The sequence below is a fragment of the Lissotriton helveticus genome, chromosome 5_1 (assembly GCF_964261635.1).
Source record: "Lissotriton helveticus chromosome 5_1, aLisHel1.1, whole genome shotgun sequence".
Lineage (NCBI taxonomy): Eukaryota > Metazoa > Chordata > Amphibia > Caudata > Salamandridae > Lissotriton > Lissotriton helveticus.
Window position 1 is genome coordinate 582843273 of NC_136065.1, and position 144179 is coordinate 582987451.

The window sequence follows — 144179 nt, forward strand, 5'->3', positions numbered from 1 at the left end:
TAGATGAGGACGATCAAGATATTGATTCCTTTCTCTTGAATGACGACAATGGTCCTTCATCTTCTAAAGATAGTATCTTGGACCGTTTAGGGGAAGAAATGTTCTCCCCTTTTAACATTGAACATCCTAGAAGCTCAGAGTGGACTCCACATGAGCACGTTTCTAAATTCATATCTAAATGGATTAGGAACCCTTTAGAAAGGGAAACTTGCAATCTTTTGAGGGCAGAATGCACCAGACCTTCAATTGAAGGTAAAGTCTGTCAAACTCCTAACCTTGATCCGGAACTAATTACTTATCTTTTTAAATTAAGAAGAGACCCACGCAAAGGCTTGGAAAGGTCGCTTAAGCTCTGCCAAGATAAAGTTCTCGACATCCTAGGTCCACTTACTAAAATAATCGACGCAGCTGAGGAGAGTTACCTTAATGGTTCCCCTCTTGACACACACTCCATTCGAGGATGGAGCCAAAGAGCACTTGTCCTCTTAGGAAATGCCAACGCAGGACTTAATTGTGAAAGAAGAAGAGTAGTCCTCAATAAAATTAGTCCAAAATTAATCGATATGGCTGAAAAAGAAACCTCCATTAATCCAAAAGGTTTACTTTTTGGAGAAGTTTTAATATGTATCAACCTTTACCGCTTTAGATAGAGCGCATCAAAACATGAAAAAAGTTTTTAACTACAACAGCAACCTTTTTGGAAGGGCTGGAAGAAGGGGGCAATCTTCTGGCCGCTTTAATCGACGCCCCTTCCCAAGAAACAGAGGCAATTTTGGTAGAGGGTACCAACCACCCAACTAACCACAGTTTTATCCACCCAGAGGAAGAGGTTTCCGCTCCAGAGAATTCCGAGCACGAGGAGCACCTGCTGACTCCACCCCTCAAGTGAGTACTCCTTCCCCTTCCCTTTCTTTGAATCCAAAAGTATGTGGCAGACTAAGATTCTTTTACCACAATTGGAAAATTATCACACAAGATCCCTGGGTTCTGAACACCGTTCAAGGTTTTTGTATAGATTTCACCAAGACTCCAATACAGTACTCTCTTCCAAGACCGACACCCCTTACACTAGATCAAGAAAAAATCATAGAAGAAGAAATTTCCTCAATGCTAAACAAAAAAAAGGAGCAATTCTAGAGGTACCCAAGGAATTTATGACATTCATAAGTACTCTCTTCCTTGTGGAAAAGAAAGACAAGGGTTGGAGACCGGTTATAAATCTCATGGAACTCAACAAATTCCTTGTCTACCGTCATTTCAAGATGGAGGGCATCCATCTTCTCAGAGACCTCTTACTAGAAGGAGACTGGCTAGTCAAATTAGATCTGACGGACGCCTACTTTACAATTCCCATGACAAAGGAACACCAACCCTTGCTTCAGTTCATTTGGAAAAACCATCTCTTTCAATTTCAGGCTCTCCCCTTCGGCCTCTCTTCAGCCCCATGGTGTTTCACCAAGGTAATGAGAGCAGTTGCCTCATGTCTAAGAGAAAAAGGGATTTGTCTCATCATTTACTTAGACGACATCCTGATTCTTTCTCAAGACTATGCTCAAATCATCAAAGATCTGAAGACAGTTATAGACCTCTTAGAAAGTCTGGGTTTTATCATAAACTGGGAAAAATCCATTCTAGTCCCCTCAAAGAAGATGGAGTTCCTGGGCTTCACAGTAGACACAACAGAATGTCTTCTCCTTCTCCCCCCCAAGAAGATTGCCAAAATAATAAAGGAGATAAGACATGTATTGAAACAAGAAAATCTCTCCCTAAGACAACTAGCAAGACTTCTAGGCCTTCTATCTTCCTCCATTCAGGCCATTTTTCCGGGACCACTGAATTATCGAGCCCTTCAGAGAATAAAAGCAAGAGCTCTCAGGTCAGGTCTTTGGTACGGAGATCGAATTTCCTTAAACCCAGATGCAATCTTAGAACTTAACATGGTGTTTAGACAATCTAGATGCATGGAATGGGAGAGCGATCTTTGGTTCAGCACCAGATTTTATTCTAGAATCGGATGCCAGCCTTCATGGCTGGGGTGCTTGTCTACAGAACCAGAACACTGGAGGAATTTGGTCCCAACAAGAGTCCCTGCACCACATCAATTATCTAGAATTAACTGCAGGACTTTATGCTCTAATGAGCTTCAAACGCTTTCTTCAAGGAAGATCAGTCATATTGAAAATGGACAATATGTCTGCCGTTGCTTACATAAACCGTCTAGGAGGGACCAAGTCAGAAGACCTCTCCATGCTAGCAAAGAAGCTTTGGTTTTTCTGCCTAGAACACAAAATCTCTCTGAGAGCAGAATACATTCCAGGGAAATCCAATCTTTGCGCAGATTGGAATTCAAGATTCATCTTGGATTACAGCGACTGGAAGCTCAACACTTCTGTTTTCAACTCCCTCAATCATTTCTGGGGCCCATCCCAAATAGATTTATTTGCGAGCAGATGGACTACCCAATTGATATCTTATTTCAGCTGGATGCCCGATCCTGGTGCTCTAGCAGTGAATGCCTTTCTCCAACCTTGGGTAGGGATCAACGCTTATGCCTTCCCTCCATTTGTAATGATCCAGAGACTCCTTCAGAAAGTGAGACAAGAACGATCCTCAATTGTCCTAGTAACTCCTTTTTGGCCATCCCAAGTCTAACGATCTCGCTAGACTTTCGTCAACAGCTTCAACTCTCCTTGGAGAGTCATGGGCCCCTGGAACACATTACGGGTACAACAACATTTGGAAAGTCTGGTCACGTTGGTGCTTGGAAAGGGACTTGGATCCCGTGGAGGCACCTATTGTTGATATAGTTAATTTTCTTGGAGAACAATTCGATAGAGGTTCAAGTTACAGATCTCTCAATTGTTTTAGATCTGCTATTTCTGCAGGACATTCTCTAATTAACAATAAAACGGTAGGTAAAAATCCTAATATTTGTAGAATACTTAAAAGTATCAGACTTAGAAGACCTCCTCAACCTAGCTATCAATCTCTTCGGGATGTTAATTTAATTCTTGACCTTTTTTGTTCTTGGCCAGTTAATTCTCTTCTCAGCAGGAAGAATCTTTCTATCAAATTAGCTACTCTTCTTTGCTTAATTTCATGCATTAGAGTCTCTGATGTTAAAGCTCTAGATATTTCTTTTAGATCTTACGATATATTTGGAGTCAAATTTGAAATACATAGAAGAACTAAAACCATGTCAGATTCTATTTTCTATCCTCGTTTTGATACTTGCACTAAACTCTGTGTTGTTCAATGTATGAAAGAATATGATGTGAGAATGAACTCTCTTCGTCCTTTGAATGTATCTCAGTTACTCCTCTCTTTTGTTAAACCCCATAAAGGAATTTCTTCTAGCTCTATTGCTGGATGGGTTAAAACAGTCATGAAACTTCCTGGAATCAATCTGAATATTTTTAAACCACATTCTATTAGAGGCGCAATGGCCAGTAAGTCATTCTGCTCAGGTGGTAAGTTAGATGATATTCTAAAGGCTGCTGATTGGTCTAATTCTAGAACCTTTGCTCATCATTATTGCAAACCTGTTTCTCACATGTCTGATGTTGATTTACATGGCTACCAACATGCATAATGGTAGCCTCCGGTCTTGTAATGAAATTGCGATTCTCCTATTTACATGACCAGAGAATCTGGATTTCATTAAAGACACGGAGGCTAACATTATCCCTCCCACCCTTCCCTGGGTGGTTGATTAAATGATATAATATATATATAATATATGTTATGATATGCTTATTTGAATTTTTTACTTACAAACAAACATTATTTTCCTTTGCAGGATTACTTACATCCTTTCCTTTGTCAGGAATTGTTATTTAGATGATTGTTTATTATTCTTGTCCTTAATACTTTTATTGGGATTTATTAACAACCTTTCTTTGCCTTGCAGATAACTTGTCTTCTTGATTTCACACCTGTGGATCAATCGTGGATGGTGTTTTCTTCCGTCATCCTTCTTCAAGTTTGATGTTTCATTGGATTTGTTTGGACTTTTCCTTTTTCATTGTCACCACATTTAAAAGAGGCTGATTGCCTAGTGATTCATGCTATTGTTGATTCATATGTATTCTAAGTTGGAACTTTTGCTTTGTGACATATGCGGCTATGCTTGGACTGCATTAAAAGTTGTATGCATAATGTTAGCCTCCGTGTCTTTAATGAAATCCAGATTCTCTGGTCATGTAAATAGGAGAATCGCAATTTCAATACAAAGACAATCAGGCGAAGATAGCTGCATATGCCAATGACATTCTCTTATTTTTATCCAGTGACGACTTTGACTGCATTTTTATCTGAAGTAGACCGATTTGCTGCAGTCTCAAGCTACAGATTTAATTCAGATAAATGCAAAATTCTCCTTCTTAATTAATTTAGTTTTAAGCAGGACTTTACTTGTCCTAAATTTACATGAACCTCACAAAAAATTAAAAACGTTGGATTGTGGTCTACAAACAATATTAAAGAAACAATTTATTTGAATCTTAATTTGTTAATGACTAAGGGCTTGATTTATATTTTGGCGGACAGGTTACTCTGTCACAACTGTGATGGGTATCTCCACCACTGAAATAAAAATCCCATAAGATGTAATGGAGTTTATATTTCGGCGGACGGGATAGCCGTCCCCGCTGTGACAGAGTAACCTGTCTGCCGAAATATAAATCAGGTCCTAAGTTGGTTACGCTGGCTTCTAAATGGAATCCATTATATTTTTCATGGTGGGCTAGATTGAATTCAAATTAGATGATGCATGTCCCTTTTACCGTGTACACTCTTTCCAATATTCCTGTACAAATTCCATCTATTTGTTTTAAGAAGCTTTATTAGAACATTGGAATGTTGGGAGCTCATGGAACAATGGAGTGCTCCAAGGCTTCTAATGGCAGTAAGAAGCCCCGAGCTCCATCATTGCAATGTTTGTTCACAGCTGTTGTTGTGAACAAAAGGCCTCACAGAGAATTATAACATTCGCCCTCTAGGGGCGTAATGTTCTAATAGCCTGAGAGCCCTCTGTAGTGGCCTCTACTGGCCATTAAAGGCCGTCGCCCTATCTCAGGCCTTTAATGCTAAGCGTGCCTTTAACTACGGTGGACTCTAAGGGTATATGCAATCCTTTCTAAATTTTTATGGCATAATAAAAAGCCTTGACTGTCTATTTCCAAATTACCAAAAACAAATGAGGAGAAAGAGGAGGAAACTAGAAGGCCTGTTCGTCTCCCCTGGAAATGTACATAAACAAAGAGAATGAGCACAGAGCTATGTTTCTTGAACTACTTTTTCCAAGGTTTCAGTGAAATGATACACTTATCAAAATTTGCTATGCATTTATTTGATTAAAGTCTCCTTGGTGGGGGAACACTCCCCCACCAACCTAGTTGGTGGCATGCTTCAATATTGGGTTCCCACCCGGAAGGCTGAATGCCTACCAGGTGTTCTTCGATGCCTGATTACAGCAGAGCTTGTCTTTTTTTCTTTTTTTGTGCAAGGTGGATTTTGTGATAGTGGAAAGTTAAAACTACCTACAGGATACCTGGTGCTTTAATATATAGTTCCTGGGGTAGGATTAACAATTTAAAAATTTTGATGGACGTGAATGAGCCACTGGTCTCACAAGTCTCTCCAATTCCTCTGCAAAAGTGATTTTTTTGTGAGGTTGTGTACATGTTTCAGCCATAAGTATCAATTAGAATATTGAATTTTCCAGTCTTTTTCTCAATCTCCTTTAAGGCATTTCTTTCCTTTACACAGGGACCTATTTCCTTGTATACTCTTATTTTTAAACAGATGTTAAATGATCACGTCCAATTCTTTTTCACTACCCTACTCAAAAGGATGCATTGCAAACTGATGAAAATTATTGGTAGAGTCGTGTTTTGGAAGGCATGGAGAGACAGTGGTTTGTTATGTGTTAAACAGCTTTTTCATTAAGACACCTTTCTATCCTTTCAGCAGATACAGTCTTTGTTTAATCTCCCAAATTCCTTTAAAATGAGGTTTCTAAGTCTGATTCCATTTCCTAGGGCACTTTTAGCCATTTCCTATAGAATTTTATTGGAAGGCCCAATTTCTCACTTCATCCAGCTTGTTTCCTCAAACACATCTGCTATTTACAGAGCTCTGCATTCATCAAATAGCTTCAGTCCTAAAACTGAAATTGAACTTAAATGGGTAAAAAAAATTCAAGTTGCTTAGCCTACACATTTATGGAATAAAATGTGGATTAAAATCTGTAAATTGTCCAGAAATTCAAACATCACTCAATTTTTTTAAAATTATATATAACAGACTTTTACTCACAGCCATTGCATTACATAAAATGAATCCTACTCTCTCTTCCAATTGTTGGTCCTGTTAGAACCCATTGGCTATGTTATTTTATATGCTGTTTGAATACCCATATATTTATCAATTTTGGATTAAACTATTGCAACAATTTAATGAAATCTTTCACACTAACACGTTTTTTTGTATTCAAATGTCTTTTCGGTAGTCTAGTAGAGGAATGGTTAATCTCTTTATGAAATGTTAAAATTATAGATCTTTTATTGGCTGTTGCGTTTTAACAAATAACTTAGAATTCGAAAAATACATTGTTCGTTTCTGTCACAGCTTGTTGGAATGTTGTGTGCTACCATTATAGATTAGATGGAGCATGTGTACGTCGCATTACTCTTTCTATGCAGATATGTGCTCTTTGGCTACCTATTACCGTTTTTTTTAGATTGTTCTTCCTATAGAAGTTACTTAATCCCTTTAAATATTCCTATGAATTGTTTTACTTATTGCAACTTCAAAAAATATGTATGGTTTAGGTATCATTGATGCACAAATATTGTTTAACTACTGTTTATAAAGCAACCGTATGACTTCAACCTGTCTTACTCTTATCTCTCATTACCCTTTTTCATGTTTCTTTTACTTCTTTTTCTATTACATTTTTCTTCTTTTGCTCCTATTTTCAATCTGAGCATTTTCTATTCTGTATTTCTTATTTTTCAAAAGCATATAGCTGGATATATTTTGATGTTCAAGTCTTCATTTGGTCTAGGTAGATATAACTAACTATATTACAAATGGCTTGTTTTGCTACTTCAATCCAACTCTAAAGCTGTTGTTGTATTAGCTTTATTGCGACAATGATGTCATGAAAGCTATAAAAAAACGTTTAAAAGAGAAATACAAGCATGATTGGATTTTGCTGTTTTAGTGAGTAAAGGAGACATAGCCACATTCAACTTAGTTTAGAATAGATTTAATTGTACCCATATATTCACAGATGGCTTTTCTAATCTCTAAATGTAGTTGTCTTCGCTTTGTTCTGGGAAGGATGACATTAAAAAATAATCACATGGCTTTTTCAAAACATAAAGAATTTATTAATCTTCAAACACAAAATAATATGTGCTGGGGTGTTCCAGTCCGCTTCACATTTTGTTCCCTATCGCTGATATTGTTTTCTAAGTCAGGCAATTGTATTTACAGTACTGGTGTCCAAGGGGTTAACCATAAAAATATAAGATGAAATCACAATTTTCCATCAATAGTTCACACGCAGTATTTCCAGAAGCACTCGGACAGATTTCCACGTTTTTTATACTGTTTCCTCTCCTTTGATAACAAGCGGCTTAGCAGGGCATTCCTTCGACGTGTTCCATAAAAGGCCTGCAAAGCAAGCACATAATGTTTTTCTGATTAACAATTGCTATATACTACAAACATATTTTTTAAAACTCTATTCTGGCACTGTAATCTGACATTATTTACTGTAAGTAAACACAATTAATCACAAAACCGGCAGTGGCTGCCATGTCGTGGACACCAAACAATAGACGTAACTCGGAGTATATTACTAAGTAAGTGTGGGTTGATGGTTGCAGTATCTTATTGTATTTGGTGACTTCTTGGGCATTTTCAAAAAACTATTCTCTACATAGGATTCAGATATCTACACATAATAATTTAAAAAAGATTTTGGTGATGAAGGTCACGAATATGCACAGGCAAGTGGAAGTACGAATGGTAAAACGTGAACATGCTATTCTATGGCAATCTGCGTACATTGAGCCAGAATTTTAAAGTGTTGGCAGGTTTGCTGAGCATTGTGGATAAGTACATGTTGCCAAGTAAAAGAGAGCCAGTAGACCATTCCAAATGAGCCATTCTACTGCCAGTGCTTTGACCCCCCCTCTCACTTTGTGCTTAGAAGATAAAGGTTCTCTGGAAAAAGTAAGTTAGAGTTGCTACATCGAATTCCCAGAAACTAGTTGAATTTGAATATTTTGCTGTTGAAGCAGAACTATAGCTGGGAAGAGCCTTTCTGCATCTGGAACCAAAGGACTGTTGGCCAAGGAAACTTAAGGTGAATTTTTGCATAAAAGAAACCTAATTACAAACTTTATCTAGGTGTTTGGAAGTTATTTCCGGAACACCAAGACAAGTTTCCAATTGAACTAGGAAGAAAATAACCTTTACAGCCGTGTTTTAATGTTTTTGCACTAAACAGATTTTGCACAATTATGACGATGCTAAAGGAGGTACAGCTATTAGACTAATTCGCCCCGTGGAGCCCCTTCTTGACTGTAAATTTAAGTCTTGCCTACTAAAGATTTTTAAGTTTTGAAAGCGTTTTTGAGTCCAAATGTAAAACTTTTACTAGACTGCCCAACATTGTGATTTAGGGGCAGATGTATCATCCGTTTTTTTTGTCGCAAACACTGTGATTCGCAAAAAAGCAGTGTTTGCGCCAAAAAAATTGGCAAATGCGATGTATGATGAAAATCGCATCGCAAAATTAAGGAATCGCAAAATTTGCGATTCCTTAATTTTGCGCAAGCATTTAAGGAATCGCAAAAAGCGATTCCTTAAATGCTATGTAAGAAGCATTCAAGTTTTGCGATTTCACACTAAGAAATCGCAAATTACCACCAACTTGTAGTTGGTGGTAATTTGCGAATTCTTTTACAAATGCACTTTTTGGCATTTGTAAAGGTGCCATGTGGCGCTCATACATGTCCTTAGGGCATGTATGTGCGCTATATGCGCACACATGCAAATTTCAGGGGTGCAGCACCCTTGAAATTATTCTCAATTTGCGATCAGCAAATTGTGAATCGCAAATTGAGAATAACTTCCCATTCCTTCCTATGGGCCTCCTGGCCCATAGAAATGAATGGAAAAATATTCCTTAATTGCGAATTCGCAATTTGCAATTCGCAAATAAGGAATATTAAGAAATCGCAAAAAATTGCAATTTTTTAGATACATACCATTTTTCAATTCTCAAATAGCGATTCTCAAAAATTCGCTATTAGAGAATTCGAAAAATGGGTATTTTGATACATCTGCCCCTTAGTCACAAAATGTGCCTAAGTCACGGTTCACAGATGCTAATATTTGTTCTTCGCTTAGCCATTTTTAATGGAACACCTTTGTTTTTACTATAGCACCTGAGCCCTATATTCGGTTTTATTCATTGTTATATCTTCCTCTTTTTATCTAGCATGGTTGAGGATGGACCATGTGTATTTTTCTGATTAAATTGGTGCTGCTTGAGCTGAAGAACCAAGGTTGAGGCTATTTCATATTGAAAACAGTTTATTTTTTAGGAGTTAACTTATTATTTGGGGATTTTTGTGAGTTCAGTTACATCTCTCATGCAGGCCACAATCAGATTTCCTAAATTTACACTTCCTAAATGTAACATAACAATGACAGAATACTTTTCTGACAATAACTTCACAGATGAAACAGCCTTAGCAAACCCCATTAGAAGAATAAGGGTATTATATTACATTGTATGCCAAGCAATGCATTTGGGATTCCACCATAATGCTTCACCAAACAGATAGCTTTGTGGCTTTAAAATCAGCAATCTGAAAACTAAAGGTCCTTAGTAACTATTGTAGTGCCAACACACCATTCGTCACTATAGCCTTATAGCCCGCCGTAGCGGGCTATACCGGCTATTAAAGGCCCACTGAATCGTCAAAGGCCCGAGCCCAAGGCGAGGGACTTTAACGAAACAGCGGGACTTTAATAGCCGGTATAGCCCTGCTACAAAGGGCTATAAGGCTATTAGAACATTCTGCCATTAGAGGGCAGAATGTTCTAACAAATTAAACAAAGGGTTCTCGAAGCTCGAGGGGATATAAATTCCCTCGAACTTCGAGAAGCCTTTGTAGAACATTGGAATGTTGCTCTGCGGGCCTTTACCGGCCTGTAGAAGCAGGGAGCACTCCATTGTCTGCAATGGAGCTCCCAACATTCCAATGTTCTAATACTGTATAAACACTGGTCACCTCAAGGCTTGATCTCAGCAGTACAATATAGAGGGTCTAACCATATCATCTCGGAATAGATTATCAACTACTGGAATCACATATTACTTCAGTCCTAGGAGAGTCTCACTAGGAATAGATGAGGACAAGTGACTGTGCATCATACACAAGCACTGTGTGGAAGCCAGAGAGTTTACCTAGCAAACAAATTGAAGCAGTCCCATCATAGTATTAAAGATGCACCCACAGTGTAATTAATGACTCTTGTAACACCAAACTCACTTAACAGAAATGTGAAAGACAAGTCTGTTCCTACAACACAGAAGAAGAATGTAACAATCTCCTTACTCACATTCACATCCAAGCAAAACCTCATTTAAGACAAAAAAAACCTCAAATGTTAGTCTTCCTCTAATCATCTGAGTCCAGGCAAGGAGACTTACAATAATGTTATACTGACCACGGACAATACCATTGACATTTTCTTCACAAGGTAGAGCGACAGCAGATTACAATTCCCCTAAGACCAACATCACCTAGGAAACCACCAACCAGGTCTATCTTATGAAAGACACTTCGATTTCAAGGCTACCGAGAACACCACTAGATAGTCATGATCAGTGGTACAATTATTATCATCAACCAACCAATACACCACCACCAGCATCAACAAAACTAACTACATCAAGAAATCCATGGTTGGTCTTCAGAAAAACGCAATAACCGCCCTCACTCTTTACCTACTGGAAAAGTAATAAGCTACATCACCCATGCATTGCTATGAAACTGCTTGTACAAGATGTCTAAGAATGAAATCTATCTCTGAAACATTCCTATGTCAGTTTTTTGTGACTCATCACGAGGATCTCCATTGTGATTGAGTATCTGAACCCTCTGTGTGCTGCCTAGAAGGACTTTAACCGCATTGCTGCGGCGGCTTTTCCCGCTGTGTGCTGCAATTTTTAAATTACCGCGTTACATGACGAGCTCAGCTCGTCATCCGCGTACGGCAGGTTACGCTGATGACGAGCTGAGCTCGTCATCAGCATGGAAGGGGTTAAGTTGCTTTTGATATTAGACAGCGTGTCGAAGACTGGGGTAATTCTCATCAGTCAATGATGAATATTCAAAATACCTCCACAATTGCGAATGGTACTTCTGAAAGCCATAATGCTTTATCAAAGACACCAGATTGGCAGTAAAGACAGAGTCTGCTGTCACCAAAGTAGTAGATTTCCAATGCCATAAAATGACAAATGTTATGCTTCTGCTTTGCCTAAGATCATATGTATGTTATAAGGAGCAACATTTAATTATTTAATCAACTTCTGAAACTTCTCCTACAGGGACCTCTCAGAGAGTGTTGTTCCGAGGACCAGAGAGCCTATTTGTTGAAAGTGTCTCTGAGGCTGCCTTGGTGAGCTAGACCACATCTTTCAAGATCAGAAACCTAACAATGACGTTTAAATCACATTAAAGATGGTTGTGTCCTCTGCAAATCCCTTAATCGTGTGATGAACAGGGCTTTTAAAGTCCGAACCAAATATATCGGATTTATTTTTCATTTTATTTAGGGCTTTTTGAAGTGTTGGAAAAAATACAAAACATATTGCCTTAGAGTCCGGGGATGTGGAAGCGGCAGGGAAGAGACCACGAAAGTATGATACTGATGTTGATTGGTGACTTATTTGCTTAAATACATGGTGAGTAATTGCTATTTGCTTTTATAAAACTCTGATATACACATCATGATTTTTACCTCAATTTGTCATTAAGCAGAAACGTTCGTTCTTACATGGCCTGTCTATGATTGGTTTGCATCATAAAGCACCTTCTGCTGACTGGATAGATAAATGCAATATTTTTACTATTAATGTACACAAGAAAGGCCCACTCACCTCGTTCAAATTATCACTTGGATTGTAACCAATTTGTGTTGCGTCTGATTGAGCAGGAAAAAGATAAACATAAATTGTTATTTCACCTCTATGCACCATAATGAATTCTAGTATTATCACGCCATGTTTCTTATTTATCTATGTGGGTTACACATGAATCAGATATTGTTATTGACCAATAACTTAAAGGCCCAAATTTACTAAGAGTCTGTGCTGGAGCTCATGAAACTCAAAGTGATACAAAGCATCGCAATGTGGTGAAAACAATGGTAACAGATCAACTTTCATATTCAAAATCTACTTTGCACTGACAATTAATCCTTGCTCTGTGCCCAAACCCCTTTGCCCCATCCCACTGTGTAATTTCTGGTCTATTGAAATATCTGATGTGGCCAGGGCAAAAAAAGTATGTTTTGGCACAAAGTCAAATCTATTGAATTATGCTTATCTGGCTTTGAACCAAGCTCTCACATCAAGTGAAAGCAGGGGCAAAAAAGAGGTCAAGCTATCTATTACCTTATAAGCCTGTGCAAGTGTACTTTAGTCTAAAGCAGTGCTTCCCAAACGTTTCAGAACCACGATACAGTTTTTAGAAGAACAGACTTTCTAGACCACCTAGTTTTAAAAGACTTGGCAAGGTAATTTTTTTTAATTCAGTTGTAGACATGCCTTCAAAGTGTTGTGAATTAACAAAACAACATACTCCTTACATGCCCTTCAATATGTCTTTATCGGACTATGGGCAAGATATTGATCTGCCGGTAAAAGTGGCAGATTGTAAATTGCACTGGAGCTGGAACACTTTTCAGAGTGAGGTGCTGGACTGTGGCATCAGTCCACTAAAATCTCAAGACTTGTGAACTGCTCATAGCAGTGATTTTAGAACACCTGAAAAAACTATTCTATAGCAGAGTATGTGGTAAGTCCTCCTATTCATTTTTGCGTTACAAATCGGGCCTGTGGCACATTTTGGACTCCAAACATATGTATATTGAAGTTTTATAAAGCACCACCACTGCCCAAGGGCACTGGAGCTCTTTACATGAGCACCAGATCACATCACATAAGGACGGATTAATTTAATTTTAATCACTGGAGAATAAGGACCCGATTCACAAATGGCCTCTGCAATCTGGGCGGAGGTCCCACAGTCATGAGGGAGTCTCTGCACTTGGGGCGGAATCTTGCAATTAGAATTCTTATTGCAAAGATTCCACCCCGAGTGCAGAGTCATCCTCATGACTGCGGACCTTCTGCCACAAGTACGGCGGCCCTTTTTGAATCAGACCCCTAGTGATTTGCTCAGAATCAATACTGAGACTCACACCTGTTTCCTAGATCCAAAGTCAGCAGCTCTGGCCTTTAGGCAACATCCATCATTCTCAAAGTATAGTCAGCGCCGGGACGCCTCTTTCCTGGGGCATCTGTGCACTTTAGAAAACACTTAACATAACATAACATAAAATAACATATGTGAAAATAATACACAAGTGTGTATGAGCATGTTTAGCAGCACATTCTCTGTTAAAGTTCCCACTGAAATAGCCACTACATGCTCACCACATATACAGTTTTTCTGATAAATCTATATAGCACACAAATTATAGATAATGTGTGGAAATCAGGTTTCAGTTAATTTGTAGAATTTGTGCATCGCCTAGTATAGTGTATTGATTGGTTTTATTCTTGAGAAAAATCTTTGTTGCCATCACGCTTCAGAATTACAAAAATGTGTGTTTCTTTTTCCTTCCTATCTGGTGATATATTCCAAAATATTTATGTAGTTCATTTATAGGTACTTACGTTTTGATGTGTGTTGCATAAAAATGACATCATACAGCCTTTCACAGTCCCTGGACCTAAGCAAGTTTGTCACATATTTTACTTTAAAAAGTCCTCTCACTTTGAAGACAGAGAAAGAAAAGCAAACACCATTTCCTGTGTTAAAAGAATAAGCAGTAATTTGTCAGAAGACATAGCCTGTCAAATGACCTCTGTCTCTCAAGCACAGCAAATGTGATAAGATAAGTATAATATGTAAGGTATCTTTATTTATTGCTGTGACCCAGCAGTGAATTGCCCTCAATGTCTGGGAAAAAGTGCTCTATAACACTAATCTTACATTTCTGACTCTTTTTTGTTTGGTCACACATACAAATGTGTGCTGAAGAGTGTACCTCTAGTACAAAGCCCATGTAAGACAGTGCAGATTCACCTTTCAACCATAGCACAAGGCCATACATTTTGCAAAGCCGGTACCCTCATTTGCAGGTGATTATTTTTAAAAAGGCACTTTGCTGTTTTCTGTGATTCGTACAGTGCACTGCCACTATTCTTCACACTGCACTCCATTGTGTGAAAAATAACAAATTTGAGCCTCAGTGTCTAGATTGTTAGGGCGAAACTCATTAACTGCAGGATGCAAATTTGAAAAAAATATTTGCTCATCGAAATGCACCGCCCCGATTGTAGGGATTGCAGTCTGACCATGGCCCCAGAGGTGTTGGTCTGTCCCTCTGCCCGCTGCGGTCCAACCGACCACATCATAATACAGCAGTCAGACCACTATCCTGGCTGTCAGTTGAACCACCACCAGACACCTGTCAGTGGTGGTCCACCCGACATCCTAATCAGGCCCTAAATGTTTGAAATGTATTCTGTAAAATAATATGCACTATAAATATACAGTCGCCTAGGTAGAGGTCCAAATAAATTTATCAGCCTTTTTAGGTAAAGCAAACACATGTAAAGGCTTGAAGGGATGTGCAGTGTCAGTTGCACACAACATAACAGTTTGTTGAAATTATATTTGAAATTGGATAAACCTGCTCTAGAAACTCAACATCATTGACTAAAGGTAATTTTCCCAAGTGGAATTTGGGCTGGAAGAAAAGAAACAATTGGTTAGGCATCTACATTATTCCTGAGCAAGAAAAGATTCTCCTTTGAAGGACACCTCGCAGTTTATTTCTGGGGGTGAACCATTTTCTACAGATACTTACTGGACCACTATACGTCTGATCATCTCTTCCAAAGAGAATCATCATGTGTTTTGTTTGCTCTTCAAAATCAAACGATTCTCTTTTAAGGCAATGTATAATACAATACAATACAATGCAACATTATATTATATTATATTATATTATATTATATTATATTGTATTATCTTATATTATATTATATTATATTATATTATATTATAATATATTATATTATATTATATTATATTATATTATATTATATTATATCATATTATATTATATTATATTATTAGAAGTCAATGGAAGCCAGCCTCTGAGCCAGCAACTTGATGCAGCTTAGGTCCTCCGATATCTTCCCTAAAATAGGGTAACATGAGATAACAATACACCACCACATGTGACAGTATGCACGGAAATTAAATTATTACCATTTTTTGTCATAACATCTTCTGGCATTGACTCAAAGTTTTGTTTGTCCAGAATTGCTGGCAGATTCTGCAGGAGGTATGTCCGGTCTAAGTTGTTGGCTTCTTCCAAATCGGATCTAGTATCTAAATAAACATAAAATAATTAAAGTTATTGAAAGTAATAGACGATTGGTATAAAAATCTGACAAAAACCTGCACTTTTGTGAGGTGGACTGCAAGGACTTTTCGTATTATGACCCTTATTTACTAAGGCTTTGTGCTTGTGCTCACACAACAGAAAGCAAAGCATAGAGTCAATGTATTATCCATAGTAAAGGCCCATAGGGGCAATGGGATAGTGTCTAAATAAGAGCATATAGTTGCTCCCCCTTCCAGCATCTAACAGCTAACACTATCAGCCCATTTCTGGAACCTGAAAAGTCATAAAAGTCAAATAGTACAGAGCATCTAATTAAATCTGCTTGCCAAGATGGCGCGTCCTGCTGCTTGTTGCTCTACTCCACCACTTGTATTTCCTAATCAAAGGGCCAGGAATTTTCAGCCTAATAACATTTTTAAGCTCTAATAAAAAAAATCCACATATCACCCGGAAGTAGAACACATTCTGGATTTAAGGTCAGGCCCAGTACTAAAATGTTAACATTGATAAAGAAAATTACAAACTTAATATGATAACATCACTTTTTGAGCTGGAACAAAAGTATAACAAATACAAGAGCTACTGTCATACATTTGATAAAAGGTTTGAGTTCAGTGTTTTCATAACATATAAAAGGAACAAAGCTTTACTCACCTGCTATCAACTTGTGTCAGCATTTCAAAACCACTGCATGATAAAGCTTATTCTCCTATTGGAGTGAGTGTAGGGCCTCTTTCTGACTCGTGTGCTAATTCCGGTTCAGACACAAAAAGGTTCTTTACACCTAAATTGGGATTAGTAGTAGTGTACAAATACCACACTTTTTCCATTAAAACATTAATAAGGTACGACCTGGAAAAATGGGGGCTAAGAAACACAGAAGAAGCCCTGAGTTTCACTCCTCAGAAACATTTTCTTTTCCCATTCCCTATGTGCGAAACTGAGAATCAGGTGGTAATACTGAACCATGTGGTATCAATATTTACCACATGAGGTATTTCCACCCAAAACAATGCAGCATCCTTAACGAGGGCCTTAGACTCAGATTGCTAAAAGGCGAGAGCCCTGCATGGAAGTTTACATACTCTCACTTTCTGCTCCGAGTTTGGTTCTGGAGTTAAAGCTACGGATTTTGTTGAATTGCCCCTGAAGCCATCAGCCATTTACTCTAGCATATTATGTATGCATTGCCTTGAAGCCACAGGCAATGCATACCATGCTAGAGTAAACTAAGTGAGAACATTATCCCTTTATTTCAGGATATCATTTGTTATGATCTACCTCATTTGTTCATTACCGGCCCTATCAGTCCCTTATTTAGGTATAACATTAGTATCTAGAAAAGGAAGGTGTCATAGTTTAAAATATTTTGACTGATTAAAATATTTAAAATCAGCAGCAGCAACATATTGATATTGATAATTTCAATAAAAACAATTCACCACACTCACAGCTCTGCTAGATGCCACACACCATCGTCTGGACTAATGCATTTGGTCACGTCTGCCATATTACTGCACTCCTCTGAAATTATCATGCAAGTTAGATTTAACATTCATAAGCCCTCAAAAAGAGTTGGGCAGAATAGGGTGAGGCATTTATTACATCTTGTAAATTGAGCTAGGTATTTACTGGGTGTGTTCATATCTCCTGCTGAGAGTTTTTAACTCTTAAAGAGGCATACTGTGCAGAATTGGCATTGAATATGCAGAAAGCACAGGTTTGTCATGCTGGAATCTTATGGGGGGGCGACTGTAAGGGTGTGATAATTATCAAACAACTTGTAATTCCGATGACTGTCCAAAGTCCTGTAAATATGGGGCCTTTTTCCCAAGTTAAGTTTCAGCAGGTTAGACATGCCAATATTTTACAAAAGCTGCAAACTGCCGCGAATGACCAACTTGACTGGAGTCCTAGTTGGAACTGAGCAGTATTGAAACAAATGTACTGTGGTGAAGTCCTCTGTGTTTTGCAACACAAATAAACTGACAAATGCCTTTTAGATCATTTCTAGATAAATGGACCAGAGCAGGCAAATCCCACATCCCAAGATATGTCACTGTATGCCACCGTCTCCCTCACCTTTGTAGAGTGCCTTAAATTAAAGTTTTCGAACATGTTTATGTAACCTGACGTGTGCAACAGATTGTTTATCAGCCTCTCAGAAACATTCCTGTCTCAATTAAATCTCTCCTGCATCTAATATCCGATTAATGGAAATTTGGTAACTTCATCATATCCCCATCAAACAACTTTGCAAGATCCACCAATCAGCCAGCATCAGTTTTGCGCAGTACCTCTTAATACCATTTGTTTAGATTAAATAATAGACAACGGTACCCTAGTAGAAAAGGTTAGCCTCTCCTCTGCTTCGCTGGCAGCCTTGCTGTTCAGGCTGGAATGTTTCTACTGGAGCACACACAAGACTGATTTGTATATCAAAACTGCCTTTCTTGCAGCCCTGACAAATTACCACAAAGATCTCAGGCATGCCCGGGCGAACTACTATGCTCTAAAAATCGAACAATCAAAAAATTCATCAAAGCAACTCATGCAAATAATTGGGCATATTAACAAGATGTGCTTTAAAATACGCACATCGCACATTTCCATATCGCCAGCTATCGCCGGATTTTTTCGCCGTGATAGCGCGTAATTATCAACGTGCATCACGCAGGCGAAATGAAATCCGGCGATAGTCGGCGATATGGAACATTAGCGCATGAAAACAAGCGTTGTTTTCACGCGCTAATGTCCGCCTTGATAATATTGGGGGGTGTGGATTCAGCTTTATGATCCACACCCCCATGTTATCTATGCCTAACACCTGATCAAAGCAGGCGTTGGGAGACCTGCGATAAACTCGTTTATCGCAGGTCTCCTTCTCCCAACGCCTGCCTTGATAATAGGGAGTTAAAATCTCCAAACACATTTTACATGTGGTTGGACGTGGGAACGCCCACCCTGCATCCCATTAGCGTTATCTATCGGCCCCAGCGCGGGGCGATAGATAACGTCAAGAATGCGTCTCTAACTCAGGTTAGAGACGTATTGGTAATAGTGCGATGTGAAAGAAATGCGTTAGCGACTTTAAAAAGTCGCTAACGCATTTCTCGCGGGCTTGGTAATATGCCCCTAAGTCCCTAACATCTCTGGAACAAACAGCAGCGTCAATTCCACCCTCAACTGGCCTTTGTGATCAAATCGCACAATCTTGCCTAGATAAAATAAATAATATGTACATATCCTTTCCTGAGAGTGCTAGGAACTTTCAGCCTATAATCTCTGCCTGATTCCCTTTAGATGCTTCAGGAAGGCTCTTTAATTTAAAAACCATCTCGGAGGCTGAAACAAAGAGTCTGATGCTGAAAGTAAAGTCTGGATCTCCTTTAGATGCTGCGTACCGACTATATTAGAACGGGGCAGAGATGTCATTGTTCCAGCACTCAATGAGCTGTTAAATCTATCTTTTGGCTCGGGGTTTGTTCCTCAAGAGTGGAAACATGCAATGGTGATCCCTCTTCTGAAGAAGCCGACCTTGGATCCCTCGCTGCCTGAAAATCTCAAACCTATATCCCTACTGCCTTTCTTCGCAAAAAGTGCTGAGAAAGTAGTCCACCAACAACTCATGAACTTTGTGAAGGAACAGGCTCTTCTCCATAAAACGCAATCTGGGTTCAGACTCTCTTTTAGCACAGAATCTGCACTACTACTTGCGTCTGAATCCCTCCGCAAAATAGCAGATGATGGTAAAACGGCTGCGCTAGTCATGCTTGACCTGAGTGCCGCCTTTGACACTATCTCACATGGTTTGCTGTTAGATAGGTTACACCATGCAGGAGTAGGAGGAACGTCACTAGGTTGGCTGGCTAACGTTTTGGAGGGTCGCACCTTCCAAGTCTTCCTACAGTAATTTGTCTCTACCACCCGGTGGATAAAACAGGGCATGCCTCAGCTCTGAGACTGACCATCTTTAACCTGTATAGGTGCCAGCTGGCAGACCTTATGGAAAATAAACAAGAAAAGAGTGTTGAATGGTTCAAAAATACCACAGTTACGAGCAACTCAAAGGAGGGGAGGGGTTACGGCCACATTCAGGACGTTTTAGGAAGGCCCTCACTCACCACCTGGTGATGACATGCTTCATCATCGGGCCCCACCAAAGAGGCAGAGTGCCTCTTTGGTGTGCTGCGACGCCAGATTTACTGCGGAGCAGGATAGTGAGATTCGGACGTGTTGTGTTAAGTAAATTAAACTTAATGAGTGGTGAGAGTTAAAAAAGTCAGTAGTGTATCAGAAACAATTTTATTCTTTGATCACTAGAGACAAATTATTAAAATTATGTGTTTGGAAAAGAAGTCCACAGTTAATTGAGTGGTATTTTCCTTAAAAATCAGTTGACATGTTTCAGCCATGATTCTTTTAGTGCACGCTCTCCTCTAATGTGCTTATTTACAAGCCCCTTGTGCCGCTGGTACATCCCTTTTTCCCATTTTAAAAGACGCAATGGGCGGCGTAAGGGGCTTGTAAATAAGCCTCTTCTCATTTTGCTATGCTGCTGCAAAATTATGGCTCCAATTTTCCCTACAGCATACTGTCCGCTCCCACGTCTTCCCCAGTCTTTCCTCTATAATTGAACAATTAGACCCGCCCATTGGGATCACCACCTAGAAATGGCGCTCACTTCATACAGTATTGTATGAATGCAGTTTTACTTACTTGAAATATTTTTAGATGGATGCTTCACAATCTTAGCTGAAATACGATTACCAGTTTAATTGTGGGCTACTAACCAGAGGGGAAAGCGTACTGCTCAGCACTGAATTCATATTTCGCTTCTGCAATGAGCTGCAAAATGTAAACCAGACAGACCTGACTTATTTATACACATCCCCAAAAAAGTTCCATGTTTCACAAGACGTCTGAGAGAGGAAAACTTTCATAGGGCTACTCTGATGGAGGAGTTGAGTAGGAAGAGACAACTTGCAAGTCCACCTCATACTATGAGACATACATGAGTAATTTGTGTTCTACTAGAAACATGTTCCTTATTTTATAGTCTGATTCATCAATGTTTATGTCTACCTCAATGTTCCCTTCTGTCTAATCTTCTGATGCAGCTACTTCAATAGTCAATGCCATTCTTGTGCCAACTTCAATAGATTTCCTCCCAAGTGTTCGACTGCCAATTTTGTATGAGTGGTTTTATGAAAACCTTGTAAATGTAGGGCCATATGTATCAATCAAATTCACATTCGCAAAGGCCGAAATTCGCAGAATTTCGGCCTTTGCGAATGCGAATTTGCTAAATGGAATGTATTAAGTACAGTGTTGTAGTGTGTCTTTTTATGCATGGGCTTTGCGGACATCCTGTAGAATGTTTATGCTGTGAGAATGGGGCATGCATGGAATGTTGGTGGTCTGTGTGCTGGAACAGGATTGGGAGGTAGTTACAGTTGGAGGAAGGCTGAAGCCCTCACAGGAGCTAATGATGCTGTAGTTGTAACTGAGGACGTGACATGACCTCCCAACTGAATGCCTGATGCCTAATCTACAGTGCGCTCCAAATACACAAAGAAGCAAAGAGTGTGCTATCTTCACCTGTCAACCATGCAGTATCTATAAAATATATAGCTGGGCTGTTGTTGGAATAGAAATGTTTTAGCCAAATTCTTTATGCATTGCATGTCTTGTTAGCATTCGCTGCACCATTTTGTATTCAGCTACCATTTTGAACCATGATCGAAACTAACTTCTGTCTCACTTTGTCTGACTCAGCAGAACGCAGCTGTGATATTTTCTCTTGTATTTCTCCAAGGTTAAGCTTTGCTGTGCTAGTGAATAGACTGATTTTGTCATCACATACCTTTCTCACTAGATAGGCCTGCTCCCACCCTTAGAGTGGTGGACGCAGACAGAGTAACCTTGACGCTGAGATAGCATGTACCCGGTCACAGGATTGCAACCCATCCTTCTGTATCCACTTTAGTCCCCGGCTACCAACTGGAAATTTCCAGCCTGGGCATATTTTTTGTGATTCTGAAGATGTACATTATGTGTTATCATGTTGGCGGGAGTCAGTCCCTCTGCAGCAACCTAAGGAGGCTGGTCAAACCGGACTCCTCTCGAGTGTACTTCTAATAAATATCTTTGGTTTGTATTCTCTACTGTACTGTATTCTCTACTGTGTGACCGACTCTTCATTTGTGAGGAAGGCCGAGAGGTCGTCGCGAGTGGCCCGGGTGACTTTAATCGGGTCACTTCCTTCACTATTAACTGTTAAGCACTCAACATTAAAGCAATAGAAAGCACACTTGGGCTAATAATCCGCCAATTAATGCTTTGATATTGGGACTACTGAGGAGTGAATAAGACAACTGATGAGCATATGTTGCTGAAATCAATGATATGCTAAAAACAAATAATAAAAACGAATTAAAAGGGTAATAGGGAAAAACTAACCTGTTATGACAAAAGTATTTTTGGCAATGCAATCTGATAGGTGTATTTTAAAGTTGCATTGCCATTTTTTCCTATTACAACCCTATTGAAACATTCATCTTTCAAAAACTTAAACACGTGTGGAAATGCATGAATGCAGGGGTGCAGCATTGTAGAAAAGAAGGATAGCTATGACTATATATTTGCTGCAGTTGGTGAAGTGAAGACTTCATTCAGAGCTTTGAGGTTTGAAGATTCCTAGAACTTTCCTCAAATACCTCTTTCAAGGTGCAGATCTGCAGACCTATCACCAAGCTCTGCTTAGCAATTTCCTGTTAGCTCTTGTTGCGTCGCAATGGCTGACAATACACTGCATTAGCGAAAACAGACACAGAAGCTTTTATCCAAGGGTCTTTATACATGTACGTCACTACTTATTTCACAACTTCTTGACAAGCTTTTCTCCCACTCAGTGGCTTAATGAAACTTGAAGACCCCCAATGCATGGTACGTGGAGGGGCCTCCTCCAGGCTCAATCAGGAGCTCTCCAGCCAGGGTACTGTGCTGAGGGAGTCCCTGAAGCTTGCCCCCCTCCCGCACCACAGGGGATGCGGGTGCCTCTGTTATGCCACTGCTCGCACTGTTCTTCTCCTACTCTTTCATAAGCAAAAATTATCTTCCACATGGTCTCACTTCCTGCGTATACCTCGATACAGGAAGTGGGATCCCGATTCCAGAGCTCAGCACTCATACCGGGAGGATCCAATCATATTATGTCCTAGTGCTCCTACTCCAACATCACTCCTCACTCTTAAAGTGTAGCTACCCCATTGGTTTAATTCAAACATTGGAGCCCCCTAAACAATTGTTTAGCGTCCCCTAAAATGTCACCTAGGCGGCCTTCCAGTCCGGGTGACATGGCTCTGTTCCTGAGGAGTCTATATTAAACCTAGGGACAGGCATAGTCAGTGGCAAAGGGCTTATATCAAGCGCATCCGTCATCCTCACAGAAGCTGTGAGAGGTTTAAGCAGTTGCCTATGACACGGAGAGCACCAGACTGGTGCTCAAAACAGCAACTATGTCTAAGGGTCACTGTTGTCCAATCCATTTTACTGACTTTTACTGGTGAAGTAGTGTGGCTCACTGGTTAGAGGCGGCAGACCCGAGAGCAGAGGACGGCCCGGGACCAGGGTTCGATTCCCGGCGCGGCAGGTTTCTGGACCAGGGTCAGCGGACTCGATAATTCTCTCGCCTCGGTGCCCACTCTGATCAGCGATCACACTCGGCAACTCTGGGCATTAGCTTGCCTCATCTTCACTAACGGCCCCACCAGACCGCCGGGGATGCCTGGTCTCACCCTGGAGATACCCATTAAGGGACCATCTCGCAGGGAAGCCAGGAAGGGTTTCGCAGCGGTCGAAGCGCCTTGGGACCCTACGGGTTAGTAGTGCGCTATATAAATGCCTATATACATACATACATACTTTTAGACAGACTGTCACGAAATATATGTCTCTAATTTTGGTTAAACAAGGGAAAAATGGAAAATAGGACTTCTCTTGGATGTATGACGTTACAACGCATACTTTTACAACGCATACCTTTACAACGCATTTTTTACAAGGCAACATCCATTACAACGCATTCCATTACAATGCATGCCATTACAACAAATTTTAAAAAACTACCTTTACAACGCATTCCATTACAACGCATACTACCTTTACAACGCATACCATTACATTGCATGTATGGTAAGTATTGGATAGTGTAGGGGTAAGAATTACTATTCTAACTCCAGGGGGGTGTAACAGTAGGGTAAGTGTTGGATAGTGTAGGGGTAAAAATTACTATTCTAACTCCAGGGGGTGCAACAGTAGGGTAAGTGTTGGATAGTGTTGGGGTAAAAATTAATATTCTAACTCCAGGGGGTGCAACAGTAGGGTAAGTGTTGGATACTGTAAGGGTACTATGCGTTGTGATGGTATGCATTGTAATGGTATGCGTTGTAATGACTGCGTTGTAATGACATGCATTGTAGTGTCATGCGTTTTAATGGTTGCGTTGTAATGGCATGCGATGTAATAGATGCTGCGTTGTAAAAGTTGCGTTGTAATCGTAGTGCATTGTAAAAGTTGCGTTGTAAAGGTTGTTTTCCCTTCTTTTGAGGGATGTTTGATGCTGTCAGACATAACTGCTAGGTTAATAGCTATGCATACTAAAATTCTGTCATATAAGGCTCCCAGTAGCCCTAAAATCTGCCAGATACCCAATTACAAGTGTACCTTTACTGGTTAAATAAATGTAGAAATATATGTGTTTTGGGTGTTTTGTTTCACAAAATTAACACCTTAAATATATTAAAAAGAGCAAAAAAATATTGGTGATAATTTCAGACAAAATATCTAAGAGACAATAATTACCCTAACAATGGGAGCGCTAAAAATCACCCATTGTCATCCGAGTGCGTGGGAAGGAATGTAACATTTTGCCAACAGTAACAAAACCGCCTGCAGTGCCCTGGGTTATCCCTGGTGCTTGAGTTCATAGATTAGTTCAACGTCTCTGTTTAGAATTGGCAGTAACCTGTAGTGGCCAAGGAAGACGTTTATCTATCTGGGGCTTCCAACTAGTAGCTTGTGAGGTACTGATAGTTCTCAAGCTAACTATCGGAAGCTCTCTTGTGCCTACTATAACAAGAGGCTTTTGCTTGACTGAAATAATATATGTGCACCAACATTGAAAAGTGAACAGTTTAGGAGAAAATCAGAATTCACAAGCTAATGTTTGGAGAAATATGGCTGCATTTTCAAAATGTACTTAAAGCTTATATTTGAATGAAAAATGATGCACTGTTGGGGATTCTTATTACTAATACTATTACCTTGGTGTCAGGGGCATTGCAGCTGTGGCTGTTATGTATTACAGAAAAGGTTTGAGACCTCAGGTGTGTGTATTGGTCAGAGAGCGATTTACCAGTAAGGACATAGCAGTCAAATGTACGAACACGTACCCAGCATGCATTGCAATGCTACAGCATGCCCTGCTCATAAAAGGAAATGGTAATTAGGGTAATATTTCATATGACACAGACAGACTTCCCTGATGTTACTCACTCGCTGGTGTCCTTAGATGAAGCAATTTCGATCTCTGTGCGTGGAATTATCAATCTCAAAGCCAACGTGGGAATGCTACCTGAGCAGAATGAAAATACGGGGATTTTACGTAAGTGCTCTGTGCTAATTGATACTTTCCCTTAAGTAGGCAATTTAAATGGCAGACAGACACAGACGCTTGCGTAACAGCCCAGTGAAGGGTGGCTGCCAGCTGAGGGGGACGAGTAGTGATAAAGACTCGGCTTGGAGACAGCTCGCGCCACAACTTCCGGTTTACAGCAAGAGGAAATTCTTTGGGAGTTATTGGCTTGGCGGCCGGCACTATATACTGTGCTTTGCAAAGCAGCCACTCCAGCCACACCCGAACAAATACTCATACCTCAACCAGACACCCACCCGAAATGGACACACCATCATAGAAATGCAGACAGGCACACAAAAAAGACAGTTACATGCGCAAACACATACAAAACATATATAAAACTCCCCCAAATACTGACACATAGCACACAGAACCACAAACATACCCACACATCCAGAATACACCCAGACACGCAACCCCAGGCATATTAAGAAACACACCATTCACACGCAAATATAAATACACTGAAGTGAACATAAGTGTAGACAGACATACCTACTAAAACCTGCGCAGAAACACATGCATTGAACAAGCACAGAAAGGCACACGCACAGAGCCATAACTCCCGCACAAGCCCATTCCCGGATGGCCTGCCAACTTCCTTACATAAGTATTACCAAAAACACAGCAAACACGAGTTGTAGTTTTGTTATGGTCGTTGTTGGCCGCAGTTTTATTACCATTATATACCAACTCATTTTCTGTCCCTTGGGCATAATTTTTTATGGCCAGGGCATAAATCATTATCATGGCTTATCATAAATCATGTGTCATACCTTATCCGTATGTCATAAATTATTTGTGTCATGATGACTGGACGTCATACATGATTGCGTCGCTTGTCATAAATCATTTGTCCTAAATCATTTTGTCGGTCATAAATCATTTGTCTGTCATCACTCATTTGCACATCAGAGGATCATACATCAGGTGGCATAAATCATTTGTGTACCATAAATCATTTGTGTCATGGACGGCCATAACATGGACATCATAAATCATTTGCGTTACATTGTCGTAAATCATTTGTAATCCATCATTCCTGGTCATAAATCATTTGCTTGTCATACCTCCTTTGCATATCATAGAATCGTGAATCACCAAGACAGTTCGTTATTCCACTCTTATAGGCGTATCTCCTTCCCCTCTAACTTATTCTGTTGTTTTCCACGCCCTTTTGCGTGGGGGGGTTGCCTCTCCCCAGAGTTAAGCCCAAACTCGCTACCTTGCTAGTCTTTTTTTGTGCCCTGCCATCCGGCTGGGTCTGGGCTGCGAGCGCCGTCTCCGTTTGCTACCCCCTTTTGTCAGGCCTTCTCACCCTGCCGTTCAGCACCCCATAGTGAGTGGCCTTTCTTCTACACACCGCCCCGTCGGTGTGCCTTCATGACTATCCGCTGTACCTCTCTTCCCGCCACACCGCTAGGGAGGCTTACGTCTTCCTGCGGTTCCCCCCTTTCTGTGACACTCGTATTTCCACTTCTGTTGCTCCTTTTATGCAGCCTGCTGTCAATAGTGTGCTCAGCTCCCTCCTTGCTGTTATATATTGGTACACTTGTTCATCATTCGGCTTCATCAGCATCCTCTCAGCTCGCCATGGGCCATACATGAAAATAAAATTGGGAGCTGCAGCTTATCCAGGCCTGATACAGCACCCAACGCCAAATAACCTCATCCACTTCACCACTGCCCCTAATGGGCTCTCTCGTACTGACTCCCTGGATATTAACTGGCAGCAGGAAGCTGGCCCGCTCCCCACATCCTGCCATATGTGCCACTTACTCCTGCACACTTAGTTGAAGCACATGTGATGTGCAATTGATCACAAAATTAAAAATTTGGGCTTCCGCGAGTGGCTCGTGGTCCCTGGTCTCTCCCCAACTGCGTGTCCCTGTGTGCTTCCCAATCACCCCAGCTGGCTACTTGTGACTTGAGGTGATATGGACCACTGGTCCCTGTTGCTCCACTACAATCGGTGTCCCTAAATTGATGGCATAGAAAGTGCGCGTACCCCCTAAGATCGGGGCACAACTACAGTCACCCCCTGAAAAGGACGCTGTAACCTGATAAGTTATGCAAGCAATGGTAATGGTTGAGGACTTTGAGCCCCAATTCGGCGCAGGCACTGTCACCTCAGCTCAACAAGGATGTTGTCATTTGTAAGATTCTTGCTATCAACCTTATCGCTTGATTGACGTTGTGGTACCCACCTTGAGGAATATATACCTGTTTGTATGTCAGCCATTTCTCATGGTAGAGTTGGCCACTCGCTCGGTTCCACTTTTTCGGCCACGGCTTACAGGCCGGGCTGCACTTGACTTGTTAGTTGTAGGAAAATAAACCAAGGACGTGTTGCTAATCTACTTTTCTAAGGTTTCTTGGCCTGGCTTAGCGGCTCCAGCGGAGCAGACTCTATGACTGCATTTCTGGGTAGGAATTGGACATAACCAGTTGTTCAACCTTCACTGACTGTGCCCTCGATGTAGACCCCGACCTGTGCGGTTCTGCCTAAAGAACCCAGGGGCCTGGTGCTTATTCCCTCTGTCTTTCAAGCGCCGTGCCAACAGCACCCTAATTTAGTTATTTATTATTTTCACACTTCATAATTTGTAAGGAACTTACTGACTGTATTCCTAAGTGCTGCTATGCACCGTGCATTAGCGGAGGCCCAGGCCCAGATATCATTCTGCGATACAAAGACATACTGCCACCTTTCCTCTAGGGCCCCCTGAACACCCCAAAGGCTGTGATGCCACTCACTCTATATTACTATCGTGGACTACTGGGAGCAAATTCCTATTTAATTATTTGGCCATACCCCAGCTTGCATACATGCGGGTCTGGTCTGCAGGGTCTGCTACAGCTGCTTTGGGTTCTCAGCTCCCGGCCTTCATGAGACATCTCGTTGGCTTCATGTTCCATTTGTAAGAGGGTTCTTCTGTTCCACACTATGACCAACTACAGTCAAGATTGGCCCTGTCACTTATGACCTCCCAAAACACGCTGACCCCCCCTATTTTTCTTCACCAAACGCCCTGCCTCCTTTCTACCCTCTATGCTCTTCCTACCAATGCTGCTGATAAACATCTCAACCCGTACCTACAAAGCGCGCATTGCGATGGGTAAAGGGCATAGAAAGACAGCTGCTGGCATCTACAGTGTGCCTCTGGAGGTTGGTGCCATGGGGGTGGTAACTGCAAACACAACAATGATGGACAGAATGTGGATCAATGTCACACATTCACCCCAGTCCAAAGATCTGGGCCCAAATCCATCGTTTTTCCACTCCACACCACCCTGGGTTAGACAATGGCGATATGCAAATCCGCGCTGACCCTGTGCCCCATGGGAACAGTCCAGTCCGAACTACAAAAGCCATGTCCTTCCCAGAACGGAAACAAGCATCCGAGGACCGGCCCGGTTTCGAGGTAACACCTCTCTTCAGCCAGGCTAGCTTGATTCCAGTGCTGTGGAGTGCCTGGGACTCACGTCTGAGCATCCCCAGTACACTTAGAGCGGTAACTGCAAACACAACAATGATGGACAGAATGTGGATCAATGTCACACATTCACCCCAGTCCAAAGATCTGGGCCCAAATCCATCGTTTTTCCACTCCACACCACCCTGTGTTAGACAATGGCGATATGCAAATCAGCGCTGACCCTGTGCCCCATGGGAACAGTCCAGTCCGAACTACAAAAGCCATGTCCTTCCCAGAACGGAAACAAGCATCCGAGGACCGGCCCGGTTTCAAGGTAACACCTCTCTTCAGCCCGGCTAGCTTGATTCCAGTGCTGTGGAGTGCCTGGGACTCACGTCTGAGCATCCCCAGTACACTTAGAGCGGTAACTGCAAACACAACAATTTATTTATTTATTTATTTGCAAGCTTATACCGTGCTGGGAATCGACTCCCTAGGGAGTATCTCCGCGCCATTGGCAACGTCAGAAAGCAAATAGCCCTGTCATGTGTGAATATCATGCTGCAAGTATCAATAGTTGAATAAAAAAGTTTTTAGTTTTTTCCTGAAAGGAAGATGATCCCTGCAAGCTCTGATTTCCAGGGGGAGTTCGTTCCAGAGTTTCGGGCCGGCCACTGACAGAGCTCTACCACCTTGTCGTGATTTCCAGAATCTGGGGACACAAAGTAGTTCATGGTCTCCAGATCTCAGAGTTCTTACGGGAATATATGGGGAAAATTTCCCTGTTAAGATCTCCGGGCCACTACCAGACAGGCACTTATGGATAGTGCAACAGGTTTTAAACAGCACTCTCTGTTTTATGGTAAGCCAGTGGAGTTTTTTTAGAAGGGGTTTTGAGGGGGTTCTGGCCGGGACGTTTAGAACAAGGCGGGCAGCCGTGTTCTGCACAACTTGAAGTCTAGCGATGACCCCTTCATTGGCGGCTAGCAGCAGACCATTGCAATAGTCCAGTCTACTCAACACGAGTGACTGAACCAAAGTTCTTCTGGTGGAATCAGGTAGCATGGGAAACACCCTACGGAGAAGACCAATAACGTGAAAACAGGAGCCTACTACAGAAGTAGCGTGATGTTTTAAAGTAAGCTCCTGATCCAGTTTGACTCCCAGATCTTTCACTACCATTTTTGGCTCTGGGACTGGGCCAAGATCACAAGGCCACCAGTCCGGAGTCCATAGTCGTTTTGCTTCCCCAAAAAGCATCACCTCCGTCTTGGAGACGTTGCACTGAAGGAGATTTACTGCCATCCAGCGTGCTACTTCTTTCATCCCTTGAGCAAAGGAGTGGCGCACTTCAGGAGTCAAGATTTTAAAGGGAAAGAGGAGTTGTGTGTCGTCTGCATACGATACAGGGATAAACCCGTGGGATCTCACGATGTTAGCTAGGGGTGCCACGTAGATATTAAATAATGTAGGGCTCAAGCAGGAGCCCTGTGGCACCCCCTTTGAGATCTCCACCTCCTCTGACTGGTAGGAACCCAGTATAACTCTCTGAGTGCGCTTGCTAAAAAAACTCCTCAGCCAAGCCAGCGCCTTGCCACCCAGACCGATGTTAACTAGTCTGGTGGTCATGATCTCGTGTGACACCGTGTCAAACGCCGCTGACAAATCTAATAGCACCAGGATAACGGAGTACCCCTTATCCTGAAGCATACGGAGATTGTCAGTGACGGACAGCAAGGCGGTCTCGGTGCTGTGCCTAGGCCTGAAACCCGATTGAGAGGGATCTAGTCCCCCTACACTCTCAATGAAGTTGGATAAGTGCCGATTAACAAACTTCTCGGCCAACTTCCCTAGGAAAGGGAGAAGAGAGATGGGTCTCAGGTTCGTGAGGTCAGTCCATGGAATGGAGCTGTTCTTACGTAGAGGCCTCACCAAGGCACGCTTCCAATCAAGGGGAACATCACCTGAAGCTAGAGATAAATTAAGCACCTGTTGAATTCCTACTCCTAGATCTTCCCTTAGGAGAGTCATGATCCAATGATGGACAGAATGTGGATCAATGTCACACATTCACCCCAGTCCAAAGATCTGGGCCCAAATCCATCGTTTTTCCACTCCACACCACCCTGGGTTAGACAATGGCGATATGCAAATCAGCGCTGACCCTGTGCCCCATGGGAACAGTCCAGTCCGAACTACAAAAGCCATGTCCTTCCCAGAACGGAAACAAGCATCCGAGGACCGGCCCGGTTTCGAGGTAACACCTCTCTTCAACCCGGCTAGCTTGATTCCAGTGCTGTGGAGTGCCTGGGACTCACGTCTGAGCATCCCCAGTACACTTAGAGCGGTAACTGCAAACACAACAATGATGGACAGAATGTGGATCAATGTCACACATTCACCCCAGTCCAAAGATCTGGGCCCAAATCCATCGTTTTTCCACTCCACACCACCCTGGGTTAGACAATGGCAATATGCAAATCAGCGCTGACCCTGTGCCCCATGGGAACAGTCCAGTCCGAACTACAAAAGCCATGTCCTTCCCAGAACGGAAACAAGCATCCGAGGACCGGCCCGGTTTCGAGGTAACACCTCTCTTCAGCCCGGCTAGCTTGATTCCAGTGCTGTGGAGTGCATGGGACTCACGTCTGAGCATCCCCAGTACACTTAGAGCGGTAACTGCAAACACAACAATGATGGACAGAATGTGGATCAATGTCACACATTCACCCCAGTCCAAAGATCTGGGCCCAAATCCATCGTTTTTCCACTCCACACCACCCTGGGTTAGACAATGGCGATATGCAAATCAGCGCTGACCCTGTGCCCCATGGGAACAGTCCAGTCCGAACTACAAAAGCCATGTCCTTCCCAGAACGGAAACAAGCATCCGAGGACCGGCCCGGTTTCGAGTTAACACCTCTCTTCAGCCCGGCTAGCTTGATTCCAGTGCTGTGGAGTGCCTGGGACTCACGTCTGAGCATCCCCAGTACACTTAGAGCGGTAACTGCAAACACAACAATGATGGACAGAATGTGGATCAATGTCACACATTCACCCCAGTCCAAAGATCTGGGCCCAAATCCATCGTTTTTCCACTCCACACCACCCTGGGTTAGACAATGGCGATATGCAAATCAGCGCTGACCCTGTGCCCCATGGGAACAGTCCAGTCCGAACTACAAAAGCCATGTCCTTCCCAGAAAGGAAACAAGCATCCGAGGACCGGCCCGGTTTCGAGGTAACACCTCTCTTCAGCCCGGCTAGCTTGATTCCAGTGCTGTGGAGTGCCTGGGACTCACGTCTGAGCATCCCCAGTACACTTAGAGCGGTAACTGCAAACACAACAATGATGGACAGAATGTGGATCAATGTCACACATTCACCCCAGTCCAAAGATCTGGGCCCAAATCCATCGTTTTTCCACTCCACACCACCCTGGGTTAGACAATGGCGATATGCAAATCAGCGCTGACCCTGTGCCCCATGGGAACAGTCCAGTCCGAACTACAAAAGCCATGTCCTTCCCAGAACGGAAAAAAGCATCCGAGGACCGGCCCGGTTTCGAGGTAACACCTCTCTTCAGCCCGGCTAGCTTGATTCCAGTGCTGTGGAGTGCCTGGGACTCACGTCTGAGCATCCCCAGTACACTTAGAGCGGTAACTGCAAACACAACAATGATGGACAGAATGTGGATCAATGTCACACATTCACCCCAGTCCAAAGATCTGGGCCCAAATCCATCGTTTTTCCACTCCACACCACCCTGGGTTAGACAATGGCGATATGCAAATCAGCGCTGACCCTGTGCCCCATGGGAACAGTCCAGTCCGAACTACAAAAGCCATGTCCTTCCCAGAACGGAAACAAGCATCCGAGGACCGGCCCGGTTTCGAGGTAACACCTCTCTTCAGCCCGGCTAGCTTGATTCCAGTGCTGTGGAGTGCCTGGGACTCACGTCTGAGCATCCCCAGTACACTTAGAGCGGTAACTGCAAACACAACAATGATGGACAGAATGTGGATCAATGTCACACATTCACCCAAGTCCAAGTCCAAAGATCTGGGCCCAAATCCATCGTTTTTCCACTCCACACCACCCTGGGTTAGACAATGGCGATATGCAAATCAGCGCTGACCCTGTGCCCCATGGGAACAGTCCAGTCCGAACTACAAAAGCCATGTCCTTCCCAGAACGGAAGCAACCAACAGTTTTGTACAGAGTTCCCCAGGGGAGAATCAAGAAAAAACTTTTTTTCTTTTTTTCTCAGCCTCTCTTTTCTCTCACTCAAATAAAAAATGGGGGTTTAGTGCATGAGTGTAGACCCTCTTCAGAATGTAAGGATACCTCACACAGGCTCACGGCAGGACCACAACTGTTGTCCCAGCCGATGACCGTCCAGCGTCATCATTGGTATCCTGCTCCTACGGCAGGCTGGCGGTGCAATGCCCGTCGGGCAGCGAGTGAAGCTGCACTTTAGCGGAGATCTTCAATTCCGAGGCCAACGGGTGTGTGGGTGTGAGGGGCCTATAAGGGGTGCAATAGTGAGCGTAGTGGGGTGTTCTTAAAAAAAGTCAGTGGAGTCCTAAGTGGAGAAGGTTTTAATGGTCAGGCTCACTGCTTTATTAAAAAAGGTTAAGGGGAATTAAGGAGTGGAGAACAATGAGACCAAACCTTTATTCAACCCTTATTGTGACAACGGTCAACATGTTTCACGCCCTAAGGGCGATTCATCAGGACCTAGTGCTCATATGATTGCTAGCGTCCCCCGGTTTGGGAGGACACTGGTATACGACCTGTGTTTTGTCGTTCTCAAATGATTCCTTCAGAGGGACCTCCTGGAAAAATGAGAAAAAATATAAGCAAACAACCGATGATGTCAAGATAACGATTGACAGGGGTACATCATAATTGTGCCTATATCCTGGGTGTCAGAGCAAACGTGCCCAGTGGCTAACGTTGTTTTAAGGTGGTGACAGGGTCGGGTGGTGGTGAGAGTGAGAGATATTTAAAAATGTACCCAGATATATATACACATATCCACAGTGCGCTTGGGTGAGTCGCTCTGCATGATGATGCCATTCCGGAAATCTATAGCATGCATCTACGTGAAGGCGTCATATTCTCGCCTGTGTGAATAGTACACGGAAGTAGTGGCACATCCTCACTGAGTCAAGCGGTGAATGGCGCCAACAGTGAAGTGTTTCACGTGCATCTGTAAACCAAATATTGACCCACAGACGCTATTAAAAGCCACACAAACCATTAGAGGTAATTTGACACTCTGTGAAACGGGGAATTCAACGCTGGCAGTGGGATCGAATATCCAGCGAGGAGATAGTAAAAAGAGTAAACATGCCATGCTAAATGTGCGCGTTTGAAAAAACGCCAGTATGGAATGCACTATTCCACTTACCCGTTAGGAGACCTCTTTCAAGCCTCACGAGCTGTCCAGGTGGGGCCAGCACCGATAAGGGATTACCTATAGGGGAGGTAGCTTATTTAACGGGATCGATGGGAAAGGCTAACTAGTAGATCGCCTGGAGACGTGACTGAAATGGCTGCAAATGGGCGCTAATGTGCAGGCAGCCACTCAGAGCTCGGATCAACACCTTACCTTAAGAGTCGGCGGTGGCAGGCTTCTCTACACCTACCCCTCCCACTGGAACTCTGGTACTGGACAGCCGGCGCTGGAGTGCAGCTTGTCCGGTGTAGATAGGGAAAAGTAAAGCGCGCGTAAGGGGTGTGTCAGACCAGTTGCTGGGTTACGGCGCTTGGGTGTAGAAACAGATGAGGGGTTTAACTACGGATAGCGCGGACCAAGCCAAAAAGGCCGCGGCCATCTTGGAATGGTTCTGGAACACTCGCAGGGCATGTGTAGGGGCATGTGGGAATGGTCAATTAATTCAAATTAGTAATAACTCTCCAGCGAGTCTTGCCCTGGCCTGCGCGAGTTTAAGACAACGAGAGGGTTGCTGCGGATAGTGGTGAGGCCAATTAAAGGAATTGTTATAGAGTCTCCCAAGGCATGTGTTTAAGGCGTATTGTAAAAAGACCACTAGTTCAGGCTCGGGAGGATCGCCCATGGGGCACGTGATTCGAAATCACGGAGGTGAGCGAAGGCTGGGCTGGAGAATACATGTCCCAAGCCATAAAACAACGGAGTCCATCAATGGATGGATGTGGAAATCTAGCAAGGCATGAAGGAACACTGGCAAGTGGACAACTGGTCCGGATTGGTCACTATCTGGCGAGTGTCGCCCAGGGCACCCCGTCATTAAGTCCCAAATCGTCGCTCTGAAGACGATGTATCCATCTCTGTTCATATCTGAACAAGGCTGGTTGATTCAAGTTCGGTAAGGACTCAATCACATTCCAACGAATGTTCTCTGGAGAGTGGTTACTGTCTTTACAGTGTTCGTACAGCCTTGTGTGTGTTTTGTGACATCGGATGTTACTCTTGTGCTCCATTATTCGTTGCTTGACTGGACGCATTGTCATTCCGATGTACAATAAGTCACAAGGACAGATCAAAACATAGATGCATTTGGCGCTGTTGCAGTTAGTGTGTCTGCTCATTGTCCAGGTGAAGTTCTTATTGAGTACAACGGTCTTACCCTGGATGGTCTGAGGGCAGACTACACAAGAACCACAGCGATAGTGTCCAGTTACTGGGGGGAGGTCCCAGAGCGTATTCACGGATTGAGTGCTGGTCTTCTTTGGACGGGTATGGATAAGGGTGTCCTTCAGGTTAGCCGTCCTTTTGAACGCAAACCTGGGGTGTGGTAACTCCATGCCTGCGGAATTGAGAATACCCCAGTGGGTACTGACAGTTTTCTTGATAAATGTGGAGTTTCTTGTGAATGAAGTAACACAGGTGATCTTATCGTCTGGCTCCTTGGGGTGTGTTTCAAGTAGGGCCTCCCTGTTGTTGTTGAGGGCTCGTTTGGTAGATTTCTTCAGAAGTCGTGTGGGGTAGCCCCGGTCGCGGAGTTTGGTTTGCAGGACTTGTGCTTGTCGTTTGTAGTCTGCAGTTGAACTACAGTTTCTCCGGAGGCGGAGAAATTGTCCAAAGGGGAGATTATCCCTTAGGGATTTTGTGTGGTGACTGGAGTACGGCAGAAGGCTGTTCCTGTCGGTCTCCTTCGTGTAGAGACTGGTGTTAATTGTAGTTGGCTCCAAGATTATACTGAGGTCCAGATAGGGTATAGATTTGTCGGAGATGGTGCCCGTGAACTTCAGAAAGGGATCCTGTTGATTTATCCATGTGCAGAAGGCCTCACATGTCGTCCGATCCCCCTTCCAGAACACCAGGATGTCGTCGATGTACCGGCGCCAACACGTGAGATTTTCACGGAATGGGTTGTATTCAGGGGGGTAGATACATTTTTTCTCGAACGATGCCATGTATAGGCATGCCAAGCTCGGCGCGAAGGTCGAGCCCATCGATGTCCCGCGGATCTGATGGTATAGATTGGACTCATATTTGAAAAAGTTTTCTGTCAGAGCAATATGTGCCAACTCCATTATGAATGAAACCGGGGTGGGGGACAGCCACTCCTCCGATCGCAGGAGGGCGTCCACGACTTCCAGCGTAGCTTGTTGTGGTATGTTTGTATACAGTGCTTCCACGTCAAGAGTTAAGAGAAGATCAATGTCCTCCCTGCCGTCCATGTCGTCGATAAGTCGAAGCACGTCTCTCGTGTCCTGCAGATATGACGGGATGGATTTGACCAAAGGTTGTAGAAAGGCATCGCAGAACTGAGAGAGGGGTTCTAAAATTGAACCGATACCAGACACAATGGGTCTACCTGGGACTGGGGTGGTACCCTTGTGTATCTTGGGCAGGGTGTAGAAGTATGGTATGACTGGGTCAGTGGTCACCAGAAATTCTGCCTCTTTTTTGTTAATCCATTCGTTGGTTTCCGCTTCAATGACCAGAGACATCACGGTGGTGGTTAGTCGGTTGGTTGGATCATCCGTCAATAATCTGTAATGGGTCGTATTAGCCAATTGGCGTCTACACTCCTGATCATAGTCGTCATAGTTCTGTATGACAGTGGCTCCCCCCTTGTCAGCTTGTTTGATGACAATGGAAGTGTCCTTGCCAAGGGAGGAGGCTGCCTGTCTTTCAGCATTGGAGAGGTTGTTGAAGGGTTTGATTGATGGTTTGTTCTTCATGGTTTGCAGGACTGCTCTTTCAAAAGTCAGGACCTCTGGTGGAACCATCCCATCAGTGGGGGTGATGTCTCTGGTCATTGAAGCGGAAACCAACGAATGGATTAACAAAAAAGAGGCAGAATTTCTGGTGACCACTGACCCAGTCATACCATACTTCTACACCCTGCCCAAGATACACAAGGGTACCACCCCAGTCCCAGGTAGACCCATTGTGTCTGGTATCGGTTCAATTTTAGAACCCCTCTCTCAGTTCTGCGATGCCTTTCTACAACCTTTGGTCAAATCCATCCCGTCATATCTGCAGGACACGAGAGACGTGCTTCGACTTATCGACGACATGGACGGCAGGGAGGACATTGATCTTCTCTTAACTCTTGACGTGGAAGCACTGTATACAAACATACCACAACAAGCTACGCTGGAAGTCGTGGACGCCCTCCTGCGATCGGAGGAGTGGCTGTCCCCCACCCCGGTTTCATTCATAATGGAGTTGGCACATATTGCTCTGACAGAAAACTTTTTCAAATATGAGTCCAATCTATACCATCAGATCCGCGGGACATCGATGGGCTCGACCTTCGCGCCGAGCTTGGCATGCCTATACATGGCATCGTTCGAGAAAAAATGTATCTACCCCCCTGAATACAACCCATTCCGTGAAAATCTCACGTGTTGGCGCCGGTACATCGACGACATCCTGGTGTTCTGGAAGGGGGATCGGACGACATGTGAGGCCTTCTGCACATGGATAAATCAACAGGATCCCTTTCTGAAGTTCACGGGCACCATCTCCGACAAATCTATACCCTATCTGGACCTCAGTATAATCTTGGAGCCAACTACAATTAACACCAGTCTCTACACGAAGGAGACCGACAGGAACAGCCTTCTGCCGTACTCCAGTCACCACACAAAATCCCTAAGGGATAATCTCCCCTTTGGACAATTTCTCCGCCTCCGGAGAAACTGTAGTTCAACTGCAGACTACAAACGACAAGCACAAGTCCTGCAAACCAAACTCCGCGACCGGGGCTACCCCACACGACTTCTGAAGAAATCTACCAAACGAGCCCTCAACAACAACAGGGAGGCCCTACTTGAAACACACCCCAAGGAGCCAGACGATAAGATCACCTGTGTTACTTCATTCACAAGAAACTCCACATTTATCAAGAAAACTGTCAGTACCCACTGGGGTATTCTCAATTCCGCAGGCATGGAGTTACCACACCCCAGGTTTGCGTTCAAAAGGACGGCTAACCTGAAGGACACCCTTATCCATACCCGTCCAAAGAAGACCAGCACTCAATCCGTGAATACGCTCTGGGACCTCCCCCCAGTAACTGGACACTATCGCTGTGGTTCTTGTGTAGTCTGCCCTCAGACCATCCAGGGTAAGACCGTTGTACTCAATAAGAACTTCACCTGGACAATGAGCAGACACACTAACTGCAACAGCGCCAAATGCATCTATGTTTTGATCTGTCCTTGTGACTTATTGTACATCGGAATGACAATGCGTCCAGTCAAGCAACGAATAATGGAGCACAAGAGTAACATCCGATGTCACAAAACACACACAAGGCTGTACGAACACTGTAAAGACAGTAACCACTCTCCAGAGAACATTCGTTGGACTGTGATTGAGTCCTTACCGAACTTGAATCAACCAGCCTTGTTCAGATATGAACAGAGATGGATACATCGTCTTCAGAGCGACGATTTGGGACTTAATGACGGGGTGCCCTGGGCGACACTCGCCAGATAGTGACCAATCCGGACCAGTTGTCCACTTGCCAGTGTTCCTTCATGCCTTGCTAGATTTCCACATCCATCCATTGATGGACTCCGTTGTTTTATGGCTTGGGACATGTATTCTCCAGCCCAGCCTTCGCTCACCTCCGTGATTTCGAATCACGTGCCCCATGGGCGATCCTCCCGAGCCTGAACTAGTGGTCTTTTTACAATACGCCTTAAACACATGCCTTGGGAGACTCTATAACAATTCCTTTAATTGGCCTCACCACTATCCGCAGCAACCCTCTCGTTGTCTTAAACTCGCGCAGGCCAGGGCAAGACTCGCTGGAGAGTTATTACTAATTTGAATTAATTGACCATTCCCACATGCCCCTACACATGCCCTGCGAGTGTTCCAGAACCATTCCAAGATGGCCGCGGCCTTTTTGGCTTGGTCCGCGCTATCCGTAGTTAAACCCCTCATCTGTTTCTACACCCAAGCGCCGTAACCCAGCAACTGGTCTGACACACCCCTTACGCGCGCTTTACTTTTCCCTATCTACACCGGACAAGCTGCACTCCAGCGCCGGCTGTCCAGTACCAGAGTTCCAGTGGGAGGGGTAGGTGTAGAGAAGCCTGCCACCGCCGACTCTTAAGGTAAGGTGTTGATCCGAGCTCTGAGTGGCTGCCTGCACATTAGCGCCCATTTGCAGCCATTTCAGTCACGTCTCCAGGCGATCTACTAGTTAGCCTTTCCCATCGATCCCGTTAAATAAGCTACCTCCCCTATAGGTAATCCCTTATCGGTGCTGGCCCCACCTGGACAGCTCGTGAGGCTTGAAAGAGGTCTCCTAACGGGTAAGTGGAATAGTGCATTCCATACTGGCGTTTTTTCAAACGCGCACATTTAGCATGGCATGTTTACTCTTTTTACTATCTCCTCGCTGGATATTCGATCCCACTGCCAGCGTTGAATTCCCCGTTTCACAGAGTGTCAAATTACCTCTAATGGTTTGTGTGGCTTTTAATAGCGTCTGTGGGTCAATATTTGGTTTACAGATGCACGTGAAACACTTCACTGTTGGCGCCATTCACCGCTTGACTCAGTGAGGATGTGCCACTACTTCCGTGTACTATTCACACAGGCGAGAATATGACGCCTTCACGTAGATGCATGCTATAGATTTCCGGAATGGCATCATCATGCAGAGCGACTCACCCAAGCGCACTGTGGATATGTGTATATATATCTGGGTACATTTTTAAATATCTCTCACTCTCACCACCACCCGACCCTGTCACCACCTTAAAACAACGTTAGCCACTGGGCACGTTTGCTCTGACACCCAGGATATAGGCACAATTATGATGTACCCCTGTCAATCGTTATCTTGACATCATCGGTTGTTTGCTTATATTTTTTCTCATTTTTCCAGGAGGTCCCTCTGAAGGAATCATTTGAGAACGACAAAACACAGGTCGTATACCAGTGTCCTCCCAAACCGGGGGACGCTAGCAATCATATGAGCACTAGGTCCTGATGAATCGCCCTTAGGGCGTGAAACATGTTGACCGTTGTCACAATAAGGGTTGAATAAAGGTTTGGTCTCATTGTTCTCCACTCCTTAATTCCCCTTAACCTTTTTTAATAAAGCAGTGAGCCTGACCATTAAAACCTTCTCCACTTAGGACTCCACTGACTTTTTTTAAGAACACCCCACTACGCTCACTATTGCACCCCTTATAGGCCCCTCACACCCACACACCCGTTGGCCTCGGAATTGAAGATCTCCGCTAAAGTGCAGCTTCACTCGCTGCCCGACGGGCATTGCACCGCCAGCCTGCCGTAGGAGCAGGATACCAATGATGACGCTGGACGGTCATCGGCTGGGACAACAGTTGTGGTCCTGCCGTGAGCCTGTGTGAGGTATCCTTACATTCTGAAGAGGGTCTACACTCATGCACTAAACCCCCATTTTTTATTTGAGTGAGAGAAAAGAGAGGCTGAGAAAAAAAGAAAAAAAGTTTTTTCTTGATTCTCCCCTGGGGAACTCTGTACAAAACTGTTGGTTGCTGCTGTTCAGGACGAGTACATTGGACCCCCCCCCCCACAAATCGTCCACCCCTCTTCCCCCTGTTTGATATCATCTTCCCAGAACGGAAACAAGCATCCGAGGACCGGCCCGGTTTCGAGGTAACACCTCTCTTCAGCCCGGCTAGCTTGATTCCAGTGCTGTGGAGTGCCTGGGACTCACGTCTGAGCATCCCCAGTACACTTAGAGCGGTAACTGCAAACACAACAATGATGGACAGAATGTGGATCAATGTCACACATTCACCCCAGTCCAAAGATCTGGGCCCAAATCCATCGTTTTTCCACTCCACACCACCCTGGGTTAGACAATGGCGATATGCAAATCAGCGCTGACCCTGTGCCCCATGGGAACAGTCCAGTCCGAACTACAAAAGCCATGTCCTTCCCAGAACGGAAACAAGCATCCGAGGACCGGCCCGGTTTCGAGGTAACACCTCTCTTCAGCCCGGCTAGCTTGATTCCAGTGCTGTGAAGTGCCTGGGACTCACGTCTGAGCATCCCCAGTACACTTAGAGCGGTAACTGCAAACACAACAATGATGGACAGAATGTGGATCAATGTCACACATTCACCCCAGTCCAAAGATCTGGGCCCAAATCCATCGTTTTTCCACTCCACACCACCCTGGGTTAGACAATGGCGATATGCAAATCAGCGCTGACCCTGTGCCCCATGGGAACAGTCCAGTCCGAACTACAAAAGCCATGTCCTTCCCAGAACGGAAACAAGCATCCGAGGACCGGCCCGGTTTCGAGGTAACACCTCTCTTCAGCCCGGCTAGCTTGATTCCAGTGCTGTGGAGTGCCTGGGACTCACGTCTGAGCATCCCCAGTACACTTAGAGCGGTAACTGCAAACACAACAATGATGGACAGAATGTGGATCAATGTCACACATTCACCCCAGTCCAAAGATCTGGGCCCAAATCCATCGTTTTTCCACTCCACACCACCCTGGGTTAGACAATGGCGATATGCAAATCAGCGCTGACCCTGTGCCCCATGGGAACAGTCCAGTCCGAACTACAAAAGCCATGTCCTTCCCAGAACGGAAACAAGCATCTGAGGACCGGCCCGGTTTCGAGGTAACACCTCTCTTCAGCCCGGCTAGCTTGATTCCAGTGCTGTGGAGTGCCTGGGACTCACGTCTGAGCATCCCCAGTACACTTAGAGCGGTAACTGCAAACACAACAATGATGGACAGAATGTGGATCAATGTCACACATTCACCCAAGTCCAAGTCCAAAGATCTGGGCCCAAATCCATCGTTTTTCCACTCCACACCACCCTGGGTTAGACAATGGCGATATGCAAATCAGCGCTGACCCTGTGCCCCATGGGAACAGTCCAGTCCGAACTACAAAAGCCATGTCCTTCCCAGAACGGAAGCAACCAACAGTTTTGTACAGAGTTCCCCAGGGGAGAATCAAGAAAAAACTTTTTTTCTTTTTTTCTCAGCCTCTCTTTTCTCTCACTCAAATAAAAAATGGGGGTTTAGTGCATGAGTGTAGACCCTCTTCAGAATGTAAGGATACCTCACACAGGCTCACGGCAGGACCACAACTGTTGTCCCAGCCGATGACCGTCCAGCGTCATCATTGGTATCCTGCTCCTACGGCAGGCTGGCGGTGCAATGCCCGTCGGGCAGCGAGTGAAGCTGCACTTTAGCGGAGATCTTCAATTCCGAGGCCAACGGGTGTGTGGGTGTGAGGGGCCTATAAGGGGTGCAATAGTGAGCGTAGTGGGGTGTTCTTAAAAAAAGTCAGTGGAGTCCTAAGTGGAGAAGGTTTTAATGGTCAGGCTCACTGCTTTATTAAAAAAGGTTAAGGGGAATTAAGGAGTGGAGAACAATGAGACCAAACCTTTATTCAACCCTTATTGTGACAACGGTCAACATGTTTCACGCCCTAAGGGCGATTCATCAGGACCTAGTGCTCATATGATTGCTAGCGTCCCCCGGTTTGGGAGGACACTGGTATACGACCTGTGTTTTGTCGTTCTCAAATGATTCCTTCAGAGGGACCTCCTGGAAAAATGAGAAAAAATATAAGCAAACAACCGATGATGTCAAGATAACGATTGACAGGGGTACATCATAATTGTGCCTATATCCTGGGTGTCAGAGCAAACGTGCCCAGTGGCTAACGTTGTTTTAAGGTGGTGACAGGGTCGGGTGGTGGTGAGAGTGAGAGATATTTAAAAATGTACCCAGATATATATACACATATCCACAGTGCGCTTGGGTGAGTCGCTCTGCATGATGATGCCATTCCGGAAATCTATAGCATGCATCTACGTGAAGGCGTCATATTCTCGCCTGTGTGAATAGTACACGGAAGTAGTGGCACATCCTCACTGAGTCAAGCGGTGAATGGCGCCAACAGTGAAGTGTTTCACGTGCATCTGTAAACCAAATATTGACCCACAGACGCTATTAAAAGCCACACAAACCATTAGAGGTAATTTGACACTCTGTGAAACGGGGAATTCAACGCTGGCAGTGGGATCGAATATCCAGCGAGGAGATAGTAAAAAGAGTAAACATGCCATGCTAAATGTGCGCGTTTGAAAAAACGCCAGTATGGAATGCACTATTCCACTTACCCGTTAGGAGACCTCTTTCAAGCCTCACGAGCTGTCCAGGTGGGGCCAGCACCGATAAGGGATTACCTATAGGGGAGGTAGCTTATTTAACGGGATCGATGGGAAAGGCTAACTAGTAGATCGCCTGGAGACGTGACTGAAATGGCTGCAAATGGGCGCTAATGTGCAGGCAGCCACTCAGAGCTCGGATCAACACCTTACCTTAAGAGTCGGCGGTGGCAGGCTTCTCTACACCTACCCCTCCCACTGGAACTCTGGTACTGGACAGCCGGCGCTGGAGTGCAGCTTGTCCGGTGTAGATAGGGAAAAGTAAAGCGCGCGTAAGGGGTGTGTCAGACCAGTTGCTGGGTTACGGCGCTTGGGTGTAGAAACAGATGAGGGGTTTAACTACGGATAGCGCGGACCAAGCCAAAAAGGCCGCGGCCATCTTGGAATGGTTCTGGAACACTCGCAGGGCATGTGTAGGGGCATGTGGGAATGGTCAATTAATTCAAATTAGTAATAACTCTCCAGCGAGTCTTGCCCTGGCCTGCGCGAGTTTAAGACAACGAGAGGGTTGCTGCGGATAGTGGTGAGGCCAATTAAAGGAATTGTTATAGAGTCTCCCAAGGCATGTGTTTAAGGCGTATTGTAAAAAGACCACTAGTTCAGGCTCGGGAGGATCGCCCATGGGGCACGTGATTCGAAATCACGGAGGTGAGCGAAGGCTGGGCTGGAGAATACATGTCCCAAGCCATAAAACAACGGAGTCCATCAATGGATGGATGTGGAAATCTAGCAAGGCATGAAGGAACACTGGCAAGTGGACAACTGGTCCGGATTGGTCACTATCTGGCGAGTGTCGCCCAGGGCACCCCGTCATTAAGTCCCAAATCGTCGCTCTGAAGACGATGTATCCATCTCTGTTCATATCTGAACAAGGCTGGTTGATTCAAGTTCGGTAAGGACTCAATCACATTCCAACGAATGTTCTCTGGAGAGTGGTTACTGTCTTTACAGTGTTCGTACAGCCTTGTGTGTGTTTTGTGACATCGGATGTTACTCTTGTGCTCCATTATTCGTTGCTTGACTGGACGCATTGTCATTCCGATGTACAATAAGTCACAAGGACAGATCAAAACATAGATGCATTTGGCGCTGTTGCAGTTAGTGTGTCTGCTCATTGTCCAGGTGAAGTTCTTATTGAGTACAACGGTCTTACCCTGGATGGTCTGAGGGCAGACTACACAAGAACCACAGCGATAGTGTCCAGTTACTGGGGGGAGGTCCCAGAGCGTATTCACGGATTGAGTGCTGGTCTTCTTTGGACGGGTATGGATAAGGGTGTCCTTCAGGTTAGCCGTCCTTTTGAACGCAAACCTGGGGTGTGGTAACTCCATGCCTGCGGAATTGAGAATACCCCAGTGGGTACTGACAGTTTTCTTGATAAATGTGGAGTTTCTTGTGAATGAAGTAACACAGGTGATCTTATCGTCTGGCTCCTTGGGGTGTGTTTCAAGTAGGGCCTCCCTGTTGTTGTTGAGGGCTCGTTTGGTAGATTTCTTCAGAAGTCGTGTGGGGTAGCCCCGGTCGCGGAGTTTGGTTTGCAGGACTTGTGCTTGTCGTTTGTAGTCTGCAGTTGAACTACAGTTTCTCCGGAGGCGGAGAAATTGTCCAAAGGGGAGATTATCCCTTAGGGATTTTGTGTGGTGACTGGAGTACGGCAGAAGGCTGTTCCTGTCGGTCTCCTTCGTGTAGAGACTGGTGTTAATTGTAGTTGGCTCCAAGATTATACTGAGGTCCAGATAGGGTATAGATTTGTCGGAGATGGTGCCCGTGAACTTCAGAAAGGGATCCTGTTGATTTATCCATGTGCAGAAGGCCTCACATGTCGTCCGATCCCCCTTCCAGAACACCAGGATGTCGTCGATGTACCGGCGCCAACACGTGAGATTTTCACGGAATGGGTTGTATTCAGGGGGGTAGATACATTTTTTCTCGAACGATGCCATGTATAGGCATGCCAAGCTCGGCGCGAAGGTCGAGCCCATCGATGTCCCGCGGATCTGATGGTATAGATTGGACTCATATTTGAAAAAGTTTTCTGTCAGAGCAATATGTGCCAACTCCATTATGAATGAAACCGGGGTGGGGGACAGCCACTCCTCCGATCGCAGGAGGGCGTCCACGACTTCCAGCGTAGCTTGTTGTGGTATGTTTGTATACAGTGCTTCCACGTCAAGAGTTAAGAGAAGATCAATGTCCTCCCTGCCGTCCATGTCGTCGATAAGTCGAAGCACGTCTCTCGTGTCCTGCAGATATGACGGGATGGATTTGACCAAAGGTTGTAGAAAGGCATCGCAGAACTGAGAGAGGGGTTCTAAAATTGAACCGATACCAGACACAATGGGTCTACCTGGGACTGGGGTGGTACCCTTGTGTATCTTGGGCAGGGTGTAGAAGTATGGTATGACTGGGTCAGTGGTCACCAGAAATTCTGCCTCTTTTTTGTTAATCCATTCGTTGGTTTCCGCTTCAATGACCAGAGACATCACGGTGGTGGTTAGTCGGTTGGTTGGATCATCCGTCAATAATCTGTAATGGGTCGTATTAGCCAATTGGCGTCTACACTCCTGATCATAGTCGTCATAGTTCTGTATGACAGTGGCTCCCCCCTTGTCAGCTTGTTTGATGACAATGGAAGTGTCCTTGCCAAGGGAGGAGGCTGCCTGTCTTTCAGCATTGGAGAGGTTGTTGAAGGGTTTGATTGATGGTTTGTTCTTCATGGTTTGCAGGACTGCTCTTTCAAAAGTCAGGACCTCTGGTGGAACCATCCCATCAGTGGGGGTGATGTCTCTGGTCATTGAAGCGGAAACCAACGAATGGATTAACAAAAAAGAGGCAGAATTTCTGGTGACCACTGACCCAGTCATACCATACTTCTACACCCTGCCCAAGATACACAAGGGTACCACCCCAGTCCCAGGTAGACCCATTGTGTCTGGTATCGGTTCAATTTTAGAACCCCTCTCTCAGTTCTGCGATGCCTTTCTACAACCTTTGGTCAAATCCATCCCGTCATATCTGCAGGACACGAGAGACGTGCTTCGACTTATCGACGACATGGACGGCAGGGAGGACATTGATCTTCTCTTAACTCTTGACGTGGAAGCACTGTATACAAACATACCACAACAAGCTACGCTGGAAGTCGTGGACGCCCTCCTGCGATCGGAGGAGTGGCTGTCCCCCACCCCGGTTTCATTCATAATGGAGTTGGCACATATTGCTCTGACAGAAAACTTTTTCAAATATGAGTCCAATCTATACCATCAGATCCGCGGGACATCGATGGGCTCGACCTTCGCGCCGAGCTTGGCATGCCTATACATGGCATCGTTCGAGAAAAAATGTATCTACCCCCCTGAATACAACCCATTCCGTGAAAATCTCACGTGTTGGCGCCGGTACATCGACGACATCCTGGTGTTCTGGAAGGGGGATCGGACGACATGTGAGGCCTTCTGCACATGGATAAATCAACAGGATCCCTTTCTGAAGTTCACGGGCACCATCTCCGACAAATCTATACCCTATCTGGACCTCAGTATAATCTTGGAGCCAACTACAATTAACACCCAGTCTCTACACGAAGGAGACCGACAGGAACAGCCTTCTGCCGTACTCCAGTCACCACACAAAATCCTAAGGGATAATCTCCCCTTTGGACAATTTCTCCGCCTCCGGAGAAACTGTAGTTCAACTGCAGAATACAAACGACAAGCACAAGTCCTGCAGACCAAACTCCGCGACCGGGGCTACCCCACACGACTTCTGAAGAAATCTACCAAACGAGCCCTCAACAACAACAGGGAGGCCCTACTTGAAACACACCCCAAGGAGCCAGACGATAAGATCACCTGTGTTACTTCATTCACAAGAAACTCCACATTTATCAAGAAAACTGTCAGTACCCACTGGGGTATTCTCAATTCCGCAGGCATGGAGTTACCACACCCCAGGTTTGCGTTCAAAAGGACGGCTAACCTGAAGGACACCCTTATCCATACCCGTCCAAAGAAGACCAGCACTCAATCCGTGAATACGCTCTGGGACCTCCCCCAGTAAATGGACACTATCGCTGTGGTTCTTGTGTAGTCTGCCCTCAGACCATCCAGGGTAAGACCGTTGTACTCAATAAGAACTTCACCTGGACAATGAGCAGACCACACTACCTGCAACAGCGCCAAATGCATCTATGTTTTGATCTGTCCTTGTGACTTATTGTACATCGGAATGACAATGCGTCCAGTCAAGCAACGAATAATGGAGCACAAGAGTAACATCCGATGTCAAAACACACACAAGGCTGTACCGAACACTGTAAAGACAGTAACCACTCTCCAGAGAACATTCGTTGGACTGTGATTGAGTCCTTACCGAACCTTGAATCAACCAGCCTTGTTCAGATATGAACAGAGATGGATACATCGTCTTTCAGAGCGACCTTTGGGACTTAATGACGGGGTGCCCTGGGCGACACTCGCCAGATAGTGACCAATCCGGACCAGTTGTCCACTTGCCAGTGTTCCTTCATGCCTTGCTAGATTTCCACATCCATCCATTGATGGACTCCGTTGTTTTATGGCTTGGGACATGTATTCTCCAGCCCAGCCTTCGCTCACCTCCGTGATTTCGAATCACGTGCCCCATGGGCGATCCTCCCGAGCCTGAACTAGTGGTCTTTTTACAATACGCCTTAAACACATGCCTTGGGAGACTCTATAACAATTCCTTTAATTGGCCTCACCACTATCCGCAGCAACCCTCTCGTTGTCTTAAACTCGCGCAGGCCAGGGCAAGACTCGCTGGAGAGTTATTACTAATTTGAATTAATTGACCATTCCCACATGCCCCTACACATGCCCTGCGAGTGTTCCAGAACCATTCCAAGATGGCCGCGGCCTTTTTGGCTTGGTCCGCGCTATCCGTAGTTAAACCCCTCATCTGTTTCTACACCCAAGCGCCGTAACCCAGCAACTGGTCTGACACACCCCTTACGCGCGCTTTACTTTTCCCTATCTACACCGGACAAGCTGCACTCCAGCGCCGGCTGTCCAGTACCAGAGTTCCAGTGGGAGGGGTAGGTGTAGAGAAGCCTGCCACCGCCGACTCTTAAGGTAAGGTGTTGATCCGAGCTCTGAGTGGCTGCCTGCACATTAGCGCCCATTTGCAGCCATTTCAGTCACGTCTCCAGGCGATCTACTAGTTAGCCTTTCCCATCGATCCCGTTAAATAAGCTACCTCCCCTATAGGTAATCCCTTATCGGTGCTGGCCCCACCTGGACAGCTCGTGAGGCTTGAAAGAGGTCTCCTAACGGGTAAGTGGAATAGTGCATTCCATACTGGCGTTTTTTCAAACGCGCACATTTAGCATGGCATGTTTACTCTTTTTACTATCTCCTCGCTGGATATTCGATCCCACTGCCAGCGTTGAATTCCCCGTTTCACAGAGTGTCAAATTACCTCTAATGGTTTGTGTGGCTTTTAATAGCGTCTGTGGGTCAATATTTGGTTTACAGATGCACGTGAAACACTTCACTGTTGGCGCCATTCACCGCTTGACTCAGTGAGGATGTGCCACTACTTCCGTGTACTATTCACACAGGCGAGAATATGACGCCTTCACGTAGATGCATGCTATAGATTTCCGGAATGGCATCATCATGCAGAGCGACTCACCCAAGCGCACTGTGGATATGTGTATATATATCTGGGTACATTTTTAAATATCTCTCACTCTCACCACCACCCGACCCTGTCACCACCTTAAAACAACGTTAGCCACTGGGCACGTTTGCTCTGACACCCAGGATATAGGCACAATTATGATGTACCCCTGTCAATCGTTATCTTGACATCATCGGTTGTTTGCTTATATTTTTTCTCATTTTTCCAGGAGGTCCCTCTGAAGGAATCATTTGAGAACGACAAAACACAGGTCGTATACCAGTGTCCTCCCAAACCGGGGGACGCTAGCAATCATATGAGCACTAGGTCCTGATGAATCGCCCTTAGGGCGTGAAACATGTTGACCGTTGTCACAATAAGGGTTGAATAAAGGTTTGGTCTCATTGTTCTCCACTCCTTAATTCCCCTTAACCTTTTTTAATAAAGCAGTGAGCCTGACCATTAAAACCTTCTCCACTTAGGACTCCACTGACTTTTTTTAAGAACACCCCACTACGCTCACTATTGCACCCCTTATAGGCCCCTCACACCCACACACCCGTTGGCCTCGGAATTGAAGATCTCCGCTAAAGTGCAGCTTCACTCGCTGCCCGACGGGCATTGCACCGCCAGCCTGCCGTAGGAGCAGGATACCAATGATGACGCTGGACGGTCATCGGCTGGGACAACAGTTGTGGTCCTGCCGTGAGCCTGTGTGAGGTATCCTTACATTCTGAAGAGGGTCTACACTCATGCACTAAACCCCCATTTTTTATTTGAGTGAGAGAAAAGAGAGGCTGAGAAAAAAAGAAAAAAAGTTTTTTCTTGATTCTCCCCTGGGGAACTCTGTACAAAACTGTTGGTTGCTGCTGTTCAGGACGAGTACATTGGACCCCCCCCCCCACAAATCGTCCACCCCTCTTCCCCCTGTTTGATATCATCTTCCCAGAACGGAAACAAGCATCCGAGGACCGGCCCGGTTTCGAGGTAACACCTCTCTTCAGCCCGGCTAGCTTGATTCCAGTGCTGTGGAGTGCCTGGGACTCACGTCTGAGCATCCCCAGTACACTTAGAGCGGTAACTGCAAACACAACAATGATGGACAGAATGTGGATCAATGTCACACATTCACCCCAGTCCAAAGATCTGGGCCCAAATCCATCGTTTTTCCACTCCACACCACCCTGGGTTAGACAATGGCGATATGCAAATCAGCGCTGACCCTGTGCCCCATGGGAACAGTCCAGTCCGAACTACAAAAGCCATGTCCTTCCCAGAACGGAAACAAGCATCCGAGGACCGGCCCGGTTTCGAGGTAACACCTCTCTTCAGCCCGGCTAGCTTGATTCCAGTGCTGTGAAGTGCCTGGGACTCACGTCTGAGCATCCCCAGTACACTTAGAGCGGTAACTGCAAACACAACAATGATGGACAGAATGTGGATCAATGTCACACATTCACCCCAGTCCAAAGATCTGGGCCCAAATCCATCGTTTTTCCACTCCACACCACCCTGGGTTAGACAATGGCGATATGCAAATCAGCGGTGACCCTGTGCCCCATGGGAACAGTCCAGTCCGAACTACAAAAGCCATGTCCTTCCCAGAACGGAAACAAGCATCCGAGGACCGGCCCGGTTTCGAGGTAACACCTCTCTTCAGCCCGGCTAGCTTGATTCCAGTGCTGTGGAGTGCCTGGGACTCACGTCTGAGCATCCCCAGTACACTTAGAGCGGTAACTGCAAACACAACAATGATGGACAGAATGTGGATCAATGTCACACATTCACCCCAGTCCAAAGATCTGGGCCCAAATCCATCGTTTTTCCACTCCACACCACCCTGGGTTAGACAATGGCGATATGCAAATCAGCGCTGACCCTGTGCCCCATGGGAACAGTCCAGTCCGAACTACAAAAGCCATGTCCTTCCCAGAACGGAAACAAGCATCTGAGGACCGGCCCGGTTTCGAGGTAACACCTCTCTTCAGCCCGGCTAGCTTGATTCCAGTGCTGTGGAGTGCCTGGGACTCACGTCTGAGCATCCCCAGTACACTTAGAGCGGTAACTGCAAACACAACAATGATGGACAGAATGTGGATCAATGTCACACATTCACCCCAGTCCAAAGATCTGGGCCCAAATCCATCGTTTTTCCACTCCACACCACCCTGGGTTAGACAATGGCGATATGCAAATCAGCGCTGACCCTGTGCCCCATGGGAACAGTCCAGTCCGAACTACAAAAGCCATGTCCTTCCCAGAACGGAAACAAGCATCCGAGGACCGGCCCGGTTTCGAGGTAACACCTCTCTTCAGCCCGGCTAGCTTGATTCCAGTGCTGTGGAGTGCCTGGGACTCACGTCTGAGCATCCCCAGTACACTTAGAGCGGTAACTGCAAACACAACAATGATGGACAGAATGTGGATCAATGTCACACATTCACCCCAGTCCAAAGATCTGGGCCCAAATCCATCGTTTTTCCACTCCACACCACCCTGGGTTAGACAATGGCGATATGCAAATCAGCGCTGACCCTGTGCCCCATGGGAACAGTCCAGTCCGAACTACAAAAGCCATGTCCTTCCCAGAACGGAAACAAGCATCCGAGGACCGGCCCGGTTTCGAGGTAACACCTCTCTTCAGCCCGGCTAGCTTGATTCCAGTGCTGTGGAGTGCCTGGGACTCACGTCTGAGCATCCCCAGTACACTTAGAGCGGTAACTGCAAACACAACAATGATGGACAGAATGTGGATCAATGTCACACAGCTAGCCGGGCTGATGAGAGGTGTTACCTCGAAACCGGGCCGGTCCTCGGATGCTTGTTTCCGTTCTGGGAAGGACATGGCTTTTGTAGTTCGGACTGGACTGTTCCCATGGGGCACAGGGTCAGCGCTGATTTGCATATCGCCATTGTCTAACCCAGGGTGGTGTGGAGTGGAAAAACGATGGATTTGGGCCCAGATCTTTTGACTGGGGTGAATGTGTGACATTGATCCACATTCTGTCCATCATTGTTGTGTTTGCAGTAACCGCTCTAAGTGTACTGGGGATGCTCAGACGTGAGTCCCAGGCACTCCACACCACTGGAAGCAAGCTAGCCGGGCTGATGAGAGGTGTTACCTTGAAACCGGGCCGGTCCTCGGATGCTTGTTTCCGTTCTGGGAAGGACATGGCTTTTGTAGTTCGGAATGGACTGTTCCCATGGGGCACAGGGTCAGCGCTGATTTGCATATCGCCATTGTCTAACCCAGGGTGGTGTGGAGTGGAAAAACGATGGATTTGGGCCCAGATCTTTTGACTGGGGTGAATGTGTGACATTGATCCACATTCTGTCCATCATTGTTGTGTTTGCAGTAACCGCTCTAAGAGTACTGGGGATGCTCAGACGTGAGTCCCAGGCACTCCACACCACTGGAAGCAAGCTAGCCGGGCTGATGAGAGGTGTTACCTCGAAACCGGGCCGGTCCTCGGATGCTTGTTTCCGTTCTGGGAAGGACATGGCTTTTGTAGTTTGGACTGGACTGTTCCCATGGGGCACAGGGTCAGCGCTGATTTGCATATCGCCATTGTCTAACCCAGGGTGGTGTGGAGTGGAAAAACGATGGATTTGGGCCCGGATCTTTTGACTGGGGTGAATGTGAGACATTGATCCACATTCTGTCCATCATTGTTGTGTTTGCAGTAACCGCTCTAAGTGTACTGGGGATGCTCAGACGTGAGTCCCAGGCACTCCACACCACTGGAAGCAAGCTAGCCGGGCTGATGAGAGGTGTTACCTCGAAACCGGTCGGGTCCTCGGATGCTTGTTTCCGTTCTGGGAAGGACATGGCTTTTGTAGTTCGGACTGGACTGTTCCCATGGGGCACAGGGTCAGCGCTGATTTGCATATCGCCATTGTCTAACCCAGGGTGGTGTGGAGTGGAAAAACGATGGATTTGGGCCCAGATCTTTTGACTGGGGTGAATGTGTGACATTGATCCACATTCTGTCCATCATTGTTGTGTTTGCAGTAACCGCTCTAAGTGTACTGGGGATGCTCAGACGTGAGTCCCAGGCACTCCACACCACTGGAAGCAAGCTAGCCGGGCTGATGAGAGGTGTTACCTCGAAACCAGGCCGGTCCTCGGATGCTTGTTTCCGTTCTGGGAAGGACATGGCTTTTGTAGTTCGGACTGGACTGTTCCCATGGGGCACAGGGTCAGCGCTGATTTGCATATCGCCATTGTCTAACCCAGGGTGGTGTGGAGTGGAAAAACGATGGATTTGGGCCCAGATCTTTTGACTGGGGTGAATGTGTGACATTGATCCACATTCTGTCCATCATTGTTGTGTTTGCAGTAACCGCTCTAAGTGTACTGGGGATGCTCAGACGTGAGTCCCAGGCACTCCACACCACTGGAAGCAAGCTAGCCGGGCTGATGAGAGGTGTTACCTCGAAACCGGGCCGGTCCTCGGATGCTTGTTTCCGTTCTGGGAAGGACATGGCTTTTGTAGTTCGGACTGGACTGTTCCCATGGGGCACAGGGTCAGCGCTGATTTGCATATCGCCATTGTCTAACCCAGGGTGGTGTGGAGTGGAAAAACGATGGATTTGGGCCCAGATCTTTTGACTGGGGTGAATGTGTGACATTGATCCACATTCTGTCCATCATTGTTGTGTTTGCAGTAACCGCTCTAAGTGTACTGGGGATGCTCAGACGTGAGTCCCAGGCACTCCACACCACTGGAAGCAAGCTAGCCGGGCTGATGAGAGGTGTTACCTCGAAACCGGGCCGGTCCTCGGATGCTTGTTTCCGTTCTGGGAAGGACATGGCTTTTGTAGTTCGGACTGGACTGTTCCCATGGGGCACAGGGTCAGCACTGATTTGCATATCGCCATTGTCTAACCCAGGGTGGTGTGGAGTGGAGTGGAAAAACGATGGATTTGGGCCCAGATCTTTTGACTGGGGTGAATGTGTGACATTGATCCACATTCTGTCCATCATTGTTGTGTTTGCAGTAACCGCTCTAAGTGTACTGGGGATGCTCAGACGTGAGTCCCAGGCACTCCACACCACTGGAAGCAAGCTAGCCAGGCTGATGAGAGGTGTTACCTCGAAACCGGGCCAGTCCTCGGATGCTTGTTTCCGTTCTGGGAAGGACATGGCTTTTGTAGTTCGGACTGGACTGTTCCCATGGGGCACAGGGTCAGCGCTGATTTGCATATCGCCATTGTCTAACCCAGGGTGGTGTGGAGTGGAAAAACGATGGATTTGGGCCCAGATCTTTTGACTGGGGTGAATGTGTGACATTGATCCACATTCTGTCCATCATTGTTGTGTTTGCAGTAACCGCTCTAAGTGTACTGGGGATGCTCAGACGTGAGTCCCAGGCACTCCACACCACTGGAAGCAAGCTAGCCGGGCTGATGAGAGGTGTTACCTCGAAACCGGGCCGGTCCTCGGATGCTTGTTTCCGTTCTGGGAAGGACATGGCTTTTGTAGTTTGGACTGGACTGTTCCCATGGGGCACAGGGTCAGCGCTGATTTGCATATCGCCATTGTCTAACCCAGGGTGGTGTGGAGTGGAAAAACGATGGATTTGGGCCCAGATCTTTTGACTGGGGTGAATGTGTGACATTGATCCACATTCTGTCCATCATTGTTGTGTTTGCAGTAACCGCTCTAAGTGTACTGGGGATGCTCAGACGTGAGTCCCAGGCACTCCACACCACTGGAAGCAAGCTAGCCGGGCTGATGAGAGGTGTTACCTCGAAACCGGGCCGGTCCTCGGATGCTTGTTTCCGTTCTGGGAAGGACATGGCTTTTGTAGTTCGGACTGGACTGTTCCCATGGGGCACAGGGTCAACGCTGATTTGCATATTGCCATTGTCTAACCCAGGGTGGTGTGGAGTGGAAAAACGATGGATTTGGGCCCAGATCTTTTGACTGGGGTGAATGTGTGACATTGATCCACATTCTGTCCATCATTGTTGTGTTTGCAGTAACCACTCTATGGGGGTGGGTCCAGCACGCACATGCTCCCGGCTGGCTCTGACTGCATGCATCTTTCCACTGTCTGTGACGGGAGCCAACATCACCCAGAGCGCTCTAACAGAAAACACACCTTTGCACTCTCGGTGTCATGCTAGCCGAAACCATGCTATGGCCCCCGATCTGCCAGCGTCAGTGTTACGCCTTGCCACCTATTTACCCCGGCTGGAAGGCCAAAAGCGCATTATGGAGCGACATCGCACTAGCACCCTATGCTCCCCCATTACCTTCTGCGCATGACCCAGGCCAGTGCTCACCTCAAACTCGCCTCCTTGTCGCGCCTGCCTTTTCATGGGTGTTCTCCATGGGCAGCTGGGCACCGCCTCCTTTTCAGATCGCTGGAGTTCGGCGACGCCATAGTCACTGGCTCCTCGTGCTCGGCCATGCAGAGTTAAGTCACTGCTGCTGTTCTCGGCCATTTGGATTCTGTCTGCCCCTGGGTGGCGAGGGGAGTCGTGCCCTTTGCCTCAGGCCTTAAACCGACTTTGCTCAGTTGCCTTAGCCGTTCCACGGACCTGGGGGAGTGATTCTTCCTTGATCGGGCACCATTTCTCCCACAGGTTGCAGCAATGATCTTGCATCTCTAGCCTCGTCCGGTGGGTGCCCCATCCTACCTCAGAATGCTCGTCTGGGGCGGGAGGCGGCAGCGGGATGCTCCCCCGACTCCGCGTGCTTAGCCAACTCCGCCCCCGGCTGGGGCTCACTGTGGCACTCCTCTTCTGCAGCTTGATCCCCTCGTGGAGCTCGGGAAGAGATCTTACCCCTTCCCAACCTCTGGCTGAAGGCAGAAAAATTACAAGCTGCTCCGTATATCTTCCTTCTAAGGGCATGTTGTACTCGAAAATCCTTCTGCGCCGCTCCCCAGCTCCACGATGTAGTGACGAGCTGCAGTATGGGGAGCGGTGTCTTATCATCCCCCACAATTTTCCTGCCATGAAACGGGCGGTTGCTGCCATTTGAGGGAGGTCAAACCTCACCTGGCCACCCATTGGCCAGGCAACTAGGTACCATCCTGGCGTGAGTCCTGCCACGATGAAAGTGCCCCTTCTGCTTCGGGGAGCTTTCCGGCGGCTAGAACCGGATCCTTCCTGGGCTCTGGCATCCGTTATGGCGCCGGCCCTCAAGGCCCCTTTCGGGGGCGGCCTCTGCAATAGTCTTGCTAGAAGAGATAATCACCACATATAGGCACACCAACAAGCACACAGATAAGCATGTGTACACAACAAATAAACACACCAATTCACACATGCATGCACACCGATGCACACATGCCCATTAGCACACAAAGATAGACACAGATATGCTTGCACAGGGACACATACCCCCAGGCACAAAGAACACATACGGACACACACCTCAAACATACCCCACATAGTCCCTTCCACATACACAGGTACCTATTGACATGCACATTTCCACTCATACTGTGCACACACATGCACACCCGCAAAGCACAAACCTCGAAGCTCCTGGACATTACAGTTCAAGAACTCATCATAATATTGCCGTCAGTCTATTTCCACTTGGCTTTAACTCAGATTAATATATTCTCTGACCTAAATTGGATCTACCTATGTGTCACTTGTGTTCGTTCTAGGGTAGATTTGTGTGATTAGTGATATGGAGCATTTTTGCGGTGGGTGACCTCTTCATTTGTGAACCATTTGCACTGAATCGTTTTTTTTCTGTTTGGAGGAACGCATTCAAACTTGTTATTCAAACAGTCAGTCAGTAAAGAACTTAGGGGCATATGACCAAGGGCCTTATCGCCACTTTAGCTGGAATTTTTCCCGCTAAAGCGGCAATAATTTTATCGCCCTATTACCTAGCTGTCGCTAACACCAGTTAGTGACAGCTATTAGGAGATAGCGATCATTTTAGGGCCCACTTTGCATGTCAGCGATAATTATCGCTAGTGACATGCAAAGTGGGCGTGCCAAGATGTTAGCGACTGGAAACAGTCGCTAACATCGCTATCTCCTATTACCTACTTTTGGAAATAAGCGCGATTATCTCCAAAAGCTAACACCTGCCCAGAGCAGTTCTTAGCCATGTTACCCAACGGAAGGTGGATAACATGGCTAAGAGCATTGTCACGATAATGCATGAATATCGCTGATTTTTCAGCGATATTCATGCATTTTGCACGATTTTTACCGCTTTTGAGATAAACCTTGATAATATCAAGGTATCTCAGCGGTAAAAATCGTCGGAGCGCGGCGATATAATTATAGCCGCTAACTAAGCTTAGCGATAATTATCGTTATTTCTTGGTAATATGCCCCTTAATTTGAAATGTTTTTTTGCATAAAAGAATACATATCACAATCAATAAACATGATTCATTATTAAATTACCTAAAAAAATCTAAATAAAAACATTTAAAATACATTAAAACGAAATCTTCTTAACTCATTGACTACAAATTTCATAAATAGTTAATTACGCCTCCTATCATGTAGAAATAACATTCAAATGATACCATCGGGGCACAATAAACTACACATTACTCCTTCAAACAGTCACTTGTCTATTAATACATTTCTAGGGAAGCACAAAGGTCCTCTGCTGACCCAAACCCCTGGGTTTACAACACCCAACGCTTTGGGATTTAGGTTGAACATCGTCTGGCATGTTTTCATGCTTCAAGAAAGAAAAAAAAAAAATATATATATATATCTATGTGATTCAGCGAATCCTTCTAACTCAATAGCAATACCCAAGGCAGCATTTCCTTAGTCTTAACATTTCTAGGTACCCTGAAAGAAAGTAAGCTGCCTTGTGCAAATCACTCCAAGCCTGCTCACAAAACCAGAAGTGAGGCCTAAACTGCTAGGCCGCGCCCCCTGCACCAGATGACAGGCATCCCAAATGCGTCCCGCCCCATTGAGCAATGGCAGCGAGGTGTAGCTTGAGTCTGTTGGCTCAGTGAGCAAGAAGTCCATGTCTGGGCATGGTAACTAAACTTCTAAAACACACAAGGGAGCATAAACGTGATGGGCATTCGAAAGCCAAAGATTCAAAACCACTGCAAACACAAATGTGATGATCTATCGTGCATTTGGTTCTGCATGGTTCTGTGCAGCTCCTTGGCACAAGGTCTTGCTTCTACAGCTCGTTGGTTTGATATAATTGTGTTGACTTATGCAGCACAAACATCAAGAAATCAAGAACAGTATTCAAGCCCAAAGACTTACAAAAATAAGCAATGGCAAAGCAAATGAGTCTAGCAATCATTTTCAGTCAGAAGCTAGGCCTACTGACGTTGTCAATGCCTCTGGGTGCAGAGACGTTGTAAGGCATGGGCAAAGTGGGCTCTGGCCCAGGGCCTCAGCCTTTCAGAGGGCCTCTGACAGAGCCAGCTATCTTCTGCACTGAGTCTTGCCCTGATGACCTTGAATAATTTTTAAACAGATTGTTGTAAGTAACATTTTTTTTATTCTTATTGTTTATTTTTTTATAAGTAACATTTTTTATCATTTATTTTTAATGAATGAGAGTCTATTACAGCCATTTTGCAGACAAAATGTGTTTGTTTACTGCAACATCCATAAAAAAAGATTATTTTCGCAGAATAAAGGACCTCACATATGATAAATGAGAGGGTGTGACAGATTATATTTAGTAATATTGGTGAGCTGCTGCTTTATTACAATACTGGAAAACACACTTCACTATCCCTGAATATCAGATATACACACATTTAGAATTTGACCAAAGAGGGCATGAAGGAGCTGAAACTTGACCATAAAATCAAGGCTGTTCCAAACAGGGGCCCCCAAAATACATTTGGCCCAGGGCCCCCAAAATCCTTAAAAAGTCCCTGTCTGGGTGCATCAATTTTTATTTCAGGAGTGGTTCAGAGGCAAAAGGAGGGGAGCAGCTGGGTACTCTAAATCCTATCAGAAGCACAGCAGCTGAATGTGCTTGCTAAAGGCACTAAAGGATTATTCATGTAATGGGTGCCACTTCTGTCTCACTACACTCTCACTATGAGTTCATTTAATTCTTCTTATCATCCAACATCAGTCTCAAAAAACCCAAATGCAGCTCCTCCAGTACCTCCTTGAGAACTTTCTCAACACCACCCACCTCAGTCACTCACTTGGCCTCTCTACATCCTTCCTGACTGAGTTTATCAAATTTTCTAAACAGAGAATCTCTCCACTGCTTGTAATGGCACTCACCCATTCACCAGCAGTGCTCCGACAGGCGCGTTTGCAGAGTGGTGGAGAAAGGGATGTGGCCTCTGACCACCTCTCAGCAAACCCACTGTGTGGGACTTACTGGAGGTAACAGGAGGTCTGGTGGCCCCTAAGGATCTTCAGCAGCCAAGGGGACTTCACCCCCCACTCAGCAGCGCCTCATACGGCCAGTTTGCAGTGTGTTGGAGAAAGGGGGCTGGCCACACCGATTTGCCGGCTGTTCTTTTTTTTAGGAAGGGGTGCTGCATGGCCCCCCTTCCCATACAATTGTGGACCCCGGGGACCCTATCTCCCGGGGCCTGGACCATTTTTTAAAAATGCTGAAAAGAAATCATGTAAAGAAAGGGAGGGACGCGTGGCCCCACTTTCGTGGGCCAATTTTGGGCCCGGAGCCCTGGAGCCTGCTTTGTATTTAATTTATATTTTTGATATTGGAGGGGGGCCATGCGGCCCCCCTCCTGGAGCCAATTTCTGCCTAGGGCTAGTTTACTGAAATGCGGGTGAGGCACGCAACCCTGTGGACCACCAACTCCCCGGCCTTATATATAAAGGGGGGGCTCTAGCCACCGTGCATCCCACGGGGACCGCCACCCCCCCGGGCACAAATGAAGTAAAAACGGGGTCCATTGTGGCCCCCATCCCCCCGGGGAAGGGGGTGCTGCATGGCCCCCCTTCCCTGGACAATTATGGACCCCGGGGACCCCATCTCCCGTGGCCTGACCCATTTTTAGTAATGCTGAAAAAAAATCATATAAAGGAAGGGAGGGCCGCATGGCCACTCTTTCCTGTGCCAATTTTGGCCCTGGAGACCCCATCCCCCGGGGCCTGCTTTCTATTTAATTTATATTTTTGATATTGGAGCCTGACGCCAATTTCGGCCTGGGGACCCCATCCCCGCGGCCAGGCCAGAACCTTTTTTTTAATGGTTAGGGGGGCAAGCACAGCCCCCCTACCGGGTCGATATTGTCCCGGGGACGCGATCCCCTGGGGCATGGCCTCTTGTTTGGGACCGGGGGGAGCCTCAAGGCCCCCGCTGTCCCTGCCGGCTCCCCGCCTCCTGCGGGAGCTGGCATTGCTTTTGAGGACAGAGGGAGCCTCTAACATGCATCTTCCTCTGCTCAACAACAATTCTGCACCGCTTCATGGAACGAGAGGATATTTGCTGCTCTCGCTTCCATGAAGTGGAGCAGAGTTTGCCATGGCTTGGCAGGAGCAGTGCTCCCGCCCTGCCATAGCAAACAGCAATGTCCCGGGGGTGGGCACCTCAGGTCACTGCTGGAGCCAGCCCTGGGGGGTGAGGGTCCACAGGGCCATGGAGGGCTCCTGGATGGGGGATGCCTGAGCCCCCTTCTGTTTTGTCTATAGCTACGGGAAGGTGGTGGTCCCCGGGCATGGGGGGCCACAATGGACCCCGTTTTTACTTCATTTGTGCCCGGGAGGGTGGCGGTCCCCGTGGGATACACGGGGGCTAGAGCCCCCTCATGGATTATTTTATATATAAGGCCGGGGAGTTGGTGGTCCACAGGGCTGCGTGCCTCACCCGCATTTCAGTAAATTAGACCTAGGGAGGTGGTGGTCCACAGGGCTGCATGGGGTGATGGACCCACCAACACATTATGTTGTAATATAGCCCCAGGGAGGTGGCGGTTCCCGGGACAGCGGGGGCCCTATGACCCCCCACACATTTCTGTGGTTCAGTCCCGGGAAGGTGGCTGTCCCCGGGGCTGCTAGGGGCCTGCACGGGGTCCCGCATCATTATTATTTGTTGCCACAGGACGTGGCCCACCCTTGGGATTAATTAAACGAAGTGCGTCAACCCGCGCTTTGTTTTTTAACATTTTGGGCGGGATTTGTGGATCCAACGCGACTCCCTCCAAATTTTTTATAGATGCTTTTTTTTGGCCTGTGGGTCCCTGTGGCACCCCTGAACAGGCCTAGGGGGGCAGGGTGTTTCTAACCTGCCCCCTTTTCTTCTTTGTTACGTTTATACTTGTGACTCGGTTCAACCGAGTCACAAGTATAGTATAGTAGTGTTGGCAGGCAATCAGACCTCAGGCACAATTTCGCGGCTCCCACCCTGTCATTGCAAACTGTTTTGCTTCATTGAAGCCAGAGCAGGGAAACCTGCTCTCGCTTCAATGAAGCAAAGCAGATTGCTTTTCCACATGGGGAGCAGCATGTTAGCTGCTCCCCATGTGGAAAAGCAATGCCGGCTCCCGCAGGAGGCGGGGAGCCGGCTGGACGGTGGGGGGATTGGGGACCCCCCTCGGTCCCCAATGGAGAGGGCCAGCCCCGGGGGATGGGGTCCCCGGGGCTACAAGTGGCCTGGGAGGGTGGCCCCTCCCCAAAAGTAAAATAAAAAAAATTTGAAAGGCCGGCCCGGGGGATGGGGTCCCCGTGGCCATAAGTGACCCCGGAGGGGGGCCACACTGCCCCCTCCCCAAAAGTTGAAAAAAGAAAATAGGAAAAAACAGAAAAAGGCCATGCCCCGGGGGATGGGGTCCCCGGGGCCTAGTAAGGCCTCGGGCAGGGGGCCACACAGCCTCCTTCCACATATTTTAATTTTTCTTTTAAAAATTAGGGGGCATGCCCTGGGGAATGGGGTCCCCAGGGCCAAAAAAAATATAAAAAGAAGGGAGGCTACACAGCCCCCCTTCTTAAAAAGACCAGAATCGCGCCGGAGGCCACACCCCCTCCGTTCATCACTCTGCAAACGCGCCCCCAGGTGCGTTTGAAGAGGGTGAACAAATTACCCTTGAATACTGGGGGTCCCTGGGGGCCAACTAGCCAACCAGGAACCTCCAGTATGCGCCAGGGGGGCTGCGTTGCAGGGAGGTGTTCTGAGGCCACGGCCCATTTTACACCTCTCTGCAACCTAGCTCTGTGGCGCTTAGTGGAGGTAGCTGGTGGGCTAGTTGCACGCCAGTGACCCTCAGGATTCAAGGGGAGTTAATCCCCCAACTTAAAATGCGCCACGGGCGTGTTTGCACAGTGGTGAAGGGAGGAGGCGGGCCTGAGTTCACATGTGTGCAAACACATCCTGTAGTGCCGTTTAAGTTAGGGAATTAATTCCTCATCAATCCTAATGGTCCCTGAGGGCCAACTAGCCCACCAGGTACCTCCAGTAAGCGCCATGGAACTGCGTTGTAGAGTGTTGTAAAAAGGGGCGTGGCCTCTGAACACCTCTCTGCAACGCAGCCCCCTGGCGCATACTGGAGGTACCTGGTGGGCTAGTTGGCCCCCAGGGACCCACAGGATTGAGGAGGAATTAATTCTCTAACTTAAAATGCGCCACAGGGCGTGTTTGCAGACATGTCACCTCAGGCCATGCCCCCTTCCTTCACCACTGTGCAAATTCGCCCCGTAGGGCGTTTTAAGTTGGGGAATTAATTCTCTTTCAATACTGAGGATCCCTGAGGGCTAAATGGCCCAACAGGTATCTCCAGTATGCACCAGGGAGCTGCGGTGCAGACAGGTGTTCAGAGGCCATGCCCCTTTTTACACCTATCTGTAACACAGCTCTGTGGCGCTTTTTGGAGGTACCTAGTGGGCTAGTTTGACCCTAGAGACCCTCAGGATTCAAGGGGACTTAATCTCCCAACTTAGAACAGCCACAGGGCGTGTTTACACAGTGGTGAAGGGAGGGGACGGGGCCTGAGGTGACATGTGCAAACACGCCCTGCGGCACGTTTTACGTTGGGGAAAAAATTCCTCTTCAATCGTGAGGGACCCTGGCTGCCAACTAGCCCACCAGGTGCTTCCAGTAAGCGCCACGGCGCTGCGTTGCAGAGAGGTGGTGCAGGCCATGCCCCTTTTTACACCTCTCTGCAATGGCGCTTACTGGAGATACCTAGTGGGCTAATTTGCCCCTAACGACCCTCAGGATTCAAGGGGACTTAATCCCCCAACTTAAAACGGCCACAGGGTGTGTTTACACAGTGGGAAAGGGAGGGAACAGGGCCTGAGGTGACGTGTGCAAACATGCCCTATGGCGGTTTTAAGTTGGGGAAATAATTCCTCTTCAATCCTGAGGGACCCTGGGGCCAACTAACCCACCAGGTGCTTCCTGTAAGTGCCACTGCACTGCGTTGAAGAAAGGTGATCTTGGCAGTGCCCCTTTTTACATCTCTCTGCTACGCAGCTCTGTCGCGCTCACTGGATGTACCTAGTCGGCTAGTTGGACCCTAGGGACCCTCAGGATTGAAGGGGAATTATTTCCCCAACTCAAAACACGCCACAGGGCGTGTTTGCACAGTGGTGAAGGGAGGGGATGGTGTAGGAAAGTGGCTCTTTATATACAGGACCGAAGTAAAATCAACCGAACTACGAATTCCGATTTACTCACCTGTTGTCAGGAGGGACCTCAGTGCTGCATCTTTGAGCCCAGTACTGATCCTGAAAAGTAATTCTAACCATACTTACCAGTAACTTGAATTTCCTTCCAAAGGCTAACATTGACTGGTTTCACTTGGAAATTTTTCTAAGTGTGGAGTTTTGAAACTTTAAAATATTCCTCTAAAATCAGCCGATCTACGAATTTCGATTTACTCACCTGTTATAAGGAGAGACCGCAGTGCTTCATCCTTGAGGCCAGTACTAATCCTGAAAAGTAATTCTAACCGTACTTACCAGTAACTTTAATTTCCTTACATAGGATATCATTGCCTGCTTTTTGCTGAAAAAGTTTCTAAGTATCGATTTTTGAAACTTACAAATATTCCTCTAAAATCAGCCGAACTACGAATTCCGATTTACTCACCTGTTATCAGGAGAGACCTCAGTGCTGCATCTTTGAGCCCAGCACTGATCCTGTAAAGTAATTGTAACCGTACTTACCAGTAACTTGAATTTCCTTCCATCGGATATCATTGCTTGCTATATAAAATATATATAAATATATTTAAATAAATATAAAATTTTAAAAAACAATATTAGAATTTCAATATTTTTTAGAAACTTTTTTTCCAATTTATATTAAAAATATGTGAAGTAATTTAAAAAATAAAATATCTAAAAATGAATAGTTTAAAAAAATGTAGTAAATCAGTATAAAAAAATATATAACAATTAATACATTTAAAAATTGTCATCTACAAAACCTTGGAAATTCACTGAAAAAACCATAGGTTTCAGACATGTTATAGTTAGAAATTAGCATTTAAAAAACCTTAGAAATTCACTGGAAAAACCATAGGTTTTAGGGGTGTTATAGTTAGGTGGACATTTCACTCGTACAAAACCATTGAAATTCCTCCATTATAGTTAGTTGTACTAACAATAACTCGCGCACCCGCAATCCACTGCTGACGATGTCACATATTACATCATTCATGACATGGTAAGTGACATCACTGATGACATCACTGATGACATCTCAAATGACATCACTGATGACATCATCCACGTGACAATCTGATACATCGCATCATACACTAGTATAACCTTTCAACACTCATTAAAAATATGGAGTACCATATTTGAAACCATTGACACACCAATACAAGTTTCTAAAAACCCACTCAGTGATTCCTACATCTACACACACATCTAAACAATTACCTATAGATTCACTCATTCATGCTAACAAAGATCAATAGAACACTATTAAATATACTTATACACCTACATCGACATTACACACCAGCACACATCCTATTCACTTATGCAGTCATCCTACTCGCTTATGCAAACAATTGATCATACTTACATTTACTAAGCTACACACTTATACAAACACCACTTTATTTATTCATATAGATAGTAACTCATACTTAGTGTGTTATAAAATCACTATTACAAGTATACAGTTTTCGATACAGACACTCATACAATCACTGAGTCTTATGTATACCTATTTATATACAACAACTGTCACATACACTGCCTTTTATATTTCTACTTTGTTGGAGTTGTATCATTGAGAAATATATTTACTCATCACCACACCCATAGATTCACTTACCCAAACAACTGTTTCCACATACCGTCTTAACCTCGTATACCTACTAAATCAACTATTTACACATCTTTGGACAGTCACACACCTCCCACCCAACCACACACACATTCACTATCCCAAACAAATATCCACTTAACTAATTAATAAGTAATATAGACTTTCACATAGTTAGTAACCAACTTACGTAGTAGTTTACACAACAAGAGATAGAGTGATACAGATATTCACACAGTTTAATCACTATCCCATATATTTAGTGAGACACTTTAAATTAGTCACTTAGACAGTCAATCACAGTGCTACTAAATCCTCCACCCAGACACTTTTACATCCACTCAGTCTTCAATGCAGATTGCTATATATATAATACTTATTTAAATATCGAACCAAACCACATTCACTGGGTGATGTCATCAGTGATGTCATTTGAGATGTCATCAGTGATGTCATCAGTGATGTCACTGACCAAGTGATGAATGATGTAATATGTGACATCATCAGCAGTGGATTGCAGGCGCACAATTTATAGTTAGTACAACTAACTATAACGGAGGAATTTCAATGGTTTTGTAAGAGTGAAATGTCCAGTTAACTATAACACCCCTAAAACCTATGGTTTTTTCAGTGAGTTTCTAAGGTTTTTTAAATGCTAATTTCTAACTATAACATGTCTGAAACCTATGGTTTTTTCAGTGAATATATAATATGTACTTATGAAGGTTTTCAGCCAGTCCTCTTCATTCATGGACTTGCTGTTATGTCATTCACATTTTATCTCTGCCCACTAAGCACATAGCGCGTGGCAACGGGCTAGCCCAATTCAGCCACTGGCTAACTTCATTGTGAATGATGGCATTCTCCCCTTTCACGTGAAACCCATCCACAAGAAAGGCAGTTACCTTGATAAGCAGGTAGTAGTGTCTCAATGTGTGATTTTCAGACAAAAAAAAATATTTTAGCTTTCAGTCAATTGTGTATATATATATATATAACATATGTGTATAGATACATGTATATATAAATGCATACATATGTATATGAGTGTCTATATATATATATATATATATATATATATATATATGTGTGTGTGTGTGTGTTGAATGTTTAATGAGATGGTGTCCATTAATTAGCCTAATGCACGCTCATTTCGCACTTCTATAAAAAGACATAACATCGCTCTTGTAGCCTAGCCTATTAGATTTATTAAAGTATGTTATAGCATTCAGCGGATCGAGAATGCCGGCATCAGGGGCACCCCGCTCAGGTGGCTTACCTCATTTCTCCAAGATCGCAAGCAAGCAGTTCGTCTTGGTTCCTTTATGTCCGAGGCAAAGCACCTTACTTGTGGGGTCCCCCAGGGTTCTTCCCTCTCCCCTTTGCTATTCAATCTTTACATCCTCCCGCTGATTGCCAAACTTAGGGAGAAACCAGTGGTCATTTTCAATTATGCAGATGACATGCAGCTCATCTTCAACATTGACTCCTCCCCATCCTCTATAGAAAACTTTCAGAGCACAATGCTGTTCATCTGCAGCTGGATGAATGCTAACCAGTTGAAACTCAGCCCAGACAAGACTGAGCTGGTGCTCACTGGTCCCACAAATAACCCATGGAATCCCAGCTTCTGGCCGCCCACGCTGGGTGGAGCCCCCTGTCCGGCGAGCTCGGTCAAGAGTCTTGGAGTAACCATCAGTAACGATCTGTCCATGAATCACCAAATTAAATCTGTGATGTCGGCTTGCTTTTTCCACCTGCGCCGCATCAGGAAGATCAGCAGATTTCTTACCCATGATGCCCTGGTCCACATCGTACTGGGTCTAGTAGTATCCCGCATTGATTATGTGAATTCCCTCTACATCGGGATTCCCCTCTACCAATCCCATCAACTCCAACTCACCCCAAACCAGGCCGCCACACTGATCTTTCATCAACCTAAGTCCTGCTCTGTGAAACCGCTACTGAAAAGCCTGCATTGGCTCCCATTAGTCCAGCGCAGTCTTTTTAAAGTTGGCTGCACCACGTACCTAGCCCTCGCTAATCAAGGTCCCTCCTTCATAGGCGCTCTGCTCCATCGATATGCCCCCTCCCGAACGCTTCGGTCTGCTGGACTCAATCTTCTCTCCACCTGCAAGTTCAAGCGCAAAAGGCTTGGAGGCCTCAGGTTTGCATCACAAGCCCCTCGCCTGTGGAACTCCTTTCCGCAGGACTTACGTCACATCCCCTCCTATCCGGTGTTCAGGAGAGCCCTGAAGACGTGGCTGTTTGCACAGGCCTATGATTAAAATCCTCATGCTCTGCTGTTAGTCTCAGTTAGTCCCAAAGCGCCACGAAACCGCTGGTGTACGTGCGCTGTACAAATGTCTTTTTCATGTCATGTCATGTCATGTCATTTAGGTAACCCTTCATTCCAAAATACTTCACGTAGATCAGGAAAACTGTACAAATGAGATCGTATGTAAATACGATTCAAAGTACAAGGAAGTGAATTAGTGCAACTTGGAAGCCGTAGATTCATTTTCAATGCTAGGCAAGAAAAGGGGTGGGATGAGGGCCTTCCCCTTTCCTGATAGGCAATCAGAAGTTGGCGGGAGGATCTACTCATGAAAATTAGCTAGCCCCGTGAGACTCAAGGGACGTTCGGATTCAGAAACCAGGAAGTTAGGGAACCGAAATGGAAAACTAGGTGCTCGCCTTTCAAATAGAAACGAGGTAGGCGAAAAGGCCTTGGCAATCAAGACTTTATTTCTTGATTGCTTGATGACTTTATTTCGGTCAACGACCATAAAAGCACAGATAAAATATGTACATACAGTAAAATACATAAATAATAAAGAACCAGCAGCTAAAACGTTATTAAACAATCAGTTATCAGCAAAGAATGGCCAACATTAAAATTAGACACAATTAATCATAGTGGACCTTCTACGCCACATACCGTACAAAAAGCGGGAGACCGAAAACACGATGAGGGGGGATGTATCATATTTTTAAATTCTGACGGCTTGAGCACAATGTTTTAGTCCCAAATTTCTACATAGTGGTACCAGCCAAGCTCTTCGGATTGTGCTATAAGCAGGGCAAAAGAACAAAACATGGGCAATGTCTTCTTTACTATTAAGGTTCAAAGAAATGGAGGGTCCCCTGTTTTATTTTCAGGGTAGGGGAAATTCAACCATACAAAAAAGCAAATCCCTGTTAAGATAGTCGCAGGCTAGGATTGCTGTGGGAGTGCTGAACAGGGGTGTAGGACTAATCTAATACCCAGTAAAGTATCTGCTGGACACAAAAGACAATGATACGGGGCTTCAACTTATTAACTTCACACAACATATCAAGTGAAAAACGCTAGTGCTGGAATGATTAAAAATTTGTACATAATTTATTAGAAAACCTCCCACCTGGGTTACAATCTAAAACAATTTTATTTGCAGCAGCATATACAAAGATAAAAAACAATTTTAAAACTTGGCAAATTTGTACAGTCAAAGTATTGTAAACAAGTCGACGCGGCGTTTCGGTGTTATTGGTCTTGACACCTTCTTCAGGACACAAACATTTGACTTCTTTATCTATGAACAGATAACAAGATTTAACATCACGATCTATTGTCATTACGTTTTTCTACATGCCCTGTCTCTTATTTATATACACAATATCGATTAAGCACTTTTCTCAAAATTACTATGCTACCCCTTTTTTTTAAAGTTAATCAGCCTCTCAGTTAATTCCAATACGGTGAGTCAAAACATACATGGTTTAGATTGTAAATATAACCCATGTCCTATGGGTGGTGAATGAAAAAGAACATGAACTGATCTACCTTTTATCTTGATTTGAGGAGGCTTTTCAATTGCCTTCACTCTTATCTGATGGTCATATCACCAAGGAATCTTCATAATATTCCATACATGAAAAAACGATCTAAGTGCAAACAGTGCAAAAAATGGACAGTGCCACTCATTAATAATAATGATACTCATGTTCCACTTGCCTAAATTAATTCGGCCAAAAATTATGTTAATTTACCTTATGTTGTGGACCGAGGATTGTCTATGCACGGAGGAACCACCGAATTTAGTCAAGGGTGCTCAATATAGCTCATCCCCTTAGATTCTTTGTCTATAAGGACTCGTCCTGAGCAAAAAAATAATTGAATTAGGGGACTCCTATGTTTGAATGGTCGCACATATACATATGTAAGGTCCTAATTATGTTACTCACCCCATAAATGCGGGTAGGAGTTCTTGTGTAGAACTGTCTGAGAATTTTCAATTATTCCGGTCTTCGCTCTTGTATAGCCCGGAAGGCGTGTACACTGCAGACATAAACATTAAGAAGGGATATTTAGCTCTCATTCTCAAGACCACCTGGAGTTGATGTTCATATCCCATCCTCCATTGGTCGTGCTCCTATTGTCTGCATATCGCAAATCTGTTTACATTTGTACAGACATTGTAACCATACTCTGTTAGCTTGAAGCATGACACTCGTTTTCTATAAAGAGCGTTCTGTATGGGCAAGCTATCCTGGATCCCGGATTGTCCTATTCTCCCTCTCATGTTTATACAACGCTAAGTTTAAAAAGTTTAAATCCAAAAGTTTTAAATCAAAAGGATGGCATAATTTTCACATCTAGTAAAAAGCCAACGGGGCTGCCGCCTACTCCGTGTCTGCGTACCAGAACCTAAGGGCTCGTCTATACACATACCTTAATTGTTCTGGTCGGCCTCCCTGTTCCTCCGTGTCCTGCTCCCTCGCATCAATCGAAAGGAATGAAGCAGTAACATCCGGAGCATTTTTATTCAGTTCCGGACCGAACTCACCCGGAAGTAGTTGTGTTCAATTACTCTACGGGCGGATCGAAAGATATAATTTTTGACATAATATACTGCCCTCGTTCGAGTTAGAATCGAGTCATAAACGCGATCTAATTCCTTTGATGTTAAACATTTAAGATACGACCCCAGGATGTGGCGCCGAAAAAAATAATTTATTTTTTTCGGCTCCAGTCGTTCATATCGACACTGGTTAAAGCAATATTAATATTTGGTTGTGTTGTTAACCCCTCTATTATTAAACATTGTGAAAGGCTAAAAACGGCCTGTTTTTCTTGTTTATGGCTAGTTATCTATTGTAGAGTATCCCTTCTACCATGATCACGCACGACTGTTTATGGCGGCCATATTGGTATGGGAACACATCCGCCTGTCCACAGAGCGGACCTTCCTCTATTGTTCGAGAGATTACTATGCACTATTAATGGTAGTGGACAGCGGTCTGCTCTGGCTATATAGACAAAACAGTATCCTCAACGTGGAGTATTGGCTCGCGGACATAACTATTCACAATGTATCCCCATCATACAATATCAGACATCCAATCTAGAGCACTAGTCATTTGTGGATATACATCCCATAACATATGTGAAAACAGACACGATCATGCATCACATTTCTTATGTTTTACAATGACAATGCTTGAACATAATCCAAGGTTATAAAGTTATTGGTGTAACAAGTTCATAAAGTTCATACAGATGGGAGTTCTGGGGAAAGAGTATTCAAACAGGCCCTTATGATACAGTATACAATGATTTCCCATTTGTTATCTGAATTTCCATTTCTCTACAGGATAAGTCTTTCCCACTCCTCTCTGTTGTTCAGTCCTGTTCTGAAAGTATTAAACAGGGACATGTAGAACTGTTCTCTTTTCTTCCTTTTAATATTTTCGTTGCCCCCCCTGATACTATGGGAGATGGCTTCTACTCCTCCCCATTTTAGATCTTCTATTTTATGACCATGTTTAATCCAATGTTCCACCAGGGGAGCAGTCAATTTTTTGGTTCGGATTGCAGATTCTTTACTATTAATGCAGACAGGGCAGATTCCCTCCTCTTGACCTGGTCATTTGCAGGTTAGTGTCCCAAGTGGCAGGCAACCGTGCCTTAGTTGTGTATATAATTTTCTTGCAGGCGGAGGTTCTATTAGATCCAAAAATTCCTCCCTTCTGGGCACGAGTTTTACCTGCAAAAATTCCAAAGACAACCTGCCCATACTTGGCAAGCGGTGCAGCAAACTTAGGTTGTGGTGCCTCAAAGAGGCCAGCAGCTCAGTTCTCCGCACCACTGGACAACTCTCCGCCGGGGTCTCCCAGATTTGGGGCATTCCTTTATTTCTATGTTTGTTAATATATGTTTGGAGCCGACGCTGTCGCAAGGACAAGGCAATTCATCGGTTCTGGGATGCCGAGCTAATTCATTTAAAAGATAATGATACCCCGCTGCACACTACTTTCACCCTACAACCCTCACTACACAGCCCGTTTCCGATCACACCTAAATTCGCCTTTTTGAAACAGAGCATTCTAGAAGACAGACCCATTGACGCCCTGATGTGCACAGCACGTTCTGATGCACGTCACCATCGACGTAATTAATTGTCAAGTTAGCCACGCTGCCTGCCATACAACCAGCAAAGTCCATGTAATGGTGTGTTGAAGGACATTGTTGTTTTTGATGAGGTTCCTAGCCATTAAGCCACAAAGATCAATACACCCTCCACATCACAAGATCTTTAGCTGGACCAAACTCATTTTACTTGAACATGGAACCGCATGAATCATTACTAATATGGGCATTCAATACATCCCTACTAACCGTACACAAACTGTCGATCATACATGATGGATGGATGCAAATTGAACAACCATATAAAAAAGAGGCAAAGATAAAGAAAACATTTTAGTGCCATACTATTGGCTGACAGCACTATACGAATGCTGATGAAAACATGGCAGGGCATAGGTGCTTATTTATTGGCCTTATTCAGGAAGTACTGTGAAGTGCCTGATTACATAAAAGTGTTTTAATTCATCTTTAAACACTGGACCTCTCAGAGAGGCTGCAGGGATGATACTGTTTGAAGGAACATTGCACAGTCCTATGCGTTCCTCCTCCAGACAGGCACAAACAAGCCCATCACCCATGCCCCGCCAATGACCACCCTATCTCCTACCAGCAGCTGTGCTGACATTTATCTCCTGCAGACAACAGGCATAACCACCAGTGTTATCTTCCCCAAAATGGTAAAAACTGCTTGCCAAAACACCCAGTTAATCGAGGTTCAAACAGTTATTTCCCCTTTCGGGGGAAAACTTCTAATTGCCAAAATTTGAAATGGAGATACCAGCCTTAGAACTCAATTCAGTCACTCTGATCTCGCCTCTGGAAACTCTGGCCATGAGGTGCCCATGCAGGCACAGTTTCTTGCCCAAGCTGGCTGGTGCCTGCATGGTTGAAACCACTATAGGAAAAAGCTCTGTGACGGCAATTCCTTAATGCTTGTATTTCATGATGATGCTGTTGCTGTTTAATGTGCTTACAGGACAATGATTCCGACGTGCAGATACTTTTCTAGTAAACATATCAAAAGTGTCCTAGATATGCTGGGAGTTTAATTCTTTCAGACCAAACATAGGCTTTGTGCCCTTACATGTAAGAGCGTTGTGGTTGACATTAGGCCTGGGCGGAGTTCACTGAGTTTTATTCTGAGGAGCTCCGCGAATTACCAAAAAAACTCTGACGTGCTCCGCGGAGTTCCGTCAGTGGCGGAGTCTGGTAAGTCACTCTGCTCGCACTGATTTTTAGCACCGGGAGTTTGGCCTGTGCTGTAAAATCAGAGCAAACAGCACTATGCTTCGCTACAGAGGGGGCTGCCCCTTTCTGCTGCTCAAGTAGATATTCTACTGCAGCGCAGCCTCCGGAACTCGAGCAGCAGAATTCTCAGCGTGAGTGTTAACGGCCTGCTGCGACCGTCCGTGTTGAGAAATCTTGCCAGGAGGATGTCTAGTGCGTGATTTTTTTTTCACCAGTGCTCCCAAATTAACGTTGTCAAGCGACTTGAGAGAAAAAATGCCGCTCCTCGTCCCTTCGCTGAGTTATTTGGAACTCCACGCAGAGCGCAAAGTGATCAAGCCTCTGTAAACTCCTCCGGTGGAGCCAAATTCTTAGCCCACCCCTAGTTTACATGGCTGCCTTGCATGAAGTTGACCAATTAAAATGGCGGCAGACTGGCATGCCTAAATTATGTAACTGCGCGACTCAGTTTCCATCAGAGATCCCATTGATCAGTTGTATCCTCACAGGCAACGAGGTGGTGGCTCTGCTATTGAGAAGGCCATATTTCCCAACCCTCATAATTAGGTGTGTGAATGCAGAGAAGGGTGGACAAAACTTTGTGTTTGGCACAACTCCTGTTATCGCTCAATCATAACTACTTAGGGCCACATTCCAGTCCATTTTTTAGTGGTGAAATGCTATTCTAAACAAGGGAACATTCTTATCGGAATTGGAAGTGTGCAGAGACATTTACTTACAGATGCACTTCTTACTGTTTAACAAAGAATGGAGTCTTCTTTTTTTGTCAGCACAGTATAATTGTAATATAGGATTTGATTTGTGATGCATAAAACTCAATACTATAAGAAAAGCTATCTGTTTTTGTCGAGTAGATTTATGAGTTCGAATTTAAGTATCTCCAATAAATGAATGTATGATTGAATGACTAAACAGGTACGGTCTTCTATAACATTCCAAAAGAACCTCTATTGGTAAGAAAAGATTTTCAAAAATGTCTGAAATAAGCGCCAGTCCTAGCTGATCGGATTTCTGAATGTCCATCTATTTATCTGTCAATCAAAAACTGCCTTTTTTGGTATGATTGAAGCAGTGTGGCCTAACTAATGCTTTCATTCATCTGTCTGTAAACAGTAAAGATTGTCATAAATGTCTAAAGCATCACAATTTACAAAAACAAGACATGAGCTTCCATCTGAGATGACAACATGCTAAAGTCAGCGCGTCCATTTGTTAATCTGATCTGAGCAAAGCGGAGCGTTCCCCTCTTTATAATATGTGGACACACCATGAGACCTGGCCGGGTGGAGGCTCAAATACCGGCTTCTTGTCTCTTTTCGCCTATCCTTTTTGCCAAACTTCTTGCCGCGCTTTTGCGTTGTAACATAAAATAAATTTAAATACACCTGAACACAGCGAAGTGTTTTCCAGACCTTAGGTGTAACATGCCTACTTCCCAGCCAATTTAATATCGGCTTTATGAAATCTTGTGCAGCGCTTCCACTTTATAACCTAATCTGAACTATGCGAAGCGTTTTCTTTACCCCTGTTGTAACATGTCTATTTTCCAGCCAAGTCTGAAGGCTTACCCCGATGTACTGACCCGCCGATCACTATTGTGGTATTTAGCCCTTAACCCTTAGGTGAGTCCGGCGTTAATTACTTCATGACCATGTGAGCCACTTAGGTTTGATAGCGCACACTGAGTGTTAGGTGTTGCCACTCACTTAATCAAGGTTCATGATGCCGCTCTGAGCCAACATGGTGTTTGTATAGTTGCCTGCTGTTTTTTATAACTGTTTTTAAATTCTTTACCCCCTCACCGATATAGTTTTAGAGTGTGTGTGCACACCACACTGCACGCTGAAACCACCTGGCATGAAGAGGTAGTGACAATTTCCCACACTGCCCCAAGCATGCCTCCTTATGTTCACATTCTGGCGTTGGCAATCCTTGCTGTTCTAATGAGAAATGTACTACTAATGTGTATTTGCTTTCTTTCTCATACTCTAGGCATAGGACTTTCCATTGAGGTAAACTGTATACCCATACCACACCATATACATGACACTAGCATGTTATTGAGTTAATTTTCTTTATTATTTTTCACTTTTTAAGGTCCTGATGAATCGCAGGATAGTAATCCGTTTGCGAGAAACATGTTGACCACTTGTTGTTTTTCAGAGCTCCACATAGGTCACTCTACCTAACGAGGTGACACTGAGTGAGCTTGTTTTCACGATTTTAACTGCAATAGGGGGACCACCAGAATAAAATTGTTTCCGGTACCTCTTCCTGCATTTTAACCTTCACCTCAGGCTCAGTTGCCTCCCTGCCCACACACCCACACTTCACCATAGGGCAGTTGGATACAAAAGATCTCCGCCAAAGTGCCCCTCTTTGAGGTGTGCCCGTCGGGGATTGCACCGCCCCCCCGACGAGGAGCAACCGCCGATGATGAAGCATGACATCCTTCGGGGTGTGTGAGGCAAATACATCCAACAAAAGGGATGCCCACAGGTGTTACATTTACACCTCTGGTCACGCCAGCGTTTGCATAGTCCTTCCTAGCCTTCCCCTTCTCTTCCCACTCTTTGCAGGAACAGTTCAGCCCCCCGCTTTGTTAGCATAGACCCCCCACGGACACATGCTGTAACTGGACCTTCCACTCCCCTAAGTGGTAACTAGTGTCCGTTGATCTATTGATCTCTCTCCCTCCTTTTGATAAAGAAAGTCATGTGCACATCTTTAAGAGGGATGAAGGGGGCAGGGGTCTCCAAAAGGGGCGTGGCCTATGTAGTAATAGGCACAGCATAAACATGTAAACTACATTTCTGTGATTTGCATAGTGTGCCACACAACAAGTATTTTTGTTCCTCTCTGAGCTTTTCAGCTGAACTAGGGTGGCGAAGTGAGCAAAAGAACAATGATGGATTCAACCCAGATATAATAATGACTGGGGGTAAGTGTCTGAAAAGTTTCATCACTCCGTCCATCATCTTATTGTGGTTGCTTGTTCGCCCTAAGTAGGTAGGGTATGCCCAGGCATGGGTTTGTGCTCACTTTGCTACTGGATTCAAACTAGCTTGGCGGATGAGGGTTTGATACCCCAAAACCGGTCCCAGGAGGCTTTCTTCCAGTCCAGGGAAGACCTGGCTTGGCAGTTCGGGCAGGACTCTTCCCATGAGGAACAAGGTCAAGACTGATTTGCAAATGGTTGGGTCTGAACTGGGGTGGCGAAGTGAGCAAAAGAGCGATGATGGATTGAACCCAGATCTAATAGCGACTGGGGGTGAGTGTCTGAAAACTTTCAGTGCTCTGTCCATCATCTTATTATGTTTGCTGACTCTACAAATCTCACCCATATGATAGACACAAGGCTTTATTTTGGCCAGATCCACTCCCCTCTACAAGATCGCATTGGAGCCTAAAGTTCCCACCCGTATGATTCGGTCTAGGCTTCGTCTCAGTCTATGCTACTCCTCCCTAAACAAAATCCTGCTGGAATCTAGAATGCCGACCTATAATATTTTGCGATAGAATTTTTAGGCTCTCTAAGTAAAATCCCACTGGATTCCACAACACACACCACATTATTAACAGGAGGCTTTAGCTATAGAACTTCTCTCTACTTGAAATCCTGTTTGAGTCTACATTGCCCATCCATATGATTCACAGCAGACTTTACCCTCGGTTATATCAATCTTCTCGACATGAGATCCCATCCAAAACTTCAATGCCCCCTATCGGCTGTGCACCACCAAGATCAGGCTATAGGACTCACTCTACAGGTGATCCCTTTGCTGTCTTCAAAGCCCCTTACTATATGCACCAGGTTCCATTTAAGACTGTAACACCCTATCCGTGGGACATGCATCTGATTCCTTCTGAGGCTTAACTCACCAAACTCCTAACATACTTGTATCAACTTTGGGACGTACAAAAGACGCCATCTGAGGTCAACATATCCCACCTGCGGGATGTCACCTCTCAACCCTAAAGACACCAGCACTACGGTTGATTGCAAACTGCACCTGGGCTGATCAACTGGGATCCCATTGATTACATGTCCATAGGAAGAACCTGAACTCTTGCTGTTCTGTACTTACTAATGCTGTGCACGTCTGTGATATAATTTGTACTGGGCTGCACGGCTGCTGATGGGGACCCAGCAGCATAATCCTCTCTCCAATATTTCACAAACTACATTGGCAATTGCTTAAGCAAGGGATCGAATTGAAGTCCTGTTCAGTGTCCAGCAAGCAATCACTTCCCTGCAACAAAATCCCGAGTTTTATAATCCCAGGAGCTGTCTGGGATCTTCCCATCTCTCTCTCTAGCTGGGACAAGAAAGAGCACTGTGAAGGTCATCTTTTGGAAGCATACAAGCAGGACTTGGAATGCTCTTCCTTTTTTCCTAATTTCTAACTCGTTTCCATGCGTCTAAAAAGCATCTAAAGGCTCATGTGATCCCCAAGAGAGTTGTTAGATGTACTATGGGGTAACTGCAAACTCGCGTCGGTAGATTTTGCAGCTCTAGCTTGACGTGGGGTGCCATCTCAGTGCCAGATTGTGTGCTATATAAGTGCCATTATGAAACATAACACAACTCAACCCAACACAATATAATATAACGCAACAAAACACAGCATAATGTGTGTGTTAATGAACCAGAAGTTAACGCAACCTAGCAGAACATATGGTAAAATAACTACAATAACAGTGTGTAACACAGAAAAACAAAATGTAACATAAAAAAGCAAAGTTGCAAATAACATAACAAAATTAACATGAGATAATGTAACATACTATCAAAGGTAACATAAACACATTAACATCATGCAAACAGCACAACAAAGCAAAACATACCAAACTATGATTGAGAGTAACATTACATAACAGAACATACCATGATATCTAAAATTGCTTAACAAAACTTACTACAACATAAGTTCATGTAACGTAACATGACATAAGGCAACATGCCAGCTTTATCATAATGTAATACAGCAGAACTCAACATAACACAGCGTGCGTTGGACGACATAACATACCATGGTGTTGCACACTACGTTTTCACAAGCAAATTGTGTGCATTTGATCGCCAAATAATACTGTAAAGCAATTATTCGGTACACTATATTGATTCTTATCAATACCCGACTCAGTGGTACTCGTTGAAAGCGGCGCGCGTGACCTGAAAACGTGCACACGCATCTCTGTAGGAGGTGCACAGCCCACTACGGTATATGAACAGTTATGGCGGGGATAAATTAGAGGCTAAAAATCTGCTGAACAAAAGACCTGACAGGCGCGGCAGACCTCAGACAGCCGGTTACGGGCAATCCCAGCGGTCGTCTGATTTATTGCAAAGCACACACGGTTCAAGTGCAAGTGAACGGAAGCGGGCACGGCACGTGAACTCTGGACACAGAAACTCGTCGAGTGGAACGACCAGTGGACCCTAGGGAACATCCACAAATTATGAGCAGAAAATTGCAAACGCAGTCTTAACGATAGCAAGCAAACGAACACGGATGGCTGCTACATATGTTCAGATATGGAATAATAATTACGAAGCAAAAATACTTGGTGTGTCGCTATTTATTTGACTCCAAAATCTCTGTACCAAAAAAGCATCTGTTACTGGCTGTTCTTGTGCTGCTAGCGCTACCTTAATGCACTGGGGCAGTGCAGCGCTTTACACGCAAGGGGTTTCCCCCTGGTGGTTAATATGCTGCGGATTCAGCAGCGGCGGTGTGAGCTGTAATATGATTCACCAAGGCTGCAGTGCTGGGTTGCATGCAACGCTCTATGTATGGAGTGTAATAAATCTACACATATCCCACTTGCGAGTAAATTTAACCATGGAACACAATCGAATAGTCAACATAAATAGCAAATATTGCTTCATCTACAGGTAGTGGCTTTGGTAAAATGTAATTAATTACTGCTGGGAAGGCAAAAAAAAGTAGGGTCCTGCCTATGCATTTGTGCAGATACCCTGCAGTTTGCATTTTGTCTCTTGAGATCAATTTAGAGACGGGAGGGAGAAAGTTCAATTTAGACATGATACAATTTAATTTATAAAGTTTTATATAGCGCAATAACATCATAATGTGGGGTTCTGCTTTATACATTAGTATAGGTCTTAAAATGCAGCTCTCAATTTCAGCATGCTCTGCAACTTCAAAGTAATTTCAAAGCTGGTCCAATAATATTGATCACAACACCCACATAATCTAACTTAAACAAATGGAATGTTTTTCCCTCTCTGAAACACTGTTTTGGAAATAACTTTTAGATGCAAAAAGAGCTGCTTTTAGCAAAGTCTATTCCTGAACTTTTTCTAAATCATCACACAGAAAACATATAGATCATTCAAAATCTTGCTAAAAAAAGGTTCAGAAAAAAAGCATTCCATAAACTATTGAATGGTTAGAACCCGCCTTACCTGGAAACTGATACGAGACCTCTCCGGATCGGTCAATAGGGAGTGAGAAGAGAGGGCAGGAGATGGTGATGAAAATGAAGCAAGACACCACAAGGTTATTCATTGCGGCGGATCAGAGGTATAACTCTTCCTGACTGCCACTCTTGACTCACTGGTGTCTCCTCAAATGGATTTTGCCTTATATATATCCTTTAATGACCTCATAAACACTACCGTCACCGTCATCAAACCGGAAAAAAAAAATCAGGAGGGAGGGAGAATCCGATGAGTAGGTTATTGGCAGGCGAGAAATGGGAACCACTTTGCATTGATGTCATTTTTCGAGGTAAGAGTTCGTCGACAATAAATTTACCGTCTCATAAGCATGCCATCGAAGTGCGCATTACATTATACGTGGTCCAGTGAAGTTTATAAATCTGGCGTGGAGAGGGGAGAAAAAAAATTGACTTCAATTTATAAATCATGTGTTATGAAAAGGGTCAAGCGATGCATGAGGTGACCTGGGCAGCGAGACAGCTGATTTATGAGCCTTCATCAGGCTGACGCAGATGATCAGACATGAAATGTAGCTTTTTAGTGAGGTGGATGAATGAGTTGTCAGGCATTATTGGGGAACCTCGTGCCAAAAGAGCCAGGAAGATTAAGCTGGAGTTGATTGCGGCTTGCATTAATTTTTTTCTTACAGGACAAAGCAGGGCTCCATTTCGAGTTGACATTTCCCATGTTGTAGTCAAACTCTCTTCATGGTTCATTACATTTTTCCTAGGCAGAAAATCTGCCTTTTTTATATCAGCTTTATTGTGCTTTCCTATTCATGCTGTGTTTGCTTATGCAAGAATACGTCCTGCTTCGTTCGCTTGTCATAAAAAATCTGTTCAGAATCCACTTATTTCCTACCATTTTCAACACCACTTATATAAAATAAATCTATTTGTTCATACATTGTCGTGGCCAATTTCTCAACCTCTGTCAGTTCATTCTTGTGACATCACTTAAGTCAGTGTTATGAGTCTGAAGTTTGAGGAACAGTACATGTAGTTATTAAATGCACTCATTTCATATAGTGTCATTCAGGATGAGCTGCCGCGCTTCAATACACTATTGGTCTGATTTTGACATTGGTGGTAATTGAAAATCCTTCAATTTTGTATAGCAAATTCTAAGTATGAGGAGAAAGGAGAATCAGCTGGCTGAACCACATCATAAGGATTGTAGTTTAAGGAAATTCAGCTTCTAGATTTCTAGATGTGTGGGCTTTATGTTGGTATAGCATAGGAAACGGTTGGAACAACTCGGGCAGAGCCACACGTGTTCCAGCTCTGCAAGCGCAATCACGCTTGCCATAGCCACGTATATGCCAGCATGGTTCAGGCAGTGCATGGTCTATCTGCTGCCTGGAATGGGCGGAACCATGAAGGATTGGGAGAGGAGGCGGGACTCGTTGAGCTAAGTGGGGCTGGGGCCGTGTTTTGAGGGGGTGGGGGCCATTGTTAAGGGTTGGGGGGAGTTTTCAGGGCTGGGGGTCAGGGTTGTTTTCAGGGCTGGGGGTCAGTGACGTTTTTATTGCTCAGGGGTGTGTGGTAAATAAATAAATAATACCCTATTTTTGACTAGACTTATAGCATAACAGATAGCTCAATAAATAAGAGTCAAGATTCGAGGTAGTAGGAGTTTCTGCAGGTTTATTACAGCATAAGGACAGGATCAGGACAACCTGCATAGGAACAGAATGACAGGGCCCAGCAGGACAACTGGGGCCTAGCAAGGGAAAAGAGGCCCAGCAGCTGCTGGGGCTAGGTCTGGGATGAGCGCGCTAACATTTAATAACAAAACATTGACTTATATACATAGCGCAAACACATAGCATTACATTGCAGTGGGCGTAACAGTAGGTGGAGTAGAAGGCGTGACGCGTAGCAGTCGCGAGAGATAACAGTAAAAAGAGGTGTAACTGGGAGTATACATAGACATGTGATGCAAAACGTAACAGAATATGTCATGAATGGGCGGAAACTTTGGAGGGGGCTACCTAAGGAGCCGGGACCTCTAACCTAATGGTGCGCGAAAACTGGCAATGACGTGTTACTAGGAGAAGCTGGGGGCTACGAACTCTGTGCTAGGAGCAGAGACTAAAGTCTGAAGGGTCGAAGCGACATGTACCTAAACCCTATCTGGTATCTACTGTTTAGGGAACATGTTGATATAAACTAGAAGTCATGAGGGGAGAGGCTAACCTGACTCTAAGACTGGACCATGCATTATTCTACATGTAGTGCGTGAAGAATATTAAATGACCATTAAATACAGTATTTCTCTAACATGGAGACGAGAAGGCTAGACAATGACGGAAACTATTGATGCAGTTCAGTAGCTTAGGAATGCAGAGGAGGAGGACTGAACTGATAACTGGAACTATAACATACTTTTGGCAGACTCAGAGGCAGAGCCGGGGTGCACCGGGCACTGCAAGGCAGGAAGTAAGTGAAGGGTCGAGGATACAGGTGGGGGCTGTATCGCTCCTCAGCGAGGCTTTCAGGAGACAGGAGCTGAATCTGTGGTCCGGGCCCTTTTGAGGCCTGGAAACGGGGACTTTATAATTGAATAACGTGCACACTGAGAAACGTGGCAACATTACTTACATAAGCCTGATATTCGTAGTATTCACGAGGATTGGAAACTAACATACTAGAGGTGGACACAACTGTAATTGCGTCTTTAATCAGAAATGGGGAATAACATATGCATATTGATCATGCACACATAGCATATGATGGATGAGGCGTAGGGACACAGAACATGGCAAAATTTACTTTTCCACATTCCCTCCTTGTCACTACGTTTCCATCAGGAAACATCAATATTCATGATACCGTCTATCATTTCATACAGTACCATTTGCTCGTCTCGAATTGTCTTGGAGCGGGATTTAGAACGGGGCTTGGGACTGGGAATACAAGAGGTAGCACACATGCTGCAAATCGCAGGGCCACATTGTATACAGAGGCAGCAGCTAAATATGATCGCTACTGCAATACCTAAAAAGGACAGGACTTTCCAACCCCATGCGGAAATTATATTCCAGAACCAACCGGACCATGTCCAGGTGCCTGGATCTTGGTGTAACAGATGGGCAATTTTATGGAGTCTGGTTATAGCTAAATAAACAGACGGCGCGTTATTTGGAATGAAAATACAACAACTGGATCCGAGAATTCTACAGGCCCCGCCCCTATCGGCCAGTATGACGTCAAGGACGAGACGATTCTGTAAAACGACAATTCTCATAAAGGATTGCTCTTCGGTTAGGTTACCTAGAGCGGAGGCAGTCTCATCTACTACTGCTTCAAGGGTTCTTGTTAACCTACGGATTAGCTTACTATTTACAACTGTACCTAAATAAGGGAAAACACCTTTATCTATATCAATGAATTGCTCTGCGGCGGTTTCAGTATAATCGACAATCGGGAGATTTCTCTTGTGTCTAGTGTGTACTAAGAAAGAATTCCTATGATAGTCAGGTGGGGCTAGAAAAACAGGTGGCAGTAGGAAAGCAATGTAACAGGTTCCCTCCCAATCGAGGGGCAGACGGACATATGCAGTTTGACCACAAATAAAATAAGAATGACGTGAAGCTTTGAAAATAGATTTCCCACTGTCACTATACTGGATAACAGTAGTACATTCACTATGACCTATATGTACAGAACCATAACTACGGACACATAATTCGCCTTTGACTGGTAGTACTGAAATAGCGGGTGAGTCTGGAGTAGTATCAGACTGAACATTCAGAACCATGAAATTCGACGAATAATTACCTAAATTATATACTTCATTTTCTAAATCTAAACCTGTTCTGTGGGGGAGACCTTGCTTGTCTGGGAAACATGTACTGTTAAGAAAAGACATATCTGTTGAGGACGACGTTAACGTGGACCATGCTCCACACGAACCATTATGTGAGAATGGATAAGGAAAGAGTGGCAGAACTCCCTTCGGTGTCTGGAAAGGGGGGAGTCGACCACACACCCAACAATTAGTGGCATTGCTGGTCTGGTGTGAATAATGTAACATACGGATAAATGTGTTATTACGCATGGCGAGGCGGTATGAATATTCGTGAGGAGGCAGATCACTAAACGTGTGCTCTACTGTAGCAGGAGCAGACATATTTACATGAGGAACTGAAAAACACAGATAGAAAGCATAGCTGGTGCAGGAAATCATTATGCTGAGAAATAATACGAAACTCAGAAAAACGATACATTTGATTGAACTTTGACTGACTCTCTCACTATGGGGGTCTATTTTATACATGTCAGAAACAGTCTAACCGTTTCACCTAGGGGAGGACTTATACAATCAAACTGGCTGACTTATTAGACCTGAGCTTTAACTTATACTCTTGTTGCGGAGTTTTCTCTAACAAGGGAGGGGTTGTAATAAAGTCTTGTGCGGGACAGTCCTTTAAAACAATGTTCTGGCAATCCTTTGAATCCTGGGAAATGTTCTTGGAAATGTTTTTGAAGACTGGTCTCGATCCTTTGAAAAGTTTTACATGAGAAAGGTGGACCCACCCCTTCCTGCCTTCCAACTTGACGGCAGTTCGGGTGGTCAAGAGGACCTGACGTGGCTCCTTCCAACGTGGTTCCAGCGGACTTGATCTGTCAAAATTTCTGATCATCACTAGGGAGCCTGGAACGATCTCGTGCGGTGCCACCTCGGTATTGTCTGGAAATGCGGCGGCAACCTGTGAACGACATGAGTTGAGGGCAGACATCAAGGAAGCTAGGTAATCTGTCAGCATATTACATGAAACATCGGTAATACTTCGGGGTCTAGGAGTACCCCACATGTTAGGGGGGCGGCCGAATACGACCTCATACGGGGACAGACCTGATCTGGAATGTGCGACCATACGCATATAAAACAGAGCGACTGGCAAAGCTATTAACCAGTCTACACCCTTGTCTTTACAGACTTTTGCTATACGGATTTTCAGAGTCTGATTATGCCTTTCGACTAGTCCAGCTGCTTCTGGATGGCGTACACAATGGAACTTCCACTGGTACCCTAACAAAAGGGAAACGTGTTTCATGAGTTCAGATGAGAATGGCTGGCCGTTATCAGAATATACGACTCTAGGGAGTCCATATCTAGGGAAGAATTCACGAACCAACTGCTTGGCAGTGGTCGCGGCTGTGTAATCTGGGACTGGATATGCTTCTGTCCATCTGGACAAGGCGCATACAACTACAAGGACATACTTGAAACCTCGACATCGCTCCATTTGAATATAATCCATCTGGAGGACCTCAAAAGGGTGGTCAGGGGGCTGGAAACCACCTTGTTCCACCGGGACACTTTTACCTGGATTAAACTGACAACATATCATACAGGTACGGACTTTCTGCTTGGCTGCAGCTCGTAAATGCTTGTTGAACCAAATGTTCTGGATACTGTCTAACATAGCTTTTTCTCCTAAATGTGCTGGACTATGTGCAGTATTGATAATGACTTGAACCATAGAATCGGGGAGAAACCATGTGGCTCTACCCTTCGTTACCCATCCCTGATCTGTCTGGACCCCTCCTTGTACAGACCATTTCTTGATTTCATCAGGAGTAGCATGTGACTGGATATCTATGACATCTTGAGTAGGGTCCTTAACTGTCATGCATGTAATCGGATCTGGAGTATGTGTCTGTGTCTGATTAACTGGAATGTCTGGAGTCTGTGCTGTAAGCTTGGCTGTGCGGTCTGCTAAATCATTACCTTGGGAAATAATGTCAGTGACTTTCGTATGTGCTTTGCACTTCATGATAGCAATAGATGTCGGTAAATGTATGGCATCTAACAGGGCTTGAATAAGGAGACCATGCTGAATCTTGGTTCCATGAGAAGTCATAAAACCTCTCTCCTGCCAGAGCACTCCGAAGTCGTGTACAACTCCGAATGCGTAACGTGAATCTGTGTAAACATTAACCTTCAGGTTCTTGGCATGTATACAGGCTTGTGTCAGAGCGACTAGCTCTGCTGCTTGAGCGGACAAAGTATCAATACGGTGTGTTTCAATAACTTCAGTGTCAGTAGTCACTGCATACGCGGCGACTAGTTCTCCTGTACTAGTTCTCATACATGAACCATCCACATAAAGTGTCAGGTCAGGATCTGGTAACGGAATGTCTGTCAGGTCTTGTCTTGGCTTTGTCGTAATGTTAACTACTTCCACACAATCATGTGTGTCTGGATTTGAACTAACTGATGGTAACAGTGTAGCAGGATTCAGGACGTTGCAGCGTCTAATTTCTATGTGTGGCTGGAACAGTGTCAATTCATAACCTGTTAAACGTGCAATTGTCAAGTGCTGAGTTTGTGTTCGGTTTAAAAGAACTTCTACTGAATGTGGGACTTGTACTGTCAGGGAATGTCCTAGAACTATAGAATCACTTTGTCTGATAGCTAGTGCTGTGGCTGCAACTGACTTGAGGCACGCAGGCAACGCCTGGGCGACTGGATCTAATGTGCTCGAAAAATAAGCACAGGGCTTGTATTGACCTGCTTGATCTTGTGTGAGGACAGATAATGCTGTACCTTCGCGTTCAGTAACGAAAAGTGTAAAAGGCTTACTGTAGTTCGGTGTAGCTAGAACTGGAGCTTGACATAGGGCTTTCTTTAACTCGTTAAAACTAAGTGTATGGTCAGATGTCCAAGGGAGGACAGTCGATACGGCTGCCTCCTGTGTCGTTAACTGTATCAGTGGCTTGGCTAGGAATGCATACTGGGGAATCCATTGTCTACAATAAGAAGTAAGGCCGATAAAGGCACGTACCTCCTTCTGGGTTCTGGGCTGGGGAAGACTCGCTATTAACTGGATACGGTCGGGTGTCAACTGCCTACCCCTCTTGGACAGCAAGTGTCCTAAGTATACCACTTGCTGGACACAGAATTGAAGCTTCGAAGGTGACACCTTGTGCCCCATCTCGGCTAGAAAATACAGAACTGTAAGTGATGCACGCTCGCAAGCACGTTCAGAACGGGCTGTGATCAGTAGATCATCAACATACTGGAGCAGGGCAGTGTCAGTTGGCATGTGAATGTTGTCTAGTTGTCTCTTGAGTGCTTGACTGTAAATACTAGGGCTTTCTGTGAAACCTTGAGGAGCGCGTGTAAACATATAGCTCCTTCCATTTAAACAGAATCCGAAAAGAAACTGGCTGTCTGGATGAATTGGAACACTAAAAAATGCATTCTTGAGGTCAATAACAGTGAAAAACATGGCTTCGGAATCAATGGCTGTTAACAGGGATGAAATGTCTGGGACGACTGGGTACTGAGGAATAATACATTTATTAAGCTCTCGTAAATCAATCACTAATCGATATACTGGGGGTGCATTCGGATCAGTACGTTTCATGACTGGAATGATCGGAGAATTGCATACATTGGAGTCAGTTTCTACAACTACTCCTTGAGCCATGAGCTCATCAATAATTTTGGATAAGGCTGCTACAGCCTCAGGTGGCAATCTGTACTGCCTGATTCGTGGTAACACTACACCTGGTTTGAGAGTCACACGATAGGGTGTGATTTGCATGTAACCTACATCAGTTGGACCTTGCGCCCATAAATGCTGCGGAACATTAGACAATCTTGAATCAAAATCTCGTAATACATAGTGACCCTTAAAGTCACGTAGGAACAGACGTATTCCCTCTGGGGAACAGCAAATAACTGCACCTAACTCTTTCAGTGTCTTAATACCTAATAGATTTTCTGGACATGACTTAGTAAGTAACAGATCAGTAGTACGGGACAATGGACCTACTTCTAGAGTAACTGGCTTAGATATTTCATTAACTATGGGTTTTCCTGAAAATCCAAGGGAAACATTTCTTGAGCCTGAGAGCGGAGCCCCTGGAACTTCGGCGTGACTAATTGTGGTCCTACTTGCCCCTGTATCGATCAAAAACTTTCTGTCTTTCCCTAATACTTGACTATGAACATAGGGACCTTCTTGGTCTACAGGTATCTCGATGAGAGGCAAGCCTACCTCCCTCTCTAGGCTGTTTCATGAATATGACTGATACTCTGGATACTCGGACTGTGCATACTGGTACATCTGCTGTGTAACATGCTGTGTTGCAGCAATAGGCTGCGGTGCTGGAACTGTCTGTTGTGCATTCTGTGGCTGAGGAGTCTGTGAAACTTGTTCTTGTCTAGGCGGACGTGGTCTTTCTTTAGTCTTACCAGTAGCTATGTTGTGTTTCAGAACTGCACACTCGTTTATAAAATGACCTGGCTGTTTACAATAATTGCAGTTCCCTTTAACGGGAGCTGTAGGATGACCGGCTTGATTCGGACCTCTCTTCTGACTGTCTTGAGGAATAGATTGTGCAACTAGCACTTTCATTTTCGTGTCTTTCATACGTTTTCTTTCGTGTTCTTGCTCTTCCCTGATTCTATTCTGGTGGTACTGGAGCATCTGGAGCATCTGGGACGGAGTATTTGCTTGCCAGGTGCTTTCGACTTTCAAAACTCGGTTTTTAATTTGTGGACTTGAATTCTCGACTAATTTGGTAACGAAAAGATGAGGGTATGACTCACTACTTGTCTTGAGACCACTGTTAATACTGAAACATTTCTCAAATCTAGAATAAAAATCACTAATATCCTCATCTTGTTTCTGTTTACAGGCTGAGATTGCATCCCAGTCTTCTTTCCTAGTTGTCAATAATCTGGGTAAAACTTGAATCAATAATTCTGGTAATTCTTTACATTTATCTCCAAGACCGGTACCTGGTACTCGTGCCTTGTCTTCAGCTTCTAGAGCTGCCCAATCGATCTTTTTCTCTCCCACCTCCCATTCTTTTTCCTTTAACTTTTCATACACCCCTGCGGGTAGCAGGACCTTTAACATTTTAATGATATCTGGGTAAGTGTATTCTCCCATACGGAGCATGTCTTTTAATTCTCTATGGAACCCTGCTGGATCTTTGTCGTGACAGGGGATTAACTTCTTCATTTCAAGAAGTTCCATCTTTGATATCGGAGTGTATACAAACACTCGTTGCATTACGCCACCCGCCCCTTGGACTGGGTGGACTTCTCGTAGCGGATTCTGTCTGTCTATGTAGAATGGTTTACTTTCTGGGGGTGAGACATGAACAAAATGCGGGTTCAGGAACGTTCTATACTTGTGGCGCTGTTCTAGAATGACACTAATTAAATCGGTACTTAGACCTCTCCATCTATACTGGAGTAACTCGTTCAGGATATCGTGCAACGGGCCTGGATCAGAATGTTGACCCTCATACCGGGTAATGAGGTGCTGGATCATATACATACCCACCAGTCGTTGCTCGGCTGGGGGCAGTTTCAGAAACATTTGTGCCACTATTTCGTCTGGAAAAGTGGTAGAATCAGTAATCCATCGGACTGCTGATCGGGCTAGTTCTTGTTCATGCATAGTACTTAGTTCACTGTAACCGACTCGTGATTTCAGAATGTGATCGGTAGCTTGAAATACTTGTTCTAGGGAACCTTGTTCTGGTGCTAGATGATGAAAAATAGACTTAGGTTCTGGACGTAAATGGCGATCTGGAAATCTGGATTTTCCTACATACGCTATTCTGGCGGGATTCTCGTCTTCCTCTTCAGGATCAGAGACACTTTCTTTCTCGCTTACTTGTGCTGCTTTACGCTGTTCGTGTAACCTTATTACTTCTTTACGAATTTTCTTGTACATACTTTCCATGGCACTAATGGTCTTGTGCTTACCCTCGGCTATATTATCACTCCACCTTGTCAAGATTCTCATTTCGGCGGGATCTTTAGACGGGTAATCTTGTTCTCTTATTAAACAATTGATCAGGAACTTTAATATCATGAGCTGAATCTCGGCTTTCCTTTGAGACATAATTTCGCCAATGCTTTCTGGATCATCCCCTGTACGGATGAAACGATATATTCTGTCTAGATCTTCTTTCATATTTGGTAAGGTGACTAGATACTCGGTCACCCTTCTTACGCGTACGGAATATAAAACCATATTATACTCGCCTGGGACTGCGTCATAGACACATTCGGCCAGGGCTTGTCTGATTTCTGTGACAGACTTATTACTTTTAGGAGTACGCTGTGATGCTTGAGCATGTAATTCGAGTGCTGATAAACGCTTGTGTGGCGGCGGGGTTTGAGGAGGACCTCCTCCTGCGGCCCCTATACTAGAATCGTCGACTGACATTCTTCGTGCCTGCAGGGTCGGTAATTGTAACGTGGGCTGAACTTGTATGACAGGCTGACCCGGGGGTACCGTAACAGGTACTCCGGTGTCTGGAGGAACGGGAAATGCCTGATTTACAGGGACAGGTGGAGCGCGAACTGGATTTGCATATTCTGGAACTGTGTCGTCCAAATAGGACGAAATAAAAATATCAGCTGCGGTCGGTTTGTGACGTAGTTTGGTCGGAACTAATGGTGGCGGGAAATTACTGGGTGCCTCTGGGGTCGCTTTTGGCAAACCTTCGGCAAGGAGAGGATACATACCCTTAATAAGGGCATGCCTCTGTCTGTCTGACTGTTCGGCTTTGACTTGTTCACCTATCTCGATTAATTCTCTTTCTTGGGCTCGTTCTTGGGATTCTCTACTTAACTCTGACTTTCTGACTTCCTTTTCCGTTCTTCTATGCGCTTCCTTACGCCATAACTCGATGGCATCTTTCTGTGACTGTCTGGCTTTCTTTTTCCATAATGCTTCTTCTACTCGCATGATACATTCGGCATCCCATGTACCCGATACGGGCCATCTATACTTTTCTTCTAACTGTTTGGTATACTCTACCCATAAATCTAGATACAATATGGCGCTTATGCCATGTTTCTGATACATAAAGTGACCTGGACTGTCCCTAGGCGGAACAGGAACTGCTGCTTCCAGCAGACCCTTTCTAGTTTTTAACTGACGTAACTTGGAAAAGAGCGGCATTCTAAACTTGAATCGGAACACAATACAATACACGAAAAACAATAACAATTGGGAAAACAATTCAGGCATACCACGACATTGGAAATACATTTAAACAATATCATAACATAACAGTTCGAACAGAATACTACCTGAAAATACTGAAAACAGAAACAGAACAGAATTCTCGAGAACGGAACAGACTAGAGTTACTGGATGCACTGCTGTAACAGTACGGAACATACCGGTCCCATAAAGGAACGCATCAAGACCCGTATCCACCTAGGTGAACACTTCGTTTGTGGGCTTGGGTACCACCAACCCACGGACCAGGAGTCAATTTAGACTGACCCTGTCTAGACACTACCCCAGCAATGGTACTCACCGGGCAGCACGGAACGGAAGGCCTCGGACTGGACTGGACGACGGACGACGAACTTCGGACTTCAGTTACGGGTGGGCCTCCGGATACCTCGGACCTTGGACTCTCGGCTTGGGCTCTGGTCGGGACTCGCCGCGTTCCTCCACCGTCTCGTTCGGATGCTGGACCGCCTCCTCCGTCTCCTCCGTGGGCCTGAGGGATACTTGAAGCAGAAATATCTGCACTTGGCCAGTATGGTTCCGTCACGACTGCAGAGGGTCAGGGGGTCGGCGTGGCTTCACCGACGCGTGGGGAAAAGGGCAAGTCCCTATTCGGGCGCCATTATGTGGTAAATAAATAAATAATACCCTATTTTTGACTAGACTTATAGCATAACAGATAGCTCAATAAATAAGAGTCAAGATTCGAGGTAGTAGGAGTTTCTGCAGGTTTATTACAGCATAAGGACAGGATCAGGACAACCTGCATAGGAACAGAATGACAGGGCCCAGCAGGACAACTGGGGCCTAGCAAGGGAAAAGAGGCCCAGCAGCTGCTGGGGCTAGGTCTGGGATGAGCGCGCTAACATTTAATAACAAAACATTGACTTATATACATAGCGCAAACACATAGCATTACATTGCAGTGGGCGTAACAGTAGGTGGAGTAGAAGGCGTGACGCGTAGCAGTCGCGAGAGATAACAGTAAAAAGAGGTGTAACTGGGAGTATACATAGACATGTGATGCAAAACGTAACAGAATATGTCATGAATGGGCGGAAACTTTGGAGGGGGCTACCTAAGGAGCCGGGACCTCTAACCTAATGGTGCGCGAAAACTGGCAATGACGTGTTACTAGGAGAAGCTGGGGGCTACGAACTCTGTGCTAGGAGCAGAGACTAAAGTCTGAAGGGTCGAAGCGACATGTACCTAAACCCTATCTGGTATCTACTGTTTAGGGAACATGTTGATATAAACTAGAAGTCATGAGGGGAGAGGCTAACCTGACTCTAAGACTGGACCATGCATTATTCTACATGTAGTGCGTGAAGAATATTAAATGACCATTAAATACAGTATTTCTCTAACATGGAGACGAGAAGGCTAGACAATGACGGAAACTATTGATGCAGTTCAGTAGCTTAGGAATGCAGAGGAGGAGGACTGAACTGATAACTGGAACTATAACATACTTTTGGCAGACTCAGAGGCAGAGCCGGGGTGCACCGGGCACTGCAAGGCAGGAAGTAAGTGAAGGGTCGAGGATACAGGTGGGGGCTGTATCGCTCCTCAGCGAGGCTTTCAGGAGACAGGAGCTGAATCTGTGGTCCGGGCCCTTTTGAGGCCTGGAAACGGGGACTTTATAATTGAATAACGTGCACACTGAGAAACGTGGCAACATTACTTACATAAGCCTGATATTCGTAGTATTCACGAGGATTGGAAACTAACATACTAGAGGTGGACACAACTGTAATTGCGTCTTTAATCAGAAATGGGGAATAACATATGCATATTGATCATGCACACATAGCATATGATGGATGAGGCGTAGGGACACAGAACATGGCAAAATTTACTTTTCCACAGGTGTCGGGGTAGTTTTGAAGGCTATGAGGAGGGCAGTGTAGTTTTTATGGCTTGGGGGCAGGGATGTTTTAAGGGCTCTAAGGAGGGGGTTGGTTTTCAGGAGGGAGGGGGTAGTTGTAGGTGTCAGGGCAGGGGTTTAGGGGGCTTTATAGGGCTCAGGTATGGGGACAGGGATCAGAATACTTTTTAGGGCTGGGGCAAGATCATTTTTAGGGCTCAGGGTAGTTTTTAGGTCTGAGGGGAGGACGGGGTAGTTTTTAGGGCTGGGGGACATGGAAGTTTTTGGGGCTCAAGGGGGAGTGGTTTGGTTTTTAGGAGGGAGTTGGTTGGTCCTCAGGAGGGAGGGTGTAGTTTTAGCTCTCAGGGTGGAGGGAAGGGGTCAGGGTAGCACTTAAATGAAAAGTTTTTGCTATACATGCCTTAACAACACATATTTCATTGTAAAGGAATGCGTGGTAAAGGCATATGTGTGGTTAAGACTTGCGTGGTTCAGACCGCATGAAACCAGCATGCGTAGTAAACGTATGCGTATTTCGATACACAACCGTATAACATGTCTCTGCATCAGTTGGGTGGAGGTAGACTTCCAGTCGTTGAATGATGTCAGATTAGGACTCAAAAGCAAAGTTGACATGATCAAACAGAGCAACTTTCTCTAATGCCTATTGTTGATCATTATTAGCAATACAGGCTGGGATAACCTTTTTCTCTGATGTCCCATTGAAATGAAAAATGAATTCCCTTGTATTAGCATGATGGGGATAAAAAGAGTGGCACATGAAGCAAATTCATGGCCAGAGATTCCCCATCAAGTAACATTAGTAATTCATTTTATGTTTTTATATATGTTTGGAAGAGCATTGTCTCTTGTTTGCATGTTTTCCTCGCTCTACTATTGGGATGTACTGCACAATATGACATACTTTACTCACAAAGGCTCCTGAGCACCTCAGTATTATGTAGTCTTTACAACAGGAAAAAATCCTCTATGTCTATGTGGCACGAGAATACTCTGTGATGCTTTAAATGTGAATGCAGGACCAGGAGTGGAACAATACCTGTGAGGTTTTCAGACTACGTTATTGAGTTGCTTGGAGTGCCTCGCAGGCACCACATGCTCCTGGTTGTGGGTGTAGAGCTGGAATAAAACTTGTAAACTTACTGTTGTCTCCAAGCTTCCTCATTTAACATCTTGGCGATGAGCGGAGCGAGCCTACACCTCATGCCATACACCCAACAACCTCCTTCAGGGTTTTACATTTTGGCTGGACATCTACCTGGGGCTTCACAGCACCCGGCTGAATCCATTGCTGTGCTGTACCTGCCGGCTGCACCTTTTGGAAATTATTCGGTGCCTGCCAGCACTTGTGGTATGCGCACACACCACTCATCATCTCCAAGTGGTATTTTGGGTGCATACCCGCTAGTATCTGCCATTGCGGCTGCGTGCACACATGCTAGTGTCTGCCACTGTGGCTGCGCACGCACTGGAGACATGTTATCATGTTTGTCATTTGGCGGCCATCTCTTTGTTGCCTGCCTTCACATCTCTTGGCATTTTCTATGTCCTGGTGACCATCTTTGTTTGGGCAGAAGAGGTGTGCTGCAACGTCACTTCTTGGCGGCCATTTCACTTTGGGGCACGATCGGCTGCTCCACCCCAGGTCCAGCTTCTCTCTCCAAGAAGAGGATTTCATTTGGAGTGGCAGGTACGAAGGTTAATCGCCTGTACTCACGGTGACAGGCACACTTGTTTTTCAGTATCTCTTATCTGGAAAGCACTGTTGTCCCTTGTGGTTATGATGGCAGGCACACCTGATTTTTGGCCATTCACAAGTATACCCATTATTTACTTACATTTGTCTTGCTTGGCTATAGTAGTGGTATGATCGAGGCACAGCATTTTGCTCAGCCGCCCCCTTTCTGCAGAAGCCAGGGAAACCCAATATTAAGTGGAGGCCATGGGTCAAAATCTTTGAAAACTATCTAATGGCCATTGATGTAGTAAAGTTCCCAACTGGACGCAAGGTGGCAATTTTGTAAAGTTGTCTTGGCCTTGCAACACAGCAGGTGTTTGAAATTCTATCAAATAATCCTCTGCCACAAGGCAGCTATGGTGATGGTGAGGAACGGAATTCCTACAAAGAGGCATTAGCCTGTATGGGTAAACAATATGATGAGGAAGCAAGTATAATGCTGGATAGGCATATCTTTTTTATGAGAAGGCAGGGCACAGATGGGAATGTTGAAGAATATATTTCAGCTTTGCGGGTGCTGCCAGCTACATGCAAATTTGAGACACCCACTGACATATATCATGGATCAATTTGTGTTTGCATGTTTTTCTAAAAAAATATCAAGAACGACGTTTCAGTTGTAGGAAACCAACACTGCTGGAAACTATTGACATAGCCAAGAGTATTGAGTGTTCAATGATTAAAACAAGGGCACTTCATAATGAACCAACAGTCAGTTCTGTAAAGGTTACTGGGGATGGGGTGCCAGATTCTGTTAGTGTTGTCAATATAGGTAAGCCTGGAAGAAGGGTACTACTGTTTGTTTCAGGTGTGGCTCAAAGAAGCACCTCAGTAACAGCCTTAGCTGTACTGCCACTGACACGAGGTGCATGTTATGTAAGAAAATTGGTAATTTCCAGGAGGTATGTAGATCAGGCAAAAAACCTACATGTGTCAATAATGTTGAGTAATCAGATCTTGCGGAAATGTGTACTGAGAAACTTCATGATGTTTTGCTGACTGTTGAATGAAATGCTATCTTTGAATTAAAGAAGGTTAAGGGGCCTTGGGGCACTGCAATAATTGGTGATATTGAAATTCCGATCCTGGCTGATTCAGGATCTCCAATTACCATTCTTTTGGAAGTCATGTTTCTTGAGAAGTGGCATGGCAATGTCAGTTTAGAACAGAGGAATTTGAACCCCAAGGCATTTGCTTAGTCTAACCTAGATATGTCGAGGTACTTCACATCCAGGTTGGAATGTTTGTGTAGGTGTATTCTCACCAAGATATATATGGCCGTCAAGGGATGAGACATCACTGGGTGGCAGGACTTAGCAAAGATGGGCCTATGTCCAATACCGGGATCAGAGCACTCCATAGCTTTAGGCGGTGTGCCTGAATAATACTTAGAGGAAGTCCCTCATAAAGAGATTCTTCACGTAGAGTGTTTTGATGATGTTGCACAGACTTTAGATGTCAAGAGTGTGTTGAAACAATTTCCTAGTGGGTTTTCGGACAAACTTGGAACCATTACAGGTTTTGAACACCATATTTGTCTCAAGTCAGATGCTGAGCCAGTGATTTACAACGTACATCCTCCTCCCCTGAGTGTGAGATACAAACTCAAATCTGTCCTTAAAACTTTGTGTGCTGAGGAGGGCATAGCACCCTGTGACTCTTCTGAATGGGCTTCTCCTATTATTGTGGTGAGAACAAAATCTGGGGAGGTTAGGCTCTGTACCGATTTACGTTCATTGAATAAGGTTATCATGGTTGATTGCCAACCCCCCTAAGATCCAGGACTTGTTTGCTAAGCCGGGGGGGGCTGGATTTTTCTCAAACACAGATCTGTGCTCAGCATATCACCAAATACCGCTTACAGTCTAGTTGGGGGAACTCACCACTTTTGTAACTCTATTTGGAATTTACAACTACCTCAAATTACCTTTTGGCCTGACCTCCATGGCTTGTGTCTTCCAAAAACATATGGATAATCTCTTGGAAGACATCCCGGGGTCCAACTTTGCCAGGACACTATTATGGTGTTTGCTAGTGATTGGGAAGCACACAACTTAACTCTGTGTAAGGTGTTATCTGTTCTAGCCAAGGCAAGTATGATGATTAGGAAGGGCAAGTGCATGTTTGGCCGATAACAACTTGAGTATTTCGGCCACATGGTATCACCAGAGGGCATTAGACCCAAGTATTCCTTGATCAGTGCTATTCGCGAAGCTACACCTCCCAAGGACCGAAATGCTCTGTGGCCCTTTTTGGGCTTGGCAGAGTGCTACGCTCAGTTTGTGCATGGCTATGCACAAACTGTGAAGCCCTTACATGCCCTATTGAGGAGAGGTGCAAAGTTTGCTTGGTCAAACTTTTGACAGAGTTAAAGATCTGATTATGTGCGCTTCTGCATTATATTCTTTTTGAGATAATTGTAAGTGTTTTATTACTGTAGATGCAAGCCTAACTGAGTTGGGAGTGGTACTAGGGCAGTGGGTTGCAGGTAAGGAACACACCATAGCCTACGTTTCCAGGATGTTGAGACCAGCAGAAACACATTATAGCACCATAGAATGCGTGGCTCTTGCATGTGTGTGGGCTATCAACAAGTTTAGGACCTACTTTTGGTGACGAGAGTTTGGGGATTTTACAGATCACAAGCCTTCGATGCATATGTTGAGTGGGGAAGGCCTCAGTGAGATTGGTACGACTGTTGTCCAAACTGCAAGAGTTTTACTTCTGTATCAAACATTTACCTGGAGGGCAAAAATTCAGGGCGGACAGTTTATCACGCACAGCTTTGACTGATGAGCATGATGTGTATAATTAAGAGGACACAATGTGTGGTGGCTGCCTTGGATGCTGTCAAGGAATGTGATCCTGTCACTGATCAATCATGGATGGAAGCTTACTCGAAAGGTTTAAGCAGGCCAGGGAGTTTATAATGGGAGGTTATAATTGAAGGTTGGCCGGCGGGCAGGTTGTTGTCTGGGGAGTTAAAGAGCTTTTTTCAGGTGGCATCTGAATTATCTGTGGTTAATGTCATGATCATACGTCATGGTTTGTTAACTCCACCAGTAAGTCTGAGGGAGGATAAAATAAGGGTGCACATTGTGCTCACTTAGGGGTCACTAAAACATGCAAACTTCTCAAACTGTACTATTGGTGTCCCCCTTTGGAGTCGTAAGTCAAAATTCTTGGTTGATACATGTGCAGAGTAACTTGTGTCTGCCAAAAAGTGGAAAGTGATGGATACCCCCTCCATCCTGTTCCATTCCTGGACAACCCCTGGGACAAAGTTGGTATAGATTTTTCTGGACCTTATGAAGTATTACCTAGCAACATCAGGTACCTGATTTTGTTGATTGATTATCACTCCAAGTGGTTGTATCACATTTTGTGATTCTCCCAGCACTGATAATGCTATATAATTTATGAAACATGTCTTTGCAGTTGAGGGCATCACCCACAGTGATTGTCACAGACAATTGCACACACTGTGTGTCTCACAAAATGCAAACATTTTTGTCTTTTAATGATGTGAAGCATGTCAAGGTTGCCTTTTATTTACCGTTCTCAATCGGTTTAGTTGAGAGGGCAAATAGAATAGTGAATGAAGGGATACAGACATCGCTTTTATCAGGGCAGAATGTGCAAGAGTTTGTTGACACCAAGGTATGGTGTGACAACATAGCACCACACAGCGCAACTGGGGTTCCTCCTTTTACTCTACGGAGAGGAACACAGGTGCACATGAACTTATTCCCTGAGTGGTTGCAAGGTAAAAACATATGTAAAGATGTGGGACACCAGAATGCCTTGGTGGGTTCCCATGTGTCTCTAAAACAGACCAACAAGAAGAAAAGATGAGATGCTGGAAAAAGGTTCAAGAATATGGAGCTTCAAATTGATGATTGGGTTCTAATAAGAAATCCCAGGAGAGTGCCCAAGGGTTTGTCTAAATTCACTCCTCCTGTTCAGGTGACAAAAGTGTGTAAAGGGTCAGCGCTACTTGGCAGCAAGGGAGGGTGGAACAAGAGGTTGGTAGTGTGTCTTTCTAATGCCCAAGCGGTCCTCCTTGAGGAAAAAGGAGACCAATAAGATTGGCCTAATTGGTTGCAGGACACACACGAACATTCTTCTTCATGTATAAGGGAGAGTTCTTTATGTTGCAGCACTACATGTGCTGTGGAGGCTGGCGAACAAGGTGCCATTCGCCTCACGAAGAGTAGCAGAGTCATATGTCGCCAGTCGCCAAAGAAAGGTGCCATGCAGATTTGTATCCTCTGTATCATGATATTCTCATTTTGTAGCTTATTAGGTATAATGTCTTAGGTTTGTTTACAGATTTAAATCTTCATTAGTATTTATATGTCTATTAGTGGTTTTAGGTTGGTAAGCCAAAACTAGTATTTAGTAAAAACAAAAGGGAAGGGAAAAGTTGCAGTATGGAGTATCCTCGTGCGTCTATGTAGTGTGAGGATATTCTATGACGCTTTAAATGTGATTCCATGATCGGGAGTGGAACGATGCCTGCAAGTTTTCCAGGCAACGCTATTCAGTTGCTAGGAGTGTCTGGCAGGCTCCCACGCTCCTGGTTGTGGGTGTAGGAGTTGGAATACAATTTGGAAACTTACTGCTGTCTCCACACATCCTCATTTAACAGAGATGTACTTGACAACATGACATACTTTAGTCACAAAGGGTTTTGAGCTCCTCAGTGTAATTTAGTCTTTACAATGTTTCTCCTGGTTTACAATAATCTGAGTGTTCGGATTTTTAATATTAGCTTGTTTTTTATGAGTATCTCCTCTCACCTGGTCTTGTGTTAGCTCCCTAATAAATACAAATTGCACTGACAAAACTGATAAAGATGATATGTAACTGGAAAAAGCCTGTCACTGGAAATATTGGGTCCAATCCTGGGCACTCTGCACTGGCATGCAAATTGTATTTGTTTCTACAGGCACACATGGGATTTAAATCATAGACAACGAAAAAGGCGAATTGAAGAGCCTGAGAGTAAAAAAATGACCAATATTTTCCTGAAGTGCCACAGCACATTATCTATATTCCAATGACTGTTGCAACCAACCAAAAAGGTAATGGAGAAAATACATGCCCCCATTAATTTTTTTTATAACTATACTACAGGTAACTCTACATATGTTTTTTCATGCTATATGATATGTCATATAAGCTGAGAGTTATATAGACCTGTATTGCCATTAGTGTGGTGTCACCTCTGGGTATCTTCACATTCTGCTCATTTTGGGCTTAGGGCCGGCTCTAGGGCGGTGCGACAAGTGCCTAGCACCAGGCGCTGATTTCGGGGCGCTAAGTTCGAAAACATATTAAGGATTTAAAAGCACCTGCTGACGTGTTCCTTGCCTCCAACAATTTTCAGGCATCAATGAAAATGTCAAGTTAACTGTGATGATTAATATTCTTCCTGGCGAGAGATCGGAGTTTTGTCTAGTGGAAGTTATGATTCATCGTAATGTATGTAGCACAGAGGGTTAATATGTCTGCGGCAAAACACCTGTCCCATGCAGATCCCAAAGTGCATATAATGTTAATAGTTCAGTAGGTTACTGCTTTTATAAGTTTAAATCCTAATATCAAATAGTGAGCCATTAACTGTCACTAAACAACTCTAAAAAACTGCATTGAGCTTTATGATTTTTCCCCTGTCTTTCATTATCCTAATATTGCAAAAAGGGTTAATTTGGGTAGACATCAATTCTGATAAATAAAGAGAATCCACAACCATGGTGTTACCTTTTAAATTCTGAGTTTGTGCTTCTCCAGACAAAGGGGCACATGCATCAAGACATGCTCTTACGAGTCATTAATTGCGATTTTTAAGGAATCGCAATTAAGAACTCGCAAAAGCCTATGCATGGAGGAATTGCTATAAAAATAGCAATTCCTAAACTTTCCTTAATTGCGACTCGCAAATTGCGAGTCGCAATTAAGGAATGGCTTCCCGTTAATTCCTATGTGCCTACAGGCCTATAGGAATCAATGGGAAATTGAATGTGCAACTTACGAGTACCAATAGGCACTCGTAAATTGCACATGCAATTGCAAATGCACTTTAGGTTATTTTTCAAAGTTTTTGCAAATTACCAACCAGTTCAATTGCTTGGTAATTTGCGGCCCCAAAATAGCGAAATTGGTATTTCACAGTGCTTCTTGCATTGCATTTAAGGAATCACAAATTGCGATTCCTTAAGAGTAATCTCAATTTGGGAAATCGCAAAAAATTGCGATTATCTACATTGCGCATGCCAAATAGTTTCATACATCGCAAAAGCCCATTTTGCGATTGTAAACGGACAATTTTTGGAAATCGCACCGTTTGCGATCGCAAAAAGCTTTGCTGCAAGTGCCCCGAAGCCTCCTAAAATACACTGCCTACCAGTATAAATGACATGTGACTTCTACAGCTTTTTGGCCTCTGTCTTATGTAACATTTCCTATGTGTGATTGATGTAAATAGCTGTGACACCTTACACTGGTATTATTATCGCTACTACACTAATTAAATGCATCTGAGAGAATGTGGTTATGGAGACTTGAGGGGCACTGTTAAAGGGTCGTAGTGAAGGGAATCTGTGTCGGTGGTGGTCAATGGGGCGCCAACAAACATTGTCGCGCCACCAGCACCAAAGCCGGCCCTGTCGGGATCCATCACAGATTGGAGTCTGATTTCTGTTTGAGTTACATCATTAGGATTATATGCATGCAATTTGTTTTTGTTGTTTATGTTTTGGCATTGCTTTTGTGTGTGTAGCTGGAGATATTTATCGATTCAGGTATTTGCCATCTGAAGGACTAGCAAGTTCATTGCCTGCATTGAGATATTTGCACAAGGTAACCAGGGAGTAGCCCTTTTAATCAGTCTAGATATAAGGGGCCAGATGTAGGTGGCCATTTACCGGCCGGTAACGGCCGATTTCGGCCGTTACCGACCGGTAAATGGGTTTTTGGGATGTGGGGGGGGGGCAATTTTACAGATTCGGTAAATTTACCGAATCGGTAAAAATACCGATTCGGTATTTTTACCGATTCGGTAACTTCTAGATGTAGGTGGGACTCTTCTGAGTCCCAAAGGCCTTTCAGATTCGGTATTTTACCACCCAATCCAATTGGGTGGTAAAATACCGAATCCAGGTGTGCTTGCACACCTATGCCATGTGACAGACAGACATGCCCTTAGGGCATGTCTGTCTGCCACATGGCACACATGCCTGTATTTGGGGTGCTAGAGGGTGTCAAAGTGACACCCCCTGCACCCTTTCTGGAATCGGTATTTACTGAATCTGTAAATACCGATTCGGTAATGCCCATTGATTCCTATAGACTTCAATGCCCATAGGAATCAATGGGCATTACCGAATTGGTATTTACAGAATCGGTAAATACCGAATCTTAACGATTCGGTATTTACCGAATCTGTAATACCTAGATCCCGCCCCCTCTATTTTACCACTTCTTAAATACCGAATCGGTAAAATTCGGTATTTAAGAAGTGGTAAAATAAAATTACCTACATCTGGCCCAAGATGTTGGGTAAGTGTTGGTTTTGTGTTCTGTGTGTTGCTTTGGTGTTGTACACTGTTTCTGGTAGTGTAGAGTGCTGTTGTGAGCTTGGTGAGGTCCTGCTATATGTTTCTTCTGATCTTTGACATGGGGTGTACGCACCGTACCCGGGGATGTAGTTCGGTACCTGTTTCGAGGCGTACACTGCATCTCCGGACGTTTTGTGCTCCCGTAAAAAAAGTGTTGTACGGTGCATACCCGACACGAATCGTACTTGCTGGGTCAGGAAAACCTGCTTCGAACCGTACGGATGTCACGTACAGCGGGTTCCGAGGGAGAATCGTGCGGAGATTAGAGTTGTGCGGTCTTTGTACGATTCGTACAGAGTCCTGCACCTGGTACGAATCGTACTTCATCGTACGTATGGGGAGGTTGCAGGGAACGATTCGTATGGGAAAACACTCCATACTGCTATTCGGAGTGTTTTTTCCCGAATCGGAATCGGCCCCTTGGTGGAGTGGGAATAGTAAATTATTCCCACCCGCTATCCAACACTTTCTCTACTGTTGCACTCACTGGAGTGGGTATAGTAATTTTTACCTACCCGCTATCCAACGCTTTCCCTACTGTTGCACTCGGCGAAGTGGGAATAGTAAATTATTCCCAACCGCTAGCCAACACTTTCCCTACTGTTGCACTCACCGGAGTGGGAATAGTAATTTGTTCCCACTCGCTATCCAACACCTTCCCTACTGTTGCACTCGGTGGTGTGGGAATAGTAATTTTTACCCTCCCGCTATCCAACACTTTCCCTACTGTTACACTTGGTGGAGTGGGACTATTAAATTATTCCCACCCGCTATCCAACACTTTCCCTATTGTTGCACTCGCTGGAGTGGGAATAGTAATTTGTACCCACTCGCTATCCAACGCTTTCCCTACCGTTGCACTTGGTGGTGTGGGAATAGTGATTTTTACCCTCCCGCTATCCAACACTTTCCCTACTGTTACACTTGGTGGAGTGGGAATAGTGACTTATTCCCAATCGCTATCCAACACTTTCCCTAATGTTACACTTCTTGAAGTGGAAGTAGTCATTTTATCCTCTATGCTATGCAATGTTTTCCCTACTGTAATAATTAATGTGGTGTGAAATATTTTGATTTTTTACTATTTAATTTTTTATATATAAAATTAATGTTTATATTTATATTACAGGTTTATTTAGATATATATATATGTAATTATAATTATGTTTTCAACATTGTATAATTCAATTTAATAATTATTTCTTATTATTATTAAGTTAATATATATACATAAATTAATGATGCTTGTTTAATATTTTTACATGACATTTGATATTTATTAATTTTAACATTTTTTAAATAATTCTGACTATGTTTTCTTTAAATATATTAATAATTTAACTAATTTTATAATATTTTAAAGACATTAAAAAAAATCGATATTTTTACCCAACTATATTTTTAACAACAATATTTTGGTATCGATATTTTGGTACCTACCTGTATGGAGATAGGAAGTTAATATTTTGTCCATCGATATTTTGACCACAATATTCTGGTACCTCGATATTCTGACTGACGATATTATGTCAGTGATCCGGTGTGGGTATGTCCTGCCTTATCTTTAATTGTTTACTCCTCTATCCTATGTGTCTAGGGAGCAAGCGTAGTGAGCAGCGGCACACAGTGTGCCAGTTGCATTCCAGGCTGCATTCCAGGATCATGTTACAGTTCTTATGTTTACCCAGCCTGAGCAAGCTAGATCTTTTTATTCTTTATCTTGCAGGGTATAGGGGTCACTGTGACACCCCGTGAACCCCACATGCCGTGTCTTTGCGTCTAAATAGTTGGAAGACCCCAGAAGCAAATGCCGAGATCCCTGCAGCACACCACACTGCGATTTCTTTTGAGGACGGAAGGGTCTATTTTTGTTGTGCTTTATTGTTCCATCTTGCAAAAACAAACACACATCCTTGGTTGAAAGGCGCGCTCCTATAACCCACTGTGGGAAACGGGCTTTCGTGTTTTTTTATTTTCTTCACAGAGGTGATATGCACATTTAAACTGTTAATTCAATTTCTGATGCATAATCCTGTTTCTCTTTTGAGGAGATATGGAAATAGTTAACCTGATTGTCCAAGATTTTTGTTTTTCTTAATATAACAAACGGGCACGTTTTGTTAATATATTGTAATGCAAATGTGGTTACGTTGTTGATTTTTCCATCGTTATATTTTATATTGTGGCTGTTTCACTCTGGCTTAGGTCATCGTTGTACATACTGGTGCCCCGAAGGAACAAGCATTGGGATAGCCAATAGGTCTCACTTTTGGGACCTTATAAGTATTTAGTTATGCAGCACAATATCCTTGGTGCAACAACATCAACTGTTGCATGGCTAATCACTTATAAGGTCCCAAAGGCGAGACCTATTGGCTATGCCAATGCTTGTTCTATACTGGTGTGGCGTCCATTTGTAGTATTTGCACTGTATTACTGTATGTGTTCACAAATGCTTTACACACTGTCTATGTGACAAGCCTGTCTGCACATGCCACGCTACCAAGGGGGTGAGCAAGGGTTATTTTAGAAGTGTATCCCCCTTACCCTGACTAGGAAGAAGGGTCCCTTCTTGGGCAAAGGTCCCTACCACTGGCAACTAGAGACGCCCATTTCTAAAACGGCTTAGAAATGCATTTATAGAATATGGACATTTCTATGCTCTAAAGGTCTTGTGTGCAATGGTGCCTGGCTCTGGTGGACACCAGGTGGTGGGTGAGCACATCTGTGCATTCCTTAGTGACAGCTATAAACCATGGAAATATCGCTAGAATGACAGACCTCTGCCAGTTGAGGGTCGGATAGGATAAAGAGAGTGAGAGGTTTTGACACAAAGGGCCCCATTAGGATGGCGGGTGGACTCCTGTCCGCCCGTAACCCTAGCGGTGCTGGGAACGGCCGCCAGTGGTGCGGCTGTCCGGCACCATCAATTAGGATGCCACTGCCACCGTGGCAGTGGCAAGCCTCATCCATGACATTTTGGCGGGCGATGCTCACAGCACCGCCCGCCGCAATGCAGTAAATGGCCGTTGTGCATTAGCATGCAAATGGTGACAGGCACCATGCGGTGCCTGCCACCTTGTTCATGCCAATGTTGGGGGGTACCACAGGTACCCCCTAAGTACAGCTCCCCAACCCCACCCCCCTGGGGGCCAGCAGTGGGCCCCCGTAGCAAATACCGCATGCCTTTTCATGGCGGAGTCTCCGCCATGGAAAGGCATGAAATATGCCACTCCATATTATGTCAGGCACCGCCACCATATTCAGACCCTTTTCCCCCCGGTCGCATATCCGACGGGCGGTAAAGCGGCAGGCGGTCTTACCGTCCGCCGCAGAGCTCCTCACCTTAGTAATATGGAAGGGGGTGATAAGGGGCGATCCACCCGCAATCCTAATGGGGCCCTTAGCCTCTAGGAGCTGGACCATGGCCCCATGGCAGACGGGCGCACAATTTAGGGGAGACATCTGTGATTCAAAGGGAAATCCCTTAAACTACACCTAACTTCAAAGACCCACACCAGTATGACTATGGGTGCCATCCTTCAGCAAGGGGTGAGATACGATTGTAGGGACGCAGGACCAGAGAACCCAGACTGTGTGGTCCACACTGCCATAGGACTCTGTTGTGCACATGGAGGATTACTGCCCTCGAAGGGAACCACGTGCCCTTTCTGAATAGCGGCTGAGCAGGGCCGAAAACCTGTTGAAGTGTGGCACACTGAAGTGTCTTTTCCAATGGCCCATCATCAGGCCTCCTGTACTACCAAAGGTCTCAGGGACATCAAAGATCTCCCACGAGGGACCTACACCATCTCTCTTTGACTTCTGGAGAGTGTTGCCCTCTCAAGTGCCCACATCAGCTATTGAATCCCAGCTGGTAGTGCGGTATGAGCGTGAAAATAAGACATGTGCCTGGAGATACGATTGTCTAGTGATGAGCCCCAGAAATCTTGCCCGCTTCTAAGTATTGTGGTTGCTATACCCCAGGGACCCTGACAATCATAAGTATCTTGTTGGTGGTGAGCGGATTCACCCATTGTGGCCTGTTTCATCGATCATGCTGCATCTCTCTAGTGCAGCAATTCGACTGCACACTCATCGCCTGCGGTGTCTGATTCACGGTGCAAGCCCTGGAGGTGGAGATGTTCCCGTATTAGTGCCATATTCTACCTCATGTGGCTCTCTTAAACTTGCTGCTGTGTGTGTGACCAGACTGGTCTTGTGTAACCTGTAACATCGTGCACTGGACATTGTGCCTCATTTTCAGAGAGATATAGAATTTACAACTCTTCGCTGTGTGTGCCCAGAATTGCCTGGAGCAACCCATCTCAATGTGCACCAGTCATTGTGCCTCATTCACAGGGAGGTACTGAATTTGCAACTCTTCACGTTTGAGACCTGAAGTGTCAGGTGCAACCCATACCAACCAGGCCCGGACTGTTTGGAATGCTGCCGAGCTGCTGGAAGATTTTACTGCAGTGTGGGCTGATTTCGTACATGGAGATCTGTGTGTACTTCGAAATAATGAAAACAAAACGAATTTCGTTTAGTACACGCAGGTCCCCATCAACGAAATTAACCCCCAGCTCAGCAGCATTCAAAACTGCCCGGTAGCCAGTCCGGCCCTGATACCAACTTGCACCAGACGCTGTGCCCAGATTGCATGGGCATGACCCTGATCAATGTGTACCTGAGTGGGTGCCTCCTCCTACTGAAAGGTTCCGTTGTGTTACTCTCCATTCATCTTTTATTACCCTATTGACCTTCATCGTGGGGGCCAGACAAACCCTTGGGAGGCCATTTCATAACTGTTGGACTCAGCTCACCATCACCTCTCACTTTGCTCTCCCCCGCCGCTTCTGCCATCGCGGCCGCCGAGTGGGGGGAGCATCCAGAGAGCCTGCCGCCTACATCCCCCAGGGTCCTTTGCAGCGACTCGGGGACGCCGCTGCAGCGTCGCTCAACAGCGCCCGGAGGCGCATAAAGACACCATGCTCCTCCCGCGTCGCGGGACGCGCGCGGGCGATGCCGGGCGGAGCCCGGGCAGAGGGCGGGCTATCTGTGGCCATCAGGGGCCAGAAGAGGCCGGGCAGGGATACCCCTCTGAGCCCCATCAATGGGTAAGCGTAAACACTTGGGAAATGAGGGGCAAGATGCTAAAGACTCTAAGGTCCCGCGTAAGGCGGACACAATCATTTCATATCTAACTTCTGCGGTTGGTGCTATCAATCAAAAAATAGCCAACGCAGAAAAATAACTGGAATTGGGAAAGGCTAATGATCCATCTACCCCGGCACCCCCACCTGTGCCCACAGAGACTATGACGGAAGGTATCTTGACTGAGGTGTCACCCGGACACAATTTCGTGCCTCATAATTCTCCAACACTGCGCACAGAGAGCCATAGTACAAATGCATTGCCTAAAACGGTTAAACAGAAGTCTAAGAAATGTGGGGGGAAACCTAATCATGTGTCCCTTAATCAGGATTATGTCAATGACATTTGCTCACTTTTGGGGGATAAACTGGAAGATTTGATTACTGCTCGATTAGAGCCTATTTTGGAGGAAATTGGTAAAGACATTGTTGACTGCTTGAATACGTGCTTATCTGGCTTACTAAAGAGGTGTGAAAAAATAGATTCATTCATTAATAGTTTTCATACCCTAGAGCGACACCATAACATTGACAGCAAGCCTCTTGAGAACAATAACACAGAGATTATGGAATGCTCAGGGGCGGTAGACCGCCCTGGGATCTTAGGCCAGTCTGTCCCACTTAAACATGTGTCACTAACCCCAGCCCCAAAAGCAGGCAGTCCCACTATTGGAAACCCATTAACACGACCAACCCCCATTCCAGCAACAATGAAGACACTTGTGAATACAACTGCACGCCCTAAATCCCCTCATATTATACTTAACCCAAGTTCCCCCAGGCTGCACCTTCCACCAGAAGCTGCCCCTTTTGTGGCAGTAATTACCGGGGTCCCTCTTTTGAAACAAAATGAGAGAGAGTCTACCAGAGACCTCCTGGATAAAACCAGGGAATGGTGCAAACAATATTCAAGTGGGGATCATGACATATCCCCCTCTATTATCACGGCTAGAAGGGTGGGGTGGGTTGGACAGAGGGTGAAGAACATCACTGGAGATTGTATTGTTGTAAATTTCTCACGGAGAGAGGTCGCCGAAAAATTATTCTGGGATGGGTCTCCAATCGCTAAAATGACTTTAGACCACTGCCTCTAGGTTATTTCTACCCGCCAAGGGGGAGTCAGATGAAACGCACTTGGCCCAGGGGGTAGCAGGAAAAAGATATACACCTACATTAGGACCCTGTTACTTTTCTATGCATCCTAAGAGTGGAGCTCCTGTTCTTACTCCCCAGATTCCCCCTCCAATAATGATTTCCACTAAAACCATTGACGACACACAGACTGGGGGTTTGCCATTGTCTAATCGCTTTACACCATTGTTACACCTGGGTGATCCGGATTGACTACATAAACCCAGTGACATCAATAACAGGTCCTCTCCGAATCTAATTAGAATGAAGGCATGTAGAATTCTTAGTTGGAACATTGCCGGCTCTAGATCCAAGAGCATGACGAAAATTAGCTGGGCTTCGTTTCATCATTTGATATAATCTCCCTCCTAGAAACCTGGGACACAGCTAATAGATTTGCTTTAGATGGGTATGCCAACTTTAGCATCCCAGCTAAACCAAGTGTGGCGGGGAGAGCAAAGGGAGGTCTATCTTTATTAATCTCACTCAACTTGAAAGGGACAGCCAAACAGCTAGAGTCAGGCTCCCCCCATTGTTTAGCAGTAGAACTATTAGTGGCTAATCTACCCACTATCTTATTTATTAATTTTTATAATTCCCCCGAAATTGTCAGCACAAATCAACACCTAGAATCTCTTGGGGATTTCTTGGATAAGTACAGAACTACAAACAACAGCTTCGAGGTCATCCTCATGGGTGATTTCAACATACATCCTTGTCGCTTGGATTGCATCTTGAAGGACAAAGGAGGGCCACCTTTTTCGCTCAATACACATTTTGAACACACCAAATGTGGGGAAGCTTTGGAGAATCTTTTGGCCTCCTTTAATCTTTACGAATCAAGTTGCTGCCCTGTAGGTCCTAGATCCTCAACATTCAAAGGGAAAGACACAGGGTCAGTCATAGATTATATTTTTTTATCATCTTTTATTTTGTCTTTTATTTTAAGCTATAGGGTAGAAGACTCTCCTTTTAGCGACCATAATCCCTTGATACTGGAGGTCACTCAGGGGGGGTTACTAGATTTTAAAGATTCTGAGATACAATGCACAACTGACCTGATAACCAAAGATCAGGGCAGAAGGTTGAAATGGTCCAAAGTGACTCCGGTCACTTTCTTAAAAGATGTTTTGGCAAAGGTTGAAGAGGAGGTCGGTATTTGCTTAGACCCTGCTGCCCCCAATATTAGAATAGTTGAGGCTTTTAATTTAATATGTCAACAAGTAAATACTGACTTAACGCTCAAACCAAAAACAGGGGTGCAGAGAGGAAAACGGTGGTTTGACACAAACTGCACCAAGGCCCACTCCGCCCTCTTAAAAGGACTGAAGGTGAAACCAAGAAATAGAACACATATAGCTCTTCTTAGGAAGAAATATAAACATGCTATTTATGTTCAGAAAAATCAGATTAAAGAACAAGCTTGGAATGACCTTCAATCAGATGAAGTCTTGTGGGACAGCTCCAAATTCTGGGAGGTGATTAACCACCCTTATTTTTCGGGGGTAGAGAACCATGGTGTAGAATGTGTCATCCCGGATGAGCTGTGGCTTGCCCATTTTGGTAACAGCTATAGCCAGCCTAGCTCTGGCCACACACAGGAGCTTTTTTCCCCACGCTCGTTTAGAGCCAATTCAAGCTTTCAAACAGGAAGAAGTAGAAAAAGCTATAAATGAAACACTTAAGAATAAGGCGCCGGGCCCCGATGGGGTTCCTGCGGACCTCTATAAGTCCGCACCTACATTTTGGGCCAATATCCTGACAAATGTTTTCAACTCTGCAAGAGAAAATAACTTCCCTCAGTCTTGGGCTAGGTCCATAATCATCCCAATTTTTAAAAAGGGTCAAGGGGCGATCCCACCTGCTACAGGCCTACCTCCCTAATAGACTCTGCTGTCAAAATCTTGGGTAGCGTCATTTTAGGCAGAATAACAACATGGTTAGAAGGCAGGGGAACTAGGACCAATGCCCAGTATGGTTTCAGGTCCAAAAGGAGTACACTGGATCAATGTTTAAATTTGCACTTGATCATCAGTAAATATACTATAGTGAAAAAGGGGGCCATGTACATGGCCTTTATGGACCTCTCCTCAGCCTTTGACCTGGTCAACAGGTCAAGGCTGTGGGGGGTCCTTTTGGACATGGGCATTGAGCCAGCATTGGTGGGTCTATTAGCCGATCTCCACCGAGGACTACAGGCCTCTGTCAGAGTCACCAGGGAGGGAAGATGTACTAGCTTTTTTAAATCTGAGAGGGGGGTGCGGCAAGGATGTATCCTTGCCCTCCTCCTCTTCACCTAACATATAAACGCACTTGAGTCAGAGCTTATCACCTCGGCAGTTGACATCCCGCGTGCAGGGGAGACCAACGTCCCGGTCCTCCTGTATGCGGATGACGTGGTCCTTTTGGCCCGAACAGGTGTGGCCCTCAACAAATTACTGGCCTCTTTCGGTGATTTCATGACCTCTCTAGATTTGAAAATAAACATCCAAAAATCCCAGGTCATGATTGTGGGATTAAAAGGCAGGAACAAGAAATCTATAACTTTTTTTTGTACAGGGAAAGAAGTTTTGAGGGTCTCTTCCTTCACTTACTTGGGTGTGATTTTTGACGACAGCGGAACCTGGGGCACCCAACACAAGTTAAAAACTAACGCAGTTGCAAGATCTGCTGCAGCCCTCCTGAGTTTTGTAAAAAGAATAGGGTCAAGACCTATGGAGGCTATTCTCAAAGTGTATAAAGCCAAATGCTTGGCTATAGCCACCTATGGGTCTTCAATCTGGGATATACAAATCCTGATTCCATTCAGAGGGCGGAAAACAAATTTCTTAGAATGCTGCTTCCAGTTCCCCAGTCTACTCCCACTTTTACTACACACTCAGAGTTAGGCATTGGGTTTGTTACAGACCAAATAAAATCTGCCCCTGTTATCTGTTGGCTAAAAACCTGGCTCAACGAGGAAATTTCTTTAAACCATCTGATCCTCAAAGACTGTCTAGCCCTGGAGGGAGCCCAAAGAATCCCATGGTTGGCCTATGTAAAATCGATGTTATCACATGTGGGGCGTACAGAGCTTTTCCACTCTCCTGACCGTATCAAAAAAGAGGATGTCACGGTGATAAAACTTTCATTATTGAATCAATTTATGACAGAGCGGGAGGAGATAGAGATGAAAAAAACGCTAGTTAGAAGAAACTATGCCCTCATTACCACTCCAGGACCTGAACCGTATTTAGTTTTTGTAAATAAACCATTTCACCGTTTTCTTTTAACCAGATTTCGTTTAAACTTGATACACTTTATGCTGGGCTCCTATGCTACGTGGGACACTCCTGTTAACGCAAGTCCTTGTGACTGTGATCATTTTTCATCACAGGACACATTACATTTTACTATGTTTTGCGAACACTATGCATCAATTAGAAACAAATATCTTTTACCAATTCTTCGAGAGGCTGGCTTCTCACAGGTCAGGCCAGCGCTCTTGTTTTTACAACTTTTGGCTAGTGCACGCGTTACTTTCCATGTAGCTAGTTGTTTAGTAGCAGGAGTTCGTCTGAACAAGCAGCGCACTAATGCACGTTATGGCAACAGCTTAACTGAATTATCTCACTAACGTGCTGGTGCATTATTTTTAAGTTTGTGCAATATATTTTTTACCATGAAGCTTTTTTGAGGTCAAAAGAAATAATTACAAATATTGTTTTAATTGACTTAATGAAATATGTTTATCTCAAACATGATATTTTTACCCGCATCTCTTGTTGTACCTTGACAGTATGTATTTTAATATTGTATTTTATTGTCCTTTTGATGATCTGCATTTTGTGTCTTTTTGTGATTTTTTATAAATCGAATAAAAGCGATTGACTGACTGACTGACCTTCATCGTGGTGGACCAACTGCCTTCTCCACACCAGGCCCCTCCTGAAGACATCTTGGTGCCAGGTAGTAGTGAGAGAGATTGACTGGGATGAAGGAACGTGTCAGAGACAGTTCGAAAGTGGGTCAAGAGACTGCATGACTCCATTGTGTTTTGAGGCTCGTGGGGGGAATTTCCAAATGCCTCCTAAATTCCCCTTGTTTATGTCGACTGCCTAATTAAAACACATGCTACAAATCCCGACCTGCTTCACGAGGACCCAGACTAAGGGGTCTATTACGATGGCGGGTGGACAATGTCTGCCCGCCACGGTAACGGTCAACGGGACCGACCGCAAGAGGTGCGGCGGTCCTGCTGTGCCTATCAGGATGCGACCGCCACCATGGTGGTCGCATCTTGTATATTCAACATTGTGGCGGCAGTGCTGTATTCAGCACCCGCCGCAATGTTAAACAGGCATGTTATAATAGACCCCCATTTGTCTCTTCAGCTGCATGTAGCCTAGTATCCGGGAGAAGGTACTGGTTATCTTCTATCCGTGTGTATAGTAAGCAAAAAATAATAATCTTTATTTACATGATTACTTAAAACCATTGCACAACGAAACAGCCATGTTAAATTCTTTCCAAATTCGTAAAACCATAATTCTACTCTAAAAAGAGTCCATTGTGTATAAAAACACCATTATACAAATTCTCTATAATAAAACCTTTAGTCGTATGCCAGAGATTGCAGTTTGTTTTTTAATTTGTGTGTGTAAACCAGTAATATCCGATTGTCCATATTAAAACGTTTAGTCGTATGCCAGCATTTGTAGATTATTTTGGCGGAAGTAGAGACCGAGGATTTATGTCCAACAAGTCAGCTAAGTGCTGGTGTTTAGCTTTGTTTCTACAGCGCCCATGAATCAAACCAGGCAGCATGTTAGCTGGATTTCTCCTCCTTCAAAGTATGCTTTCACAGCCTGTCTGCATGTTCTTATCTTTTTTTTTTCAGGGTCGGTCTTAGTATGAGTCTTCGTTCCTTGTCTAACAACTTGCATATGCTCAATAGGTATAGCACGTCTTCTTTCGCTTCTCTGCATAATCTGCACTGTCTTATTGACTGTGTCCGTTTTCATGGGGCAGATGCAGCATTGATGGCAAAATGCCCAGCTTCAGATTCAGGTATTTTTCCTTTTTTGCTCTAGTGAAACCTGCACCTAGATATGGTTGGGGGGAGCATCTGGAGTAGCTCTGCATGACAAACCAGCCTTGTGCCCTCTCCTTTAATGTGGCTTTGTCCTCCGCAAGGGACATAATTTTACCATTTTATTTAACATTTTTTAAAAACGTTTGTGGGACCCAGCGGACTCCCAAGGGTCCTGTAAGGCCAAACAGTCTATTGAAGCTTCTAAATAGGTCATAGCAGGGCTGTCTTTTTTCTGATTGAGCTTGTTCCATAGTTATGCATTAAGAGTCCCTGAATCCGCTCCCTTTATTTTGTGCCAGCATTTTACGTAGGAACCCTTACGTGCTAGGTATACTGCGAGAGGTTAAATGTTATGCTCATTGTCCTGGACACCGTGCTATCCAGAATGCCTGCATCCCTTCCTCTTAGGCACTCGCTTCCGTAGGTAATAGTGGGGCAGAGCCTCGCCCGAATCACCTGTAGTAAAGAGATGAGGCTTGGGACAGTTATTTTATGTTTGATGTTTTTTAATACAACAGCCAAAGCAGCCCGTCTTTCTGCTATGGCTTTCTTTTGTTGGAAAAACATACATTTACTGTACAGTATAATGCCGTTACTTAAATTCTTCAACAGTATTGAGTCGGAGTCCTCCAAGATCCCAGCAATGCCTGTGTATGGTCTTTTTCTGGTTTATTGCTATCACTTTGGATTTGTCAAAATGTACACTTATTCCATTCTTGGCAGAGAAGTTGTCTGTGGTATTTATCAAATGCTGCAGGCCAATCAGAGTATGGCTGATTAGTATGAGGTCGTCGGCATATAGTATGTTCGAGAGGGTGAATCATCCCAAATTCGGGGCGTGGTGGTTGCAGTTGTCTATTTCAGAGGAGAGATATTACATGAATAAATTGAACAGGGTCGGGGTCAAGACGCAACCTTACTTCAGCCCCTTGGTTGTTGGTATTCTCCTGGATAAGCAATCGCCGGCACCCAACTTTATTTGTACCCATGTGTCAGTATGGAGTAAAATCAACTGGGACAGGAGACTTGGAGAGATTTTCATTTTAAATAGTTTTGCTCAAAGGATCTTCCTGTCGATGTTATTGAAGGGGGATGTATAATCTACGAAGCAAACAAAAAGCGGTTTATTGATGTTTTTGGTGGCATTGATTAGGAGTGATAAGGCATGTATGTTTATTGTTGTCCTGGTGAGTTTTTGAAATCCCGTTTGATTGATGGGGATTATTGCCTTTTCAGATGCCCAGTCTATGCGTTCTTCCAGTGGGAGGCCCGCATAGTATTTGGCATCATTGTCAATTAATGCAACAAGCCTATAATTTTTCGCTTCATTTTAGCTGCCATTCTTGTGAAGAGGGGATATGATTGATCCCTTTCAAGAGTCTGGTATTCTTTCTACTTCCAAAATGTGTCTGAAGAGTGTAATGCTGCCGCCCAGAAACCCGGGTCTTGCTTATATAAAATTGGTGTGCTACCATTGGGGCCCGGCGAGCCTTCTGCTCTGCCTTTCGCGATTCTACTCACAATCCATTTAATTGAGAAGGAATACTTAATCTCCTCCGCTTGCGTTTCTTGACCTGGCCAGTATCTCCTGCTCCCCTGTGCCTCGTGTATAATGTTGTCATGTTCGATGTCGAAATGATGCCAGAGATAGGTAGCCAAGGCTTCTTCAGTCAGGTGTGAATTAATTCCAGGGGCCTTTGAGTTCTGTAAGCTGCTCACTGTGTGGCAAAACCTGCCGTTGTTATTGGCTTTTGCCCATGTCTTATCTGCATTTTCCATTTTACTTGCCAAATGAGATTTTTCTGTTTTTTAGCAGCCTTAATACCTTTTAAGTTTTATCATCTGGACCCGTTTGATGAAGGCTTTGTACTGCCCTAATCGCCTTAGTTGGATAGTTTGTGTTGTTGAGAGTTAGTTTCTTTGAATGCTAAATGGCGTGATGAGTGTCCTGTGTTGGACGCTTCCTCCTGATATCGCGTTTGTCGCTTCTTCTTTGGTGTGAGCTGCCCCGAGACTTGTAGTGAAATTTGCCCAGCAGGTTAAGATGATCGTGTTCGACGACTTATTTTCCTCCCACAGCGTTTTTGCCTCAGCCAGGAATTTTTCCAGATTGAACGTTTTGCATTGAATTCTTTTTCAATTGGCTGTATACACTGTGTATGGGCCCCCTGCTGGCTGGGTAGGTGCGGTCCTGTATGCGTCCTATATAAGCTCTTGTGGTAAGTGGTCGCTGTAATCTGGGTGTACAGGTCAATAGATGTGAGCTAAAGGGTGGAAAGAGGCTGGGGCCATGGAGTCTACAGGGTGTTATCAATTGGCCTACTAGGTACCAGTAGTACGGCATTAAGGTGCTGAGTGCATATGTGTTCAAGAGCATTCTGCACTTACTGGGCTGGTACCTGTCACACCGCATAGCAGTGCAGAGTCAGTGTGGGTGAGAGGGTGTTAAACTGGGGGTCTCTTGTTGGCAGAGGTAGGTATCTTTGTTCAAGTAGGGACCCTTGCTTCTAGTCAGGGTAAGGGGAATATACACTTTGAAGAACCCCTGCTTACCCCCTTAGTAGCTTGGCACGGGCAGACAGGCTTATCCCAAAGGCAATGTGAAAAGTATTTGTACTCAAAACACAGTGAAAACACTGCAAATGGACACCTCACCTGTTTAGAAACATAGGATATCTTTATCTAAACCAAACAAGACCAAAATGACAAAGATCCCACCTACATATACCAAAATAGCACTTAACAACAGTTATATCCAAAATAAAGGTTGTAGAAAACAAATGGCTCTACCTGGGGCTATTACAACGTCATGACAGCAATAAATCCAAAGTACGGCGCCGACTGCAAAGTGTGCAGCATCAGGCACAGAGTCACACAGACCCCCCCAAACAAACAGTACAGTGGAAAACAAAGTCTAAAACAATGCAGGGTGTTGTGGAGGTGAGGCATCGGTGCCGAGGTCAAGGTCGGCTCCCTCGCTGGCACGGGTGAGGCAAGGCTTTGTGTCCGCGAGGAGGTGACATATCGAATCCAGGTCCGGCGAAGTCGGTTGCGTTGGCATCGGTTCCGGTGAAGCTATGCGAAGTCAGCAAGTTTGTGGAGTCACCCTCGGTGGTTTTCGCCACCGCAATAACTGGATGCTGGCGGTGATGGAGTCGGTACAAGCTATGGCGTCGGGAAGGCTGATAACTCCAGGCGTCGAAGGGCATTGGAGATGCGGTGCAGGCTGGACGGTGCATCGTGCACTTCACGAGCGGTGCCCCTCGCCTTGGTGCAAGTTGTGGCAATCACGGCGGCATCACTGTTGTTGTTGGAGATCGCTTTTCTTGCTTTTTTTAAGATTGTTCTAGCCCCACCAGCAGGAACAACCTCCAGTGGCCCAAAACTGGAACAGGCACCTCCTGGCAGGTCAGAACTCTCAGCGGTAGAGTTCATGGGAGCTGGGGGTGAAGTATTTGTGTCCCTGAGACTTCAGAACATGAGGCCAGCACACACAAGCCCTTGGAAATTCTTCTTCAAACTGATTTCTCAGCAAAGTTCCAGTCTTTGTCTTTTCCTTGGCAGAAGCAGCAACTAGGCTAACCCTACACTCCACAAGGCAAAGGGGAAGTAATCCTCCTCACAGTTCTCGAGCTCTTCTCCTTGGCAAAGGTTCCTCTTGAGCCCAGAAGTGATCTAATTCTCTGGGGTTTAAAGTCCACTACTTATACCCAATGTTTTCCTTGTTCTCTTTGTGGCAGGGGTCTCTGAGTCCAGTCCAAACCAGTTCTGACTTCTCTAGTGCAGTATCACTACAGGAGGTGGCAACAGCATTATGCTGAGGCGATGCTACCTATTCAGGTGCAAGTGAAACTCCTCCTACCACTCTAAATGCAGCCAAGGTCTATTCAGCTCAGCTCTGAGTCACTCAGAAAAGGCAGGACACATCTCAACCACCCCTTGTGGCTGTCTACATTGAATGCAAATACCCAGCCCCTGTCACTCCAACACCCGACGGTCAATACACAAGCCAGCCTAGGCACACAGAATGGTTAAATAAGAAAATGAAAACTTTCTAAAAGTTCAGAACACAAAACAATGAACCCGGCTCTGTACTACCGTACACTCCCACTACTCTTGGAGTAACGAGCGGTCAACTCTTTTATCTGTCCGAATGGAACTTTTATTAGACCATTCCTGTTTCTTTAAAAGTTATTCAAAACAATTTTTGGGGGACTGAAAAAGAAACATAGACTTATCAAATTCACACATGACCTTACACGTATATACAATTCGCAATAACATACACTTAAAGACAAAAATGGATTTAGACACTGTGAAAAAATTATTAGCAACAGCTTGCAACATGACAAAATCAGCAAATGAATTCATACATTAATCTGAAGCAAAACACATTTTTAGAAACATTTACATCACATACAAAATTTGGTAATAAACATGAAAATATCCAATGTTATGAACCACATATGTTATTCCAGCTCCAGTGTCAAAGGAGTATCTGAATAGTGTATCAATCCTTTATCTAATAGTTTCCTTCAACACTCGCCACATTCACAATTAACTAAATGCCTCCCAAAATGCCAACGCATTTCAAGACCCAGGCGAATAATACTGGGGCCATCATCAGGGCTTCATATAAATGGACAGGATATTCTACAAAAAACAAAATAAATAAATGATGCAAAAACAGCGTCAACCCAAACTGACTCTCTCTCTTGTACATGTAACTAACTTAGTGAGTACCTGGTATCTAGAGTTGAAGCAGCCGCTCCAGCTCGTTTACTCCAAGAGTTTTTGGCTTTTCTGCCACTGGACTCGTTTATGTTACTGCCTATGAGGCTCTCTTAACACTTTGCAAGTATAAATTTCTGAAACGAAAGAACCAAAGTATTGAATATATCTACTTCTACTCTCGATTTACAACCCCAGAGGGATGCACCAAAAAGATATGTACCTTTACTGCAGAGTATGGGCAGGACTGAGTTCCTTTAAGACTATTTATTCTACAAATGAAAAAAATATATTTTCCTCATTTAACAATGTATCCAAATAGGCAACATGCATGATGCACTTTAAAACACTATTACCAAGCGGACTTACTTTACCACATCATCCAAAATTCTAAACTCTGGATGCAATGGACTATCCTTTTGCTCAAATATGGGCATGCTTTCTCTCAGGAGTATTATCTATAAGAAGCACAAACCTAAGCACATTTGATATCATTTTGACCCAAAGAGTACCTTATAAGAGTGTGGGATTGCATTATCAGAATTGCTAGGGTGGGCCTGGGGTGGACAGTGTGTTGCACCGCATAAGGATGATTTCTCTTTGGGGGTGGGGGGTTGGATTAGGAATTGCCACAATGTGCATATGATTGATATCATAACAATATGAGTGGGCATAGTACTGCTAGTAAGATTTCCAAATGTGTTTTATGCTCAAAGGTTCTATGATGTTCATGTTATTATGATTGAATATGGGTGTTGAATACAAACATTATTTACATACATCCTGTGAGTCTCTTTTGTGATGCGCAGGGTATTTATTGTGAGTGACTGCTATGCCTTTGCTATACACATTGCCTCTGAGATAAGCCTGACTGCTCAGTACCAAGCTACCCAAGGGTGAGCACAGGACATGCAGCGAGCTTAACCACCCCCCCGTGACGGGAGCAGTAGATTCTGCCTGGCTAGTGGCATCCCATTGGCCAACCAGAAAGTGCTCTTCCAACACACTTCCTACCCCTACTCCTCGCCCTCCCACCTCCCTCCACATCCACCATCTGCCTGGGCTAAGGAGAAAGTCCATGCATGACGGAAGGACACCAGCAACACAGGAATACTGCCAACCCTTGAGCAAAGTCCACAGATGCTTGGAGAGGGGCGTTGCCCTCACCCCAAAGACACAATAAGAATTGTAAAGAAATACAATAGCTTCAGAAGTAATACAATCAATCAAATAGAAATGCATCCTCTTGAACATATTGGAAACTAAATAAATCCAAAAGGAGCATTCCTTTGAGAAAAAAAGATCAATTTAAAAAATATGATTGAGTGTACGCTCATGTCAGATTTTTTTAATGATTCCAAGATCTCTGACCTTTTAATTTGTCTCTTGTGTTGTTGACTCATGTATCATTCATCCCAGCTGGCATCAGTGTTCTTCCTCTGATTCAGCAAGCAGGCGCCAGGAACAAAGTGTCTGTTGAATTGAAGTGAATGACCTTGAATTCTCTCAGTGTCTGCCACAGAACCTCTACAGACTGTCTTAACAAGTATCCAGTAAAATCCAAGAGAAAACACATTTCAGATCTTCGTCTTTTGCCCTTTGTTTGGAGAGTGCATTCTGAAAGCCCAGACTCCTTTGGAGAGTCTGACAACAAATTGCTGCTTCTTTGTTTAGCACTGAAAGGCGCAAAACATCTGTAGAGCATAATTTGCTTTCTTTCTTCCTCTGTGCATGTGTTGGTTAACCCCTCCGAATCTCTCCTCTCAGGTGTAGGAGAAAGTGTGTTTGCTGCTGGGGGGCTTGGGCATTATGCTGAGGAGTTCTCTCCTGTAAATGTTCCCAGATGGCCTCGTGGAATTTCCCGCTGTCATGCATGTGTCAGAAATGAGAGGCAACTCAAGAATATACTCTCCCTAAAAGGATTGAAAATGCAGGTGGATGAAGAATGTCCAAGGAGTCAGGCCCGGTGCTGTGTTACTCCATCAACGACATTCCCTTGTGCTAGTGGATTTTCCTTCCCGATGTGCACATGGATATAAACAGTTTTTGGCAAGGGCCTTGTCAAGGTGGAGCTTGTGCTATGGAATCTATCCCTGACTCAATTTCTCTGATAGTTTACTAGACTTTCCTCTCCCATGCCCTCATAGGGCAGATGAGAGGTAAGCCCTGATCAGCCCCCATGACAGAGGAAAGGCTGTTTTGACCTGGGATGGCGAGGGGCGTTGGGCTCGGTGCCATAGCAAGTTACTCCCCTTTAATTTCCCAATGTCATAGTGACTTTTCCCATCAGTGGTGGAAGAAGAGTGGTAGCCCCCTTGAACTGCCCCATGTAAGGGAGAAAGGTTCCATGAGGCTGCCGGTGTAAAGGAAGTTAGTACCTGTATTGGTGTACCTTCTCCCCATTTACAACCCTTTGTGTCTTGTGGGGTTTCCCATACAGTATGGGGCAGATCAGGGATTAATCTTGCAACCATGTGACATGTGTGATGTGTGGGTTGGACCCTGTGTAGTGGAGTGTGCTCCCCGGTCCAGTTTATCTTCTGGTTTAAGGAGCTTTTCCATCTGCTCAAGTGGGAGAAGCAGAAGTTACCCTAACTCCGAATTGCCCTCTTGGGATGCAAAGACTCCTGAAGGCAGCAGGATGGGGGAGTTTGACTATGTTGTGGGCCTTCTCCTTCATTTACATTCCCTGGGCCTCATTTATGAGAAATCACGCATCGCTGCGTGAAAGCAGTGATGCGTCACTTCTCAGTGCGCACTCCTTGCGACATGATTGATGCGTCATATTTATAATATGACGCATCATGTCGCAAGGAGTTACAGATACGTCAATATTTCTGACGTATCTGTAAGCCCAAAAGTGACGCATTGCTGGAGTGTGTCATAAAAATGACGCAACTCCAGCAATGTGTACTTTCACATGGGCAAGTCCCATGTTGTTGGTGCCTGCGTCAGTCTTACGCCTGCCATGAAGCAGGCGTAAGATTTTGACGCATTAGCGGCCAAGAAATGGGGCAGTGAAATCTTATAGATTTCACTACGTCACTTCCATGACCCTTTCTTGCGTCAAAACGCCCCCCTTGCATACATTATATCTGGCGCAGGTATAATGTGGCGCAGGGGTTTACAAAGTGACGCATGTACCTAGATGCGTAACTTTGTAAAGATGCCGCAACAAGGCACATTTTTTACGCTACTGGTGCGTCCCAAAAAGTGACGCACCGGTGGCGTAAAAGTGACGCACAGCCTCATAAATGAGGCCCCCTGTTGTTAGTGGCCCATGCCTTTTAAAATAGTATTATCTCTCATTTGCTTTGTTGTCTTGTTGGTGAAGGCCATGAGACATACGCTACTCTCAAGTGACAGCATTACCGCTCAAGCAACAGCCAGTGACAGCATAACCGCTAGACAATCCTAAAGTAAACCACTTCATTCCCTGTGACATGTTGTTTGATTGGGCTGTCAACATATATCTCCAGTACCTTTTTGGAACTTGACCGTTTAGATTCTATGGTGTTTTACCATTTATTGTCCATAACCCAAAATAAGACTCCAGAAATGAATTCAGTTGGGTTTGAAATGTCAACATGTCGTTCTGTTTGGACTGTTTTGAAGGTTCTATTTACATGTGACCCCCAAATGTCCATAATCGATCATATGCAATTTGAGCTTCTTGTTACGTTCAACCTTGTTTGACTGCCAATCACAAGCCACGATTTTCTTCACTTTCACTCATCGACACTACCTTCACAAAATGTTTTTGATCGTTTAATTGCCAAAAATTGATGATACATGTATGTTATTTTGTACTTTGATGCCAGTCTTAGGCTCCATGTGTGACATCATGAATTTAATATGCTAAATTAAATTTTGGGTGATTAGATAATATTGCTAGCTTCTCAGTCATATGAACATTATGCTATTTCTTGACGGCTTATGAGGTTGTTCAGAGGTGCAGTAAGCATCTGACAGGTGACTGACTCTGCTCAAGCCCTTACAGCATATTGTGCCTGGGTCGTTACTGATTCTGCCCTAGCTCTACTGGCTTGTGTAAGGCGCACCGGAATTCTATACCAGCCATATTGATCTTTCAGAGGTGTGTCAGGTACGAGAAGGGCCGGCTCTTGGGCGGTGCGATCGGCGCCACCGCACCAGGTCCTGACTCTTCGAGGGGGCGCCTGTTTGGAAGTATTTTATGGTTTTAAAAGCACCTGCTGCTGCATTGCTGGCCTCAGCAATCTTCATACAAAAATAAAAATATCAAGATAACTCAGTGATTAATGTTCTTCCTTGAGAGAGGAGTTTTGTCAAGTGGACATTTTAGCTCATTTTATGGAAGCGCATTGGGTAAATGTGCCTGCTGCAAAGAATGTGTAACATGCAGATCACAAAATGCATATAGTTTAAATAGGTCAGTGCTTTTGACAGAGAGATCCTTTTGTTCCTAGCAGCGTAGATGTTAAAATCCTAACATGGAACAGTGAGCTAATAACTGTCATGAAAGAGCTCAATGCAAATTGCAAGGTATAGGTTATAGCATTATGATGTTTTCCTCCGTCTTTCATCATACAAATGTTTCAAAAAGGGATCATTTCGGTAAACAAAAAATCATTATTAGTAAATGTAGCCCCCAACCATGGGGTTATGTTTTAAATTCTGAGTTAGTGCTTCTCCAGACCAAGCACTCTTAAACTATACTGTCTACCATTATGAATTACATGCAACTCCTACACCTTATAGTCCTCTGTAGTATGTACCATTTCCTCTACACTGATTTACACACCTATGATTGATTGTTTCTCTGTAGTGTTTGTGAAATAAAGTCTCTGACACCCCGCACAGTTATAGGTGGTGCTTTTAAATACATCTGAGAGAGATTGGTTATCGAGACTTGAGGGAGTACTGTTAAAGGGTAGTAGTGTGGGAGTCTGTGCGAGGAACCCCTGGAGGGCGCCAACACACATTGTCGGACAGGGCGCCACAAGCGCAAAAGCCAGCCCTGGCTACGAGATTGATTCCACAACAACTCATGTGCCAAACACACCTGCTAATATGACTAGAAAGATCAGCCTCGTTTCGTTTTATTTTATATAAATCACAATGTATTTCTATTATTATCAACTTTGCAACATCTTTAAACTAAAAGGATACAAACGGCAAGGTACCTCGAAAAAAGCTGGACAAAAAAGGATACATTAATTGCGGGAACTACAGTGTGGCGACGAGGGATAAGCAGTTAAGTATCTACTGAACGAAATGAAACAAAGCTGGGCTTTGTGTGCTTTGCACAAGGGGAATTGACATATGCTCTCGTTGAATTTAAAAGTCTAGTTGATAGATACATTGCTCACTTTATCAAAATCAGGCGAAATGCAATAAGACAGCTGCCAATGGTGCACCAATTCTCACTATAGAGGTGGGGAGACTTCTTTTTATCTGAACTGTTTCACCTTCATTTCTGACTGTTATTCTGTTCCTTGTAAGTGTTTTTCTTTTCTTAATTGTGCGAAAGACACATCATGCCGAATGCATTTAAAATACATTTGTCAAAATTAATTTGCCTGCACCAACCGCACTGCCCTTACAGGAGCGTGTCTGGAGCCTTAGCTCTGGCCAAACTATACAGATTAATAGTTGATTTGACAAGTTCATTGAGTGCTGCGCCAACATTTTGACTCAGGATGCTCCAGTACCAAGACATCTGTGCAAAAGGGGGCTCCACATGAACATTACTGGAGATGGCTGCCTTTCCTTGAAACCACTGATTAGAGCTGTTGCCTCGAAATGTATATTCCACCTATAAATGATAAAAAAAGATTTAATATTATCTTCCAATGGAAGCTTTAATTGATGCAAATGTAATCTACTTAAGTCTTCCTAATAACGCCATTCATAGACTACTGGGGCATCCTGTTGCGCACTATTTACAAAGTGACGCATCTAAGCAGATGCGCCACTTTGTAAACCCCTGCGCTACATTATACCTGCGTCAGGTATAATGTCTGCAGAGGGGGCATTCCCCCCCAAAAAGCCTCGTAATAGTGACGCAGTGAAATCTATGAGATTTCACGGCGTCACTTTTAGGACGCAGTTGCGTCAAAATCTTGCGCCTGCCCCACCGCAGCCGTAAGACTGATGCAAGCCCTTTCACATGGGGCTTTCCCCATGTGAAAGGATGCATTGCTGGAGTTGCGTCACTTTTGTGACACACCCCAGCAATGCGTGACTTTTGCGCTTACAGATACGTCAGAAATACTGACGTATCTGTAACTCCTTGCGACATGATGCTTCATACTGTAAATATGACGCATCATTGGTGTCGCAAGGAGGACGCAGTGAAAAGTGACGCATCGCTGTTTTCACGCAGCGATGCGTCACTTTTCATAAATGAGGCCCCAAGTGTGAAAGATGAAGCTGCTCTTTTTATTTATAAATCTCCAAGGATAACGCATGCAACACCTATAGTAAAGCAGCGCTGCATTGTGGTTCTTAGATGGGGCATTTACTGTTATTGTTTCCTGGTATCTGGGGCAATGTACTTCTGAGATTTATATGAAGACAGATGAATACATATGGGGCGGCTAATTTACTAGTGGAAAAAGCACTAAACATGTATTGTAAGTCCCATGAATCAACAGGAGAGTTAACTGTGGTAAAAGAACGAGTATAAAAATAAATCTTTTTCGTTATTTAAACCTGTGAGTAATACCCTGGTGCAGAGGCAAAGTTCCCAGCGTTTGAAATTGCAGTATTGCCCTTTGCCTTAAGTATTACTACAATAAATGGAAGAATTTGTGGTCATGATGTTATCGACAGTTGAGCTTGGTTGCTCAGTGGAGTAATGCATCAATCAGGGTATCTGTGATTGATCCATACACCGCTTATAAGTCCCTAGTATATGGTACCAGTGGTACCCAGGGCATGGGTGTTAAAAGGGTCACCGGGGCCTGAAGCACTGTTTGTGCCAACCCGAGTGACCCAAGTAAACTACTGACAGCAGGCCTGCCATTGCAAACTGCAGGAGCAGTACAAATCGCTCAAACTTGACTTTGCCCTCACCATGTGATGCAGAGTCAATGTACTATTTTTAATACATGCTAGTAGCCCCTAAAGGCTACCATAGAGGTTGCCGACCTGGGTGTCCCATCTTTTACTGTGCTCAGGCTTCCAGCCCACAGCTGCTGCTGCCAAGACAGGAATCTGACCCCTCCACCAGGAGGTGTGAACTCTCCCAGGAGTTAGAAACAATGGCCTGGATGGGAAGGGGTTCACACCTCTCTCCCATGGCTAGTGAAGTGACACATCAAGGTGGCGAGCTTCAAAGCCGCACCGCCTGTGATATGCAACCAGGATGCCTCCCAAAGGAGGATGCAACCCTCCCCCTGCCCCCAGGCACCTTTGCACCTGGGCATGCAGGAAAATTAGGTATTCAGCTGTGCACCCCTAGAAGGCTAGCCACACCTCTAGGGTGGGCTACCTGGTCTGTACAGCTAAGGAAGACTTCTGCCATTTTTTAAAGTGGTAAAATAGAGGGTTCTGTGTAGAAAAGGTGACCTACATCCACGGATGTAGTCACTTCAGCACCAAATTAGTTGCTGGGGCTTGTACCCACACCCCTTGTGCTGCTAAATCTTGGATTTAAGGGCTTCCTCAGTTCTGACCTGACTTGCAACAAGGACACAAGAAGAGACCTGAGTCTGTGACAAAAGGAACTGCACAAACCAAAGGCATGATACTCTGCTCCTGTGGCAACCTTCCTGGAACTGCACTATTGCCTCTTGTCCTGGACAGAAGCTTGGTTCCCCCAGAGAAAGGGACCCTTTAGAGAGCCAAAGGTAACTCCAAACTCCCATAGACTAGTGGCACTAGTCCTCTGCACACCGCAGGTGAGAAGTATGTGCTGGAACCAAAGAATCGCTGGCCAGTGGGCCCTCTGAGGGATTGCCTAGAAGTAGATGGTCCAGTCATTATGGTAAATGTAGTCCTGACCTCCACGAATTTGCAGGCAGCTACCATGTTCTCCAGCTGTCGAAATAACTTTCTGCTGAGCTTACTGGTGCTAAGGGTTGTGGGTCGCCTGTCCAGCAACCACCCCCTTTAAGCAATGCTGCACCTCAAAGAAACTTTGCAAAACCTGTATCCGACATCAGCAGTGGCTTTGTTGTGAACTTTTTGCTCCCTATTCCCCACCAGCACTGTGTAAGCTGCAAAACCGGCTCCCTGCAGCTCAAGCTTCAGCACCAAGGACAGCCAAGAAAACTCTGCCCTGGGCTTCTCGAGCCAGGTAAAATCAAACTGACTGTTGTGGCTTGGTCTTGGGACCCACATCACCTTTATCCTCCTTGGGTTCCACGCAACTCGACCTGCAACTGACCAATTGTCACTAGTGCTTTTTACCATGGACTGCAATGTTAAAGTTTTGCAGTACTGGTGTGCACTGATTTAAAGTTGCTGCTAAGTTGCATACCTCTGGTTATACTTATCTGATTTACTTCATTTGGATGTCTAAATTTAGATAAAAATCTGCTTTATTTTTATAAATTGATTCCGATTTTCATTTGAGTTGTGTCAATTACGCATCGTCCATGTTGGTACTCTGAAATTCTCAACTCGTGTTCCTCTAGTAAAACCTGACTGTTTTTTGCCACTCTACCAGCACTCAGCTAAGGATTTATTATTGTGAATCCAAGGACTATCTTTGTGGTAATGTGAGAGTATTGCATGGTGAAGCCTAACCAGCATCACCACATAATTCTCCACCTTCCTACATGCACATTTGGGTAATTTCCTATCATCTTTCATTACCATTTGCATTTAAATAAATGGACAACAAGGGTAGCAGCAACAGCAGCAATAGTAGCCTGCTGGTGCCAACCGTAGGTACATTGGAAAGCACAGTAGGCACAGTTATAATACTAATAGAATCAACTCCACTTGGCCCTGCTACTTCATTCCCAGGCAGCCGCGGCCCGTGGAGGGTGTTTCGGTGAGGCAGAGAGGTGGGGTGGGGGAGGGGCAGGGTGGGGTGGTGCTAAAAACCGGAGTATGGATAATTGAAGGTAAGTAAACAATTTAATTAATAAAACGAATTTTGTAGCGCTCCCTGCATTGCAAAATGTGATGCAGGGTGCGCTACGAAATTCATTTTATTTATTACATTATTTACTTACCTTCAATTATTCATACTCCGGAATTTGCCCATAAGGAAAATGTTGTTCTCCTTTTTGGAACATGCAAAGGATGACAGTCTTCTGATGGTAGGTGGGAGAGAGTTCCATATTCTTGGAGCGGCCCCAGAGAAGGCCCGATTGTAGGTTTTCTTTTTCTGGAAACGAGCTGGTTGGAGCAGGAGGCCTTTGGCAGACCGGGAGTTTCTGGCTCCTCCGGATATCACGAGTTTCTGGGCAAGGAAGGCAGGGGAGTTAGAGTATAGAGTCTTGTGAGTAATGCAGGCCATCTTAAGTTGGATTCTGGCCTCGAGAGGGAGCCAATTCAGGACTTTCAGGTGGGGAGAGATGTGGTCAAATTTCCTTGAACCGTTTAAGAGTCTGGCGGCGTCGTTGAGGCAGGCTTTCAGTGGGGCCAGAGAGTTTTTAGGTAGACCTGCAAGATTAGAGCAACCGTATTCAAGTCTAGAGATGACTAGTGCCTGGGTTGCCATTTTTAGGACGGTAGGGTCGAGGAAGGGTTTCAAGTTTCTTAGGTAACTCACGTGAAATCTGGCAGCTTTAGCCATTGAATTGATGTGGCCACGCATGTTCAAGCTGCCGTCTAGAGTTATTCCCAGGGATTTTGCAGTGTCCACAATGGTAGGAGAGCAGTTTAGCGCTGTGATGGCCTTGATCCAATCTTGGATGTCAGGATTGGTTTTAGGTGGGGAGATGAGAAGAAACTCGTTTTTTTGCGTTAAGTTTGAGCTGGTTAGAGGTGAGCCAGAGGACAGTCAGTTTCAAGGCCTCATTCAGGGAGAGAATGTCCTTAGGAGAAGAGATTTTTATGTAAATCTGTGTGTCGTCAGCATACATATAGTAGGCGATATTGGCGGTGCGTAGCACCTCTGCGAGTGGTTCCAGGTAAAGATTAAAAAGAGTAGGGAACAGGGTTGAGCCTTGAGGGACTACCACCGTGATCGGAGAGGGGGCGGATAGGTTGCCGTTAATTAGGATTCTCTGTGAGCTATTCTGGAGGAAGGACCTAAACCATTCAAGAACGGTGCCATCCAAACCCATCCTGAGTTTGAGGCGTTCAAGGAGTGTTTCGTGGTTGACCACATCAAAGGCCAAAGATAGATCTAGGAGGATAAGGAGACAGGTATTGCCTTGGTCCAGGAATTGAAGAGCATCACCCACAATGTGGAGGAGGGTGGTTTCGGTGCTGTGTCCAGGTCTGAATCCGGATTGGTAGTCATCCAGTAAGTGGAAGTTAGTGATGTGTAGGCTCAGTTGCTGTTGCACACATTTTTCGAGAACTTTGGCTAGGAGTGGGATGTTGGAAATAGGTCTATAGTTGTTAAGGGAGAAAGGATCCAGCGTAGGTTTTTTAAAAAATGGAGGCGACTTGGACAGCTTTGAGAGAGTCCGGTATCGATCCCTGTAGGAAGGAGGCATTGATTATTGCAGGCCAGGAAGGGATGATAGCCTGAGAGGCGGCAGCTAGGCAGTTAGAGGGGAGAGGATCATTGAAGTGATTGTTCGGGTTTAGGGAGGAAAGAATTTTCGAGATGGAGTGGTCGTCATAGACTTTGAAGCTGGACCAATGGGCATGGTTTTTCGGTGATGTCTGGGAGGGCAACGTGGAGAGAGCCAGCGGAGTTAGGGAGAGAGTTGCAGATTTGATTTCGATTCCTAAGGCAGGGATTTTGTTGCAGAAGTAGGAGGAGAATTATTCGCAAGATATTAGCGATTTAAGGGTTTCTTTAGAGGTTTTTCCTAGTTTGTTGGATTGGTGTTTGTCCAAGTCGAATAACTTGCGAGGTCTATTTTTGGCGTTATCTAGTTCTATTCTGAAGAATTCTTTTTTCGAGTTGAGGATTTTCCTATTGTAGGCATTTCTGGCCTGTCTGAGAAGATTTAGGTGGGTTGCTGACGGGTGTTGTTTCCAGTTACGTTCTGTCTGCCGAAGGAATCTCCTCTCCTTGTTGAGGGATTAGTTGAACCAGGGATTCTGGTCTTTGGTCTGGGTTCTTTTAAGTTTTAAAGGAGCAAGGTCATCGAGAATGTTGGATATGGTAGAGGAGTAATGTTCAGTGAGGCTGTGAAACGAGGTGAGATGAGGGGGGGAGGGAGGTCAGTCTCACAGCGCGCAGCCAATTGTCTATGATCTAAGATTTTGGTGTCTCTAATCCATCGTTTGGGATTGAGGTGTCCATGTCTTGTGGGTGCCGGGCAGAAGGAATGAAATACCGTGGTGGTCGGACCAGTCAATAGAGATACGTTTGACTGCTGATTCCTTGGCGATGATCCAATCTAGAGTGGCGCCTTTCATGTGAGTAGGGAGTGTGCAGGCTTGGGTAAGGGCTTGGTCGGCCAGGAAGTCTTTGATGGCATTGACCTGTGGGTCTTTGGGGTCGTTCCAGTGCAAGGTGAAATCTCCAAGGAAAATGTCATTAGAGTTAGGGGAAGCCTTGGTCGTGATGATTTCCATAAAATGGTCAGTGAAGGCGTTGTTTTTGCCTGGGGGGGTGGTAAAAAATATGAAGTCTACACGTTTGGGTGTTGTGGTTGCAAATGGAGAGTGCAAGGTATTCAAAGAAGTCTGTGGGATCACCCAGAAGTTCTGTAACAAGGAGTGAAGAGCGATAAATGCAGGCAAAGCTTTTTTGATTGCCTGTCTAGTCTTACGATGTTATAATTGGGTGGGACTAAGAGGTCTAGGCAGGGCAATGAGGATTCAGTGAGCCAAGATTCCGTCAAGATCGCTAAGTCCCAATTATGGCTCAGGATGAGATCAGCGACATCCGAGGCGTGCTTTACTGCAGAACGGCAGTTAATTAGGAGCCCGGATAGATGGGGGTCGGAGTGTGTGTCGTGGGTAGGGGCAGAGATGGGTACTATCGCTAGGTTGCTCTTGACCACTCCTCTGAGGCGGATTGTAGAGTGTCTGTTGGGGTTGACTGCAACCGTGCGGATAGGATGTTCGTCATTAAAGTCTAAGGGGCAAGGGGTTGTCAGGGCAGATTCGTAGCTAGAGAGGAGGGCTGCAACTTCGTCCTCTGTGAGGTCTAGAGGGCTAGTCGTGATAGGGGTAGGATTGTAGGAAAGGAGGAGGGCCAGAACTTGCTCCTCCGATAGGTGGCAGGGCTGCATGCGGGGGAGCAGGTGTCTCAGGGATAGCGGTAATGGGTGAAGGAGAGGCTCCGAGTAAGGGGGAGGATAGAGCTCTGCGAGAGCTTGAGAATCGAGCAAGAGAGTTCAGTGAGGTGCAGGAGTTTCTTTATATCCGGGATGGCATTGTGGATGCTCAAGGTTAGTTTGGTGGCTCTGCGCTGGAGAGTATCAACATCCCTATAGGAGGGAAGCACATGTGGGCAGGGTGCCGAAGGGATGGGAGTGATTCTGATGGGGTGAGCTGGTAGCCTAGTGGTGTGATTAAGAGGACCAGTGTTGTGAGCCCTAGCAGGAGTTTCAAAAATCAAATGGGGGGAAGATTTTGCGGGCAGGAGGTTGTGGGTTTAGGAACGTTTCTGTTGGCATGTAATGGTAGCACGGTAGAGGGGCTAAGACTGCTAGAGGCATGAGCCATAGGGTGCGTTAGAGTAGCCAAAGAAGAGGTGGGGGCCAAAGGAGAGGTGGGAGTTAGCAGGCCTGAGATCGGTGTTATAGGCACACAGTTGTTAGTATGCGCTGGTGGCGGGGTAATGGAGCTAGGTCGACCCATGTTGTGATCTCCAGCATGGGAGGTTAGAGAAAGGCTGGCACCCTTGGCGGACTGGGCAGTAACCAGCCAATCACAGCGCAGCTCACTGTATCATCTCACCAATCCCAGCACCGCTTCTTAGTGACATTTAACCAATTGCAGTGCAGCTTTCCGTGACAAAGGGCTAATCGCAGCGTGATTCACCACAACAACAAGGGAGACCCAGGGGGAGCTGGGCGTGAGCCTTTCTCCCACTGGGTTATGTCGCGCAAGGAGCAAGCCACCAGGTGCGGGGGGTTAGGCCGAATTAGAGAGGCGCACGGTATTCAAAGAAGTCTGTGGGATCACCCAGAAGTTCTGTAACAAGGAGTGAAGAGCGATAAATGCAGGCAAAGCCACCTCCTTTTTTTTGATTGCCTGTCTAGTCTTACGATGTTATAATTGGGTGGGACTAAGAGGTCTAGGCAGGGCAATGAGGATTCAGTGAGCCAAGATTCCGTCAAGATCGCTAAGTCCGAATTATGGCTCAGGATGAGATCAGCGACATCCGAGGCGTGCTTTACTGCAGAACGGCAGTTAATTAGGAGCCCGGATAGATGGGGGTCAGAGTGTGTGTCGTGGGTAGGGGCAGAGATGGGTACTATCGCTAGGTTGCTCTTGACCACTCCTCTGAGGCGGATTGTAGAGTGTCTGTTGGGGTTGACTGCAACCGTGCGGATAGGATGTTCGTCATTAAAGTCTAAGGGGCAAGGGGTTGTCAGGGCAGATGCGTAGCTAGAGAGGAGGGCTGCACTTCGTCCTCTGTGAGGTCTAGAGGGCTAGTTGTGATAGGGGTAGGATTGTAGGAAAGGAGGAGGGCCAGAACTTGGTCCTCCGATAGGTGGCAGGGCTGCATGCGGGGGAGCAGGTGTCTCAGGGATAGCGGTAATAGGTGAAGTAGAGGCTCCGAGTAAGGGGGAGGTTAGAGCTCTGCGAGAACTTGAGAATCGAGCAAGAGAGTTCAGTGAGGTGCAGGAGTTTCTTTATATCCAGGATGGCATTGTGGATGCTCAAGGTTAGTTTGGTGGCTCTGCGCTGGAGTGTATCAACATCCCGAAAGGAGGGAAGCACATGTGGGCAGGGTGCCGAAGGGATGGGAGTGATTCTGATGGGGTGAGCTGGTAGCCTAGTGGTGTGATTAAGAGGACCAGTGTTGTGAGCCCTAGCAGGAGTTTCAAAAATCAAATGGGGGGAAGATTTTGCGGGCAGGAGGTTGTGGGTTTAGGAACGTTTCTGTTGGCATGTAATGGTAGCACGGTAGTGGGGCTAAGACTGCTAGAGGCATGAGCCGTAGGGTGCGTTAGAGTAGCCAAAGAAGAGGTGGGGGCCAAAGGAGAGGTGGGAGTTAGCAGGCCTGAGATCGGTGTTATAGGCACACAGTTGTTAGTATGCGCTGGTGGCGGGGTAATGGAGCTAGGTCGACCCATGTTGTGATCTCCAGCATGGGAGGTTAGAGAAAGGCTGGCACCCTTGGCGGACTGGGCAGTAACCAGCCAATCACAGCGCAGCTCACTGTATCATCTCACCAATCCCAGCACCGCTTCTTAGTGACATTTAACCAATTGCAGTGCAGCTTTCCGTGACAAAGGGCTAATCGCAGCACGATTCACCACAACAACAAGGGGGACCCAGGGGGAGCTGGGCACGAGCCGGTCTCCCCCTGGGTTATGTCGCGCAAGGAGCAAGCCACCAGGTGCGGGGGGTTAGGCCGAATTAGAGAGGCGCACAGTATTCAAAGAAGTCTGTGGGATCACCCAGAAGTTCTGTAACAAGGAGTGAAGAGCGATAAATGCAGGCAAAGCCACCTCCTTTTTTTTTTGATTGCTTGTCTAGTCTTACGATGTTATAATTGGGTGGGACTAAGAGGTCTAGGCAGGGCAATGAGGATTCAGTGAGCCAAGATTCCGTCAAGATCGCTAAGTCCGAATTATGGCTCAGGATGAGATCAGCGACATCCGAGGCGTGCTTTACTGCAGAACGGCAGTTAATTAGGAGCCCGGATAGATGGGGGTCAGAGTGTGTGTCGTGGGTAGTGGCAGAGATGGGTACTATCGCTAGGTTGCTCTTGACCACTCCTCTGAGGCGGATTGTAGAGTGTCTGTTGGGGTTGACTGCAACCGTGCGGATAGGATGTTCGTCATTAAAGTCTAAGGGGCAAGGGGTTGTCAGGGCAGATGCGTAGCTAGAGAGGAGGGCTGCACTTCGTCCTCTGTGAGGTCTAGAGGGCTAGTTGTGATAGGGGTAGGATTGTAGGAAAGGAGGAGGGCCAGAACTTGGTCCTCCGATAGGTGGCAGGGCTGCATGCGGGGGAGCAGGTGTCTCAGGGATAGCGGTAATAGGTGAAGTAGAGGCTCCGAGTAAGGGGGAGGTTAGAGCTCTGCGAGAACTTGAGAATCGAGCAAGAGAGTTCAGTGAGGTGCAGGAGTTTCTTTATATCCAGGATGGCATTGTGGATGCTCAAGGTTAGTTTGGTGGCTCTGCGCTGGAGTGTATCAACATCCCGAAAGGAGGGAAGCACATGTGGGCAGGGTGCCGAAGGGATGGGAGTGATTCTGATGGGGTGAGCTGGTAGCCTAGTGGTGTGATTAAGAGGACCAGTGTTGTGAGCCCTAGCAGGAGTTTCAAAAATCAAATGGGGGGAAGATTTTGCGGGCAGGAGGTTGTGGGTTTAGGAACGTTTCTGTTGGCATGTAATGGTAGCACGGTAGTGGGGCTAAGACTGCTAGAGGCATGAGCCGTAGGGTGCGTTAGAGTAGCCAAAGAAGAGGTGGGGGCCAAAGGAGAGGTGGGAGTTAGCAGGCCTGAGATCGGTGTTATAGGCACACAGTTGTTAGTATGCGCTGGTGGCGGGGTAATGGAGCTAGGTCGACCCATGTTGTGATCTCCAGCATGGGAGGTTAGAGAAAGGCTGGCACCCTTGGCGGACTGGGCAGTAACCAGCCAATCACAGCGCAGCTCACTGTATCATCTCACCAATCCCAGCACCGCTTCTTAGTGACATTTAACCAATTGCAGTGCAGCTTTCCGTGACAAAGGGCTAATCGCAGCACGATTCACCACAACAACAAGGGGGACCCAGGGGGAGCTGGGCACGAGCCGGTCTCCCCCTGGGTTATGTCGCGCAAGGAGCAAGCCACCAGGTGCGGGGGGTTAGGCCGAATTAGAGAGGCGCACAGTATTCAAAGAAGTCTGTGGGATCACCCAGAAGTTCTGTAACAAGGAGTGAAGAGCGATAAATGCAGGCAAAGCCACCTCCTTTTTTTTTTGATTGCTTGTCTAGTCTTACGATGTTATAATTGGGTGGGACTAAGAGGTCTAGGCAGGGCAATGAGGATTCAGTGAGCCAAGATTCCGTCAAGATCGCTAAGTCCGAATTATGGCTCAGGATGAGATCAGCGACATCCGAGGCGTGCTTTACTGCAGAACGGCAGTTAATTAGGAGCCCGGATAGATGGGGGTCAGAGTGTGTGTCGTGGGTAGGGGCAGAGATGGGTACTATCGCTAGGTTGCTCTTGACCACTCCTCTGAGGCGGATTGTAGAGTGTCTGTTGGGGTTGACTGCAACCGTGCGGATAGGATGTTCGTCATTAAAGTCTAAGGGGCAAGGGGTTGTCAGGGCAGATTCGTAGCTAGAGAGGAGGGCTGCAACTTCGTCCTCTGTGAGGTCTAGAGGGCTAGTCGTGATAGGGGTAGGATTGTAGGAAAGGAGGAGGGCCAGAACTTGGTCCTCCGATAGGTGGCAGGGCTGCATGCGGGGGAGCAGGTGTCTCAGGGATAGCAGTAATGGGTGAAGGAGAGGCTCCGAGTAAGGGGGAGGATAGAGCTCTGCGAGAGCTTGAGAATCGAGCAAGAGAGTTCAGTGAGGTGCAGGAGTTTCTTTATATCCAGGATGGCATTGTGGATGCTCAAGGTTAGTTTGGTGGCTCTGTGCTGGAGAGTATCAACATCCCGAAAGGAGGGAAGCACATGTGGGCAGGGTGCCGAAGGGATGGGAGTGATTCTGATGGGGTGAGCTGGTAGCCTAGTGGTGTGATTAAGAGGACCAGTGTTGTGAGCCCTAGCAGGAGTTTCAAAAATCAAATGGGGGGAAGATTTTGCGGGCAGGAGGTTGTGGGTTTAGGAACGTTTCTGTTGGCATGTAATGGTAGCACGGTAGTGGGGCTAAGACTGCTAGAGGCATGAGCCGTAGGGTGCGTTAGAGTAGCCAAAGAAGAGGTGGGGGCCAAAGGAGAGGTGGGAGTTAGCAGGCCTGAGATCGGTGTTATAGGCACACAGTTGTTAGTATGCGCTGGTGGCGGGGTAATGGAGCTAGGTCGACCCATGTTGTGATCTCCAGCATGGGAGGTTAGAGAAAGGCTGGCAACCTTGGCGGACTGGGCAGTAACCAGCCAATCACAGCGCAGCTCACTGTATCATCTCACCAATCCCAGCACCGCTTCTTAGTGACATTTAACCAATTGCAGTGCAGCTTTCCGTGACAAAGTGCTAATCGCAGCGTGATTCACCACAACAACAAGGGGGACCCAGGGGGAGCTGGGCGCGAGCCGGTCTCCCCCTGGGTTATGTCGCGCAAGGAGCAAGCCACCAGGTGCGGGGGGTTAGGCCGAATTAGAGAGGCGCACGGGGAGGGAAGTATATATATAGGGGCCTGGCGGGGCGGGGAAGACAATGTGTCCGTGGGAGGTGGAGGTATTTCATTTTGGTTGCCGAGTTCACTGCGCATTACTGGGGTCCCCAGGCACCGGTATGGCGGCATCGGTGGAGGTGAGAGAGGCTATCCGGGTGCTCTGCGCCACGGGCAGAGACAACCTTTTCCAGCCTGGAGTCCCGGGAGAAGCATGGGTGGGGTTCGCTCGTTCAACCCTGAAGGCTGCTCGAGGAGTTGCGAAGGTGGTGGCTTCCTGCTCGTCCCCGCAGCCCAAGGACAACGAAGAATGCTCCGCTGCCATGCCTGTAGGTGCGGACCAGGGAAAGGCGGCGCCGGCAGTGGAGCCTATTGACCCACCCTGCGGTCTCCGGTACCAAGCAGGTATATGCTGCTCCTCGCGTTGTGGCACGGAGGCGTGTGGCAGTGGGCGGGAGACAGGGGCAGTCTTTAGGGCGGGTTTACAAGACGCTGGCGGTGTTATGGGCCAGGCATCTCTGAGAGACAAAATTGGTATGCGAGGGAGGAGTGCTGAAGTGCCGGTGGCCTCTCTAGGCAGGCTGGAAGAGCCTAATGGCGAGCAGTATGTCTCGCAGGCTAGTGTTAAGTGGCCAGGGGGTGCCCAATTGATTAATGTGCATGGGCAGAATTTTCTCCTAAGCCCAGCTTCGACGTTGCCCAGTTTATACCATACAGCTGTGCCCCTGGAGGCCCCCGTGGTTGGATCAGTGGGTCGGTTGGCACAGGGATGTGGGACTATGACCTCATCTGTTGTTGCAGCAGGGCAGACACCCAACAGTGCAGAGGTGGTGTTGCAGTCTGGTGTTAGGGGACATGGGGAAGCTTTGCAGTTGCCCTTATGGCCACAGCCACTGCAAGAGCCATGGCCCAATGTTCACATTGGGGATGCAGCATACCGGGAAGCACAGCAGCCAGTCAGTCCAGCTTTGGTGCCGGGTCCCCTAGGAGTGCATTCTGGTGACACCCCCACGGATGAAAGTTCAGGACCCCAAGGGTGGCCAGTGGGTGTGGGTGGGTACGAGTGGTGAGTCGGTGGCGATTGTTGGTGGCCGGGGGGGGGTTCGCAGGGGATTTCGGGAGCGGAGAAGTCAGGTCTGAGTGGCTTGATGGGCACGGTCCCAGTTTTGTCTAAAAAGAAGGCGGTTGGCAAGAGGAAGATGCGGGCTGAGCACGCTGCGGCTCAGTCAGGGGGGCTGCTAAAGGGATGGAGATCTGGAGCAGATTTCCTTTCCACTACAGGCAACACACCTGCTCAAAAGGATATGCAATGGCAATTTTATGATGGTGGGGTTGGTGATGGGGAAATGCCTGGGGGAAGTGGGGATTATGTTGGTTGTGGGGAAAGATTGATATTTGACACAGACAGCAATGACCTGGAAGAGGGTGAAGTGAGAGATGGGGACTGTGGGGATGATGGAAAAAATATTTTGGCTCTGATGGTGGAGAAGAGGGGTGTCTCAGGGAAAACCAGTGTGTTTAGATTTTTGCAGACGTCATGTGCGGACCGAGCAATTGGAAGGGACTCCTCAGCTATCACTGAACAACGTGATGACCCTCTGGATTTTCACAGGAGAGCTTCACAGTTGCCAAAAGGTAAGGCTGGATGGTGGTCTGTTTGGCAACAAGGGGGTCCTTCACAAAAATCTACCAGGTCTATTGGTATTGGGGGGAATAGGGTTTTGGATCAGCGTCATGATGGAAGGGGGCATTAGGGCATTTACGGGACGAGGAATGGGAAGGTGGCGTCGCAGAACAAGTTGGGCAGAGACCTAAGGAGGGGGAACAGGACAAAAAGGAGGCAGTAGAAGAGGATAAAAATATACACAAAAAATCACCTTACATGGGGATTGGTATGCCTTTAGGGTCTCATTTGACGGACAAGACCAAGAGCAGAATTTGGCGGCACGAATTTGCTGATGTTTTAAATTGTTACATCATGACATTCAGGCCAAAGAAGGGTCAAAGGAGGAGGAGTGGGAGTTAGCCAGATGACCTAGAGTCCCTAAAACGATTGAGAACTGGACATCTGCTTTTCTTATATACGCTAGTATATATTGTGAAAAGCACCTGATAGAGCAGCTGCCATGTTTAAGTATATGGATATTATCAGAAAAGCTCAGAGCTACTTTGGGGGTTATGCTTGGCTCTCATATGATGAGGAATTTCAAGCTTGCATGAGTGTTTTTAATGATAGACCCTGGGGTGATGTGGACTTGGAGTTATGGCTGCAATGGATGGCGTCTTCTCAGCCGCCTGCTACTACTCACACTGCAAGCAGGTTGCCAGCATCTTATGGGTCCTTTCAATATCGTCCTGCCCAGCAAGGGGCGGGATTTAGCGGCAGGGGTCAGACAGCAGTTTTTGGGGCCTGTTGGAATTTCAACAGAGGCTTTTGCAGTAGGCAGTTCTGTAGGTACAAGCATGAGTGCTCTCAATGTGGAGGCAGACATCCCCTCACACATTGTTTCCCAGGCCAGACATTTGGTGATCAGGGACGGGGGCAGAGGGGAAAAGGGCAAAAGGCCAGGCCCTTCAGTTTGACCCAAAGGGCTCATACACCCATTAGGTTGGATGTATTGGAGCAGTGGCTGGCAGAACATCAAGACACTGAAGCTGCAAATAGATTGTTTTGGGGCCTTCTGGTGGGTCGCTCCCTCCTCCGCTGCAGCACCTCCATCATCTCGTGTGCCAGCCTGTCCTGAGCTACTCCGCTGCCGGTGCCTGCTGCCCCTCGCCACCGCCTCCACCGACGCCCTCCTGACTGCCTGTGCCCCGTGTGCCTGGGAGCCCTTTTCTGCATTTTGTTCCCATGTGACTGAGCCCCCTTCTTCCTGTGCCCGTGTGCCCGCTGCCCCCCTGCCACCGCCATTTTCTCCTTTCCTGCCGTTTTTCTGTTTTCCCTCCTGCCCGCTGCTGACCCCCTGGCCCTGCCCCCCGTGCCCATTCGCTGCCCTTCTGACCCTCCCTCCCCACCTCCCTCCTTATATGGCGGCCGCTGCGCGGTGGTAAGAGCGACCCTCGACCTTCTGGTGGGTCACTCCCTCCTCCGCTGCAGCACCTCCACCATCTCGTGTGCCAGCCTGCCCTGAGCTTCTCCGCTGCCAGTGCCTGCTGCCCCTCGCCACTGCCTCCACCGACGCCCTCCGGACTGCCTGTGCCCCGTGTGCCTGGGAGCCCTTTTCTGCATTTTGTTCCCATGTGACTGAGCCCCCTTCTTCCTGTGCCAGTGTTCCCGCTGACCCCCTGCCACCGCCGTTTTCTCCTTTCCCGCTGTTTTTCTGTTTGCCCTGGCACCCGCCACTGACCCCCTGGCCCTGCACCCCCGTGCCCATTCGCTGCCCTTCTGACCCTCCCTCCCAACCTCCCCCCTTATATGGCAGCCGCTACACGGTTGCGCCGCTGGCGCGCCGAAGGCACACCCTCATCGCCCTCAACCAAGGACGACCCGCCAACTGCTACAAAGCCACCCCCTAGCGCACCCACGGCCCTTTCAGCTGCCGAAACTGCACCTTCGCCTGCAACATCGACGCCAAAGCACCGACGGCAACGGGATCCAACCGACTGCGATGCATCCTGCTCAACACCCGCTCCGCATGCAAACACGCTGTCGAGCTCTGGGACCTTCTCACCACCACAGCACCAGACATCGCCTTCCTGACCGAGACCTGGCTGAACGAAACCTCCGCCCCTGACATCGCCATGGCCATCCCCGACGGATTTAAGATCTCCCGGAGAGACCGCACCAACGGAGTCAGAGGAGGAATCGCCATCATCCACAAAAACACCATCAAGGTCTCCACGAACACCGACGACACCCTCACCACTGCCGTACAAATGCACTTCAAGATCCACACAGACCCCAAGACCACCCTCAGAGGCACCCTCGTCTACAGACCTCCCGGTACACGCCCCCAATTCTGCAACTCCATCGCCGACTTCATCAGCACGCACCCACTGACCTCTACCAACTACATCCTGCTCGGCGACCTGAACTTCCACCTGGAAAACAACAATGACAGCAACTCCTCCACCCTGGTCGACAACCTCGCCACCCTCGGACTGAAACAGATCGTCACCACACCGACCCACATCGCCAGCCACACGCTCGATGCCATCTTCTCTTCCAGCCCTCTCATCACCTACGACCACAACTCCGAGCTCACCTGGACCGACCACCGCTGCATCCACTTCACCTTCCAGAAACCCATCAACCACCATCGCACTCCACAGATCCCCCGCCAACGATGGGGCAAAGTAACCAAGGAAATACTGGAAGCTCACCTCGCAACCGACCCTCCTACCAGCCCCACCGACCCAGAGGATGGGGCCCGCACCCTCAGACTCTGGATGAAAAATGTGCCAACACCATAGCACCTCTTCGACAACCCACTGACAGAAACACCAGCCAGAGAGCAAGCTGGTTCACCCCGGAGCTCCTGACCTCCAAGCGCGCCTGCCGGAAACTCGAGAATAACTGGCTCAGTGACAGAACTCCCACCAACCACACAGCCCTCAAAGACACCACTCGCAACCACCACCGCCTCATCAGGACCACCAAAAGAGCCTCCTTCAAAGACCGCCTTGACAACAACGCACACAACAGCAAAGAGCTCATAAAAGAACTCTCCAATCCCAGCTCCTGCACCAACGACATCCCGCCGTCGCAAACCCTGTGCGACACCCTCGCAACTTTCTTCCACCACAAAATCACCGACATCCACAACAGCTTCGACACTCAAATCAACCCAACGCACCCCACCACGACGATGACACCCACTCCCACCCATCACAACCCTCTGACCACATGGGCCAACGTGAACACCGAAGACATAATCAGGACCATGAGCACCATCCACTCAGGGCCCCTTTGGACCCCCTCACCCACCACATCGCCAACAAAGCCCGCAGCCTCATCGCACCCCACCTGTGCAACATCATCAACTTCTCCTTCAAAACTGCCACCTTCCCTGAGAGCTGGAAGCATGCTGAGATTTACGCCCTCCTGAAGAAACCCAAGGCAGACCCGAGCAACCTCTGGAACTTCCGGCCCATCTCCCTGCTTCCGTTCCCAGCGAAAGTCATGGAAAAGACCGTCAACACCCAGCTCACCCGCTACCTCGAAGATAACAACATCTTGGACACATCCCAGTCTGGCTTCCGCAGTAACCACAGCACTGAAACCGCCCTCATCGCCACCACAGACGACATCAGAATGCTCCTCGACAACGGCGAAACAGCAGCCCTCATCCTCCTGGACCTCTCCGCCGCTTTTGACACCGTCTGCCACCACACCCTCCACGCACGCCATTTCGACGCAGGTATCTGAGATAAGGTCCTTGACTGGACCACCTCCTTCCTCACCGACAGAACCCAGAGAGTCCTCCTCCCCCCGTTCCAATCCGGAACCACCAAGACCATCTGCGGCGTCCCTCAGGGACCCTCCCTTAGCCCGACGCTATTCAACGTCTACATGGCTCCCCTCGCACGCATCGCCAGACTACATGACCTCAACATAATCTCCTACGCCGACGACACCCAGCTGATCCTCTCCCTCACCAAGGACCCCCTCACCGCCAAATCCAAACTGCACCAGGGCATGAAGGTCGTCGCCGCCTGGATGGAGGCAAGCCGGCTCAAGCTGAACACGGACAAGACGGAGATCCTCATCCTGGGGCCCAACCCCTCGGTGTGGGACAACTCCTGGTGGCCCCCCTCCCTGGGAGTACCCCCGACACCGACCAACCACGCACGCAACCTGGGAATCATCCTCGACTCTACGCTCAGCATGACCAACCAAGTCAACGCCGTCTCCTCCGCATACATCCACACCCTCCATAGGCTCCGCAAGATCTACAAATGGACCCCACGCCCTCATCAGCAGCCGACTTGACTACGGAAACACCCTCTACGCCGGAGCTCCGACCAAACTCATCAACAGACTCCAGAGAATCCAGAACGCCTCCGCTCGCCTGATCCACGACGTCCCCTGCAGAAACCACATTACCCCCTCCTGAGAGACCTGCACTGGCTCCCCGTCAACAAAAGAATCACCTTCAAACTCATGATCCACGCACACAAAGCACTACACAAGACCGGCCCCGCCTACCTCAACAGAAGACTATCCTTATATGCACCGAACAGGAATCTCCGCTCTGCCGACCTGTCCCTGGCCACCGTCCCGCGCATCCACAGAACCACCTCCGGAGGCCGATCCTACTCCCACCGCGCCACCAAGACCTGGAACGCCCTCCACCTCCACCTACGCCAAACTGTAGACCTCCCGGCTTTCAGAAGACTGCTCAAGACCTGGCTCTTCGACCACTAGCTGCTCTCCTCCCCACCAGCGCCTTGAGACCCTGGCGGGTGTGTAGCGTGCTATACACATTTCTTGATTGATTGATTGATTGATTTCAAAGATGGATTTAAGATTGATTACCAAGGTCCCCGTCAGTGCCAGTGGTCGGACAACTTGAAGTCCGCTAAAGAACTCGCTCAGGTTGTTCAGCAGAAGTTATGGGCTGAAGTCGAAGCAGGCAGGGTTGCTGGTCCTTTTCTTCATTGTCCAATGCAAGACTTGATTGTGTCTCCTCTGGGGGTGGTGCCAAAAAAGAAGGCTGGGGAGTTCCGTTTGATACACCACCTGTCTTGGCCTGAAGGCTCCTCTATTAATGACTTCATAGCACCTGAAGATTCTAGTGTGTCTTACGCATCAGTGGATGATGTATTGAGGGTGGTGAGATCAGCGGGCAGAGCAGCTCAATTGGCCGAAAGTGATATACAGTCTGCATTTCGGCTTTTACCCATCCATCCTTCTGACTTTGGTCTGCTAGGTATGCACTTCCAGGGAGCGTTCTATGTGGATAAAGTTCTGACTATGGGGTGTTTGGTATCCTAGCCGGATCTGACATCCTTAACCCGGAGAACTACATGCCAATTTCAAAGCTCCCTTACCTCTCCAAGGCTTTGGAGAAAATGGTTAATTCACAACTATCCAGATACCTGGAAGAAAACTCACTTCTGGATCACACCCAGACCGGCTTTAGAGCCAATAATAGCACCGAAGCAACGTTGCTGGCAGTGTCGGACAGTGTCAGATGCATCACAGATCAAGGGGGATCTGTGGCTCTGATACTGCTAGACCTGTCAGCGGCGTTTGACACGGTATCACATGACTGTCTATTAAACATCCTTCTGAGCAAGGGAGTGCAATCATCTGCGTTAAGATGGATTAAATCTTTCCTTAGCAATCGCACCCAAGCAGTGCACATGGGCCAATTCCACTCTAAACCCTGTCCCATCGGCTGTGGGGTCCCACAAGGGGCCTCACTAAGCCCCACTCTCTTTAATGTCTATGTTTCATCTCTGGCCGACATTGGAAGAAAGTGGGGCATCGGCATATGTTCTTATGCCGATGACACACAGCTGATGGTGACAATGGAGGAAGGGTTGGAAACAACGAAGAAAAACCTTCACAGTTGTCTCTCCGAAATGGCAGAATGGATGCGTAACCATTGCCTAAAACTAAACGCCGGGAAATCGGAGATACTACTGTTCGGAGGAGCCAAACTCTTATGGAATGACACGTGGTGGCCACCATCTCTGGGATCAGCCCCCATCCCGAAACAGTACGCCAGAAACCTTGGTATCATGATGGATGACGCACTGTCTATGAAGGACCACATACGCATACTCTGGGGCAAAGGTTTCGCAATTCTCAAACTCCTGGCAAAAATCTTCTCCTGGATACCTCTGGATTGTCGACGCACAATTACCCAGGCCCTCCTGGTCAGCCGCCTGGATTACGGTAATGCCTTGTTCGAAGGGATGAACGAGCAACTGTTCTCCCGCCTACAGGTCCTGCAAAACCAGGCGGCTAAACTAGTCTGTAACAAAGGCAAGCGAGACTCGGCTTCCGCTTGCCTTAAAAAACTTCACTGGCTACCAATGCGTCAGAGGGCCACCTTCAAACTACTCTGTCACGCGCACAGAGCCCTCCACAAAACGGGCCCTACCATCCTTCAAGGGAAAATCGAATTTTATATCCCTAACAGGAATCTAAGATCCAACAACTTAGCCCTGGCAAAACCTAAACGCATTTACAAGGCAAGGACAGGTGGACGCGCCTTCTCATACTTAGCGGCCAAAAGATGGAATGAGCTACCTGTGGACCTCAGACACACCACAAACCTCCTCCAATTCCGCCAAAAATTAAAAACCCAACTGTTCCCCAAAAACTAATTTCCTGGCACTGTCTCAGCAGTCTCCTTTTTCTTACAGCGCCGTGATATCCCATGGGATGAGTGTCGCGCTCTACAAATACAAGAAATACATAAATTTGAAACCTTCAGCACTTTCTTACAGTGGCATTTTACTTACATTAGTGGCCATGAGCTCATTTGTTACTATTTGGACGATTTCTTGCTCATTGATGTTCAGAATTCAGGGCAGTGTCAAAAGGCGCTACACATTTTTCAAGACATGGCTCAGGAAATTGGTGTGCTGTTGTCACATGACAAAACTAAAGGTCCTAGTACAACACTGACCTTTTTGGGGATAGAAATAGACACTGTGGAAATGGTAGCGAGATTGCCAGCGGAAAAAGTATAGGACATTTCAGCCTTTTTGTCCTCAGTTTTGGAGGAGCGTTAACTGGAGCTCAGGCAGGTGCAGAAATTGTTGGGATACCTGAATTTTGCGTGTAGGGTGGTTAGAGCTGGGTGAACATTCTGTAGGAGACTTGGAATGTCTTTGTCCGGGTCC

At 45.7% G+C, this 144179-nt stretch overlaps 1 protein-coding gene across 1 annotated transcript; it reads right to left on the reverse strand.

Annotated features, from left to right (window-relative positions):
* Positions 1-7373: 7373 nt before the first annotated feature.
* UTS2 (urotensin 2) lies at positions 7374-79609 on the reverse strand. Its single transcript, XM_078641018.1, has 4 exons — positions 79473-79609; positions 15606-15728; positions 12197-12240; positions 7374-7683 (listed from the first exon to the last, which is right to left on the reverse strand). The coding sequence occupies exons 1-4, from the start codon at positions 79573-79575 to the stop codon at positions 7567-7569; spliced, it is 387 nt and encodes a 128-aa protein (XP_078497144.1). The 5' UTR covers positions 79576-79609; the 3' UTR covers positions 7374-7566.
* Between the last annotated feature and the right edge of the window lie 64570 nt (positions 79610-144179).

Excerpts from the sequence above, each read along its gene's own strand:
- UTS2 (XM_078641018.1), bottom strand. The coding sequence starts at position 79,575 with ATGAATAACCTTGTGGTGTCTTGCTTCATTTTCATCACCATCTCCTGC. Across the intron at positions 12,241-15,605 it reads AGATGTTATGACAAAAAATG|ACGCAACACAAATTGGTTAC; the intron begins GTAATAATTTAA and ends CTGCTCAATCAG. Across the intron at positions 7,684-12,196 it reads CAAGTGATAATTTGAACGAG|GCCTTTTATGGAACACGTCG; the intron begins GTGAGTGGGCCT and ends CTTGCTTTGCAG.